The sequence below is a fragment of the Asterias amurensis genome, chromosome 6 (assembly GCF_032118995.1).
Source record: "Asterias amurensis chromosome 6, ASM3211899v1".
Classification (NCBI taxonomy): Eukaryota; Metazoa; Echinodermata; class Asteroidea; order Forcipulatida; family Asteriidae; genus Asterias; species Asterias amurensis.
This window is the reverse complement of record NC_092653.1, coordinates 8,782,455-8,891,040: the sequence shown is the minus strand read 5'-3', so window position 1 is coordinate 8,891,040 and position 108,586 is coordinate 8,782,455. Positions and strand designations below refer to the sequence as shown.

Here is a 108,586-nt window from a genome sequence, read left to right as displayed (position 1 = left end):
TTATTGAATAATATTAGCATTTAGCACTGGTTGCTATGGTTAATGGATGTAATAGTACACCTACTGCATGCAGATTTAGTATAGTCAAGATAACAATAAGTTTTGAATTCTTCATGCATTATGCAACTTACGAATAACACACTAAGCAAAAAGTTTGTTTCATTGGCTGTTTATTATCATTAAATTATCTTTCATAATTAACATACAACGATGTAAATAGAGGAGGCAATAGGTGGCGCCGTATGGGCATAAACTTATACAAAGCTGCAAATGTTTTTTTTTTTTCAATAATTGCGCTCCAAATGGTTTGAACTTGGCATTCATCCTTCTCCCACTCTAAACCTCATTCTCCCCTCCGAAATAATGTTCTGTCGTATTCACCCCCCCCCCAACCCCAACCCTTGGGGCCTGGACAAGCGCATCGATTGCCATTTTAAAATGTAATCTACCGCTTTGTATAATACAACAAGAAGTCTGGCGCGAGTGTAAAAACAATTGGTTGGTGTAAAACAAAAATGGAACAAGTTTAAATAAAAGCAAAACTATAGTTAAATGTAATATTTAGGCTATCTTACTGACAGTTTCCAATCCACAATGTCCATTACATTTGAGTTGAGGAAGGGGAGGTATGGGGGGGGGGGGGCGCTGTCATCGGGGAGAGGGCACTGTTCCCCAGTCCCACTTACTTACGCCCCCTTGGAAATAACTGTTTGTAAAAAAAAAAAAAAAAAAGTTCGCCCTCGGGGCAGCGGCAAGATAAGGTCCTTCGGAACAAAAGAGGATAGAAGCTAAAGTCTAATCATTCAAGCAAAAGTTGACCATATCACGCGATGTTAGAAACACAACCACATGAAAGTCGTGTTAGTCTGTTTTCTTCTTCTCCGAGCATGCACTGTAAAGTTACCATTATAATTCTATAAATATAAATACAATACCCAAATCTTTATTCCATAATTAAATACAAATTGAGGATATTTTGTACACATCTCAACTAAATCATAATTGTTTGAGTGTTTTCCACAGAAGTTAAGAGACGAACCAAACTAAAACAACAGCAGTTAGCAATGAAGTGACAGAAATGTATTAAACAAGTCATTGTTTCACCGATCAGTTTTGTTCTCAAAAAAATAAAAAACAAAAGGCAAGGAACAATGTAAGTGACAGATATTTATTAAACAAATAATTGTTTCACTGATCAGTTTTGTTCTCAAACAATATGAAAGAAAAGGCAAACTTCAAAAATATTATACAATATTATTTTTCTTATAACTTAATAAGAACAACTCCCGTAATTTCAAGGGAGATTAAGAGCACACTGTATCATAAACAAAGTTGTTTGTTTTTGTTTTTTGCCAAATTCGCGATCAGGGGCACGTTTTGGCGGTCGCAACACAAATGACTGTTTCTGTCATTGTCCAAAACGGCGCCTTTGGAAACATCGCGCCCGTCTGTGACAGACGCACTGATCGAGCCGTAGCTGATAGCCAAAAGCACCGTTTCGGACACGGCCTAACAACCGAAACCCATAAGTATTGGTTACGACCGCCAAAACGCACAAGACTGACACGTCTATCATTCTCGGTGTTCTGTGTTCGGACGGCCAAATTTAGTACAACACATTTTTTAAAACACTTTTCGTACTAAATGAACTACTTCCTAATGAATGATGAGTAGCCCTAACTTTAACACAAACTGAATAAACTGCACCTTCCCAGTGCGTGTTTGTCAACCTCTTTAGTTTTTGTTCTATACGTAAGCATGGTGACGTCATCATTACGGGTGACGTCATCATTACGGGTGACGTCATTATAATAATAATAATTATTATTACGCCAGAGTGATGATGGCAACGATGACGATGACGAGGATCACCCCACACAAGATGCTGATCGCAACTTGCTTCTACATAGAGGAAAGATATCGAAATTTGAAGATATAGAAGGGATGCGGTTGCAGGATGGAGGGGGGGGGGATATAGGGGAAGATGGCAAAAAGAAGTGACGAAAATTCGACAAAGAATGTGAAAACGAGAGATGAAAAAGAGAAAAATAATACAAGAAGTTAAAAGAATGGTTAGTTTATTACACGGAATGGATGCAGACATTTGAATGTTATAATTATTCTGTTTTCAAACAATTACCAATGATTAGAATTTTGAATTTTTTCTTTAGGCTAGAAAAAAATATCTTCCTTACCAGAAACCTGTTTGTTTGCCATTTTTTAGTAATACTCTCTTATGCTTAAATTCTTATCCCTTTCAACAACATTTTAAACAGTTCTTTCCTTTAAAGTGAAGAAGGTAATGGGGGTTCAAAACTGAATGTTTTACCAAACCCTTTAAAGCACAGCCGTAGCCAATAGCCATCTTAAAAACACACTGCAATGCATCTTGGGAAACCAAGTACATTTCAAAAGTAACTCTAGCAGCCAATGGATGCAATAATGTCAAAATATATAACTTTGCCAGGTTTTTTAGTTTTGTATTGCATTGCTCTAAAATCAGCGCACCTAGTTTGATGGTTAGTGGTGATTTTTTTGGACTTGGGTTTGGATTTCACCCAGAATCCATGTGGGCTATCACCCAGTGTGTTCTTTGTGCTACTTTGCAGACAATTAAAAATTTTTGTTGCGACAGAACTTTTATCTTTCAAGAATTCCCACAGAAACTCTTTAAACAATATTTCAGCCATAACAGAAAATACACAGAATGGGAATAAAATGTGGTCGAAGGGGACAAAATAAGACCATAAAATAAAAAGTAAGAACAAAAAGAAGACTGAACCAAATCCATTAACAAGCAATATATTATCTGCAGACAATGATGATGATGTTTCTTTTAAATAGTTTGTTCATTTATTGTATTCTACAGATTTTATAAACAATATCAATGACACATCAGAATCATCTTTTAATAAGCATCTTAGTTAAAAACCACACATTATTCAGTGGCTCTGTTATAGTACCATCATTTCACAATAAAGTATCAAAATAATTTGCTAAAAGTTGAGGAATAGAACAATGATAGTTAAATAGGCCTGTAAGAAAGAAAACAAATCAAATTGCATATAAAAGACAAAGGAAATGTACATAATTGGTTTACACATTATTTGTCACAATTTTATTTTTTGCCCGCTCTCTTTGTATTTTTTTTCAATAACCAGAAAAGTACAGTGTAATTTATAATGAGTTAATATTGAACTAGAGTAGATATATAGAGCATACACTATTTGCATACATTTTTTTTCCAATAAATAAGTAGAATTGTCTTTGTCTAAAACAATATCTGGTGCCTAATTGCTGATTGAAGTCAGAATACCTATTTTCGTTTCCTGCAAGGGGAACACTGGCGGCCACAAAACCTACACCAATCAAACTTTTCACCAATAAAGGCAATGTCAAAACTATTGGACCACAGGATAAAAATTATAGCAATGTGTGACTTTCGGGACGCTAGTTGGCGGCAGATTTACCAGCTGTGGGTTTCACAAAGAGTTGAGACTAGTCTTATCTCGAGTTAGGACAAGTTACTCGTTCTAACTCAGGACTAGCCTCAAGTTTTAAATAACTCCTAAAGGGTCCTAGGACTAGTCCTAAGTTAGGACTATCGTTGTGAATTCAACCCCAGGTAAAAGTATTGTTTTGGTAATGTACAAACAATAGACCTTTACGCAAATACTCAGCGCCCGCGTAAAGCTAGAAATTAGGTGCATTGTGGTCTAGCTGGTGATCAAACTTGATCCGTAGCTATCCCACAAGGCACCTCATTCAACAGTTTGCATTTGCGCAATGGTATTTGCGAAAGGGTCTATGGACATGGTAAGTCTGCTGCCACCTAGCGTTCAAAATATCTCCATACTATGAGCAACAGCCACAGCCATGATCCATAGCCATGAGCCATAGCTGCAAGCCAGAGCCACAAGCCATAGCCACAGTAATCGATTTTGCACACTACCTAATTATCACTGCAGTCATCACATTATGATAAACCATCACACATTACATGTACCCGACTATTTTCAGTCAAGCCTCGCTATGAGCTAAATAAGATTCAATACAATTTAAAATAGATAACTTCCGATAGATTGTCATCCCTCAACTTGGAAAGCGATTCATCTCCATCTATTTTCAGTTTCAGTTAAAAAAAAATTCAATAATATTTCTGACTAAATGTTGTCATCTCCTACAAATACAGTCACAGACTTTATTAAAATGGAATATAATTGTAAACATGCCATCAAATCCCTACAACTGTCTTGTCATGATTGCATTATTTCGGCATTTTTATTGACAAGGAAAACATTAAAATTTGATCTGAGAACAACATTAGCAAAGGGTGTAAAAAAGAAACACTCAAATCACTTGCTCTATGCTCACGGTAAGTTTTAGAGAATTGCCAGACATTACCTTCAGTTTTGTGATGTACTAATTTCCAAAAGATAGAGTCATCATGTGATAGGAGAAATAAATATAAAACCGCAACCTTACCCCATGTTAAAATAGTGCAGATTGCCATTTTATTTGATACCCTTTAAGTGAAAAATTGGTCAACAACCAAATCATCTAATGGCATCATTCTGAGACAAATTTGTCTCTGCATAGCCTTTTAAAGACTTGACGAGCTATTGACTCACAACTTTTCTGACTTTTCAAAGGGGCAAGAACAAACCCTGGAAATCAGACTTTAGTAGGAAGAATATCATGCCTGCAGTAAATGATGAAAGGTTATTGCAATGCAACATTCAAGCGTGTATGGGTTAAGTACCTGAAATACGAACAGACGCAAAATCCCTGCAGTCTTACTTAGTGGGGAACTTTAAGGCCCTAGAGGGCAGCAAAAGGGGATTAGGCCGTGTTTCCGAAACGGAGACTTTGGCTTATGCTACGGCTAAATTAGAGTGTTTGCCAGTGATGAAGAATAGGCAGACGTGCCCGATCTAGCCGTAGCTGTAGCCTAGCCGTAGCTGTAGCCGAAGCCACCCTTTCCAACATGGCCTAAGCAAGTGAAAGTACCAAATGTCTGATACCCAATGTCTGTGTTTCCAGTCCAAAGTATCCAAATTGCACGTAGAAATTACGATAAGCGTGTAAATACTTCCACTCCTAAAGTAAGCATTACACTTTATAACACACGGGGACAATAATTCCCAAAATGGCGCAACCAAGATTATTGTGCTATTGACCTCAGGTGAATCGGGGTCAATAATGGAAACAGTAATTGCACTGAAAAAAAACTTGACTGATACGATACAGACCTGACCCGATGAAGGTACAAAATGAAATCCTAAAACATTACTTATCATTTTCCCTCAATCTTCTAGGGAATATTCTGTCACTATTGCTCTACATGAAGCGGTCACTACCGAACAAGTCCCACACTGTACTGCTGAGTGCTTAAACAGCCAATTAAGGATGATCTCAAATATATAGATATTACCGTTTTCTAACAGCTGCAGTCCATCCAGGAAACATAAAAAATAGAACGAGTCTCTTACCTCACGTTAAAACATGGTAAAAATGGGTTTTCTCCAGAACGCTCCAAGCCAAATTTCTGAAAAACGTGGGGTCAAACAAACCCGCGCAACAAAGGAATCGTGACGTCAGTGGCGGCTATTTGGTGTGGAAATGCCAAAGCTGGAGAACTGTGTTCCAAACCAATAGGGGAAATCCATCACTGGCGTCCATGGTCATTATAGATAATAGATAAGCCGTTTTTGACTCTCGGCTGAAAAAGCCACGCGGCCGGGTGCATTTTTGACTCGATAAATTTATTACTAAATGCAAATTTTGAGAGTAAAATAGTTATTAACCGGTATCTATTTGGCCATAAAAAGGTAATAGCTAACATATTGAGATCATCATTTATTGGCTCTTTAACACTTCAAAGTCTTTCACATTTAACCACAAATACATATCTTCAATTAAGCATCTCAAGCTGACTGATTAAGTATGAGGTTTGTCAATAGACCTTTCAAATGAAATGACAGAATCAGGAGAAAATTTAATTAAAATCGTCAATCTTTGATAACCCATTTTTCTCTAATTTAAAAAGAATTTAAATTATTCTCACTATAATTAGCATTCAGAGCCAAATTTCATGACAGTTCTGCTCGGCACCGAGTTTGGCCCAAAGAATCACACACAGGACACCTAGCAAATAATTATACGCTGAGCAGTGCCATGAAACTGGGCCCTGGTTTACTGTCTAGACTAGGTACACAATTTACAAGCATTTCAATTTACAGAGAAATTAACTTTTATACAAATGTGGCTGAATCAAAACAAATGTTCATTGAAACAGCTACAGGTGGCGGAATGTAAAACGCTTAGTAGTTCTTAAGCTTTTAAACTTGTAAGTAGGTATCCAGAGGTACTGCCCATCTAGTTACATATTATTCAGAAATTTACTAAGCACAGATCTATCTTGCTAAGTTGAAAGAGTTACCTGCCAAAATGCCATGTTATGCTGCTGCAACTGTTTACTTGTTTTTACCTTGAACACAAATTATTTTGTTTATCAAAATAAATACTCAGTGAAACTTATGGTGTTTTTTTTTTTTAGTGTTGTGCATTTGCAGTTCTAAAAACTGTCAGTTGCTTTTGAAACTGATTGAGAGGGTGCCAGATTTATACATTGGACAGAGATCCCAACAAAGAACTCTTCAATAATACCCATTATTACTAGGCGGATAAATTGAAAGTTTGCACAAAGCTTAGTATCTCTCAAATAGCACCTTGATACTCCAAGGCATCTCAACCATAGAGGGCGCCAGAGTACCAAGGAGAGGATCCAGTTTCAGTTGATTTCCATTTCTTTCAAAACACTGAGAGACTTTAGAAAACTAGGCGCAGCAGACTTACCTGACAAATTTGTATAAATTTTATTGTTTACGTATTTATGAGCATTCCATAGAACTAGAGGGGGCACTGGCCTATAGACGCCGCCCGGCATGCTCGCAAAAAAAAAGGTGACAAAAACAGCATTGAACAGCGTGTGTTTGTGCAGCCATTTTGTAAGTTGACAAAACTGCACCGCGTAGCATTCAATAAACACAAAATTCAACGTGTACTTCATATACAACGCGCATACAGATGCGGCGTGCGTTTGTGTCTCCATGCGGTCCCGTCAGGTTTGTGCAGCAGCATCACCAGTGCGCCCTCTAGTTCTTATACATAACTCTATGGAGCATTCGCACATTACCGGGAACAATGGATTCACTTGGTAAGCCACCTTGTGTCCCAAAAGTTCCCATTGCATATGTTTCTAAGTTGCTCATGTACACAAGAAGGTTATGACATTATAGTATTGTCTCCATTAAAGTTATTCTTGTGAAGCACAAAATGCTACTATTGTTGGTCTTTGTCACTTGATGGTATCCTGATAGAGGATTAACCGATATCCTAAGAGAGCTCCAATCGGAGTAGAAGTATACCACAAAATAATAGGATAGTTTGATCGACAACAACCAGTGCTTGATTTCACAAAACTCTAAGATTTAGTTTAAGATGAGTTGTCAGTATCACCATAGTGATTTGTATTGTGACATCACACATTGCTAAGAGTTATTACCAGTGTTACACAGTTTAGACCAATCTTAGCTCTTTGTGAAAGTATTCTCATCGCAACTTCCATGACCAATTGAGTGTTCACAGGTTTGTGAGAAACGGCACCCTCTGAAGTAATGAAGTTTTCGAGAAAGAAGTAATTTTCCACAAATTTAATTTCGAGACCTCAGATTTAGAATTTGAGGTCTCGAAATCAAGGATCTGAAAGCAAACAACTTTGTGTGACAAGGGTGTTTTTTCTTCCATTATTATCTCGCAACTTCGACGACCGATTGAGTTCAAATTTTCACAGGTTTGTTATTTAATGCATATGTTGAGATACACCGAGTGAGAATACTGGTCTTTGACATTTACCAAAGTGTCCAGTGCCTTTAAGCATCTCTATGAAATTGTGCCCCGTTATGAAGTGCAACCGACATGCAACCCGTGGTAAGTGCACACCGTAGCCCCCTCCTAGATCCTTTGGAGGTAGATTCCTAGTAGAGAAGTGATGTGATGGTTTACCCCAAAGTAGGAACTATAGATGCTACCAAAATGACTATCACCAAAATGAGAACTCCACAGCATATCAAGATGCATATCTTTTTCTGTGGAGGACAAAAAGTTAGAGTGAAACGTTAAGAAGTGTAAATGGTGTTTGAAGCTTTGCATGTTGTGAAGAATAAGAATAACTCTAAATACAAATATAAATTGTAGGCTTGTGTGAAATCTCTTTTGAGGGAGTGTTGGCCCTGCAAGTCTACTATTTATATTTATATTTATATTTATAGTTGTTCTTTTAAAGAAGTGTGTGCAACTTGTGGGTTTTAAGACGTGGTTAAGTTGATGGGAAAAGGAGTTTCAAGGTAGGTTTGATGATGAAAAATTTCAATATAAAACCTGGAAGAATTACATACGTGAAATGTGACTTTGAATAAAGAAATTCATATTTTTGACTTCAAATTGCAATTTAATTTAAAAAAATATCATCTCAAAAATCATCTGCTATAGGCTGGAAGAAACAACATAATCAATGATCCCAGATTCTTCTGAATCTAATGTGTTTGTTTACATCAAAGATATTTTAGAAAACAGTTACAGAGTGTATGGGAATAGTCTGGGTGACAACAAACACACACAAAAAGAGAAATACAGAACATAAGAAAAATACAAACACAAAAACAACACTTTCGTATCAGAAATTTAAAAAAGAATTTTTTTTGTTTTTTAAAACTCCAGTTTGTTATGTTGAGCAAGTTCGGGTGGCGTCTAGACCGACTAGACTATAACCAGAAACCATAGAGCCCAGGGAGATTGACTATTTTGAACCATGCATTGGAACATGGTCAAGATGGTTAATTCGAGAGCTACACGTCGCAGCTCTGGTCAAGTATTCGCTCACTGCTCTTGCTTATTTCTGCAGTACTAGCAGCGCCAGAACCGTAATATTTTGGGTCTGAACAAATTTATACAAGCATGTAGAAAATGAGATTAACTCTAATAATAATAATAATAATAATAATAATAATAATAAGACTTGTAATGCGCACATATCCACCCTGCTGGGTGTTCAAGGCGCAGTAAACCAAAACAAAACAAAACAAAAACACAACACAAAAGAAAAACAGACACAACAAAATTAGTCATTGAAAACCTGTGACATAAGATAAGTTTTGAGAAGAGACTTGAATTTTGCGGTACAAAGACAAGATCGAAGATTAAGTGGTAGAGAGTTCCAGATGCGTGGCACGGCTACAGAAAAAGACCTGTCACCCCATGAGTGTCGAGACTTGGGTTCAATGAGGAGAACAAAATTTCTTTCTTTATGAAGACTATACATACAAACAATTACACATTAATTTAGAATTAAACAAATTCAAGAGAATTACACAACAAACAAATGTGAACAATACAATATAAGTTGTACATACCCTCTGTAAGGTCTGCTTATCTTTTCAAATCAAGAATTCAAATTTCAATTGATAACTTTCTTTGGCAAAAACAATTAAGTGCAATTGAACCTCAGTAGACTATTATAATGGTGCTACAATCTTTAAGCCCCCTTCCATTCAAAGTTAAGAAGCGGACCACTTTGAACGACGTAACTAGGCATTTTACGCTAATACACAGCTAGCGCAGAAATTCCGCGCTTGCACTTGCGCAAGTGAAGAACGATGATCGCAAGCACAGAATTCGGCAGTAAGCAGAGCAATGGAATTGGGCCCTGGTCTTTGGGTATACATGTACTAAAGTGCCATCATGACTTATTTGATGAGAACCATTAAAAAAAAAATTATGGGATATTTCATTGGAATACACTGGCAATTAACAATTTTGAAAATGATTACTTGATGCTCATTTAACGAAGAATAAAAAGAGTGTATGAAACCAATGTTCCAGAATGTTTCACCTCTGGTAATCACTGACTGATACACGAATCCCAGAAAAGGAACTTTCTCTAACCTTGGCTTGGATTGACTCCGGCTTCAGTATACATTTGATGCTGAGCAAGCCAGTAAAACACAGACTGCTCCAAAATGGATAATACGGATGGAACCAAAGCCTAATGAAAAATGCTATACAGGACTAAGGCCAGGCACTTACTTCCTATCCTAGCCCAAGACGTCACTGGTCAATAGTGGATAGTGTAATGTGGTTGTACACTGTCCACTATTGATCACTGACATCTTGGGGCCAAGACTAAGCACTTCCATGCATGATGTTACAACATTGCATATTGTAGTTAAAGTTTTGATCATGCTTGTAGTACCTGGTCTAAAGCCTCAGTCCTCAATGTAGATCACTATCATGATGCAATCATTCCAATCAATATACCCAAATCGAGGCTGGGGGTCAAAAAATAGTCTGGCACCTTTTTGAGTATCACAAAGCTCAGGCCGGATCCGAATTGGCGACTACGGCCACGGCTACGGCCGGATCGCCGCGTCATCATGCATTGAAGTATAGGACGCCCTTAGCAACACTCCTGGCACTGGTCGTAGCCGCAGCCCTAGCCACCAATTCGGACACGGCCTCAGTAAACTTCTCTGCACCTAACCTTTGCGCCATTTTGGGAGTCAAAATGTACACAAAGGAATTGGCTCCCAAAAAGGTGAAAATAATAATGGACGCGCATTGTGTGGAGAAGTTTTTCGCGCTGTGCAAGTGGTCAATAATTGCATCATCATAAAGGTCTACTAAATGGTCACCAAATACCCGACAGATATCACTTCTAACCCAGACAAAATAATGACACCAACACATAATGACAAGATATGTGTGTATACAAGATATGTTTAAAACATAAGACGCCAAAGTAAGACACTACTGTACAAAATTAAAAACATAATTTTCTTATTTACAGCCATGGGCACAATTTCATAGAGCTGCTTAAGAACAAGAGGTAGCTAAGCACAACAAAAATAAGTTTACCAGGTGAAACACCATGCCATATATGCATTAAATCTATGACTGGTTTCTTGGTTTGTTTATTTGCTGTTGTTCTTTCGGAGGGAGGGGGTGGTTGCTTTGCTTAGCAGGAAACTGATAAGCAACATTTTTGCTTAAAGGGAAGGTACACGTTTGGTAATTACTCAAAACAAATATAAACTTAAAAACTGACTTGGTATCAAGCATTGGAGAGCTGTTGATAGTATAAAACATTGTGGGAAATGACTCCCTCTGAAGTAACGTAGTTTTTTTTTGAGAGAGGTAATTTCTCACTAAAATATTAAAAGACTTCTAGCTAGAAGTCTTTTATTCCTATCTGAAAGCACACAAATTTGTCCAACAAGGGTGTTTTTTCTTTCATCATTTTCTCGCAACTTTGATGACCAATTGAGCCAAAACTTTCACAGGCTGGTTATTTTATGCTTATGATGGGATACACCAAGTGTGAACACTGGTCTTTGACAATTACCAAACGTGTACGTGCCTTTAAGCAGCTTCATAAAATTGGTCCTTGGTTCTTTACATGCAAAAGGTGCAATTGCACAAACAGTTCAATACCCGAACAAAATGACTTTACAAAAAATGAAGACAACCAAAAAATGAAGACAACCAAAAATACTAGCAATAACGACTTCCTCCTCCAAATAAAATTGAAGTACTGACATCAATTAAAAGAATGCCATATATTTTTTTCCAGGAAATGCAAATTTTTAGATGAATATTATGTAAAAACATGATCATAAACCCCAACAAATTTTATCCAACTTTGAAAAAGACACAAAGAGGACTGAAGAGTGCAATAGATGTTGACAACATAATCAAGAATCCAATGAAGGTCATTTGTAAGATTTGACAGTTTCGGTCCAGAAGATAATAAATTTATGGGATAAAAACACACGGTAGAAAAAGTGGACGAGTATTGTTATTTTAAAGCTAGTTTGTCAAAAATAAAAATTAAATGATATAGCACTCTTGTTAGAATGTTTACACTTGAGTAGCTATTTAAGTATTGATATTGTAATTATTTGGTTAGATACTTAACATTTGTGCACAGTGCAGGAGGAAAAAATTACTGTTGTTTAATCCATGTCACCAATAAACAAATGAATGAATGAATATGAAAATATGAATGAAATATTATTGATATCAATATATGTCTAGCTTGAGGCCTGATTGGATGAGATAAGTGCAAAATTAGTGCCAATGACTTTTGAAAACATTACTGATGGTGCATTTGGAAAAAGAAACAATGGCGGTGCTTTAAAAAAAATAGGTGATGACACAAGTAGACAGATAAAAGTATTACCATTCTTAATACAGACATACAGACGCATCAAATATTGTTCTAGTGGAGAACCAAATAGCGGTCTACGCTAGAGTGTTTTATTTTATTTTACATGTACTTGTGAACTCTGAGCAGAGTTTTTGTTGACTGAATTATAAACAATCAATTCTAAAGAACAAGCAAAAGCTCTAAAATTCACATTACTCTTATCTACAAAATTAGAAACTTACATCTTCTATCCCCCAGATGCAGATTAATAGTTCATGACCTTTTGACCCTTTGTAGCAGAATATATCTCTCAGATATCTGTGAAATCTTATCTCAGATATCTGTGAAATCTTAAATTTCCAAAAAAACATTTAATGACTTACTCATAATAGCTCATGGAGAACTTTAAAATATGAGCAGAGACATATATTTTGTACTTAATTGTAATCCACAGTTAGTTCTATTTTTATGCCTTGCCTTATAAAAAATATATAGTGGTTGGGCAGGTTTAAAATTAGTTGATTAGAAGAAATAAAACTAAAGTGTTCCTCTTTTTTTTATCAGTCCTGGAATTTCACGGAGGCTACAGCGACCATGGCCTCTTTTGCCCTGGGCCCAACTTCATAGAGCTGCTAAGCACAAAAATAAAAAAATTACTAAGCAAGAACTTTTTTCATGGATTAAAACTGGATTACCAACCAAATTACCATTTGTTGCTCATTGCTTGTTACTGGTATTTAGCTGTTGTTTGCTTATCCTGAAAATCATGCGGAAATTTTGGTTGTAATCATGTTTTTACCCAGAAAGAAATTTCATGCTAAGCAAATTTGTGTGCTTAGCAGCTCTATGAAATTGGGCCCTGGTCTTGGCTTTGGTGCCCCTTTTGGAAGTTTTCCCATAGACTTTAAGATTTTCCTATGAAAGTGCCCCTCTCAAATTGAAATTCCAGGCCTGCAGTACTTAAATTTACTTGAGTTTCTTGTTTCCCATAACTTGACAACCAAAAAATAGTAGGTAAATTTTATTTTCTCTGAAAGATATTACTGAAGGTATATAATTAAAATGTTTAATAATTACATCAGGTATGAAACAAATGTCACTTTAAATATTACCTCATTATCCAATAAACATCGCCTCTAATTACATTACCATAGTATGAACATTTATTTTTCTATTCTGCACAGTAAGGTAGAATGGAAATATCAATACAAAATAATTAGTCTACAAACTGTCATCAACTCACATGAATGATGCTTCCCGACTGGGACTAGACAAAAATCTTTCAGTAATATTTTGCTGGCATACAATTGGGTTACGCATGATGGAATAGATGTTTAAAAAAAGATGTAACAAATTACAAGTCACGTTAAAATCGGGAAAATTGCTACTGTATTCAGTAACCTTCCATGGGGAAAATTTGTCAACATCCAAAACATCATATGACCAATTCTAAGAAAAATGGGTCTGTACATTTTTTGTACGGGGTTGTTTTGGTTCAGTGGTGACTTTTGATGATATTCTATCAAAACAGCCTTGAAGTTGACATTTAGACAGAGGAAAAATTCCTCCTTGAAAATATTTAGACCCATTAGTCGTTGACATCCAATGACGTCATGTTTCAAATGTCACACTAAAAAAGTAAGGAAAGAACAAAAACATCACCGTGCAAAATTGTAAAGACCCGCTTTTCTCAGAATGTAGTCGGATATTTTTAATGTTGACAAAATTTGCACCGGAAGGGTATTGAATTTTGCACCATTTTAAAGTGAGGTTAGCGGCTTTTCAATTTTCCCCACTCATCCAAGGACTCTATCTACTAGAAAATGAGTACACCATCAAATTGAAGTAGACATTTTCCCTTCCTCTTTAACTCTTTCATTGCCAAGGTCGTACATGTACGGATCAATTTTATGTATTCCCAAAGTGCCATACATGGATAATCTTTCTTATGTACTCAAGAAGAGTCATAAATCATACATGTACGACCCATAATATTCATGTTATCATGAGAGGGCATTAAAGGAACACTTGCCTTTGATCGGACGAGTTGGTCTATATAAAGCGTTTGTAACAAAAAAAATTATAGATGCATATGGTTGGAAAGATGTTTTAAAAGTAAAATACAATGATCCACACAAGTTTTCCTCGAAATTGCGTGGTTTTCCTTTTACTGTACAAACTAACACGGTCGGCCATTTACGGGAGTCAAAAATTTGACTCCCATAAATGGCCGACCGTGTTAGTCGACGAGGTGAAAGGAAAACCGTGCGATTTCGAGGCATGTTTGTGTGGATCATTGTATTCTACTTTTACAACATCTTTCTACTCATATGCATTTTATAACAAACGGTTACAAACGCTTTTCAAAGACCAACTCGACCGATCAAAGGCAACGTGCTCCTTTAAGACTCAAGACATACTATTGGCTTTGGGATGTAATGTACCAAGGCAACAGAAACCTGCAAGATACTTTTTGTTTGGTGAAAAAAAGACTTTTTCTAATATTGAATTTTGAAAAAAAGTTAAACAAGCTGCCGTCGATTTCACAAAACTCTTCCTAACTTAGGACTAATCTCAGGACTTAACACGAGTCCCAACCCTGCACTGTAGCATGCAGACCTTAAGATTAATCCTAAGTCTCGTCCTAACTCGAGATAAGACGAGTCCTAACTCTTTGTGAAATCGACCCCTGGGCCTTTTAGGTTCAAAACGCAAAGCAACAGTGGTTGTAAAAGAGTTTCACAAGGAAGAAATGTTGATTAAATATATCACTCAAGAGGAAATCATTAGGAAATACCACTGGCTACTACTGGAATTCAGGTGATTTGAAAAAATAATTGAAAAATACATTACATAATAAATAGTAAATAGGTATTTTATATAGCATCCTGACAGTGACAGGTAGTTTATATCAGGCGATAAAAAATATATATACAAGAAAACACTGTTGGGTAGAGTATGTTTGTTTTTTTTCTGCCGGTAATAACAGGCCACTTTCCAACATTTGTTCTCCTTCTGATTTAAGGGTGAAATATTTGTTTTCTTTTGGATTAGATTAGTTTGACAAACCTGAGCCCTTACAACTACTTTACACAGAAATGTTATTAAAGAAAAAACCTAATAGCAAACTGCTTCATTGTCACGAGTTTTTAGGAATATCTGTGTGAATCATTATATTTTACTTTTAAAACATCTTTCCCACCATTTCCATTTCTGACTTTTTTTTTGTTTGCCCAAAGCACCCAATCTAATGTTTTGTGTAAGCAGAAATATTGTTTTTAGTTTGGGTTTGAAGAAAGAACAATTGACTGACTGAAGTCGGGACTTTAATAAATGGCCTTCGGATTAACATACCGGCGGCTCTACCAACTCAGCTATCCATCCCTAATATTAGCGGTCTCCCTGTTAGTCAATATCTTTGTTCGGGGGCAGTGGCAATCAGCTGAAGCCATGTAACCTTTAGCTGTCGTGTGACCAGGGACACCCCCAGGTTTACGATACAACCTAATATCCATATTAAAAACAATATGGGTGCGGAAATGCAACCAGAATTTTCTTTCCCAATGAAATGGCTTTCAAGATGTGCAAAGTGGCAGAAAGTGCAAAATGCCATGAAACTGTTTTGCAGAAATAGTTGCTTAAGGATGATAGAAAAATACGCCAGAAACAGATTATCAGCTGAACAAATTATGTGTACTATTTGTTATTAATTTCTGCTTGACATCAGCAAAATTAATTTCTTACTAATATTCTGCTTGTTAGCAAAATTAGCTGAGCACGGTTTTCAGCTTACTAGCTAGATGAAAATTTGCCAATGTGTGTGTAAACTACATTTCTGTGATAAGCAAATTTGTTGCGCTTACCAAAGTTTTGGCACATGTTTCTACTAAGGAAGATATCTCTAAGAGCAAATTTTGACGCCAGGGCTAAAATATGGAATTGCGCCCTGGAACACTTCTACACTTGACAACCTGACAAGAGTTAACAACCATAGGCGTAATGCCCTAAGCTATGAAATACTCTTACACCTTTTTGCTTACTGTTAAGCAGCTCTATGAAATTGGGCCCTGGTACATGTAATTGCACTGCGTGTTATACAATGGGTCAATAGGCCATTTTTTCGAAAACTACAGCTTCAGCTTCGGCTCTGACTCTGATGGTCTGTCAGTTATTTCTGCGATGCTGCAAACAGGCAGAAGAAGCCTAAGCCGTAGGACAAGCTTAAGCCATAGGGGAAGCCTAAGCCATAGGCAAAGCCTCAGTCATTGGAGAAGCCTAAAGCCTGGTGCATACTTCCTTGCAAATGCGCATGCGAATCGAATTCTGAAGTCACAGCTCCATTTTTGCAGCGAATGTTTCGCAGGAGTTGAGCACAAGTCAACTGATGATGCGAATTATGCATTGTGAATTTGTGATGTCAAAATTTGCTTCGGATTTGCATTCACAGGAAGTATGAACCGGGTTTAAAAGTCCAAGGCGAAGCTGAAGCCATAGTTTTGAAAAGGGCTGTAGTAACATGAAAGGAGATTTATGGAAAGCGCCCTCTTAAGTTAGCGTTGATAATAGAACAATGACGAGAATGATTACTAAGACTGCTACACAAATGCCGATGCAAATCATTTTCTGCAGGAACAAAGAGAAATGGAGACAAGCAAAGCAAACAATTACAAACAAAAAAACCGGGAAAACAATGTGTTTTTTTTTATTTTTAGTAAGAATATGTTGGTGAACAATTCTACAGTATGTGGAAATAGCATAGCAGTGTTAGTGTAGCAATATGATTTATCAGTTCAAATGATGAATTAATTAAAATAAAAAATAAGATAAAAAACTGGTTGTGCTGATTCTGTTTAACTTCTCAACAAAACAGATCAAAAGAAATCAACAGAGATAAAATAACTCAACAAGATTGAAAATTAGGTACAAAGCAGCTCTGAAGAGAAGTGTATAGCGCCCTCTTATGTTTCACAAAGAGAATGGAGAGTTCACACTCACAAAGCTAACCGTACAAAAGGCTGTCAAAAGTTGTAAACATTTTCATGGTCATACAAAGGGTAAGATTGGGGTGTGGGGGGGGGGGGGGGCAGCAGGGATATATAACAAAGTGTTTCTTAAAGTTTCTACACTAGAATAAAAGCTGGAAAAACACAGTTAAAACAAATACATAATAGTAAATGAACATTATTACATTCATGCACACAGAAGAACATCATTGATAAAAACATAAAAAACTTTTGTGCGAAGGGAATCTTTCAGTGTTCTCTGTGTGAATGACCTCAACCACCTTGAAAAACTCTGACAAAACCAAACTAACCCAGTGTCACATTCAGAGCGTAACATCAACATGCAGTGTCAATCATGCAACCCCCGTCCTTAAAGACAGTGGACACTATTGGTAATTACTCAATATAATTAGTAGCCTTGGTAACGATTAATGGGGAGAGGTTGATAGTAGAAAACATTGTGAGAAACGGCTCCACCTGAAAAGACGTAGTTTTCGAGAGAGAGAGAGAGAGAAGTAGTTTTCCACAAATTTGATTTCGAGATCTCAGAATTAGATTTTGAGGTCTCGAAATCAAGCATCTGTAAGCACACAACTTCGTGTGACAATTTTGTATAAAAAGCAAATTATGCTTTTTGAATACCTTTTTGAATAAAAGCAAAAAAAAAAATCAATAAGGCATTAAACATGACGATATTAATTGAAATACATTTGAATGATATAGTAACACAACAACTGAAATGGATTTAAGTACAGTACTTTTATTTTTTATTTCAGAGAAATTGTTCCACAAATACAGCTACATACTCTGGGAACTGACTGCGCAAATCTGTCAATAATGGGGTTTTTTTTTCAATCTAGTTTCTACTTTACAAGAAGATTTTTTTTTAAATTAGATTATTTAATGAGTTTGTTTCTCACTAAACTATGGTAAAGTTTTGCGCCAATATACAAATACTATACAGTAATATTGACTAAGTTATTCATAAATATTAATAACCCAGAGAAAGAGAAACAAACACGAGGGAAAAAATCTGTCAAAAGAATCAAACAGTCTTAAAAAAAAAAAAACGGGCTGCAAAGTAAGACGACAATAAGGATAGTAAAACTCAATGTAAGATACTGATTAACAAGTAAGAAAACTTCTAAAAGAAAATAAATGTCTTCAATACGGGACAATAAACTCAAAATAACAAGAGAAGAATATAAAAGAGTTCAATGATAATACTTTCTCGTTAACAACTGGAAGCAGACCTGGTACACAGTGGCAATGGAGGCGGTTGCCTCCATGCCCCCTGGCCATTGCCTTGGTGCCCCTTGAAATGTTCTAGTACATCTTACCTCACAGAGGTACCCTTTACTGAGAAAAAAAAACCACCACGCCCCAACCTCGTCCCAAGGGTGTGTCGAGCGCAGTGTTGGTCAAGCGGTTACAAGGTTGACCGCTCTCTCACCCTGGTATTGGATCATTTGCATATCCAAAATTTTTGGATACGCATGCAAACTAAAATAGTCTGGCTACTTTTTGAAATTCACATCTTTGTCATAATCTCGTAGTACGGTACCAGATTTAATAGCTTGTTTGTACATTGTTGGTTTGCCGGCGGCTGGCTGTACTTCGAGTATGGAACATATTCTTATATTATAAAGTCGATGTCCAATCAGGGTCCAAGTAAGGAGTTTCCATCCCAGGGTTTACTATTGTAAACATGGTTGAAAATAAAGTAAACCATGGGGACGAGGTTGACCACGCCCTTGCAAAAATGTAGAATCAAGATTGGCATTGCTTTAGTTTAGTTTGTATAAGATTTAGTTTGTTTCTTTTGTTTGTGTCTTTTGTATCTCCTTCTTCAATGGTTGATCACCAGTTAGCTTAGATCTTTTACATGAAGGGTTAGAAGCGACGGTCACACAGCCGATGTGGCCGCCCGCATGAATTCACTCAACGTATACGCAGTGTTCAATTTATAGGCATGATTGCAAACAGCACCCTCAGTTGGTTCTTCAGTTACCTAAGTAATTTTTTTATTTCAAAACCCCAAACAATGTTTTTTAAATAATAAAATGCTCAATCTTGTTTAATTTCCTCTTTAAGGAGTGTTAGCAAATGTACGCTTTGTAGCTCAAACTGAATGTCATACATGCATATCTTGATTTTTTTCTCTTGACAAAATCTTTAAAAACAATCTTAAATTCTAATTTTTAAGTTTAAACCCAAGTACCATCCATCATCTTCATTTCTCTCCAAATAAGTACTAAACAAAAATTTAAATAATTGCATAATAAAAAATAAAAAAAGGAAAAAAAGACGAACAAAAAAAGAAACAGATGAAAAAAAAGATAATCACACAACCTTGTAAAAACATACAAGGAGAGAGTCAGAAAACTGCGTATGATAAAAAAGACTATTTTAAAACAAAAACCAAAATCTACAAATCTAATTTTTCTTCATCAACAGATTAATATGACAGTTTCATGGCAACAAAATTAACAGTAGAGGAAAATTTGTTCTTAAATTATTACAAGATATACAATGTACCAGTATTTTGTACTATATTTAAAAATGAGCCTAAGTTAAACTTCAGATCTCTCTCTAAATTGACTAGAAATTCAAAACGTAACTGCGGTAACATCTAGTATGTAAAAAGGTTGAATATATATAAATATCAATGATTACTGTATATTAACATTTATCTGTTTATCGAATAATATATACATGTACATGTGTTTAACTCATCATGCAACCATGCTAGGATAAAAAACATTCTCCGCTCTTAAACACTGAATAAACCTCCATTTGTTACAATTTATTCTATGATGATAAAGCACACCCTCGGGCCAAACTTGATGGGGCCGCTTAGCAGAGAATATTGCTTAAGAGATTCACTAAGCAGGGAACCAACCGCAGACAACTTGCCTTACATAGCATTTTGGTTACCCTGTGCTTCATAGATTTGCGCGCTAAACACTCTTTGAAATTCAGGTCAGAAACTTATCCCTGATAGTGTGCTTATCGCGGAATTCTGCGCTTACCGCTCATAGCATTCAATGCTTCCAGGTAGCCTCTGACAGAAGTGAGTGCATTTTCATGTATTTGACTAAACAATCTCACTAAACAGAAACAGATTACCAGCCAAATGTTAATGTTCTATGTATATCACTTGCAACTGGTTCACTGATTCTGTTCAAAGCAATGATCTCTGCTTAACGGCTCTTTCAAATACTGCCCTGATTCGATAGGGTAGGGGTGTCGTAAAGCACTAAATGCCAAGTAAAGCTGTGTCCATCAAGTAACATTGCAACTACAAGAATTTAAGGGTCGACATTTACCCCTTAAAAGGTTTAAAAATACAAATCTGATTCTTACTGATGCCGCATCAGAATTGGCGGCTACAGCTACGGCTACGACTGTTGCCAAGTGTGTTGTCCCATACTTTAACGCATGACGACGCAGAAATCTAGCTGTAGCCGTAGCTGCCATCTTGGGCACAGCCTTAATCTTACAGGATTGTCTCCAAGCTCTAGGGATAAAGCCTACTCGGAAAGTGAACAGTGGATTTACAATATCAAGTTTTCTTTTTCCACTATTAAGAAATGTTTCTGGTTCGCATTGTTTCAACTCACCACGCACACAAAAACTTGTTAAAAAAGCCTAAAGGATGCACCATGGATACAGCCAAATGCCAATTGCTAAAGTTTAAACGATGAAGGTTCTAAAAACTTTCTTTTGTTTTATTCCCGCAACAACGTTGCATCGTGCCTTAAAATTCAACCACACCAAGCAAACCTTTTTCTCTCTATACTAAACAAGTCTTTCTCAATACGTTGATGAAACAAAAATCTATCCTTTTATTAGAAATAACAGTCAGTTTATATTATCTTTATTCAATTACTTGGCATTGGATAGCGTATTAGTTGCCTCTATTCCAAGTAAAAGGTATACGACTGCACAAGAACGTTTTCACCAAAGTCTTAAAGGAAGAATCCGCCACCACCCTTTTTTGGCAGCTGAGGTTTACTCAAATCCATAAGTTTAATACATCATAAAACAAACCTGTGATGTTACATCACAACTAGCCGCACAAAAAAGGGTTTTGATGTCGAAACCGCAACAACTTTATGGAGGATCTTGAAAGAACTGTAAATGTAATCATTCGTCCATATGATTGGAACTTTCCCCCAACTTTTTAGCTGGTGACTCTTAAGCAAAAAACAACTATTTATATTAATTGGAAACCAGATGTTATCGATTCCCAATCATTTAACGTTTGTACCAGTACTTCATAAGTTATGGCAGCTTTAAAAAAAGATGTAAGTAAGACTTCTCCAGAAGCATACCCAAGCCTACATCTGTATGGACTGTAAAAGCCCTAGGAGTAGGTGGCAACAGCCTCTGGAAAAAAATAATTGTAGCCCACACCTTGAAGTGGCCTTCAGGCCTTGTGTGTCTGGCGATTCGCATAAAAAAAAAAAAAAATTTGTACCGTTGATTACTTCATAGAGCATGCAAATATTTGAGTACTAAAAGATTTGGAATGCAACATGGCAGTGTACAAACCGGGTAACCATTGTTCACTTTATTCTGAGCGTGTGTGTGCGTCAACCTTGTTCAGAAGGGTGATCAATCTCGCAAATTTTTCCCCCAGCATACCGTGACAGCTCATAAACCCCAGAATTGGTTAATTTTAATGTGCAAATAAACGGCACAATTTAATATGACCTGTGGTAGATCCACTTTATGGGCACCCTAAAATATGGTAGCCCGCAAATCAGAGATTAAGTCATAGAGTAATTGATCTCTTCTCATTCTTCTTTGATTTGTGACATGTCAATCTGTAAAAAGTTATCGTGACCGTGTAATAATATACAAATATTGACTGCTTTGAGTGCTATGGTTAAAACTATGACTCCCGATGTGATCCCCGGAGCGTTCTATTTTCCCGAGGAGCAGCCGAGGGAAAATGGAACGGTCTGAGGATCACCGAGGGAGTCGGAGCTTAACCATAGCACGAGTTAAAGCAGTCAACATTTGTTTTATAACACCCAAACATACTATTTATCATCCTCATACATGTAACGCTCGTACACGCATTTCAGATACACAAATGTACAACTGATTGGGTTTGAGGTGGGTAAAAAGATGTCTGGGTACTGCTCGCCTTGTGATAGTCGTCGGACTATCACACTGCAAACAATGCACTATCACACGGCCGCCGTTTCTAGTAAAACTAATACATATCATGTGACGCGCCCTAAACCAATGAAAAGGCAGAATATTTGTAAGGGGTGTTATAACATGATTTATATGAAGTGAAACCCCGTCATCAGAATACTTGCATTTTGACACATGCGTACTTGGGTCCTGCACGTGCGTACAAAGTCCCCTGCAACATAACCATTAAACACTTCAAATAATTTTCATTAAAACAACTGCGACAAAATATAAAAGAAGCCCATTTTGATTGCACACATATGAAGCGAAGAAAAAGTGCCATTCTTGATTTAAAATAAACCCTTTACATCTTACTGACATTTCACCGACAAAAAAATAATTGTCCCGAAAAATTGCATAAAGAGGACAACGAATATAATAGTTTTTATCGCGCTCTAAATATCAGCTATATAGATAGATTTACAGTGGTTATCTCATGACTACAAATATTTTGAGTATATAGGTTGCACTAACATAATGTTAGTTTTGTTTTTTTTTAAGTTACTTAGAATGTAGTAAATAGTACAACTATATTTACTAATTACAGTCGTCATAATTCAGTAAACCGACACTTACTTTTGATATCATACAAATCCGAAGCCGAAATACACAAAAAAACAGAAAGGATACCTTTCTAAAATATGTTTTACAATTCCAACATTAAAATTATGCCAATATAAAAAAATAACAATAATTCTAAGAATTCACTCGTAGAAAGAAGAAGAGAAAAAAGAAGACACTTTAGAGTTGACTATCCTGTTAAAAGGTAAGCGCTACAGCCATACCTGCACTCCTTACCCCATAGAGGTTGGCGTAGAATGGTTAGATTTTAAGAAAACTGGGTGGCAGCAGGTTTACCGGGTAAATCTATGGTGCTGTTCAGATCTACGTCAGTAACCCAAACTTGCCCAGTATGTCTGCTGCCACCTAGTGTCGCAGAGTCTGCGATTGGAACCTACCATAAACTGGACTAAACCAATCATGCTTAATAGCTCAACTGCTCAAAGGAAGTCCAAAAACCAAACACTGACACGGGAAAGAATTTGAGACATAGACGTACTACTCTCTGTTGCACCTGGGCTTGGCCTTCCTCTCCTATCAAAAGTGTTCCATAGACTTTAAGATTTTCCGATGGAAGTGCCCTTTGCAAATCGAAAATGGCCTTGCCCTCTCAAAGATGAAATTCCAGGCCTGATTGTTTTTGCTATAATTAGGGGCTAGTATGCAAGACTCGTTGTTGAAACTTAGAACAGTTGGCCATTTACAGGAGCTATACAGGCAATTGCACAGCATCACTCTTTTCCAGCATAAACTAAAAACGCACTTGTTCATGCTCACTTCCCCAACAATTCAAGAGTACTTGAACTCATAGAGTTATATATAAGAACTAGAAGGCGCACTGGTAATGCTTCTTGCACAAACGCGACAGGACTGCAAGGAGACAAGCGTGCCCCATTCTGTACGCGCGTTGTATATAACTTGTGTTTGTTGAACGCTACACGGTGCAGTTTTGTCAACTTACAAAATGGGCGCACAAACACACGCTATTATTATTTTTATCAATAAAAAATGTCACAAACCTCAACAACAGGATAGTCAACTTAGAGTATACTTAACAACATAGACTGCTACTATTAAAAACTGATATAGTTCCTCCCGAAATCGGGAGTTATTTCTCACCAAAACAAAAAACTCCTACAAGTTGAAGCTTCACACACCAATGGAATGATACTCGAATTGATAGTAGTTTTGTTTTAAATATTATACAGTTATACTTTGATGCTCCTCACTATATCTTTTGTACTATTATTAATGGTATAATATATTTTATTTCTGTTTTTATAAATAGCTATTTTGCTGCTATTGTGCAGTGTTGGCGGGGTCTATTGAACAGTGCGTTGATGGATTCTGGGAAGGGGGATCAAAGCGGAAAAAACCTCCTGGTTTGAGAAAAATGTATGGGGCTGCAGCATCCTACAAACTCATCATGAAAACTGACTGTCACGGGTCCTTAAATGCACTGAACACATAGGGTAAATACACCATAGAAAAAGAGTCTCTAGCAACAAGAAGACACCACCAAGGTATTTGGTATTCATCTTATGAACTCTGCTGTTCTGATTCGGAGAAATGGTAAATAAAACCGCTATTTGAGAGTGTCACGGGCCAAAAACTCATTGCCGTCCTGCAAAGCAGTGTTGTCTTCTGATACAATCTAGTAGTGTTCAAATTTGTCGTTCAGTTTGTTCAAACTTAACTGACAACAAATTTACAGGAACGCAACCAATAAATCTGTTACACGAGTTTTCCTTTTTGAGGGTAAAGCTGTCTCTACAAACGCCAACCTAAAAAAACCCATTGAAAAACCCTTCATCTGCTAAACGATACAAGCGTCTCGATGAAATGTTTGTATTCGTGTGTTATGCCTTCATGCCACTCCCCACACTTACTAGCGTGAATATATATACTCTTCTGCTAGCTTTCAAAAGACAGCGTGCGTTCAGCACGTGGCAGCTTTAGTTTTAGGTTTTACATGGATGCAGCAACATTGAACGAGGGAGGTCTTACTCTGTTAGAGATTCTAGTCCTATGGTACAAACCAACACCGCACAAAAAATGCACAATTCAGATCCTCATACTTCATCCTCGAGATCCATTATTTTTGTTTTTCCATTCCTCAAACCTGCAATCTAATAAAGTTCCTCTGTCTATACTTGAAACTTTCGAGAGAGAGAAAAAAACACCCCGAATCCACATTATATTCACAATCTGTACTATTCTATATAAACTGATTAACCCAACTAAAAACGAAAAACAGAAACAAAATTCTTATATCGATTTATCTTACACAACTTTCATCCTTTAGTGAATGACATTTTCTTTTCCCAAGTCTACAATCCCACACTTCAACAACAACCCTTAATACATTCCAGGGTTCTTTGTTTCCCCCTTCAAAATAATGGAATAATCGCCTCTCTTGGAGCACACTGTGGTAAGCCACGTACAAGCCAGCCGACCGTTCCAGTATGAGACGATTTTAGTGTTTTTTTTTCGAGCGGTGTAGATGTTTTGGTCCGGACAAGATGGAATTATAAGAGAAGTGGTAAGATGGAAAGCGCCCACGTGTGGTAGGAAGTGGTATCACGACGGGACCACTGTCGTGATTATGACTATGACCAACACCGTCAACAGGACCCCACAGCACACCATGATACATATCTTTTTCTGTAGCGATGAATGCAAGAGGGGTGAGTGAGTGCAGGAGGAGTGCAGGAGGAGGAGTGCAGGAGGAGGAATGCAGGAGGTGCAATGTCAGGGGGTGGTGCACAGCAAGTGGGAGGAGCATGTGTGGGAGAGGTGGGTTATAAAGGGTATAAACGAACATAGGAGTGGGAAGTAACAGAAAGGTTGACAATAAGGAAGAGCATACAACAAATAGGAGGAGCATAAACACAGAGGGAGGAACATACACACAAAGAGGAGCATAAATATAAAGGGGAGGAGCATAAAACAAATGGGAGGAGCATAAACAAAGAGGGATGAACATACACACACAGAGGAGGAGCATAAACACAGAGGGAGGAACATACACACAAAGAGGAGGAGCATAAACACAGAGGGAGGAACATACACACAAAGCGGAGGAGCATAAATATAAAGGGGAGGAGCACAAAACAAATAGGAGGAGCATAAACAAAAACAGGAGGGAAAAAAAAGGAGTATGAACACAATAGGAGGATGTGAGAGGCCGTGAAATGGAAGGAAAAGATGATCACAGTAAAAGGGGTAGAAGGTGAAGGTAAATTTGTAAGGAGATAACACACATGGGGGGAAATAAAGGAGAAACGGAAGTGCATTTAGAAGGGGAGGGGCGAGATGGAGAGGGTATTCAGAACAGATGATTGGCAGCAAGGGGTGGGGGCAGCAGATGGGTTGATTAATAACACAACAACACAGCATCAAATGTGTCACGATGGATAAGTGAACAGGTAAACAATCAAAGTGTATTGAGAGAGATCACAAAGTTAATCAAACGTGGGGGAACAAGTGTAGCGTAAAACAAAAATTAATCAAATAAAATTTAGCAAAAGGGTCGGGGAAGCAAGGGTACATAAAGAGAGAGAGAGAGAGATGAAAAGAGAAAAATAACCATGTTAATAAGCATATTATGATTCAACCATGTTTACCATATCAATGATTTCAAGCAATTATTGTCTAATGGGTTATTCCGTGAAAATACATTGTAGCTCTGCGAAATTGGCACTTTGTTTTGTTAATGTAGTCGAGAGATGATTATCAGGTCTAATGTTATGGTCAGACAGTAGGAGGGTCGACTGTGTACTGAGTGGATACATTCACCTGCCAAACCATATCGTATTGCAGGCTGACATAGTTCATCATTCAAAACAACAGAGAGTCATATATAATGGCAAGACAGTAGGATGGTTGACTGTGCACTGTGTAATGCATTCACAACACCATATCATTGCAAGCTGACATAATTTATCATTCAAAACCACAGTGAAATATATTGAATGGTCAGACAGTAGGAGGGTTGACTGTGTACTGTGTCGATGCATTCACCACACCATATCATTACAAGCTGACATAGTTTATCCTTCAAAAACCACATATTGAATAGTCAGACAGTAGGAGGGTTGACTGTGTGCTGTGGTGTAGATGCATTATTCACCCCCACCATATCATTACAAGCTGACTTAGTCTATCATTCAAAACCACAGTGAATCACATTGAATGGTCAGACAGTAGGAGGGTTGACTGTGTGCTGTGGTGTAGATGCATTATTCACCCCCACCATATCATTGCAAGCTGACTTAGTCTATCATTCAAAACCACAGTGAATCACATTGAATGGTCAGACAGTAAGAGGGTTGACTGTGTGCTGTGGTGTAGATGCATTATTCACCCCCACCATATCATTGCAAGCTGACTTAGTCTATCATTCAAAACCACAGTGAATCACATTGAATGGTCAGACAGTAAGAGGGTTGACTGTGTGCTGTGGTGTAGATGCATTATTCACCCCACCATATCATTGCAAGCTGACTTAGTCTATCATTCAAAACCACAATGAATCACATTGAAAAGTCAGACATTAGGAGGACAAATGTGAAAATGAATGCATAAAAACATACACTTGTCTCTTGTTTATGGCAGAGAGAAGATAGCATTGATGACTAGATACATGTAACCAGATGTTACAATCATCGCTATGATCTGAAAAGGTATTATGTAGACAGATTAAATGAAATTTTGATTGATGAGAGTCTGAAGGATGACAATGCCATTGGCTCCAAACGTAATCAGAAATTGTATTTAATGTATAACTGTATCCAGATATTTTTTTGATCGTATTAAAAGAGAGATGCGGGGAAAATTTAAATTTACAAATTCCAAAAGGTAAAACATTTCTTCTCGTTGCTTTGAATTGATGATACCCAAGCCTACTTCCGTATGGACTGTAAAAGGGGTAACCCTGTTTCAGCCCTATAGGAGTAGATGACAACGGCTCTGGAAAAAAATTGTTGTAGCCCACACCTTGAAGTGGCATTCAGGCCTTGTGTGTCTGGCGACCTGCGTAAAAAAAACCACTCCTAACCAATCAGGATCATCCCCTGCAATTTTTGATTGACAGATAAACTACACTATGATATCAGGTCAACTCTCCAATGCCTGACCATTCAATTTAATTACTATGGTTTTGAATAAATGTGCTAGCCTGCAATATGATATCACGTGGTGAATGCAGACACAGTACACAGTCAACCCTCTCACTATCTGACCATTTATTATCTTCTACACTGGTTTTGAATGATACACTATGACAGTCTACAATATGACATCGTGTAGTGAATACATCTCCTCAGTACACAGTCAACCCTCTTACTGTCCGACCATTCAATACCATCCACTGTGGTTTTGAAGGATGGATAAACTATGCCAGCCTGCAGCATGATCTCACAATGTGGTGAATGCATCTACCCAGTACACAGTCAACCCTCTTACTGTCTCACCATTCATATCATTCACTGGTGGTTTAGAATGACAGATAAAGTATGCCAGCATGCAATATGACATTACATGGACGATGCACCCACCAAGTGTGCATAGATAGTTCTGTGCACAGCTGCACAAGCACACACCACCCATGCAGTTTAACGATTTCAAATGGTCGGTCCACTCAATGGAAAATGGTACCAACAGTATGACGGTTAATATTCCATGGAAGATAATATCAAACTGGAACAAGTCAAGCACAGGATCTTGTTTTTTTAAATAAAAAAATAAAACCAATCTTTACAACACTACACGAAAATCACAACAAAAATCAACAAACAGAAATTTGTATCTATTTATACCAGATTTACTAACTAGCCACATACTCCACAAAATAGAAATAAACCACAGCATTTCACTTGAATACTTGAAAGAACTTATACCACAGTCCTCAATTCGTGTCTCTGTGTTACTATCTTATTTTTCAAAGAACACCCTAAATAATGACAGATGATAAAATATTATTTTGGGAAATTTTTGAAAAATAGGTCCAAGTTTTAGTGTTCATCAAAATGTTTCACAAGCTGGTTTTCACTATCCTCAAACCCTCTGAACCTTTCAAAATCCAACTGCCGGTTTTATTTGATTCTGTTAGACTGGGGACTGATCACGGAACCGACATGCTTTGTGTGGGATCAGGCATACCACCATAATCAACCGTTTGGGTGTTGAGTTAATGAGTGGTGTTGGACTTTAGGACTGCACTAGTAAACTAATCATGCTTTACATGGGATCAGCCACACTGCCATGATAAATGGTTAATGCGGGTTAGCCTGACATGGTAAGTACATTAAACAGCAATCACATGCAAACAGTCAACGTGCAAAATAATTGAGCCAAGATGTCAAAAATCTTGCTGCGTGTCACTGGCGTCGAGGTCTCACTGAGTCCGCAGATATCTCTGAATCGAGAAGGGAACTTTAACCGACGAGGATGGAGCTGTTCAAGAAGCTTGCCTCTGCTGAAACTTGATCCTCTTGCAAGAAGAGTTGGAACATAAATGTGGAACTAAACATTTCTTTCATTATCAACTTTCTTAACTGAAGCTGGAAGGATGTCCCCTGCATGTATGTTTTCTGCATTGCAGTAGCATCGAAGTCACATGGAACTCTACAACCATCTTGACAATTACATTCAGTACGGATCACACAAAATAAAACAAATACAAACACCAACAAAATAATGGATAGACCCTCTTGAAAATACATCATGCGACTACCCAGTCCGGTTTTGTTCCGGTAATTAAGTTTGTTTTAGCCTTGTGTTTTAGCCTTCGAGAAAGACTCTGCAAGGGTCCATTTCGTCAGGCCATTAACTATTTCTTTGCATTTAAAGGTCCTTTTGGTTGGTAAGTTGTTTGCAAAAGCTAATACAGTGTACTATTTTCTAAGTTTGTTTTAATCAGTGTTGTTTGTCTGGTTTTTTTTTTTTATGGAGATGGAATCAAGTTACTAGGATGGTTTCCTTTGGAGGGAGCCTTTTCCAAACATTGGCTTCGACTCCGGAGCCCAAGCCGAGGTTTGAATAAATGTCTACTTGGCTCACAAGTGAAAAAATCTAGTTTTGTTTTTTACAACTATAGCTATTATGTCAACATGTGAAAATTGGAAAAATTTCAATTCAGGTCATGACCTTTACTTTGACCTTTTGGGATGAGTGGAAATAGATGATGGTATCTTGCGCCCATTTGTGGCCGCTGTGGGTGCCATTTGTGGCTGCAATTTTCTCTGAAAGAATACACACGGATGATGTACACCATGGCTTCTTGACGCCCCCTCCCCTAAAACAACAACAAACAACAACAACAAACCCAATACTGAAGTAAAGCATGATGTCATTTTCAAAAGTGTTGGTCCGGCAAATAACCAGTGGTTATGCAAGTACATATTCACAACCATTGGTTCCCGTTAGGTCCACCATACTTTGCAATCAGTAAAGATCTCAACAACTTGTCGTGTATGGCAAATATCTCAACAACTTGCTGTGTATGGCGTCCATTTATACTACATTACTACACTTACAAAAATATTAACAACTGATCAAATAAAAAAATACAAGCACGCGCTATAACCACAATTACAATTTCCATCATAAATCACAGTACAGATAAAATAAAACACATCAAAAATAAAAATGGTACCAAATTAACAAATACATACACAAAAGTTCAAAGGTCAACCTGCAAAAAAAATCAAACATTCCACAATAGCAACAGAACAAGTCTGGTACCCATAGCCAATATCCATACAGTAACATTGACTGACAAATGCAGCATAATTGGGGACAGTCTTCACCTGGTACCTGTTAGTCACATGGCTATTGGTAATGAAGGAACAAAGAGATAAATAGCTTACCCGTCTAGCTTTACTCTGGTACTTGACAGCTTTTTTAGTGTCCATTTTGGCTGTTTCTACGTAGTCCACTGACTGTTCTACGTTGTACTCAATCCTGTCAATCATTTCTCCCTATAGGAAATCAAAAATATTTAAAAACTAAAACCGTTAAAACACTCTGATCAAAGGTGTTGCAGTAACTTTCTTTCCACTCAACTGAAAATATAGTTGTTGCACAAAGGGGTTGGATGCAGTCAGGGGGGTGTTTTTGCGGCTGTACTCAATAAATGTTTCGGTCACATTGGCCAGTGATGAACCACTGGCTAATTCACCCCAGGCCTTCAGCTTTTCATAACTACCGGGCTAGTAGACTGTGCGTTTTACTCCTCCCCCCCCCCCCCCAGTAAATTTCAGTAGCCTAGATTTTAAACTTGTATTGTCACAACAGAACTTGTCTTGATATTTATTCTATTGCCGTGGAGTATATTTCTGACAATATTTGTCTTTATTAAGAAACTAGTTTGTGCTAGTTTAAAATTGGGCCTTCTATAAAAAAAAATTACAAATAATTCAATTCAGTGACACTCATAGCACTCGTACATTATTACCCATGGTCACTGGGCCATTTATTTCATTCCTTAAACCATCTCACAGCTCCCTGGGGAGTATACAGTCTGTGATGTCAAGTATGTAGAGAACTAAGCTAAATCAATCACAAGAACCATATCTGCCCTCACAGGTACCCATTTTACCCCCTGGGTGAAGAGAAAGAAGCCTTTAGAGTTCAGTGTCCTGCTCAAAGACACAAGTGTCATGACCGGGACTTAGCCAATAGAACTTAAATTTGATGCTCTTAACTTCTTGGCCATGACACTCTGCATTCAGGCCAAAAAAAAAAAAAAAATGAGAAAAAAAATCCCAAGTACTTCCTTGCTATATCTGTCATACCTGACTTTCAACCAGCATGGCCATGTCCATAAACATATCGTGTAGTTCTCGAATGCTGTTCTCCAATTTGATAATATCGTTGTGTCTTGCTTCTATATCACGCAACGTCTGCTTGGCCTGTTGCGTATCCATTATTATCTGAGAAAAGAAAGTTCATTTCAAAAATGAGAGCTCAAGGTTTAAGAAAATCTAATAGACTGTGCACGTCTCAGCATATTCAAACATTTTGGGGAGCACAATGGTCCCATTCGCATTGCTGTAATGCAAAAGGAAACTTTGACGGGTCCCAAAAGTTGAATGTGCGCGAAATTTCTATAGTCTATTAACTTTCTGATGTTTGTGTAAGCAAAACTTCTAATTAAAATTTTATATTGAAGGAGTACTAACTAGTTCAGCATGCACCACATTCCACGCCTAACAACGATAAAGTCTATGCCGCTTAGGATGACCTATACTTCAACACTTAATGCAGCTATCCAGACATAGCCACAAATTTTGATAAAGCCTTAGTTCTCAAAATGAAATCTTTAATAGCCACTAAACTACCAAACCAAAGGACAAAATGGAGTCTCCGAGCTCACAACTACACTAGGAGATGAATTGATATTAACCTCCACCAGAGACGCATTCTGCTGTTGTTCCATCACTCAATTATTTTGCACTGGATGGCGGGATTGGTGTATGTATTTAACAATATTGCGCCATTCGTTCAAAATAATGGAGCGCTGGAACAATAGCGATACATGATCAAGCCGCATGATGCCCTCTTAGTACGCGTCATTCATCGGGCACAAATCGCCCTCCAGATTTCTACCCACGAATGACTTGCACCTTGGGCATTATCCTACACATCAATACTAATTAAAAGCCAGAAAAAGCTGTTGTGTTATGACAGATTTATTTATGTTTTTCCTTTTTTTGCTTACACCGGATGTGAATATCGCTGGGTTTCCGCTTTCCAACATGTCTTCTAACTCCTCATCAGTGGTTGATTTTCCAGCTGTTGATGGAAACAAAATCTTAACATTAAAATTTAAAAGATATTTTATATTATTTGAACAAACGGATTCAAATAAACAATGGGCAAATAGTTTGGATTTCAAAGACCTATGTTGGTAAACTTGTGTGAAACATTGAAAACTAACAAAAATGGAAGGAGACTACCAACATTAGGGGTAGATCAGCCTCGCTACCATGGGCAGCGCGCCGTATCGATACCTCTCGTCACTAACCCCTGGAAGGCATGTACTGGAAACAACGCTGATTGGCTCAGGAAATTGGTTATACATTAGATGTCAAGTGCGTGCGCCTGTAATTTTAAGGTTTTTTTTATGTTGATCACGCCCGCGTTTTATGACACGAACACGTTTTTTAAAAACAAAAACATTCTTTAAGACGAAAGACATGCGTGCGCACGTAGAAATGATTGAATAATGAATATGTACGCTCATTTATGGCTCATTTAAATGTGCTAGCATATAGCACATTTAAATTTGCCAATTCCAGGGGTTATGATCGAGCAAGGCATGCTGGGAAAAAATGGCGCGGTGAGATCGATCACCCCTGGGAACGCGGTTGGGGGTAGATAACTCAGTTGGTAGAATGCTGGCAACATTAATCTAGTCAAATTTCTTTTTGTTCAACCCAAAACTCTTTAAAATAAAATATGTCATATATCACCTCTTAATAAAATTGCATGTTTTACTTGTGTGCCATCCCCAGCCCCCCCCCCTCCCCAGGGGTGTGATTTAATAAAAGTAAATAAATCCTGAAGCAGGTGTTGGTCTCCTCCTTGGCCTGAAACTTCAAGATGTAGCCCCCTCCCCCCAAACCTTATGGGGGTTACAATGGGTGCCGTTAGATTAGCTTCCCTGGGTCGACCCCGCGGTGCTCACTTGGGTGAACCCCTGCCACGAGCTAATCGAACGATCACTCAACCTCTTGTGGTGCTGTCATACACCCACCTGGGGCCAGCCCAAAGTGACCCACTCCACAAGCAGGGCACTTTGGGCTGACCCCGTCGAGCCCCTGGAATGACGTCTAAAGCTATTTGAACATACCGGGGGTAGACCGGGATCGACCCAGGGGAGCTTATCGAGCAAACCCTTTGAAAGATCTATAATGGGGTTGTGGTTGTATGGAACTGAAAAACACTGAAAGTACTTTGTATTGTCCTCTTGGTCCTAAGTACCCAGCCCCCTGAACTTCTGAGGTGTTCACATACTGGGTGCTTCCCTGGGTCTACCCCGGTACGTTCGAATGGCTTTTACGTCATTGCAGGGCCTCACCTCCAGTCAGCCCCCAGTGCCCTGCTTGTCGAGTGGGTCACTTGGGGGTGACCAAGGTGCATGACGTCACCACGAGGGGCGAGTGTGATCGTTCGATTAGCTCTTGTCAGGGGCTCACCCGAGTGAGCACTGCGGGGTCAACCCGGGGAAGCTAATCCAACGCACCCATAGATAGAAAGGATTTACACCAGGTCTAGAGTTTCATCCATGAGAGGGCAATGCCATTTTAATTTTGCAAAGGGCACTTCCATTTGAAAACTTATTTTTGGCACCAAGGCCAAGATCAGGGCAACAGAGACACGTTTGTTGACCTGGTAAAGAACGGCTTCCTTTTGTTGGTCTCCCATTGTTTGTGCCCTCCTGTCTTTCAAAACACCAAATGTTTGAAGCAATATAATACAGAACTACAAAAACTAGCATTGTTACATGTAAACTATAGCATTGTATAGCATGGCCTCAATCTTGGCATTTCATTTTTAACTGTGCTCGGCTTCCCAAGATGCATTGCGGTATATTTGTACCCCCGTTTAAGTCACCGTAGATTAGCCTGAACATCTGACGTCACACTTCCAGGCTCGTGAATTACGCCAGAAACCTGCCTCCAGACCGGCGTATATTTTCACCTTTGACCAACATTCATTTCACATAGAGATTTGCAGTAAAATTCTATTGCGGACGTGACAGCAGTGTACTGTTTGGGCATCTATGGAAAGCTCATGTCACTGCACGTTTATCCAATGATATCATTGTATCCAATGAAATCACTGGATCTTTGTAGCAGGTACCTGTCTTTATCCGCACGGATAAAGACAGGGGCCCAGTCTAAACGTAGATGTACTTCAGTATAGTATTATGTTGTAGACATTACGTATTGAATAATAAAGTCACCCAAGCGTGTCAGTGGCTGGACTGTGCGAGCGGGCCAGCCACGAGGCAGTCTTGAGTCAGCTGCTACCCTTGTAAGACGTTCGTCCTCTACACCTTTATTCAGCCGAGACTCAGGACCCAACCCATAGCCAAGAGCTATACTACAGTACCGTCTTGAGGGTACCATACTCACTGATTTCTAGCTGTCTCTGGATACGACCTTTACATCTCTCCCTGTAATCCGTTTGTGTGTTGTTATAATCTGTCATTACTTCAACAAACTTCCTGGAAAGCGTTGAATGCTGGGGGGAAAAAAAATATCAAGCATAAGAATAAGATATGGAAAGGTTTGCGTGTAACACCATGTAACGACTTTCTCTAGGAGTTGAGGTGGTTCTGAAAAGAACCGTTGGTTTCAACTCGACGTTTCGATCAGTATACTCTGATCTTCTTCTGCATAAGATACCGAGCAGCAATTTTTATTTTTATTTCAGTAATTGCATCACAATGCTAAACAAGAAATTAAACAACTACATTATCCCCTACCAAAAAAGAAAAATATAAAAAATAATATATATTTTTATTGACTCAAGACCCGATTCAAAATTTAAAATTTCATATTTTCAAAATAGAACTTATGTAGAGAGTGTCTGTTAGTAAATTAGCAGGGTAATTAATAACAACATTAAAAGTTTTAGTTGACTAATTCACAAAGTTTTCTGTAAGGTCCCCCCCCCCCTTTCAAAGGCAGTGGACACTATTGGTAATTACTCAAAATCATTATTAGCATAAAACCTTACTTGGTAACGAGTAATGGGGAGAGGTTGATGGTATAAAACATTTTCTACGAATTTGATTTTGAGACCTCAGACTTAGATTTTCAGGTCTCGAAGACAAGCATCTGAAAGCATACAACTTCGTGTGACAAGGGTGTTTTTTCTTTCATTATTATCTCGCTCCTTCGACAACCAATTGAGCTCAAATTTTCACAGGTTTGTTATTTTATGCATATGTTGAGATAAGTGCAGAAGACTGGTCTTTGACAATTACCGATAGTGTCCAGGTCTTTAAAACTGTTTTGCAATTATTTTCAGGTTGAACAAAGAATTTTTTTTATATATATTTTTTTTTTTTTGGGGGGGGGGGTTCGGATTACTTACAAAATGGAAGGAATTTAAGTTATACTGAGTCACTTTGAGTGGAACTATGATGCACACGGTGGCAGCAGACAAATCCATAGTTTATGTAGTTCAGAGCATATGCACATACCTGAGAACAATGCATTTATATGGTAAATCTGCTGCCACCTAGAGTCCCCGAAAATCTCTCACACTTATTTTTCATATCGTTTATTATAATATCTAAAAAAATATTAGGGTTCACCCCAGGATTTATCGCTGAAATGAAAGGTCTTCAGGAATGTTTTCCTTGGTTTTAAAAGTACTACTGTGCAGTCTGGATCATTAAATATGGCTTTCTCTTTATTATTATTGTGAAAAATTTGTTTTAATATTGGGGTATCCGCCAAATTGTGCGCGTATCGGCATGCAATTTGCGTGTATCAGCCTGATATGCTATATACGCATGAAGAGAATCCTGATTATTGTTCCTTGACAAACTGCATCACAAAAAGTGAATTTTTTTCCCCTCATTTTGTCAGTCGTTTAATTTGTGTCAGCTCAATTCTCTCCCCATGTAATTGTTTGTCCTATGGCATGGTTGGAAGCGAATGATAACAAAGACATTCTGGCACACAAAACCTTCCAAACTGTTTGAGTTTCTGAAAGCTTTAAATTCAATTAAGCAAATTGCGAACGGATTTCTACGCTCACTTGTCAGTGTCCTTCCCTTTAATATTATAACACAGCCTTTAGAGGTAATCTCCCAACGCGGACCTACAAAAATCCCTTCAAAGAAGGCAGCAATTTGGACTCTTAAGCTTAAGTCTGTGACACACATCTGTATTGTCAGTTTGCAAAGGGTACGTTGGACGAGCGATTGTTTGCGCTGTTGGCCTCTGACGATGAGCGCCGGCACGAAAGTACGGGTAATTGTATTACGGACCGAGTCTTTAAAGGTCATGAGTATACCCTCTCTCCCTGTCGACCTTTTTTCTATCTTCCTGCCTTAGTTTTTCCTTCTTATTGAATAAGTCTCAAGGAAGGTGCAAGTCTGTGGAATTCATCTGTTTTTGCGTAAATGGTGTCGAACATTGATTGTTATAATCACAATGCAGCCAAGTAGTCCAATCACTCCATTGATAAACCAGGTGCTTGGGTTTATATTTATCATTTTAAAGGGATGGCAACAATTTGTTCTTCAAGACAATAGATCTCTTTCATTCAATACTTGCGTTTTGTCACAATTACCCATGAAAATATGATTTGATAATACAGTTGATGAAAAGCACATGTTAGTATATATAGTACGCCTCATAATAAATTATTGTGTTAAATTGTCCGACAAGGTAATTTGAGCACGGGCATTTTTCATACAGAAGATCAATGAAGACAGGTATGACTATAGCAAGAAATCTTCAAAATTAAAAGTAAACTGCTAAACAAAAATCCTCCCCCAAAAAGGCTCCACATTTTCATGAATTTCTCGTCAAAATGTAATAAGATTAAAAGGATTGTATTTTGATAGGAGAAATTATTCGCTGAGTATCAACTGCTCACTTAAATAAAGACAAAAATGCAAAAACAAAAAAGATCCTGCATATAATTATTTCCAGATTCTTTTGTTGACTATTTCCTAGCCATCTCCTGTCAGCTGGCTCTCATTTTAATTGCCTCGATAGGTGAAAATTCTCCTCAATTACTCTTTCTTTCTCGTTCTTTCTTTCTCTCACATTGGAGAGACAAAAACAACGAGAGAGTTGGCGAAAAAGAAAAATCTTCTCTCTTTCTCGTTCTTTCTTTCTCTCACATCTGAGAGACAAAAGAAAGAACAAGAGAGTTGGCGAGAGACATCGGGAACTCACTTGGGTCTTTCTTATTCTGACATCCGCTGCATTCATTTTCGAACTCTCTTCTTGCTCAATACTTTGCTCCATAACTGTGGAGGGAAACAAAAGATGATTTAAAGTGTTTTTCCTCGCCGACAACGACGGTATGGCAGAGCTCCCTTGGGCAAGTCAAAGATTCATATCTATAAATTCAACTCAGGCCTTGAACCGGGGGGGGGGGGGGGGGGGGGGATTGTCCATCGTTAAGGGCAACTCTATGACAGAGCAAGAAACACAACCCTCTATTTCTATATGGTAAGATTGTATGTGGTATTGTCATGTATGTACATATTTCTGTTTGAGTTACGGGTGGTTTTGATTCATTTCAAATCCTACTTTCTTTTCTTCCTAGTATAATTTGTTGATTTGTAAAAATGTCCAATGATTTTACTCCCAACAGGCAAAATTTCAAATCCTACTTATTACTGAGCCTAACCTGAGGTTTTAAAAATGAAAAAAAAAAAAAAAAAAAAAAAAAAAAAATGGATGGTCGTCTGACCGTACCTAGGTTTTCCTAAAAGGCCTGGAATTTCATCTTTGAGAGGGCAATGCTATTTTCATTTTGCACAGGGCACTTCCATTGGAAGATCCTTAAGTCTATAGGTAACTTTTGAAAGGGGCACCAAGGCCAAGACCAGGGGCAAAAGAGACCATGGCCACCATTGTCTCCGTCATATTCCAGGCCTGATGAGAGGCTCAAAACACTCACCCTTTAATTTCCCTCGGACTCTATTTGCCGTCTTCTTGATGTCGGCCATTAGTTGTTCCAAATCCTCCTTAACCTCTGCAAACAAAACAAAAACCAGACATTCGTAAAAAAATAAATTAAAAATAAATAAATAAGAACTAAGAGGCATTCCAGTTAAATTTTTCCCCTAGAGAAGATCAAATTCTGCTTTAAAGAAGGCAGAATGGACGTTTGTTCCTTTATTATTATTAGTTTGACAGCATGCAGATTTTTACAAAGATGCTTTGTGACATCAGATACACCCAAACTTCCAAACTTGTAACCAAGGCCACAGTGTCCTGGCTGGAATGTAAGCGCAGAGTTAAAATGTGGTAAGCAGCGCAATCCATAATGTCTCAATTTGAACGCTGAGTTTGTACAAATCACAATCTAATACATGTTTGTGTCCAAGCTCTAGGACCCATTTTCATAGAGCTGCTTTAAGTGCCAAAAAAAAACCGACCTACAATGGACTGTACATGTATATAAAAAAAAAAAATACAAAAAAAAAACAGAATGAGGTTACCAGCCAAAAATGCATAAGCTGAAAGGAACACGTTGCCTTGGAGTGGGCGAGTTGGTCTATAATGCGTTTGTTATAAAATGTATATGATTGGAAAGATGTTTTAAGAGCAGAATATAACGGTCCACACAAATATGCCTCAAAATTGCATGGTTTTCCTTAAACGCTGTGAACAAACAATGCACGCCATTTTGTGGAGTCAAGTTTTTTACTCCCTAAAATGGCCGACTGCATTAGTTCGCTGTTAAGTAAAAGGAAAACCACGCAATTTCGAGGCATATTTGTGTGGATCATTATATTCTACTTTTAAAATACATGTACCTTTCTAACCATATCGATTTCATATCGAACAGTTTCAAACACTTTTCATGGACCAACTCGAACGATCCAAGGCAACATGTTCCTTTAAGCAGCTACATATATGAATTTTGGCCCTAGTTAATTCACTCAACATGTAGTACAATAATGTCTGATAGATGCCCTAAAGTGAAGTCAGACACTATAATTTATCAACTATTAATGTGGTAATTAGTAAATTTGGAAAATTATTTTTAATGCATGATTTGGACACAATATTTTTTAAACCTTAGGGTCGAAAACAGGTCTATTGTAAAATCTAGATTAAAAATGATTACACCTGTCTAAAATAGCATCACAATTCATTTTTAAATATTCAGTTTTATAACAATGATTTTCCAAACTGATGACCATTGTAGATTATCTTCAAATAGTCACAACCGAATAACCTAGACATGGAAACCATGTATGTATTTAGGGAATCATTTCTTCAAGTCCTTTTGCATTGCAAAATATTTTGACAGAGCACAGACTTTTTGTACACAGAATGCTAATATCGAGTAAGCTAAATGATGATTTCTGAGTAGCCACTGAAACATTTCGTGTAGCATTTTGCTCTACAATGCAAAGGGAAAACATTCACTCTATGCTATTGTCACTTTGCCACCACTGTCCTTTGGGGCAAACAGTTCTTATCCCGCACATGCGGGGCCCCCATTTGTCCCGCAAGTGCGTGCCCCTGACAGGGTTCCTCCCTGTGTCCCGCTCACCATGCGCCGTCCACTAAGTGGACGCCTGATAGCATTCCTGTGGAACATAATTTACCAGATTATGAGTGCGTTTCCTCTGCGGATGCACGGCAAATAAACCGATTAAAATCAATGCTCTTTTGGAGAGCGCCAGACAGATAAAGGTTAACGGTGCGTGAAGGATGGGGAGAAATATATGTATCTTAAATATCAGTCTGATCGTCAGCTTGGCAGGAGATGGGACATACTTCTCCAATGCCCCCCCCCCCTGTCAAATATCAGTTCGAATTGTTACACCATTTGTCCAGGTTATGCAATGTTCTGTCTTCAGTATTGTTGTGAACAGCAAGACTTGAAATAAGAGAAAAACCACCAGACAACAGGGCTTGAAACCGCAAAATTAAATATTTATAGGGTAAGACTTCTTTTTTTCCCAAAACCAGATTCAAATAACAAGACAAAACTTACTGACACAGTTTAACATACATTTAACTTCAAGCACTTATGCATGTGTAAGAGAAAATTTGGATCTCATTTATCTTTATGGTATAAAATATTCCTGATTACTCAAAGAATTAAAAGGTTATTTTATAAGAACCAAAGTCAACATTGGAACATAATTTATTTTTCCTAAGATATTACAAATGATTTGGGGTTGAACAAAGAAAAAATTCTAAGAGCCAGTTTTGAACCAACAATAAATAAACATGTTACACCCAACACACATTTTCCAGTAAATCATGTAAACATTTTTTTTTACCTTTTCACATTTGAATTGTTAATCTTTGCAAAAAGCTCAATGTAATAATGTGCTCAGCTGTTTCCTATCCTGGCAGCACGGTTCCCATTCACACAATTTAAAAGAACCTATTCGAAAAAGGAGGGCAGAGGTGAACATGTAATACAATTGCATAATGATACACTAGTATTACATGTACCATACTAAGTAACACAAGCACAGCTACTGAACATATTACTAGCTTGTTTTAGAAAGTTATACATTGTAGCAATAATGTTATACAATGTAGCAATAGTGTAATACAATGAATGTGTTACTTTATGTAATACACAATTTCCTCTTTGAGCAAGCAGGGCTACTCTCTATCACAGCTGACTTTACCAAATAAACCCAGTCTACATTATTTTGTTTTACAGGCATGATAGTTGGCTCTTGGAAAAAAAGAAGAAGATTTTTTTAACCCAGCACAAAGACTGACCTACTGAATGTACATCTGGTGTCTATTTTGCAAGCTGTTTAAATAACAATTTTGCTAATTTTGCTGAAGGCATAACATTCGAAATCAGCCTGGTTTTAATGGTGATTGGAAAAATATAACAAATTAAATATTGCCAAAATACTACATCAATTTAACAGTCAGTCATCGCTAAGAATAGGGGTTTGCCATGGTTATTCTGGCAGCGGCTGCTGAATACACCGCAGCACCTTCAAATCATAAGAAGGTGCTATATAAATTTGTCTCATAATTTCAAAAGACTTTAACAACATCTTTAAAATGTTTCTGTGTATTTAAAGGCACTGGACACTATTAGTAATTACTCAAAATAATTGTCAGCATAAGAAATTACTTGGTAACAAGCAATGAAGAGCTGTTGATAGTATAAAACTTTGTAAGAATTGGCTCTCTCTGAAGTAAAACAGTTTTCGAGAAAGAAGTAATTTTCAACTAAAATATTTGAATTTGATTTCGAGACCTCATCAGAATTAGAATATGAGGTCTCGAAACTCAAAATCAAGCATCTGAAAGCACACAACTTCGTGTGACAAGGGTGTTTTTTCTTCCATTATTATCTCGCAACTTCGACGACCAATTGAGTTCAAATTTTCACCGGTTTGTTGTTTTGTGCATATGTTGAGATACACCAAGCGAGAAGACTGATCTTTGACAATTACCAATTAGTTAGTGTCAAGTGTCTTTAACTGCCTTTAGTAGACTTTACATTATTCAAAGATACATGAGCTCCCTAAGACTATTTTATTATTAATAATATTATTTTTAATCCAACCATTCTCTTATTATTTTGAGATTACTTTGGACCAGGATTTGACTAAATTAAATTTCATTTCCTTTCAGAAACATTCAATGAATAATTTTTGTTATTGCCTGAGATTGTGAAATAAAAATTTCCTCAAAGCAGAATTCTTTATTTAAAAATTTACCAAGTCAGTTTCCATTGTGGTTTTATTACTTGATGTAAAATAAATTCTCTAAAAAAACACACAACATTTTGCGATAATAAAACAAAGCGCTACTCACTGTTTATTTTTGCAACGGAAATTTCTTTATAAAACTACCTTCTTTAACCATCCACAGGACAGTCAAACAAATCAACGTAATTTCAAGTCCCGTTAAAAGGTGATTCAAAGTGACAGATAGAGCCCCTCAAATGCATTTCTGAGAAAAATCTTGAGTTTGACAACCTTTTCAAATAAAGGTCAAACAGGAAGAGTTTTTTTTTATGTTAGATTTATAATAAAAAAATATATATACTTTTTTTTTGGGGGGGGGGAGCTCCCCAAACCTTGAAGAAATCAGTTGTTTGGCTGAATCCAACTGCTAAATAATGTGAGAATTTAAATTTTATTTTTTTATGTGAGATTTAAATTTTATTTTTAATTTTTGTTTTTGTTTTGGGGAGGGGGGGGGGGGGGCATCTCCCCCAAGCTTGAAGAACATCAGCTGCCCTACTGATTTGAACCGCATCTCCAAAAATAAAAAAAAATATAAAAAAAAACCCAATCAAATGTAATATATAATTAAGTGGAATCTTCAAGAGGTGTGTGTAATATTGTGGACTTGAAACGATGCAAGCGGGTCCCCATATATATATACTATCTGACGCATTCAAGATCATGAAAAATTGACACGGGGGTTTTGTTCTGTTGACTGCACAGCGTTGGGTCAATGAAACGCAACCTTGCATGCATAATGTGTAAATGCGTGTGTGTTTAATTCGGAGCACCAGGGGTATTCTATTATGCATATTCGTATGGTGTGACTCCGAGTGTAGACTGTGTGTGACTATATGCAGCTTAGTTGCCAGTGTACAATGTACTACTACTACTAGAGAGAGAGAGGCAAGAAAATTAAAGGGCGAATACCTTTGTGGCATCACCAGTAATTATAAACTGAAAATTACGGTCAGTGGCTCATCAAATTGGATTTGGGTTGGGCTTGGCTTTTTCCTACCAGTAGACTTTTATCTTTAGTGTAGCCATCTTGCAAACCAAAATGAGGCTGAAGGGGAAAATAGAATGGTCCATTTAAATTTTATCAAAATTAGAATCCATTTCTGATATAACTTCCAATAACTTCTGTATCATAATAACTAATGTGTGGGAAACGGCAAGGACAGAGGTATAACTTCAGTCGTGGTGGGAGGTTGGGGAGAGCGCTATTCAACGTATCAAACCATTCTTTTTTCTTATTTTCAGTGTCTGTGGCATGAAACATGTGTCTTGAGTCTTCCAACAGCTAAAATGTTGGACTTTGATATGCAAACTATTATTTGGGCTTTGCGCACCATAACCTACAAAGTAAGGCTACTTTTAGGAATAGGATTTAGGACTTTTAAGGCCCTGGGGTGGATTTCACAAAGAAATAAAACTAGTCTTATCTATATAGGATTTGAGGCATTGCATGGTGGGGTATCAATATATATTTGGTTTGCGGTAACACCATGTGTGTATCTACTTGCCAGGTAGAGTTGTTCTTGGGGAACTGTCTTGCTTTATTCTACTGCCGCGGAGTAGATAATCGGAGGTTCGGGAGACTTCTCAGTTCTGAAAAGAACTGTCCTGGTAATAGTTATAAAAGCAGGACAGTTCTTTTCAGAACTGAGAAGTCTCCCGAACCTCCGATTATCTACTCCGCGGCAGTAGAATAAAGCAAGACAGTTCCCTAAGAACAACTCTACCTGGCAAGTAGATACACACATGGTGTTACTGCAAACCAAATATATATAGTCTTATCTAGAGTTATGAAAAGTTACTCGTCCTAACTTGGGACTAGCCTTACGTTTTTAATATCTCCTAGGACTAGTCCTAAGTTAGTCATATATTTTAGTGAGATTTTATCTCTTTTTTTTCAAAAATAATATTTTACATTTTGTACTTCAGAGGGAGTTGTTTCTCACAATGTTTTATACTATCAACAGCTCTCCTAAGTTAGGACTAGTCCTAACTCTTTGTGAAATCGACCCCTGGACTTGTTTGGTAATTGTCAAAGACCACTGTTCCCCATTGGTGTATCCCAACGTAAAGTATGCATTCAATAATCTGTGAACATTTTGGCTGAATTGGTCATAAAAAAGTTGCAAGAAAATAATGAAAGAAAAAAAACCTTGTGTACAAATTTTTGTGCTTTCAGATGCCTGAGAAAGGCTGCCCTGAATTTTTTTCTCAGATATTTTAGTGAGATATTATCTCTTTTTTTTTCTAAAATAATATTTTACATTTTGTACTTCAGAGGGAGTTGTTTCTCACAATGTTTTATACTATCAACAGCTCTCCATTGCTCATTAACTAAGGGAATCAATGAGTGGTGAAGAGGTTTTCAACTAGTGGTTTAAATCCAACGAGGCCTGGTTCTTGATAATTTTACCGAGACGAAGTTGCTCTCGACCAATAGGAATGAAGAAACTGTCTTATTATCACAGGTGCAAGCTCGCGTGTCACGCTAATTTTTTAAACACTTTTTACTGGTCATAAACAAAGGTTTATACACACCCAAGAGACGCGCTCTCCGCCAATAGTAATAGCGAAACTGTCTGAGGTATTTATGAATGTGTCTTTGAGTAATTACCAAACGTGTTCATCGCTTTCAGATTGTTGCAGTATGAGCAATATTGCAATAGTATTAGTCATCAATGTATCAAAGGGTACATGTATGTAATACAATTGCAATTGACAGAGACAGTATACAAAAAAAACAGCAATGGTGTTTACACATGTATGCTAATTAAGTCTAGCTTTAGTTTAATTACAATGTACTACACATGTACCAGACATTGTTTTTTTAAAACTTATTAATTTAAATTTAGAGCAATTATGAAGATAGAACAAGGGGAACCTCAATCCACAAACTTCAAATCACTTAGACAGTTTATCCTGAAACATGAGCAATTAATCTCATAATAAAGGTCGAATCGCAGACCTACCAAGTCTCACGCATTAGGCAAGAGACTCAGCATTTGGGGTCTGTCTCACGCTCTCAAGCGCCGCAACCATTTTCTCACGCAATGGGGCCAGACCGGGGAAAAAAATAAAATTAAAAAAATAACCACAAATTTTACTGTAGACGAAATGCCAGACTTTTACCTACTTAAGTTTTAAAACAAAATTTAAATAAAAACCACAACACTATGCATCTCTGGAATTGTCTGTTCGGTTTTGAGCAACATTATGTTGATTTATGTATCACAATATCAAGACAAATAATAAAAGTCATTACAAAAGTTTCAGCTGAATTCAGTGTCTGCTCGGTGAGATAACAGGGGGGAAATGGTCACTGTACTTTCATCAAGAAAATCAAAATGGTCACTGTATTTTCATCAAGAACATCAAATCCATCCTCCTTTCAAAGGATTTGGGTACTTTTTGTAACACAAAACACAATGTCGCAATGTCTACAGATTTACATTAAACTTACATCATTTGAAGATAATGAAAGTAAAAAGCGTTCCTTAAAATATTAGTTGCTAAGGTGCTGTAGATTTTGAGAAATGAGTAAAACAAGGTCATGAAAATACGTCTTTACATGCTAAAATAATTTCCGTCTCACGAGCAATCACTGAGACGAAAACTATCTTCATGACATTGTTTTACTCATTTCTCAAAAACTACAGCACCTCAGCAAGTAATATTTTCAGGGAAGCTTTCTACCATCATTATCTTCAAACTGTGTAAGTTTAATGTAAATCTGTAGACATTGTGTTTTTTGTCCTACAAAAAAGTACCCAGACCCTTTAATAGTGAGGTGAAAGTGGGTACCAGGGGTCGAAATTAAGTGTATTTCCATGGTAGTCAGCAGGGCTAGTGACCAATAATTTTTAGTAGCCCTGATTAGATTTTGGTAGCCCGAAAGACACATTATGTCTCGCGTCACGGCTCAAACTTTACAATACACCAATAACATAGTTCTTTATTGTTTGTGATGATGATTTTTGCATTATTTTTCCACTAGCCCGTCGGGCTATCAAACTGGAAAAATGAGTAGCCCGGCTGTAAATCTGGTAGTCCGGGGCTAGCGGGCTAGTGGCAATTTCGACCCCTGGGGTACCAACTGCAACATCCAAAAAAACTGACACCATGGACATTTGAATCTCCAGTGATTGCCTTTTTCGACACACTTTTATTGAAATGTAATTTTAAAACAGGGGCACATCTGGCCAAAAGAGTTTCACATGATGCTTACTATTATAACCATCTTTATAACAAGTAGTGATTTGAAAAAAAATACACCATGTTTTAGGGGAAATTACTAAAGTAAACCCTACAATGTAGCTTTTAATTTCCACTGGAACACTTCAAGGGCACAAAGGCAATAAGACCTTCACCAAGGTCCAGTCTTCTTGATTTGCTCGCAATTAAACAAATTTAAAAAAAAAAAACAAGGCCAGAAGGAAAAATAGTCTGGTTCCTTTTTCAATTAATGCTGTTGTATACAAGAAACATGACCAAAATGGTGGCAGAATGCTAAAGGTCCACTACCAGGGGCAATGGAGGTTATTGCCTCTGCTGCCTCTGTTAAGTGCCAGGCGTGCACTTATACATTTTTCAAACGACAACTTTCACTTTAACTCGCTCGTTCAGTGTGCGTGTTTATGAATGATTGGGTCACACTGGAATAAGATGCACTTTACTCAAGCCATGCATATCCTGAAAGAGACAGAATTATCATTTTCAAGAGTTCATGCCGTGAATGGTAATAACGAGAAATGGGTCAAGAATCCACATCGCTTTAAAGGGACATTAACCCCCCCCCCCCATCACCTAAACAATCATTTAAAGGTATTTGAGGAATTAGTAGAGCTGACAAAACTTTTTTTTATCCTGAACAATTCTGTTTTTGTAACTTTTTTAAAAGGTTGTGCATTACATTGGTAAGATTAAAAATAAATGGTAGAAAGATCAATAGTAATTTTGGGAAACTCCCTTAAAATATTTTTGCTTGAAATGCAAGTCCAAAACTCAAATGTTTGAAACAGTGTAAACATTCAAGTTGACTCCCATGACTGATTGAGTCTAAACTTTCACATTGTTGTTATTTCATGTGAAATATTAATTTGGTCTCATCAAGTGTGGATACTGGTCTTTTACAATTACAAATGTTACACATGTGCTTTAAAACATGGACAAATTGACAACTTAAAAGCTTTTAATCATTGTGCGTATTTTATAATAGCGATAATAATAAGACTTGAAATGCGCACATATCCACCCTGCTCGGTGTTCAAAAAAAACTTTTGTCTCCAAAGAACGATACAGAATTGGTCTATTTTCACTATTTTCTCGTAACCAACATCATGGCCGATCGATCTCAAACTTCTACAGATTTGTCAGTTTATGTATATGGGGGATTACATAAAGTACTTACACTACCAGCAACTGTTTGGTTAGCAAAAACCAATTCTGTAATGTTCCTTTAAAAGGTAAAATGGAATGAAGAAATATGGAGATCATTCTTAGGAAACTAGGCCTACATGTACAACGTACGACAGACTGAAAGAAAACAAAAAACAAAAACGATATTTACATGTATGTTCCATATTAGAAATGTCCCCGTTAGCGACTGTCAATTGTGTTTTTCATTAAAGGAACACGATGCTTGGATCGGTCGAGTTGGTCTTTGACAAGCGTTTGTAACCGTCTGTTATAAAATGCATATCGTTGGAAAGATGTTTTAAAAGTAAAATACAATGATGATCCACAAAAAACATGTCTCGAAATTGTGTGGTTTTTCCTTTTACTTTGCGAACTAACACGGTCGGCCATTTATGGGAGTCAAAGATTTGACTCCCATAAATGCCCGACCGTGTTAGTTGACGCGGTAAAAGGAAAACCACGCAATTTCGAGTGACACTTTGCGGATCATTATATTCTACTTTTAAAATATCTTTCTAATAATATGCATTTTATAACAAACGGTTACAAACGCTTTTCAAAGACCAACTCGTCCGATCCAAGGCAACGTGTTCCTTTAACAATCTGTAAATTGATGACTGGACAGTACATACAGTACATACCTACATAATGTACCAGTCTAGATGCATTCGCAAATTGATTTGGGAATTTTGACGAAGGTCTGTTTCTGTTATTACAAAAACCATAAACTCTTGGTCATTCCCAAATTGATCAGCGTTGCAGATTGCCTGCGTTTTTAATTACCCCCGTAAAGGCTGTATACATATTAATATGTATGTTATTATAATTGAAGGCCGGACGGCGAAATAATGATATAGTATGGTATGTGCGTATGTAAATGGATTAAAAATTCATGTTCCTGTAATTGTCACGCGAGTCATGGAGTAATCACTTGGCGCTGGATTGCCATAAAAAATAACAAACACAACTATCAATCATGTTACTAAAGCTGGTTCCTGCATTCATGTACACATTCCTATATTCTAATGTATTTTCTGCTTTACATGTACATGTACTTACATGTCGTAGTCCTTTTCAATGGGGATTTGTATTTCTTCGAAATTGATTAAAAAAGGAAACCCAGATATATAAAAATCAGGAATATTTTTGAAGATGGCAGTTTTGATGTACAGAAAAGAAACTAAGGAGGGGGGGGATTTTTTACAACCGATATATATTTTTCTTGACTCTCGTTTCTATGGATCACCCCTGCTCTTGGTTACCAGCCAAAATTACATTAAGCTTACATTGTTGAGACGGGTGGCTGGTGCCAACTCAATTTTTGCTCAGCAAAGAAATTTGTCAAGCAGTATTTTCTGCTTAAAAACAGCTTTATGAAATTGGGCCCTGGCTGAGTAGCTTCTATTTTAGAACAGCTTAAAAAAAAACGTCCATGTTAAAAAGTCCGCCATCAGACCATCTGGGATGTTCTACGCACCTCTCCACTGATGGGATTTAGTCTTAAGTGGCTCAGAGTTGAGCCAATTGTTTTCAGTTTTAACTAAAGACACAGGAGTCACTTGCTTTTAAGAGCTGTCAGTCAGGTCTGTCCCACCGAAAATAAAATAAAGAGGGAGCAGGCTTGTATGCTTCCATTTTCAAAGGGCAAGGGCACCAACACCAAAAAAATTTCTCCTCGGAGAGCACCCTATTTTGAGGACATTTTAATGTTCTACTGTAGCATTTCAAGGGCACCAAGGCTTGGGGGACAGGGAAGAACAAAAAGAAGGGACCCTTATTAATTTCCGAGTGACAAATAAAACGACAACACAATCGAGAATGCCTCAATTAGCCGTTGATGTTTGTGGAATCATTAGATAAAAATGCAGTCATTCTCTGTTAATAACTGGTAACGGCTTTTTGAGTCCCGACTCCGGAGTAGTAGCCTTGATTAATTATTCTAATTAAGTAAAGATAGTGGATGGATGGATGGATGGAAGGGGGGGGACACATTGAATTACACTTGGCCATATGCCAGGTAATAAGCAATGACAGTGATGATTATAAATCTGTTGCTATTTTCATTTTTCATTCAGTGTAGTGGATGACCTTGTGCAGATTTTCATCACATCTTCCTTGCTTTTGTAAATTTTTGTGGAAAAGTATTTTACAGAGGCGATTGCCCCGATGCCCCCTGGTCATTGCTTGGTGCCCTTGAAATGCTCTGACAGTAGAAATTTACAATTTCTTCAAAGGGTGCCCTTTACCAAGGAGAAAATGCCTTGGTGCCCTTGCCCTTTGTTCAAAAATTAAGCATACAGACCTTACATACCCTCAGAAATAATTCACAATTACTGCAAATACTATAAAAACATGTAAAATTTATGTTAATTATCAAGGAAAAATGAGTAAATAGAAAAATTTTGATTATTTTACGTCATACAACATGTACATGAAGTAAGTCATTACAATGAAAAACCAGGGCGGGTCAGTCATGAAAGCGGATAGAAAAGATTTGAGTTACATGTACATGTGATATCACTTACCATAGAGATCAACTGGAAGGAAATTAATATTTTTGTTTGTTTGTAATAGAAAGGTAAACCAGTGTGTCATAAAGGCCTGATACTTCACGGAGGCAACGAAGGCGATTGCCTGAAAGCCCACAGGTCATTGCCTTGCTGCCTTTGAAATACTACAGTAGCAATTTAAAATGTCCTAATACAGTACATGATGGGTGCCCTTTACCAAGGAAAAATGCATTGGTGCCCTTGCCCTTTCAAAAACAATGGTCACATTTAATCGTGTAAAACTATTTAAAATAAAAAGTTTCCAGTATGAAGAAAAAAAATCTCACTTTTTGATCAGTGCCCTGCAGGGCAAAAAGGCAGAGTTTCACGAGGGCTTTTGAGAGGAAGTTATGTTCACATTTTCAGTATGAATAAAATGTATGTTTAAGTAATTTAAGTTGCAGGAAGGAAACTTTGTCAGTGACACCATGAACAGAAGAAAGAACAAAATCATAACTCAAATAAGGAACAGTGGTAAAGACGGTACAACATCAATCACGAGGATGTTATTGTTGTACATGTACATTAACACCATTTTGCAAATTTTGATGTACAACGAGCTAACAGTTAAAAATTATATCATACAAATATTGGATGCATGTGAGTGCACTGTCACATACTTCACAAAGTGAAATATGCGACTATTTCGTTACACAAGACTCAGCAGATTGAAATGAACAAGCCAGATTTCACCAATACAAGTGGTGATATTATGGGCCAATGCATGAAATTTTGTTCAAAATAAATACAAAATATACAGGGAAACCTGTCCATCCCACACTCTCGAAAATTGTTTTGACAACATTCTAAACAGCATCGATGATTTCATGTGGATTGTGGACAAAACCTCCCCCCGCCCTAATACAACATTGCTTCATTTGGACAAATGTGCAAGGAACGATTCAAGTCTGAAAACAACACTACTAAGCATCCAATAATTATCCATATTGGGCTCCAATATTGAATTTGAGAGCATTGATGCAACACTGCTGTAAACACAACACAAAATAATGGATGACACGTGATGCATGTTCCACCAATCAAATGACAAGGAGTTGTGTGCATGGTATATTAATAATAAAATATAACTCGGGTCAAATGAATATCGAGTTATAAACCACAGTGCCAAAATGAAATGAAGAAATAGGGAGCTCATGGTAATGTATACATATTTTCCAGTTGACAGAAAATCAATTCTGAAACATTAGCACACTGTAATGCACAGTTGCAGAGATATCAATGTGTACACACACACACACACGCACGCAGAGAGAGAGCAGTGCATAATGTTGCATACTATATCCCTATACGCTCCCTGCTTTGTCAAGGGGGCATTTGAACAGAGTCCCGCCGATAACAATCGATATTATTAATCAGCCCATGACTTCACTCAGCGCTGGTGGCAACATCAATAGATTTCTAGTCTTCCCTACCTCCCCTCGTGACAAAGTTATTAGATCAGTAAAAGGCAAGGGGGTGGGTTTGCTCTGTATCCAGCGATGAGGGATAGTGGGTAACCAAAAGGAATTTGTATATTTTGTCTTGACGTTCCAGTTTCCTGCTGATAGTGGATGTGGAGTCATAGTTAAAATTGCCCACAGTTACAATCATGCAATAAACCATGGCTGTTGAAATGTACACGATGGGAGACTTTTGGAAAGTCCTTTTGCACAGTTCTCGCCAGTTAGTGCGCGTGCTAAGACCTGCGGGCGCAATACTGAGCCGCAACAAAAGGACCGTTATGTCTGCTGCCGCCAGCGTCTCAAAAGTCTCCCATTGAAATATGAATTGTGGCCCTCAATGTGTGGCCTGCAATGTGTACCCTGTACGAAACACTGAATACACATTGGAGGAAAATGCACCCAGCTAAATGATTTAGAATTACCTGCTGCCACCACTTTGGTCATGTTCCCTGTATCCAATTAACAATAATGAATGTTAGTATTCATTGCATTGAGAAAGGAACCAGACTGGGTTTTTTTCCTTTCTTGCAGCCACTTTACAAGTTGCCCTGTGTGCCACTATAAACTGTGCAACCTACATAATAATTTACTTTTTTAAATACTCATATTAAATTCCTTTAATTTTGTGTCAATTTATTTTTGACTGTGTGAATGTCTGTCTTTTTAAAGCCTGGCTACTAAAATTTCCCTGGGCAAGTAAAACCAAATATTTACTACATGTAGCTTAGGGGAAAAGCCTGTATGATTCAGATTATCTGAGTGTTTTTTTTTCTTCCCGCATTTTACCTCTGTGGATCCCAGGGCCCCGCACCCCAGCCTTGCATGTGGATTGTCTTTTCAGTCCCTCCCTGACTGCGTTGGTTTTCCCCCCAGTTGGGGTTTTCTGCCCACATCTAAAACTCAAACTCTTTCATCATTTTCTCTACTGTATCTTCAGGCCAGCATGGCCAAATTTCATAAAGCATGCAAGTAAGTAAGCACAAAAACTAGCTAAGCACAGAAAAATCTTGCTTGGCAAGAAATTGGTTACCAGCCAAAATACATACATTTATCATTACTGTGACTGACTGTTACCCCACTCATTTCTTGCTTAGCTCGAAAATTACACTGGATCGCAGGCCCCAATCTGATAAAAAAAAAAAAAAACCCATAAAACAAATCTTCTTTTAGTGCTTTTTTCAAATTGATCATTTCAAATGTTAAACTGCGTGGGTATTTTATTTTCCCTTTGCCAATTCTGGTAATTGTAAAGAGAATTCTGGTCCATAAAAAAGAAGAAGCTATAACGAGCCTGTGGTCTTGTGGATTCCCTCCCCCCCCCCCCCCCACCCAACAAACAAAAACAAAGTCAATACGTTCCTAGCCCTAAAAATTGTGTTCAGCGCGTGTATGTAACATGCAGTGCTTCTTCATGTAAATGCATGGGGCAAAGTTTACATTAAGCACAGTGTACACTATGTAATGTACACAAAGGTACTTGAATCAAATGAACACGCACATGTAGGCCTACATGGTATCTTTATATTCACACACATACATGTGAGCAAAGCAACACACAGCAACAGAGAAGCAAAAAAAAACCTGCATTATGCAAATGCGGCGGGGCCTTTAAAAATGTCCATACATTAAAGTGATTCAGCAATGATTTCATAATTAGTCATCATGGATGGCACACAGTGTAATATAACTCAATGACACACGGCTCAGTTTTTATGTATACTATACGGCTCCAGTGCACATGTACCCTTATACAGCCTGTTCGCGCAAATTTATGCTGCAGAGTTTGTAGTGTCAGTGTGTGTACACTATATGCATGGACATGTAGAGATGCACAACACAAGTCCAGTTTGTATAAATTACATTAGTCACAGGCGTTTGTATCGTCCAAATTTCAGGTTCTCAATATACAATTTTAGAGCAATTTACGTGAAGAAAAAAGATTATTATTTGTGATTGCTTGAGTAGAAATCATATCATTGTTCTGTAGTAAAGAGGGTATCCAGAGCCTATTTGCAATAAACACAAAGGACAAGAACTACCTGTAAAATTGTTATCATATTTGGTGGCCATGTTTTAGCTGATAAAACAGGGGGGGGGGTTGTTATGGGGGGGGGGGAACTACTGATGTCCTGATGTCAAGAATTCTCTGTGTGTTCATAATAGGCTTATTTTGATTGGGGCGTTATCAAAACAAGCCATAATGGTGTGTGGTGTCTTCAAAGGCTATTTCCTGGACTTTACGAGATTTACAATGTTTATTGAACTTTATAATCAAGTACTAAATCGCAAGGGAAACCATGGGAGTAGAGTGTGCTATTCCATGGGGTTGTTCCCATTACCAAGGCCTTGAACTTCCCTCTTAAAGGGGCACAGAAATTTCCCTCTGGTAAGGGGTACTTCTATGAGGAAAATGTAAATTTGTATTGGAACTTTACAAAGGGCACCACAGCAACAGCACAGGGCACCCTGGCAATTGCTGTGGGTGTCGTGGGCTACTTCAAGGCTTGCTGTACCCCTAAACCTAAGCAGGAGCGACTCTTTCCCTGTGAAAATTATCTAAAGCCCAGGAGTTTGACAGGGTCAGAAACAAGTGTGTAAAGGGTCAACAAGTCCAAATCACTTGCGGATTTCCAAGTTTGGTTTGAAGGGGTTTTTAAAAAGTGATGCGGTGACATTGTCCAACTGCATGACGGTCTCGAGACCTGGTCTAGGTCTCGAGACTGTCTCAAGACCTTTTTTGGTGTCTCGGTCTCTGACTGCAAAATGTCTCGGTCTCGGAGGGCTGGTCTCAGTCACGGAAGTACTGGTCTTGGCAACCTCGTTCCCAGGGGTGATTGATCTCGCCACGCCATTTTTTCCCAGCATGCCCTGCTCGATCATAACCCCTGAAAGTGTGACTTCAAAATATCCAAATATATGGGATAATACAATTAGTCCTGTGGTTGATCTGTTCTGTGTTGGGCGTTAGTCACACACGGGCTGGATGCGCTGTGTGTAATAAAAGTCATAAACTTGCCTTGGCGTTCAGTGTTGCATGATGAATACATATGCACGCGTTTCGGCGTATAGAGCTTTTTGAAGACGCATAGCGTTTCATATTTTGCGCGTATATTATAGCCAATCAAAGACACGGATCGGAGTTTCCCTCCCAGGGGTAAGAGACGTACGAGGAGCTAGCGTGATACGGCGCGCTGCCCATGGTAGCGAGGTTGTGGTCTCAATCTTGGTCTTGGATGGGGAAGTCTTGGTCTTGATCTTGGTCTCGGACTTAGAGGTCTCGACTACAACACTGAGATACTGAAAGTACTGAAAGGGTGGGACCAATTCCATACCATTGGTGTAAAGTTTACATGAGTTCCTTGCAAGAACTTTGCAAAAGTTAAAACACTCATTTCACTCAATTCATTGTATGATGGCGTATAACTGTTCACGTTAACAAATTTTAAACACTTTGCTTAAACTGTTCAGTGCTTTACCCCTAATTTCTCAAGAAATATGCTAAATCAACCAGGCTTGTGTACAGACACTACACTAGGCAATTGGCTGGCAAACACCATTTTTCTTTATTTTGGCGTTTGTGAGCACGCGTGATGTGCAATTTGCATTATCCCATAGGAAAGGTCAGGTATTCCAAAGCATACATACCTACATACGTTAACATGTCATTATGTACAGTCACTTTGTTCGATTTTTATCATCTTTTAATTCGGTTAATACCATTGTAATTCAGCTGTTTGCTGCAATTTTGATGTTAAATAATAATAATTGTGTACATCCAATTGGGGTCCAAACAGCCAAGTGTCAAATTACTGCCACAAGGAAGTGAACCATTTGCAAGGAGTCTTTGAAATGTAATGTTTGTCAATTTGAGATGAACAAACAAACCCCACCCGCCACCAAAATACAACAACAACAACAACAACTTCACAAAACGCTAAGAAGTAATTGAATAAAAATCCTATCCAACATAAGGCATTTAAAATACAGGCCGCGCTGACAGGGGCCCATATTTATGGTGCTTAACATCCTACTAAGGGCGTTGTACATAGTCGTAAATATGAAAATTGATAATCTTGTTAAGGAATCCCATTGAATCAATGTGGAACGGAGACTACACAGTCAAGCTGTCACCTCTTCTGGTTGAGCCACTTAAAGCTCACAGGATGAATAAATTATGACAATAGACTTATTTATCACACCACGGTTGTTTTTGTTGGGGTCCCTATATCCAAAGAGACAATGATAGTTCTAGTTTGGAGTGTCTTTGAAAGGGGGCCAGACTACTTTCTTATTTTGTTCTGATCCAGCCTTACATTGTAGGCCTTTTCCAAACCACGACTTAGGCTCCAGCTCCAGGGCCCAATTTCATAGAGCTGCATAAAGCAAAACAATTTGCTTAAGCAGAAACATCCTTGCTTTAGTAAAATAAGAGTACCGGCCAAGACTAAGCTCAGGTGTTATGCTAAGTAAACAACAGCTAAATACCAGTCACAAGCATGTAATGACATTTGGACAGTAACATGTGTAAAATAAGCACGCTATTTTTCGTGCTTATTGCTTAAGCAGCTCAATGAAATGGGCCCTAGTTCTAATCTCTCTAGCTCCATGATGAAGAACCATGCACAATGCATACATGTACTGCTCAAAACTTGATGAAAGTGCTACAGCCAGAGCCAGAGTCAGAGCCCATGATTGGATCTGAAAAAGGCCCTCAGTTAGGTCAACCTACAGGCCTGGAATTTCACAGAGCCACGGAGGCCATGGTCTCCGTTGCCCCTGGTCTTGGCCTTGGTGCCCCTTCAAAAGTTTCCCATAGACTATAAGATTTTTTCAATGGAAGTGTTATTTTCAAAATGAAAATGGCCTTGCCATTTCAAAGATAAAATTCCAGGCCTGTACTCCATTTTCAAATTTTAAGGCAAATTTTTGCTACAGATTGGGCCATTGGCTTTGGCTATGTTGAAGCGTAGACCTTTAAGTGATCTGGGTGGATTTCACAAAGGTAGTCCTAACTTAGGACTAGTCCTAGGCAATGCTAAGAGATAGGACCAGTCCTAAGTTAGAATGAGTTACTGGTCCTAACTTAGGACTGGTCCTATCTCTTAGCATTGCCTAGGACTAGTCCTAAGTTAGGACTACCTTTGTGAAATCCACCCCTGTCCATATAGTTCATCAACTTGAACACTGCTAGCGTACATTGAGTTTGCTGTGTGAAAAAGAACTTGTAAGGTTAATAGTTTAATTCCCTCTTTTTGATTATGAAAGAATTTGTTTTGCAGCTAACAGACATAGGAGTAACCTATACATTGTACATGCAGGCTTGAGCATGTTTTTGTGTGTTTGAAAAAAAATTCCCGGCCCTCAAAATTTAACAACAAAACAAAGTGTTGTTCTGACTTCTTCTAAAATTCAATACCGATCTTTTCCCCCAAAGCACTGGGCAACACATCAGTCAATCAATTAGCATGAGTGGATGTGGCTCATTATGCCCACAAAGAATCAATTGAAGAAATCAATTATGATTTCTTTTTTTAATTAGCGGCAAGTGGGAAGCTGACATGTAGTATGAGAGAAAAAAACACCCCAAATGAAGTGTAAACATGAAATCAAATTGGAGCATATCAGTGGCAAAATCACTGTAATAATCGTTGATAGTACACTTTAGTACAAAGGCCTGATACCTCAATACAATGCCTTGGTGCCCCTTGAAATGGTCAAGGTTTGATACTTTACAGTAGGCAATAAAGGCAATGCCCCCATGCCCCCGGTCATTGCCATTGTGTCCTTTAAAATGTTACAGGCCCAAAGCCCGGTTAATACTTCCGGTTAATACTTCCGGTAAACGCAAATGTGTTATAAGTTTTGGCTTCACAAATTTGCAACAAATATTTTGCAACAGTTAACCAGTGTTCAACTCCTGCAGCGAAAATAGAGTTGTGATGTCAATATTTGCTTCGCACTCGCAGGGAGTATGAACCGGGCTTTATACTTCAGAGGCAACACAGGCAATGCCTCCATGGCCACGACCATTGCCTTGGTGCCCCTTGAAATGGTCCAGACTTGATACTTTACAGAAGAATTAAAGGCAATGCCTCCATGCCCCAGTCTTTGCCTTTATGCCATTAAAAATGTTCCTGGGGTGGATTTCACAAAGAGTAAGGTCTAGTCTTATCTCGAGTTAGGACCAGTTACTCGTCCTAACTTAGGACTATCCATGCAATTTGTATATCTCCTAGGACTAGTCCTAAGTTAGGACTAGTCCTAACTCTTTGTGAAATTGACCCCAGGCCTAATATTTCTGAAACAACACAGGCAATAATTCCATGGCCCGGCCCTTGCCTTGTTGCACCTTGAAATGTTCCCAGAAATTGTCCTCATAGAAAAGGCCCTTTACGAAGGGAAAAACGGCTTGCCTTTACAAGAGCACAGTATCAGGGCTGCTTCATGTATACCCCCAAGCATGGAGGTAGACTACCTCCATGCCCCAAGATACCATCTTTGCCAACAGCTGTGATTGTTTAGATTTTTTTTTAAACAATACGGGGTGAAAAACCAACAGAAGCCTTGGCTTTATTAAGGGTGTCCATCATAAATGATGTGGGGGGGGGGGGTGTAAGAGGTAAGGACAAGGAAAGTGTTTACATCAAACATGGCAAGTCTTAAGCCGCGTTCGCATTGAACTTTTGGGTCTGGTAACTTACTGGGTAAATTAACAGCTGTTCGCATTTGGATTCATTTGTGTCCGGTAACTTAACAGGGGTCTTTCTCAAACCTCGGCGTGGGCTCCGGCTCAGGCTTGGGCTCCCCGCGCTGCGTACGCAGTGGAAATGCAACTTTGCTTTTAACCTTAAATTTTCGAAGCAGCGTGTATTGCACGCGATGGTGTGAACATCATCAGACCTTTTCAAAATAAGTCACGTGACAGTATTGTTAAGTTACCAGAGTGGCGCGTTCGCATTGGACTTCTTGTCCCTGTTAAGTTAACATTGTTAAGTTAACAGCGCCGTTGTGGTAACTTACCAGCCCAGTAAGTTACCGACTGTTCGCACTTGGACTTAATATCGGTAGGTTAGCAATTTGTGGCAGTAAGTTAACCATTTTAAGTCCAATGCGAACACAGCTTTAGCATACGTTTGATTGACCACTGAAAAGTCTGATGAATGGTCAATATTAAAACAATCAAAAGTGGTTGAACAAAATTATGCAAATGTCACTGGCTAATAAACTGGCATGAAATATATTTTTTGTTTTAATTATTTGCATCATCCAAGGAAGTTGTCCACCTTACAGTTCAAAATGAACAAGCATAAAACAAATCTCTGACACTGTTTTTCCACGCTTTCTACAATATGTGTAAGCACCTATAGCTGAAATGTTCACAGGCCGGAATCCTTGCCAGGCTTAAACTTCATCTTTAGAGGGGGGCAAGGCCATTTTCATTTTGCAAGAGGGCAATTCCACTGGAAAATCTTAAGTTCTATGGGAAACTTCTTAATGGGCACCAAGGCCAAGACAACAGAGTCTCTGTGGCCTTGTTGTAATAAAATGTAATGCCAGGATCATTATTACATGTACTTCAAATATAGTATTTTAAAGTGTACAATATTTACTGTAATCTAGTTGCATTAGGACATTCAGTATCATGACCATCAGTAATGCAACCTGCCTCTGATGTTATCTTATTCTCTAAACACACACACACCCTTAAACCACTCGATGGCTACATACAACCACGGCGATAATCTTTAAGGCGAATCAATAAAACATGATAATTTTAGGGTGCATTAATGGCATGTAAATGTAAATATTTATTAGACGTGTACACATGTACCCACGTAAAAGCTCCACCCAACAGGATTTGCTGACATACGGGCGGGCACCGTGTAAACATGAACTGTAGTGCACGCATAATGTCCAAAAAGGCTTTGAATTGTATACAAATGGTACATTACAAAATGTGCACAATGGTCCATACACTACGCATAATGAACTTGTTGAACTGCACAGTGTGTGGATCTTGCAACATTGCCACTAACTAAATGAAACAAATCTGCCTGGAATACTATAACTTTGTACAATGTTTTTCAAGGAATTAAAGGGAAAAGAGAGTGAAAGAGAAAGACAAAATAAAATAATAATAGTGGCCTCTTATAAGAGCGTTCAGGTCCATCAAGCATGACGCTCAAAAAAACGCCTTGCCAAGTATTTGGCATGGCAGATTTTCTGACTGGGTTATTTAAGTTCTTATTCAAAGTGATAGACCATTCATTCAATATCATCCACTGTGGTTTTGAATGAGAGATGAACTAAGTCAGTTTGAAAAATGTATCATATCAATATCATGTGTTACATAAGTGCATCTATTAAGTACACAGTCAACCCTCCTACTTTCTGATCATTCAATCATCCACTGTGGTAAGTGTATCCACACAGTTCACAGTTAACCCTCCTACTCTCTGATCATTCAATGTCTAATACTGTGGTGAATGCATCACAGTACACGGTCAACCCTTTTACTCTAATATCATTCAATCATCCACTGTGGTAAGTGTATCCACACAGTTCACAGTTAACCCTCCTACTATCTGATCATTCAATGTCAAATACTGTGGTAAATGCATCACAGTACACGGTCAACCCTCTTACTCTAAGATCATTCAATCATCCACTGTGGTAAGTGTATCCACACAGTTCACAGTTAACCCTCCTACTCTCTGATCATTCAATGTCTAATACTGTGGTGAATGCATCACAGTACACGGTCAACCCTCTTACTCTAAGATCATTCAATCATCCACTGTGGTAAGTGTATCCACACAGTTCACAGTTAACCCTCCTACTCTCGGATCATTCAATGTCTAATACTGTGACTGCATCTACATGGTTGAATGGTTTTGAACAGTTCGGTATCCAGCTGGAAAATGATACTAATGTACAACAATGTACATGAAAGAAAGCTAAGTTTTGGAGGAAACCGTAAATAAAGGACATGTTGGAGGTTGGTTTGTACACAAGTCACAAAAGCTTTCTGGAGTTGTAGGCCTACTGAAGTCGGATATTTTTTCCTAAACTTTTGAATACAAAATGTTTTAAAGGATATAAAATTATTTTATATTTATACTATATGCAGAACTTATCTTTCAGATCAAATAACACAACTCGACCTTTTGTGCATTGTATTGATTTGCTTTCTACTATAAGGCTTCTCTCCATGGAATAACAATCACTTAAAAACAAATTCTGCCATCTGTTTGTACAAAATATGTAAATAATTACACTATTATTAAGTGACTTCAATTGGATTTAATTTTTTTTTTAAAGGGAACACCCAACAATAGCACTGAAAATTAGTATACAGTATGCTCCACATAACAAGCAGATGAAATTAAAAACAAATTCCAATGCGGCAACTCTAATTTCGGTACCGACGTTTGAAAATCACACCATATTCATTCCCTATCACGGAGCGCTAATGTCTGACAGCGTGCTCCAGTGCACCGCAGCAACGGCCAAATAGACGACACTGCGGTAGTACGCTGCTCCGACAACATACAATACCGCAGAGTGTTATGGGCATCTCTCAAGTTCATATTTCCAAGAGGAGCATATTACATTTCCTAATGTGTGAATTTAAGTGGCATGGCTGCGGGGTGTTTCTTGTGTATGGGCCGTTACAGGGTGGTGCCACTACACAATACGAACAGTATACACCAAAATGTGTACACATGACAAGAACTGCGGATTAGACTGTCTATAGTCTGCTGTGGACATGTTGAGGAATAGACTTGCTCAGTTGTGTCTTAGTCCACTCAGAGTTTGTGCTTATAATTGTGGAAAAGGGCCAGAATTAGATTGATTGAAATAGACAAGAACTGTGGATTAGACTGGCTATAGTCTGCTGTGCACAAAGAAGGAAGTTGAGAAATAGACTTGCTCTGTTGAGTCTTAGTCCACTCAGAGTTTGTGCATATTGTGGAAAAGGGTCGGAATTACAGTAGATTGCAACATGATTGAAACAGACAAGAACTGTTGATTAGTCTGCTATGGACATGTTACAGAAGTTGAGGAAAAGACTTGCTCTGTTGAGATATAGTCCACTCAGAGTTTGTGTATATTATGGAAAGGGTCAGAATTAGATTTAAACATAGACTGGCCAAGAACTACATGTGGACTGACTCTATGACATTTACATGTGATTGTGTACAACATGCAAGTACATTGTACATGTTTGCATGTGATGTCGTTAATGTGCATATAAAATGTAATCAAGCCAACCTCAATTTGAACCTAAAGTTGACACAGCTGACAGTTACAGTAAAATTGGCCTTGTTGTGACCCTGTGTATGATGTTAAAATGCATGCACAAAAAAATGACCTCACTGTGACCAAAGTAAAAGCCTCATCATTGGCTGAGATTCATGCATCTGCGCGTACAACTCGAGAAGAATTAGAGGGTGCACTGGTTTTGCTGCGTGCACAAACGCGACGGGACCGCAAGGAGACACGCGCGCCATTTTGTAAGATGAACATTGTACGCGCATTGAAAGTGAAATACACGTCATTGGTGTTGATATAATACAGACTATGTGATGCTGTTTTTTAACTTACAAAATGGCCACACGCGCGCATACCGGGCCGCGTAATAGGCCAGTGCGCCCTCTAGTTCTCATATATATCCCCAATGGCGTACACGCAGGCACTTTTTCATTGATTGACCTTAAAAATGGATGACGGCCAAAACAATAGTAGCTTGGTTCCATCTAGCAAGTATAATTTTTATTTATTTTGATTTATTTATATGAGAAAAAAGAATTAGCTGCTGCAAACAACTTACCAACATAATGGACGGATGGTATAAATGCGAAAAATAGCTTTTTAGCCTTCGAGAAAGACACTGCTAGGGTCGAAACGCCAGGCCATCAACTATTTTTAATTAATTAGCAATATTATGGGGTTGTTTATTTTGTTTTAAAATATTATTACGATTTCTGGGTTTTGGTTTTTTTTTCGTATTTAATTTGATTATTATTGATAATAATATTAATTTGTTAATGTTTTTTAAACTATTATCACTACTATTATTATTACTTATGTATTTATTTATTTATTCATTTATTTTATTATTATTATTTTTTTTTGGGGGGGGGGGATGGAATATCTCATCCTGATACCCTCATGCCATCCTGTACAAAATGTTTCCTAATAACGATTGAAAACAAGAGTCCAGCAGGCACTTGTTCGGCACTTGGGAGTAGACTTGCTCCAGTCACACCGTCTCGCATCCGACTCAAACTGCTAATCCTCCCAAACCATATACCACGGCATATATTTGTAGAAGCGGTAACAATTTGTCCAGACAGCTATTGGGTCAATATTTGTAATGCCAGCTGAAGAGCGTAAATGTCACGGGGGTTGACAGAGTGGGGACCAGTGCCTCCATGTGTACATGGAAAATGAAGAACCCGTTTATGTGCACCAGTTACAGAGATACATAGATGATACCATTGCACAAAATATTGGGTTTTGTTTTAAAATGGCACATGTAGGCTACATTTATATTTAGCAGATGAATTTGATTCATACAGTCACAGTATGATTGGTTATTGTGCATAAAAATATTAAATTTATGAAATTTGGCCCAGAATGATAACAAGCACTGTATGAACAAATGTGCACATCTTGCATTTCTAAATGCTTTTTTCGTTTTACAGTATACATAAAGCCTTGGGTGATATTCACATGACAGAAATTTAACTCCAGGGTCCCTTGTTTAAATTTAGCATAGTTGTAAAATGGAACGAATTTTGCAAGAGAACTTGGACGGTAGAAACAATATTTTTCCTTTCATAGCACAAGGTACATTTTGTAAAATTGTACACCTATGCTACAATTTAGCAGGGGACCCTTGCTAAATTGCTCTAGTGTGAAGGGGCTTTGGATAACAATTACTTTCTGCTTCAAAGCTTTTTCACACTAGAGGCCTTTACATCATACAGGTATGCTGGTACTTGTTAGAGTTTATACTCAACTACTCTACGCAGAAAATTATACTTGTACATGTACCTGGTTTCTGGTAAGACCAGTAAATGTATGTAGATGTCTTACTGAATAATCACCATAGGTTTTTAGTCTTTTATGTGCTACAATCATATTTTATTTAACAAAAAACACTTTTTTTTTTTCTTTTTTTTTCTTTTTTTTTTTTTTTTTTTTGGGGGGGTCCATTTCACGAAAACTAACTGATACATGTAGTAATACATTCAACTAACAATTGATGTGTCAATGATGAATATTAAAGAGCTTAAGTTCGTTGAACACAATCCATTAATAAGGGAATCAATGTGTGGTGAAGAGGTTTCCTTAATCCCAACGAGGCCTGGTTCTTGCAAGCTCGCGTGTCACGCCCATGTTTCAACACTTTTTACTGGTCATAAACAAAGGTTTATACACACCCCTGTGACGCGCTCTCCACCAATAGGAATAGCGAAACTGTCTGAGGTATTTATGAATTTGAATTTAAGGGTGCCCTATCCTACAGCCGAGAAAAGCTGCCAACATTTGCATCTTGTGGGACATCAGAGTAAATCAAATCCAGCCCAAGATAATAAATGTTCGCTCTCTTCCCCGAATAATATTTTTTACAAAATTTGGTCAGACCTCCATTCATTTCATCTGCATCTTATCTGATCCTTGAAGTAATCAGCAATGAGATATATTCCAATTGTAAGTTGACCAACAAAGTACCCTACATTCAAACCACAATACCTTGTTAACAAACATTTCACCGTGGTTACTTTTTCCCCTTCTTGAGCCCAAATCGACAAATACTGGCGACATAAAAAAAACACCCAGATATGAACAAGAAAACTGGCCGAGAGATCCATGTTTTAATAATAATAAATAATAAGAACTTGTAATGCGCAGTAAGCTACGTAATTAATTCACCACGTCGCGACGTTCCCAGAAAAAAATACAGAATGTCTACGCGGGACCTTCCCATCAAGGCAGCTTTCCCCGATGACAAAACAAGACACATAATATTAAATTTTATTGATTGGCAACAACACAGTGGAACCCTGGTTGTACATTGTGTGTCATGTTTTATGTAGACTATGACATGCGGATAAGGGTGCCCTTCTGTTCTGTCACATGATATGTGGTACTTAACATAGAGACATGTTGATTCACAAATAATAGGCCCCTATTGTTTATTTTGTGAATGGAATTCAGAAAGAAAGCAAAAACATCTGGAGTTAAAATATACAAACCCAAACCTCCTTGCCACATCCCTTTCCTGTGCAGTATCATAAGTTACTTCAAATAAAATCATTTTGGTTTTCTCTTTTAAATACACCGATGTGTGTTAACACTGTATAATCGGTACTTTCACGAGTTCTGTGGAAAAACCACAGACCCAGGAGGCCTATATTACTGGGGTGGAATTCGAACCCATGTCAACCTGTGCAATTCTAGAGCAGTGTCATACCAACTAGACTAGACTAGAATTATTTCAAATTAGGACATATCCGGAGGTGAAATATATTTAAAAAAAAACAACCTCCTTGCCACATCTCTTTCCTTTGCAGTTTCATTATTAGTAATTTCAAACTAGGCCGCATCTGAATCGAGCGACTTTGGCTACGGCTATGCCCACTGGCTGCTATAACAACATTAAAAGAATAGCATTTACAACAATTCAACTGTAGCCACTGTTGATGTTATCATTTTGAACAGTTACAGAACTTTAAAATTTTGGTTTTTACCCATACACCGCTGTGAAAAAAGGTTACAGAACTGTCATCTTTGGAGAAGAGGTTGGAACTGAAGCAGATATGCTGTTTGCTGGAATGCCCTGTACTATCTTAATCTAAATTATCCTACAGCGCAAGTTTAGTTAACACGCTTGGGTCATTGGCTTGCGAGAGTTCAGTTCAGCCGCAGTGACGTACATGTAGCTGTAGCTGTTCCGACCTGTTCCGCTATCGGCCTCAGTTAAGCTCGATATTAGAATGCAAGATTTTACAAAGTGACGCCTCGTTGCATTTTCCCATTCATTCTATGGTCTGAATGTACAGTAGCCTCTTTCTAGACTAAGAGTTGCTTGAATTCCTGTCTTCAGCTTTCACATAAGCAGAGCTCAAATTCTACACTGGACTGCGGTGATTTTAGCATCGGGCAGGTAAAAAAGTCTGGCCGTTTTGTGTTTTTCAACTGAATAGAAACATGTACCTTTCTAAACAAAAATAATGTTTTTTAGTCTAAATCCAGAGAAACAAATGAGACAAAACGTCTCTCATGCTTGTTCAGTTTTTAGATCTTTTCATTTGATGTTTGGTTTTCTTTTTTTTTGGGGGGGGGGGTTAAAAATAAATCCTGTTCCAGAAACACTTTTTAGCTACGAGCCCATGCTGCCTTTAGGCTTTCCCCCTTAATTTAGAGCCCCTACAAGTCTTCCATTTTGCGCCACTTATTGCTACAGTCCTACACCAAGATTGGCTCCGCACCTTGTCTCGGGCAAAATTCCACATTCATTGTAAATTCAGAGACCCCTATCATTCAGACCAGGCTCAGACATTCATGTTTTTGTTTCCTTCCTCCGACACCTTCCCGCATCCCAGTTTAAAGGAAATTGATAAAGAACTGTATGAGTGAATGACCAATCTTTATCTAATTGGGCCCACTCCCATCCATGTCAATCGTGAATAAAGGGGCGGTTGCAGCAGACGTATTTACATGGCAGGCCTGTATGCTTCATTTTTGAAAGGACAAGGACACCAAGGCATTTTCTCCTTGTATTGGTAAAGGGCTCCCTATTTGGAAATTGGAAATTTCTACTGAAGCATTTTAAGGGCACCAAGGCAATGACAAGGGGGCATGGAGGCAACCGCGTCCGTTGCCTCTGTGAAGTATCAGACCTGTACAAAATACACTTGTGGTTGGCCCGGTTATATTCTGAATACATGGCTGTCCGCTTCTAGACAGCCTCTCCGATGAATTGATAACGAATTCATGTATGTGTGATCACCAATTCCGATCAACGTGGGAACTCTTAGCAGATGTTGGAGGTGACAAAGCATGTTCCACTGTATGGAGGGAAAATGGGGGAATGTCTTGCGCCGTCGAGCGTGGGATTACGCTGGGTGAATCAATACCTCAGCTTTTTCTTCCTTGTTCCAACCCTCGCTCCGGATAAAGAAAATGTATGGTTTGGGACATTTTGTTTTGTTTTGTTTTTTTGCAGGAGGGATGAAATAGAATGGAGAGGGGACGCTGGGACGGGAAATTAATTCATCTGTGTTGATGTGTACAGATGTTATGAGTGTGATATGTCACATGAAATGAATCAGTGGGTATAAAACATGTATGTACATAAATTTGTATTTAATCCAATGTATTTACGATTGTAGGTTTAACAGTATTTGCTTCAATAGGTCACAAGTCACAGTGAATGAGAATGGCGCAAGTGAACCCTTGTATTATGAAACCGTCTTGTTACTTCAAAGATAATTTTCAAGTTAAAGTCTGTTTAATGTGTAAATTACAGGTTCTCATATAAAAAAAGCATGTGCAATGTTTTTGCTTTTTCCTGTTCGTAATTATGAACAGTTCAAATGTGAAATTGTGGTTTTTCCCATGTGGAATCAATTTTTCTGGTCAAAGTACTATTACTACCCTTGTTCATTGAGCCTTTTAAAAGCATTCCTGAAACATCCTCAACTCATTTGGCACAAAGGGCAAGGGAAGTGGTTTAGGGAAACCCAAAACCACTTTTCAATTCTTCAATTCTGTTCGCTATTTGCAACATACAAGTAACAGTTTCCTAGATGGGAATGATGAACATAAACCCTATTACCATAGCAACAAGTTTTTAAAGCTTGCTGATTTTCCAACTTTTGGTTTCATTTTTTTTTTTACAGCTCATACACTTGTATGTAAGCATTCATTGTAGTTTACATCCTTTTTTTAATAAACATGTACAACGTAGTATAAGATAAAGCTCCTACACCAAATTCGTTGGGCCCAATTTTTGGGCTCTACTTACCGTGGAATTCTGTGCTTACATGCCATGTTTCTGTGCTAGCGGCAAAGAACTCTGAGCAAAGTTCCTTGGTAGCCTGTAAAATGGGCTATAAATGTTAAGAGCAGATTTCTCTGGTTTTTTTTAACTTATGGTAATCAGAGCTGTGACTTAGGCCCTGGACTTCTACTTTGTACGTTATGCTAATAACATACATTTGGGCTGGCATAACTGATGGGTTTTAGCTTTCATAGTGAAGGGGTTCCTATAGTTCCCTGATTAAAGGCAGTGGACACTATTGGTAATTACTCAAAAGAATTATTAGCATAAAACCTTACTTAGTGACGAGTAATGAGGAGATGTTGATGGTATAAAACATTGTGAAAACGGCTCCATCTGAAGTGCCATAGTTTTCGAGAAAGAAGTAATTTTCCACGAATTTGATTTCGAGACCTCAGATTTAAAACTTGAGGTCTCAAAATCAACCATCTAAACGCACACAACTTCGTGTGACAAGGGTGTTGTTTTCTTTCATTATTATCTCGCAACTTCGATGACCGATTGAGCTCAAATTTTCACAGGTTTGTTATTTTATGCACATGTTGAGATACACCAACTGTGAAGGCTAGTCTTTGACAATTACCAATAGTGTCCACTGCCTTTAACGTACATGTATGATTGAAAATGATTACGATGATGATGAGCAATAAACTTGATAAAGGAGTTAGTGACACTTCAAATTTTGATCAATGACTTTAAATGACTTTTCTGGAAGTCAATCAAGTTCATCCATGGACATTTGGCACTTTGAAGAAATGACCTACATGTACAGTAGACAAGTGAGAATACGCTTGCGAACATGTGGCTGGTAAGCTCTAACCCGCGACACGGTGTCGCTTTAACCCGCGACACGGTGTTGCTTTACAAATAAGTTTTATCATTGATATTAGTAAGAGATGACAGTGATGGTTATGCCTTTTAAAAAAAGATTAACCAGACCCATATTTGCGTCCCAGAAGTGGTGGTACACGATATCTGCAATGAATTGGTTTACAGTCGCTGCATTATAAATGCTGCAGCAGGGGACCAGTGACATACAGTATGTTGAATCCTGCAATGAACTACATGTTTGTTAAACAGTATGTTTTTAATGAAGAACCTAAAAAAAAGGGTAAACTTTTATGCATAAATCTCTTTTGTGGGAGTGTTGGCTCTGAAAAGAGCCGAGCCAGTGTGGTCTCAACATATCAAACAATACATACTAGAGCTGCTCTTCTTCAGGTCTCAACGTTTTTCAAACAGTATACTCTGCTCGTCTTCAGCAGAAGACCACACCCGCTCTTTTCAGAGCCAACACTCCCACAAAAGAGATTTGTACATGGATGTACCCGCAAGTTTACTAATTTGTAGTTACTTCTTATTTTTCACACCATTAAAAGCTTCAAACACCACTTAGGCCAGGTAAAAAAAAAAATACCAGTTGATCGTCCAGGTTTTTTCAAAGAGAGGAGGATGAGGGCCTTTTTATTTGAATTTCTTTCAAAGATGGCTGCCAAGCATTTTAAATTCAAACTGGCCACCAATTCTTCAGTTTAAAGTTACCACTTACTTTATGTAGAGATACAAGTTCTTAAAAAGATTAGTAAGTTTCATGAGAAATACACAGAAAATTGGTCTTTTTGAAGACAAAAAAGTAATTTTAAAAAAGGTATAAAAAAGTGGGTGCTGCCTAAAAAAGAAATTAGGGAGGTTTTTTTTTTATTTGGCCATAAGGCCGAGTCACACTGCAGCGATAACGAAAACAATAACAATAACGATGCAAAGGGACCGCATTCTATTGGTTGAATTGCTCCATGCAGAATACGCCCAGGCTTATTCAACCAATCAAGGGCATTTTTAACGTTATCGTTTTCATTCTCGGTATCGAGGCCTGTGTGACCGGGCCTTTAGTATGTAATAGTAACATGACTTACTCTCATCCGGCTGGGGGGCTGACAGAATGTCAGAGTGTTTCATCTTCACCTCTTCCACATTATTAGCTATCTTGTCTATGTTATTGCGAATTTCCTCCACCTGTAGAATAAGGACAAATTCATGAATTCCAAGAAAATTCATAGAAATCTCTAATGAAGCTCTAAGGGACCATCCAAAGTTTTTTCAGATCTCAAAGGCGAGTACAGGTCTGGAATTAAATAGGTAACGCCATGGTGTGGCCTCCAGAGCCCTAAGTTTTAGTGCTCCTTCAAAAGTTTTCCTTAGACTTTAAAGGCACTGGACACTATTGGTAATCACTGTTAGCATAAAAACTTACTTGTTAACGATCACAGGAGAGCTGTTCATAGTATAAAACACTGTGAGAAATGGCTCCTTCCTCTGAAGTAACGTAGTTTTTCGAGAAAGAAGTAATTTTCCACTAAAATATTTGAATTTGATTCCGAGACCTCAGAATTTAATTTTGAGGTCTTGACATTTTTTTAGTATCAAGCATCTGAAAGCACACAACTTTGAGTGAAAAGGTTTTTTTATTCCATTATTATCTTGCAATCTGACGACCAATTGAGTTCAAATTTTCACAGGTTTGTATCTATTTTGTGCAGATGTTGAGATACACCCAGTGAGAAGACTGGTCTTTGACAATTACCAAAGGTGTCCAGTGTCTTTAAGATATTTCCAAAACGAAAATTACCTTGCCTGTTCTAGGCCTGTGAGTACTTCTTTTTGAAGACCCTTCCCCCAAAGAAAAGTAGTATATCAACAGTTTTTCCCCAATTTTTTTTAAAGATTCTTTTTGAAGATATTTGGATGCTGGTTTCTTTTAAAGCTTTGTGTTAAAGTTGAATACATAAAAAGGATTTAAAATGTACTATAACTTCACCACATGGGTGGGCTTGACTTTTTGTTTTCACTACATAATATTTGTAAAATGCCATGGATTTTTTTCTGTGATGTCAAAAATGAACACACCCTCAAAAATATAGAATAATCATCGAAATTTGTGCTTCTGTATGAAGTAAATGTACTCTATAATAGAAAGCACTCAGTACCACCATCAATTGCAAACATACATGTACAGTAGTTTCTTTATAAACAAAAAATAGATAAATGATCAAATGATACTAGAGTAGAGTTGTCTTACCTGATCAAAAAACTCATCCATGTACTTTTCACCCTCCACATTAACGGACACATCGTCTGGTCCCACATCTTCATCATCCCCCTAGAAACACAGAAATGAGAGAAAATGAGACAGAGAGATGCTTAAGTATTTTTCCACTTTTTGATGAATGTTCACTTCATTTATTTAACCTACGTTTTAGGCCTAATGCACATAGGTATATTTTACAGCCGAAAAATCAGACCTAGCATCTTTAGGTGATGTTCGTTACTTCAATAATGTCTGATTTTTTGACAACTTCACCCCAAAAGTTTAGATTTGAATATTAAAAAGCTATTTTTTAAAGATTTGAGAGAAGTGTGATGCTTTCATTTTCAAGGTATTGGCCAATGATTAAGTGGTAAATTAATTTTTGTTGGGGTCGCAACATTATCTCACGCGTCCATGTACATGTATAAACAATTTTGCAATACAGCTATTCTGTGCACTAATCATATAGAATATAATGCACAGGTTTTCTACTACTCATGTTTTTCATTTTAAAACAGCATTATCTATCACAATTTGTTCAGAGAAAATTATTACTTTGTTCAAACCACAAACAAATTAAGTCAGTATGCAACTTGAAAGGGAAAGTACATAATTGTTTTGTTTTTTTATCAGTGTATATTGGGTAAAAAAAATGAATATATCCCGATGCAAATTTAACATCTATTAAAAATTGTATTATAACTAACTTACACAAATTAAATTAACTTGGACAAATTCAATTTGTTTCTATGTGTACTGCAAGTTTCACAAATATGGCCAACACCATCAGAATCAAAAACTTCACTTGAATATTTTACCAACTTATTGGTGACAATTCATTTCATGGAACACATTGCCTACTAATTGGGCACTTTAAGTGTTAAAAGTAAAAATGTTTTTCATGAAATGAATACGGTTGGAGAGATGTTTTGAAACTTAAATATGATTCACACAACTATTCCTCGCAATTATGGGGTTTGTAATGGGGTCTGTCATCCATTTTGTAGAAAATAACTGTTCACTCCACACAAAGTTCATAAAGTACATGTAAAAGGGAAAACCACACAATTGCGAGGGACATTTGTGTGAATCATTATATTTGAACATCTTTGCAACCACTCCTTTTATAACAACTGCTTTTTATAGCCGAAAGCGCTCAATCCGAAGGTAACAAGTCTCTTTCATATCCAATTCTTGGAATAAAGAGTTTGTGCTTTCCTTTTTAAATAGCAACCTGTTACAAATCAGTTGCAGGTAGTTAAATTTTTCCTTGCTACTGAACCCCATTTCTCGATGTGTACCTAAAATAATATTTTTCTAATATTGGCACAAACCCTCTTTTTTCCTGTAAATATTTCAATTTTTTTAAAGACTAGTTTAGAAATGTACCATACAATCAAACTTTGAAACATTTTTCATAAAAGCAACATAAAGCGGTTAATTCCAATATTGAGGATTTTGTACACATTTTAAAATACAAATCTCATAAATTTTGGTGGTGGCAATTACAACCAACCGTGGCAATTATTTTATTAATTAGTTTCTTTTTTTTAGGGGGGGGGGGGAACTTAGATTTCTTGAGACTTCCTCAACTTCTGACTATATTTATGACTACCACATATCTTTGGAGTACTGGTACTGGTAAGAGCTTTTATAATCATTAACCTTTCTGATTAAAATAAAATCAATTTTTGATTAATACAAATCCAATAGGTTGTCTTTAATCCCTGCAATAAAACATACACATCATACATAGTACAGGGATATCAATCACTAGGCTCCCTGTTTGGCCAACCTTTGGACTTCCATGAAATGTTGACACCCAGCTATGTTCACCATTTTGTGCGGGGGGGGGGGGGGGGGGGGTGGCACAGTTTCTATAACATAACGCACCGAGTCCAATATCAAACTAACTAATGTATGGTTGAAATTAAGTGTAATACACTGTAATGTACATTGTAGACTGCATCTTTATGTTTTGACTGAATGGTTGTAAAAGTAAACAGGCCCAATAGGCCTACTTCACAGAGATTGCCTCGATGCCCCCTTGTCATTGCCTTGGTGCCCTTAAATACTCCAGTAGAAATTTAAAATTTCCTCTTAGGGTGCCCTTTACTAAGGAGAAAATGCCTTGGTGCTCTTATCCTTTCAAAAATGAAGCATACAGGTCTGGAACATAATGCACTGAGTGCATCAAATTCAAGCAGTATCAAACTCTTAGGATTGGTTTTGAGTGTAGGGTTATTTTATAGACCGAATCTTTTTATGTTAACCTTGGATGAATGGTTGCAAAAGTAAAGAACTTTATTTATGGGGGATAACCAAAGAATGGGCCTGGTAATACTCAACAGAGGCTACAAAGAGTTTGCCTGGTGATAACCAACAGAAGCCAAGTTAACACTGGACTGTAGGACCATGGCCAATAATGTAATTTTAGCACTTGACAGGCCAGTAAACTCACAGGCCCAGGTCAGGACCAAATTTCATGGCTCTGCTTTATTTTACCACAGAATTCTATGCTTACAGAGCCCTGTAAATTGTATGATTCTATGGACCGTAAGGCGTAAGCACAGATTTCCCCAGTAAGCAGGTAGCCAAGAAATTGGGCCAGATAAGCAGGTTGGATGTATACACATCACATCATACTAGTTGGTAGCCATATCATTCACTTGATGCAGGAGTGCAACAATTAAAGAAGGCATTGACTGGCGATCGATCCCATAATAATAATAGGTCATTAATGTTTAAATTATATCACAACATGTTATTTCAAGTGTGACATTTGTGACATAGGTCAAAGGTCTGGCTCGGACACACAAATGTTGGTCATTTCTAACAGAACAAGGTACCAGTATTATATTAATATGCCTCATCATTATTCATCATCAAATGACACAACTCCAACTGGTCCACTCACTGTTCTGTACCAGAAGCTATTTTTACGCATGCGCCAATATTCACACAGTATCCAAATTTGCTGGTAGTAACTAAAAAATAAAAGCCACTGTGCTGAAATGACCAATTTGAGAAAGAGTATGTGATACAGAAAACAAACGGGTCCCAATTATACCTGGGCTCTGTTTCACAAAAGAGTTAAGTTTGATCTTAACTGTGAATCAATCTTAACTGCTAAGCAAAGTGTGATGTCACAACACGTATCACTGAGTGTGAGTGTGGTAATCCTGACAAAAAGATTAATCTTAGCGCTTTGTGAAATTTAGCCCAGGAACACTGTTTCGATTCTTTCGATTCCACTTGACCTTGACCTTATACATGTTGAGCAATGTATGATTTCACAAGTGTTCACTGTACTTTCTTTTTGTCACCGTTTGACTCACATTGCCCTACTTGGTAAAAAGGTTGCACAAGACACTTTGCCTTGTAGAACAGTACACGGTTTTCCCCTAACTTTTTTTATTAAACTGGCCAGGAGGACCAGTTCGCTTCAGGTCATTTAACTACTAAATAAAGGAAATTGGGATGTCGTTCAACAGTAGCCAGGCCAGCAAGACCAATTGGAGTAAATATTTAGTTGACTGGTGCAGTGGTCCTCAGGCGTTTTAACTGGCATTTGGCCAGAGGACCATTGTTAAAGGGGACAACGCTGACAGTACATTGTTTTGTTTGTAAAGGTATCAATGATCCTTGGTAGTCAAAATTCTGACTCAAGTTGAGACTTAATGAGGAACTAATCAATTTAGACAGTATGCTTGTTTACTTTTAATGGGGCACCATGGTCATGACCAGGGGCAACACAGGCAGCCTCTGTGTAAGCCAAGGCCTGGGGCACCATGGTCATGACCAGGGGCAACACAGGCAGCCTCTGTGTAAGCCAAGGCCTGTAGTTGTACAGTGTTACTGTACCACAGTTGCACATATTGCACTATTATGTTATGATGGTGTGTATTGGAAGTTTCGACCAGCCCAGCTAGATTGTACTTGTTCTCAGGGATAGACCTTAAAGCCATTATACACTTTCTGTAAACAGTATTGTCCAAGTCCCACACTTCGTGTATCACAACTTATATATAAAATAACAATCCTGTGGAAATTTAGGCTCAATCGGACATCGGAGTCGGGAGAAAATAACGGGAAAACCCACTCCTGTTTTTGCGCGTTTCGCCGTGTCATGACATTTGTTTATAACAAATCCGTAGTTCACGCTAACGAGAATTTATATTGTTTTACCGTTTTCTCAAAAAGTAAAGCATTTAATGGACTAATATTACAAGAGAAGTCTTTCACCATCACCTTCTGTAAACCCTGTAAATTATTTGTAAATCTGTGAACTTTTTTTTTTTTTCCTGTACCGAAAGGGTCCAATGGCTTTAACCTTTTCAGTGACAAACCAGGGGGACCCAACGTCTTTTTTACTAGTCGACTCGCTTTGTCTTTGGTCCATATTTTATGAACCCTTTCAACTACATGTATGTGTGGGACTTGTAATTTGAAGCAATGAACAACTTGTGAAACTAATTGCCATACTATACATGTAGCAGTTGGGGGATCAAAAAACAAGCCAGTCAGACCATGGAGGTAGAAATGTAGTAGGACAGAACCTTGACTGGTCCTCGAATGTTTCAACTGGCGGGAGAACGCTGTACCATGGATGCAAGTTGTAATGTACAGTAACAGGCCTTCAACTTCGCTATTGAAAGGGCATAGCAATTTTCCTCTGGTACTAAAAAGGGCTAGGGGCACTTCCATGGGTTCAGAAGGGCACTTCAAAAAAGCATGGGGTACCATGGCAATTACTGTTAGTAGGGTATAGGTGCCGTGGGTTATTTCGAAGCCTGCAATAATGTAATCACTAGTGTACAGTCAAAATTGAGGAAGTCGTGGCACCCACGATTATTGTCTATCAAAATTTTGATGGGAAATCACACCGGCAGTATGAGTAAGATGTATCATGGATAACTTATACAACTGGCAGTATGTTTTGTCTGCATTCAACTACATTATGAGTGTGTTGATTGGTGAGTTGAAAAGGAGGTCACTCAGGCCTGGAACTAACTACAGGGAGTGCATTTTGGCAACCCGACCAGAATCATGTTCGAGCTTTGATCAGTGGTTTATAAAAAGCGTGTTCACCTGTTCGCAGCAAATGTGACAATGAGTTCTTGGATTGGTTATGCTTGGTTTTTAAAATGGCAGACTCTAAAAAAAGTTTATCGAATTCTTTTGAAAAATAATATACCGTGAAGCATTAAATAATGTTGATAAAAGTTCTAACATGAATTTTATGAGCACGAATTTCAAGAGATGACACACTCACATCATGACAAGACTGTTTTCGGTTATTGACCATTTCCACTAATAGCTCTCGTACAATTTTTGGGTCAGTGATGAGTATTTTCGATGCTCTTTAACGCCAAACGAGAAGAGAGAAGACAATGAAGACATTTCAATTGTAGATGTGGTAGGAAAACCCCAGATCATAATTCAAGGGAAAACCCAAGAAGTTTCAAGTATTGTAAACCTAATCCACAGAGTGCCCCCCCGTGGGATTGGAACTGTAGGGTCCCAGAGGTGGAAGATCAGGCACCAACCATTTGATAACAACTTGGGCAGTGTGACTACTGGCTCATGATCAGCAAGCTTGTTCTCCTGGTAGAGTGTTGACTTGATTGATCTTGCGCTCAGACCATAGAGTTATATTAAGAACTAGAGGGCGCACGAGTGATGCTTCGTGCACAAACGCCACGGGACCGCAAGATGACAAGCGCGTCATTCTGCACGCGCGTTGAATATGAAATACACATTTGAGGGTTTTTTTGTTGAACACTCACGCGATGCCGTTTGTTCAACTTACAAAATGGCCGTACAAACACACGCTGTGAGATGCCAGTTTTGTCAACTTAGAAAATGGCCGCCTGCGCGCATGCCGGAGGGCGTATATAGGCCAGTGCGCCCTCTTGTTCTTATATATAACTCTATGACTCAGACGTATCACTAATCCAATATGATGGATCACAGGCCTGATACTTTGAGACAAAACTCTAGAGGCATTTGCCTTGGGGTCAGGGGCTCGATTTCACAAAGCACCGCATTTCATCTTAAAATCACCATATTGATTTGTATAAACTATAAGATCAATCTTAACATTAACTCTTGCTGAAATCTGCCCAAGGTGTCAACGTCCTTACTGTTGTACGTAGGGCAAGGCAGGTATAATAATAACATTGATGGCCATTTATTGCGCAATATCGTGTCCATCCCTCCCCCTGATTTTTATGGCAATTAATAAATGGTTTATGATATGATTGATGCTAGTGATGCCAGTTTAAAATGGCAGATCCTTTTTTGTTGGGGGGGGGGGGCATGACATTATTTTTTATGACTTAGACTTTGAATTATTGAGTCCCATGCCAACAGTTTGTTAAATATGACAGTACAGTGACCTTTCTCAATAAGGTACCATGGTCAATGATGGCGACAGTGACAGAATACCAGCATAACCCATGAACCTGAGTGAGTCTCTGTCTGATTTGGATGAGAGAATAAATAAATTAAAATAAGGTTTTGAAATTGTGATATCATCATGTGATAAACGTATACAAATAAGCAAATTGGTTCTATTTAATTCACCATAACTGTACACATGAGCTGATATTCATTGTCTTAAAGCATACACAAAATAGCAGCGAAAAACAGTATTTTACAATACACAACACTCGTCGTGCAGTAACTGAATGGGGAGTAATCACAAACCACACACCGCACAGTAAATCCACTCTTCTGAAAATAAAAAACAGAAATCATGCAACAGTAAATATTTTACCCTTTTAAACGATCCCAACCGATCCCTCATCTTGAAGAATCTACGTATATATTCCTATGGAGAACAACAGGCGTATATTTTCCGAGAGAAATCCAGTAAATTCTGGGAGACGATTTGTCCCCGCCCGAAAGCCCACACCTTCCTATATTAACCAACACAGATGAGAGCTACGGCAGCCATTCATCTCTTCGAATGGGTGAAAATTTTAGATGTAGGCGGACCTTTTTACTATTCACCGTGTAGTTGGTGCTAATTTTTTAAGGGGCGATCGATTGACAAATCTGCAATACAAACAGATTGCAAATTTCTTATTTTTTTTATGCAGGCAATTAAATAGGCCCTAAGCGTGCGAAGTGCAAGAGAGTTGGGCTATTGGAACAAAATAATATACTTAAAATACAATGATTTTGTATGACAAAATTAATACACATGACACACTTTTCTTAAGGATGCAGTTTTTTGTTCTCCACACAGGTTTTCTTTACAGGCACTGTTGAGGCATGGTGTAGAGGCACTGGGCTGGGGAACAAGGCACTTTGGCAACACAAGATACATTATTCTTGCTGTAAATCACTTTCCAAAAAAAATTATGAGAAAAATTTGTAATGTGGATTGTGGAATGAGGGTTACTCATTGAAGATTGCGTGGTGTTGGTTGCCTTAAATCGCCTCATGTGACCGCATGGCCAAAGTTTGTTTGACCTGAGGGCGGCTACAAAAAGTGCTTCAGAAATATTGAGTGTTTACATTTTTCCCCATCGATCTAGTCATCAGGAAATAGATAAAAGCACTTCGTATGTATATTCAATTCAAAATAAGCACTTTGCATAGAACTACAGAACACTGTTGGAATTTGGCTATAATTTGACCATTTCGCATTTTTTTCTAAAATAAAATGCCATTTTTATTTGTACAAAATTCTAGTCATCCCCTGTGAATATTTTCTTTTTTCTTTTGCGCAACTTTTTTTGTTAAGCAGTCAGCAACTCCTAATGTGCTCTTCTATTAAAAAAGCAAATATTATTTTAATTGGGCTTAAAATGGGGCATTAATATGTGACTCATAGTACAGTATTAGGGAAAACCCTTGCACAGCCAAAATGGGTAAGCCGCCTTGAAACATTACAACGTGTAGTTCGTGATAATCGGCCCAGTTCTCTCGTTCTCCGTCATGCAGCCGTCAAATCTCGGTTGAACGCAACCGTTACAACCAGGATTTGGCTCGGTTGAGCTCGAGGTTGTTTGGTTCCAAACTTAGTGGTTTAATATTCTGACTATGGCCTGACCATTGGTGGGTGGAGGATGGTCTGCTCATGAGAAATAACAAAACCAACCTTCTAGGAAACTGTTGATTGATGACCTTCAATCGAATAACAGCCAACCGTTTAAAGATGCTATGTCAGATTTTTTGCCGATTTGACCCAAATTGATGGGGGTCGAGAAAGTTACAAGCTTTCATTTGAGCCATTGCTCGAAAAAGTCCGCCAATTATTAGTAGCAGTGAAATAAAGTGCTCAAAATCAGTTTTTGTCGGGATCCCGACAATACATCACGTGACCAATTCTTATGTGTTTCATAAGAAACGTTTTCAATTTTTGTCATGGTTCCTGACCATTAAAAGTAAAAGTTTAACTTGTTTTCGTAAAAGCGGGTGGTACTCTTTGAAATACCATTCACTCAAAACAATCTATTTTTTACCAAAAATCTGACATAGCATCTTTAAGAAAATTTGTTACCTAAAACTTGACGAAATAATGCTCCAAGAATGTTGTGGATGAGGAGAAATGTATGATCACTTCTGGCTGCGGCGTTCCAAGTTGTGCAGGTCAATAATTGCTCATGGTGTCTGATAGAACCGTAGCATGGGATTGAAATCAAAGCAGACCTGGGCCCAATTTCATAGTGTAAGTAACAACTTTCTGCTAAGCAAAAAAATAGCAGGATACCAGTCACAAATTGTACATTTGGCTTGACAGTTTAGCTGGTATAACCCTAATTCTGGTAAGCATAATTTTGTTGTGCTTAGCTTCTTTTTGTGAAATTGGCCCCAGATTCTATTCTAAACAATAATTATATTGGGTGTGTGGGGGAGGAGGGAAGTTTAACCGCCCAAAAAACCCCTTATTTATTTAGAACGCCGCAGAGCCGCGTCCGTGACTTGGCTTCTCAGTGGTCACAGGGCCCCGAGTCGGCAGATAAGCAACGGACATTTGGACCATCATGATGTAAAAAACTGCCTTCACTTCATGTTTTGACAATAAAGCCCCTTTTTTGAACCACCAAATACGGCTCCGACTTTTCGCGCACCGGGCATTTGAACCAATAGAGCAGGACATAGCCTACCATACAACGCGGCGCTCTACGATCTTTGGTCGTCCGAAGTTTCCAAAAGTTCAAGTAAGGGCGAAAATAATACACTTTTTCAATGAAGGGCGCCCTCAAACGCTCACGTACGTGAGCTTGTGGAATAAGTGGAATAAAGTGTAAAAATAGTGAGTGCTCATACTTGCTCTATGATCCAACCATTATGTTCAGCTCTTCCCCTTAAATTCTAAATTATGTTGTTGGCGTTTTGTTGAACAATATTTTGGACCAGGCCGTTAGTCAATTCACTGCAAATAAAAAAACTACAGGTTTGGTGCACTACTAAGAACATTGAGATATGCAGCCTTGAAATAGACAGTAAAAATGAATGAACTACATTATAGTCTTAAATTTGAAATTATTTTTTAGTTTTCAATGGCAAAAAAAGAGAAAATCAGGTAATCAACTGTTTATTTAATTTTACTATCCTTGAATAGATCTTTGCAAATATTTAAAGTTTTACTACAGAGGGTGAACATGGACAAAACTTCAGCTTTTAAAGTAGGATTTGAAACTACCCTTGGAAAGGTCCGATTTATGTAACAAGATTTAAAAACCAAATCGCGTTTGAGCTCTGGGTCGAGTGTTGTCAACTGAAGTTGTTATATAATCTAATGGTATAGAAAGCATTAAAGGAAACGTTGCCTTGGATCGGTCGAGTTGGTCTATAAAAAGCGAAATTGCTTGGTTTTCCTTTTGCTTTGGGAACTAACACGGTCGGCCATTTATGGGAAATTTGACTCCCATAAATGGCCGACCGTGTTAGTCGTGTTGGTTTTAAAAAGGAAAACCATGCAATTTCGAGGCATATTTGTGTGAATCATTGTATTCTACTTTTAAACCATCTTTCCAACCATAATAGCATTTTATAACAAATGGTTACAAACACTTTTCAAAGACCAACCCGACCAATCCAAGGCAACGTGTTCCTTTAAGCAATAACCTTTTCTTACAGATGTATTTGTTAATGAAACCAGTGGCTCATTCACAACACATGATAATGCAGCAATCCAGCAGTAACCATTGCCACGAACTTGGACAGGGCCTTAGAAAGGTTTTCGGTACTTTTTGTAACACATAACACACAACGTCCACAGATTTACCCTAAACTTACACCGTTTGAAGATAATGATAGTAGAAAGCTTACCTTAAAGTTTTACTTACTGAGGTGCTGAGGTTTTTGAGAAATGAGTAAAGCAATGTTACACAAATACATATTACGTTAAAATAATTTCCATCTCCTGTTTTACTAATTTCTCTAAAACTACAGCACCTCAGCAAGTAATATTTTAAGAGAAGCTTTCTACCATCATCATCTTCAAACTGTGCGAGTTTGATGTATCTGTGGACATTGTGTTTTGTGTCCTCCAAAAAGTACCCAGGGGTTGATTTCACAAAGAGTTAGGACTAGTCCTAACTTAGGACTAGTCCTAGGAGATATACAAATTGCATGGATAGTCCTATGTTAGGACGAGTAACTGGTCCCAACTCGAGATAAGACTAGTCCTAACTCTTTGTGAAATCCACCCCCTGATCCTAGAAAACAAAACTCAGACACAATTGCTCTTTGTCTGTTGCTAATTGTGAATACGTCCATAACTTCACAACGCAATCAAGCAATAGCCATTGCCTCGACTTCAAGAAAACAAAACTCGGACACATTTATTCTTGGTTTACACAACAGCACCTCACATTGTTTGTTTTGTTTTTACTACAGGACTATATACACACCGGGATGACTACTCCGCTTGAAATGATTCCATATAAATTGTTTATCCCAAGGCAAATATCAAAATAGTAAAAATTAACATAATTTGAACCTATCAAAGGCATTTATCCTGTACTTTTTTGTAAATGTCAGTTCAACCCTTTGTTTTGTAAACAAAATTTTTAAAACTTATATTTGAAATGAAACAATTCTACGTGAAACTGTATAAAAAGAAAGGAAAAAAGTTCATATCTCACAATTTGCATTAACAATCCAGTTCCCCTCTAAACTTTAAAGTAAGATGTATATTAACAAGGAACTTTCACTTTGTTACCATTGCAAATTAGAAACATAAAAATGACTCTAAATGACCCAGCCATTCTGTAAAAATGAGTATTTGGATCAATATCAGAAAATTTTAATGTAACAATCACAGAAGGGTTAGTGCATTTGGATGAAGTAGCTTTTTATTAAATCAAAATGCAGTTTTTGGGGGTGTTCTCCCCCCCCCCCCACATTTGTTCTGAGGTAATCTGTACGACTTCTGAATCAGGGTCCAATTTCATGGCTCTGCTTACCGAAAGCAAAGAATCTGCGCTTTAATCACAAGAATTTTTCTTTAAAATACAAATTTTTTTTGTGCATATTTCCAGGATTAGCAGGACAATTTAGGAGGGATTATATCACAGATTAAATCAGGGTTCAAACGTGAGACTTTTGTGTGGTTTAAATGATTTTTGCATTTGTAGAAAAATGTTGACAACAAGGATTAAAATCTTTAAACAGATTTCTAGATTTCACCATCAAAAGAATCCAAGGTAAGAAATATTACACAACTTAGTACCATACGCAATGTTCTTAACTGGTTTATGTAAGTAAATATGCAGTAAATAGCGTAATTACGGTGCTTTAAAATCAAATTTGACGAATTTTATGTTGTAGCCAATGAACACCATGCCTTAAATAATTGTTGATAATTTTCTTCAAAAACGCTGAAATGTATTTGGCGCAATTTTTGTTGAGGTGCAAAACTTTGCCATGGCCTGAAAATAACATTTTAACTGTAGTCTAATTCAAAGTTAGTGTAGCATTTCTAAGCAACTTCAGTGACCCTTTATCCTATTTGGTTATTTACAAGGTACCGTTCAGAGTCTTCCAGAAACTTAGTCTTAGATGTTAAAGGCTCATTATCTCGACAATACCCAAATCTGCAGACCCTGATCAAAACATTGAAAGCCTGGGCTCAATTTCACAAATACACCAAGATGCATACTAAAGACGAGTTGTCAACGAGTTGTCTGGATTGCCCTTCGTGAAATCAAAATGGCCTTGCCCTCTTCTTAAAAGATGAAATTCCAGGCCTGGTGCATGTGGCCGTTCACTCCTTTTGATGGCTACAGAACTGAAACATTCCACTCAAGATGGACACATTTTTCGCTCATTTTGGGAAATAGATTATGGGTGCGTTCGATTACCTTCCCCGGGTCGACCCCGGTGTGTTGCGTTTTCTTTTTCCAGGACGAACGTGTGCAGATAGTTACCCACATTCGTCCTGGAAAGAAAAAAACCGGCACTCACCGAACGCACTCTATGTCAGGTAGATCAAGGCTTTGAGGTAAAATCCATTTTCAACTCATTCATCAACATCGCAGATTATCCTTTTTGGGAACAATAAGTACATGTGGGTATTTTTTTGTCACACTACGGAAAATACAATATTTAGTTTCTTTAAGTGAAATCCAAATAATATTATAAAGCTGTTTTAAACAGATTGGGAGGGCTACTTAGTTTACAAATCTTCATCATCATCTGGCAGAGCTGTGCTTTGTGCTTCCTGTGGAAGTGAAGAAAATAGAAGAGAGAGAATTGAAAGTGTGATTAGAAGGAAAGTTGTCCAATCTTGCTTAGCAAATCATTCTGCTTAGTAGTGATGGGTGAGGAACCAGTCACAAAAATTTCCCATTGCAAAGAATTTGGCTGGTAACCCGTTTCTGCTCTGCAAGATTTTTCAGTGCTAAGCAAGTTCATCAACTGAAAATCTCGAAATCCGGTAAACTTCTAGGAAATCACAGGCCTGAGCACTATTAAATCCAACCTTTAGTTTTACTCAAACTTGAGATTAAGTAAATATCAGATCAAAGGGGGACAAAAACTCAAACAACTGAAGGAAAGTCATAAAAAAAATTAATAATTCCTAATAAGTTAGGAATGTACAACTCTCCCGTCCAATGCCAAGTTGCACTTTATATACAACAGGCTCATCAGGGAAAGTTGAATCACTTTAGCAAACTGGTTCCACTATGGTGCTGATGGATTAACAAAACCAGAGCGGTTAGAATTTGCAGCATTCAAACAAAACAAAACAAAACATAACAAATTTTGCACAAAGGAAACCTAATCTACTATGTCTTTATCAGTGAGTAATCCATTTCAACATTATCATGTTTTCTCTTGAACAACGCCTATTTATGAAGAATTAAAGTGTTGTGGCCGAACAGATCAGGGCATGGGTGTGGGTTTGAGTCCCGGTTGTGACACTTGTGTTCATGAGCAAGACACTAAACTATAATTGCTTCAAATGGGCACCTGTGAAGGCAGCGATGGTTCTTGTAATTGATTAAGCTTAGTGCGCTACATATTTGGCAGCACAGGCTGTATACTCCCAGTGAGCTGAGATTTTTGTTTACGCAATTCGCCAGACGCACCTGGCCTGAAGGCCACTTCAAGGTGTCAGCTACAATTTTGTTTTTTCCAGGGGCCGTTGCCACCTACTCCAAGGGCTGAAACAGGGTTACCCCCTTTACAGTCCATACGGATGTAAGCCTGGCTGGTAGAAAGCACTACCTCCCCAACTTTACGTAGCAAGTGTCATGACCGGGATTTGAACCTACACTCTGCTGATCGAACACCAGAGCGTGAATCCGGTGCTCTTAACCGACGCCCTTTGGGTGCAATAAATCGCTATATAAAAATCAATTATTAGTATTTATGAAGCAGTGTGTCGACTTACCTGAAGATCTTTGTCGTATTGCTGCATGGTACTTTGGTCTATATGGACCTCTGGAGGCTGGAGAGCAGGCATCTCTGTGAAGCAGAGGTTGGGATCTCCGAGCAGCTTCCTGGCCAGCCAAAGGAACGGCTTCTCAAAGTTGTAGTTACTCTTGGCGCTGATGTCGTAATACTGCGGGCAAAATGTTCCATCATTAACCAACTTTAGAATACACTGCTCTATGATTGCCTGTCAAAGGACTAGATCCTCTTGTGTATCCTGTTCATTTGACCCACTCACCCGGGGCCTTCCTCAAACCTTGGCGCTTGGGCTCAGTGCACTGTGTTCGCAGCTCCGCCTCTAACCTGCATTTTGGAGCAGTGCATATTGCATGAACATCAGCACACGAAGCCAGAGCCCAAGCCAAGGTTTGAGAAAGGCCCCTGGAACATTCCAGAATTGTATTAATTAAACTAGTGCGCTTTGGTAATAAAAATTCTCTCCCGTTTCCTATGCCAGATTATTTTCAGTTGAAAAACAAACAAATTTTTTTGTCATTCATCTGCAAGTTCACCAAGGGCGAAAAAGAACATTCCTGTGGGCACGAGCCCACTACCCATAGGACCACCATTGGAGTCCCCGCTTAACTGTATCTTTGTGCCGAAGTACAGGAGGCAATTCTAACAGAGTGAATATGCGCAACAGTATTTTGAATGTTTCATTGCAACATTACGACAGTCTTATAGATTGGTCGATGTGCACGCCTTGAAATACTCATCTGTTTCAGTTAAAACGTTCTTACTAGTTTGACTTTTGAGGCATTCATTAAAACAACTACCATGTTTCCTAAAAGAGGGAACGATTGAACTTCAAACCTAGGGTTAACCAATATTAAGAATGTACAACACTCCCGTCCAATGCCGAGTCGCACTATATATACAACAGGCTCATCAGGGAAAGTTGAATCACTTTAGCAAACTGGTTCCACTATGGTGCTGATGGATTAACAAAACCAGAGCGGTTAGAATTTGCAAAATTCAAACAAAGCAAAACAAATTTCTTAAAAAAGGAGACCTAACCTACTCTGTCTTTATCTGTGTGTAACCCATTTCCACATCTCTAGTTTTCTCTCGAACAACCTACAGACCTCATCTTGCATACAGAGAGGTAATACAATGATGAAACAATTGAAACAAAAATACATGCTCAGCACAGGAGTGGCCAATGAGCAGGTTTGATTTTACTCTCAGCCGAGCGAGGGCACCTTACTCAAATATCATCAGGTAGTTCCCAGTCATGTTCAAGCAAAGCCTTTACACCCAGCTTGTTTCCAGGGCCCAATTTCACAGAGCTGCATAAGCAGGAAAAAAACAGCTAAGCACAACAAAATTTTTGCTTACTAGAGAATAATTTTATCAGCAAAACAACCACGTCACCTGTACAATTTTGGACTGGTATCCTGCTATTTCTGCTAAGCAGAAATTGTTAAGCAATATTTTCTGCTTCAAGGCAGCTCTATGGAATTGGACCCAGTTCTGCCAGGGGTCTAGAAATCTCACCTGGAGGTTCTTTTTCCGGTGGAAGGTGATGGTCTTGGCTTTCACCTTTCTGTCCTTGATGTCCACCTTGTTCCCGCACAAGACGATGGGGACGTTCTCGCATACCCTTGTGAGATCCCGATACCAGTTGGGCACATTCTTGTATGTGACTCTGGACGTGACGTCGAACATGATGATTGCGCATTGACCTGAAAAAAATCAGGCAAAGATGTAGTTTATTTTTTCACAGAATCACCAAAGCCTGTTACCCAAGTAAATCTAATGATCTAACAACGGTTAAACTTTCAGGGATATTAAAGTACAACTGCCAAATTATTGAACCAGTAAACACATGACAAAACTTAAATTCAGATGTGTAATATCTTAACAAAAACAAATTAGCCTTTGAGAAGCCACTAAATATGTTTGACTTTGAGTGTAATACATTACCTTTCAATTCTTTGAGTAATCAGGTACACTTAATGGCAGTGGACACTATTGGTAATTACTCAAAATAATTATTAGCATAAAACCGTACTTGGTTACAAGCAATGGAAGCAATCGAAAGCTGTTGATAGTATAAAACATTGTGAGAAACGGCTCCCTCTGAAGTAATGTAGTTTTCGAGAAAGAAGTAATTTTTCACGAATTTGATTTTGAGACCTCAGAATGAGATTTTGAGGTCTCGAAATCAAGCATCTGAAAGCACACAGCTTCATGTGACAAGGGTGTTTTTTCTTTCATTATTATCTCGCAACTTTGACGACCAATTGAGCTCAAGTTTTCACAGGTTTGTTATTTTATGCATATGTTGAGATACACCAAGTGAGAAGACTGGTCATTGACAATTACCAATAGTGTCCAGGGTCTTTAATAACATAAAGACAAATGAGATAAATCTTCTCTTTGCATGTTTTAGTGCTTGTTCATATAAAAGCAGTTAAATGCAAGATTAACTGTGTCAGCAAGTTTCTCTCCTGGTCATGTGAAACAATGAGCTTTCAAGCCTTACGGTCTTGTGGATTTTCCAAAACCACATTCGAGCCCTTTGGTATGGTTACCAAACCAAACTAGTTGTGACATAGACAATATTTCTTTCTCTTAAGAGATGCTGGTGGCAGCAGACATAACGGTTCATTATTGCGCACATAGGTCTGAGCATGCGCACTACTGCCGAGACCTGTTAAACCTGTTGGACCATCCAAAAAATCTCCCATTGTGGACTTACCTTGGATGTAGTAACCATCACGTAGCCCGCCAAACTTCTCCTGCCCAGCTGTGTCCCAGACATTGAATTGGATAACCCCACGATTTGTGTTGAACTTAATGGGATGAACTTCTACTCCGAGGGTAGCTGTAATAGACAAATATAATAATAGGTGAACAGTTTATGACCAATAAAAAATAAAAATAAAATAATAAAAAGTAAACCCCCTTTTTTGTGAGACATCACCTATGACCTCACTTCAAGTTGAGGGCTACACTCAACTCAACTGATTTGGGCTGTGGACAAACACCAACCACCAAACACATTTCCTGTTGCATCTTGTCATTACTTGGTTAAGTCATAGTTTAAACCATCAAAACTATTCAGTCATACAACTCATTAGTACACCTAAATTTAGCTACCACTGTTTTGATTTCCCTAATAAAAGGAGATTTGATTAAACTACAACCCTAGGATTAACCGATATTAAGAATGTACAACTCTCCCGTCCAATGCCAAGTTGCACTTTATATACAACAGGCTCATCAGGGAAAGTTGAATCACTTTAGCAAACTGGTTCCACTATGGTGCTGATGGATTAACAAAACCAGAGCGGTTAGAATTTGCAAAATTCAAACGAAACAAAACAAAACATTGACACAACAACTAAGAGACGATATTTAATTTGTGCGTTTCTTTTAAATATTTTTTTACACTTAATCTTTCTTGTACTTTCAATGGCCCATCTTCAAAGTCATGCCCTATACTTCATGGGGGTAATAGAGGAAATTGCCTCCATGCGCCAAACATTAATGAAGTTGACTCACCAATATATTTCTTCTCAAACTCTCCCGATAAATGACGCTTTACAAATGTTGTTTTCCCCGTACCTCCATCTCCGACCAAGACAAGCTGTGGAATGCATCAAAGGAAGAATATGTTACATTATCTTATCTGCCTATACTGTGCAGAATCCTCCTCTGGAGTATACTCGCACAGTGGTTGACGTGCAAACTAGCAGGTGCAGACAAAAACTCAAGGCATAAAAAGATAAGCATACTGTGTAAGTAAAAGCATTTAAGCATTTTGTGCGGGGGGGGGTTGGTAATTAGCTGAAGGTGAAATCGTTCAGTCTGGTCTTGAAGACATCCAGAGTTGGTGACTCAATAACTTGCTTGGGCAGTGAATTCCACAGGCGGATGGTGTCTGGGAAGAAGGAGCCTTTCAGTAAGTTTGTGCGGGTGGATGGAACAAGGAGTTTCATGTTATTTCCTCTGGTGGGATGACTTGGCTGTAGTGCTGGGCGAATAGTGAAATTTTGTTATTCGGATACCGCTGGCCAACTATCAGAAATTAACCGGATATTTGAATAGTTTTTTCACCGCTAGAGGGCGCTATTTAAAAAAAAAATTTTTTTTTTTTTTTTTTTTTTTGCCGCTAGAGGGCGCTGTTCGTTTGTGAATGAGATCTTATGGGCGGATTGATATTAGTTTTAGACAGTGTCACTCGGTTCATTCATAAAAATGACCGGATCTAATTTAAAGATGGCGATTTGCTTTTTCTTGTGATCGTGATTGACTCTACGTGAAGGAAAACTTTTGTAATCTTTGAACAAATTACGTCAGAAATGTCAGTTTTAACTCTTCACGGAGGTGAGCATAGTTAAATACTTAATATATATGCTGTTTTATGCTGTCTTAATAGAAGTTTCATAAGGATTCAGACAAAACATTCATATCAGTTGTCGCCTGACGTCCGCGGATATTCGGATATTATAAGTTATCACACAAGCGCGAGTGGAATACGGAAAAATATAGCGCTTCTGCGTCCCATATCCAACGAGGCCGAAGGCCGAGTTGGATATGGGACGCAGACGCGCTATATTTTCCGTATTTCCACGAGCGCGCGTGTGATAACGTATTTATCTTCAAGCAAACTTGGCACGTGACATAGAACACACAATACGCATGGTAGTGATATTAGCCGTGCAATATAGGTTTTTATCACCACTCCATTCTGCCAATCTGATTGGTGGATTAGCGCGTACTTGAAGATAATAAAGAATATCCGGTTACTCGGTTGTAATTACAGAATTATCCGGTTTGTAAATAGGTATTCACGCCCTATGCGGATATCCGGTTAAGAAAAAAAAGGCATTCGCGGTTACAGATAGGAAAACCTATTCGCCATTAACCGGATATTCGAATAATTCGCCCAGGCCTACTTGGCTGGGATTAGCTGGTTGTCGGGGATGTCAATGAGGCACGTTATCATATAATTATTAATCTTGGGTGACCCATATACATTGACTCTGTACTTTTCCGAGCTCTTGTAAACAAAACAAAAAGAGAAACCCAATCCACAAAATGCTCCCTTGTGATTCAAACCGGGTGCTAGAGATGATAGGCAAGTAAAGATACCTCACACCAACCTGATCACCACGATGTTAATCTAGGTACTTTCTCATAACTTTAACTGCATCATGTGTCCTCATCCTTCCTTCTCCATAGCCTAACAAATAGGAGAGTGGTGCGCACATGAACGCATAAATATGTTGTACATGCTAAACTATTGTCCGACAATCATTTTTTTCGTTACATTTTTTTAAACAAATTTTTGTAAAAACTACAGCACCTAAGCAAGTAATACTTGAAGGGAATCTTTCTCCCATCATTATCTTCCAACTGAGTAAGTTTAATGTAAATCTGTGGAAAATGTGCTTTGTGTCGTACAAAAAGTACCTGACCCTTTAAGGTCAAGGGCAAGGGAACAAATACAAAGATATACTCCACCTTGAACTTTGCTGTTGGTTTGGATGGATCGGGCATTTCTTGACCTCCCATACCTAATGACGCCATGGTTGCAGAAGTGTCTACAGGGAAAAAATACAACAAACAATGTTCACGCTGGACTGAATTTTAAAGAGATAAATGAAGTCTTTGTGACAACCCGATTTCCAGAAAATCGCGGTCTAAAGTTTTGCTAACTGCTGGCAACGGTTGGCTATCAGGGCCCAATCCCAGGACTGGTGCTTGGTTTTTAGAGGGCAGGGAATCCAAGGTTGTTTTTCCTTGATAAAGGGCACATCTTTAAGGAAATTGGGGCAACGGAGGCAATTGCCTCAATTACTGAACTGACCAAACATTTGAAACCATTCAACTGCTTGGGTTGTGTGCACAGAATTAACTGCGTACAGATTATGCATGTATGTATCGTGTACACATATTTCAACAGATGATTTTAAAAATGTTCAATTTTATTGTCTTGATTCCATGTATTGGTCAATTGAAGAATTTTGTTGGTTCTTTTAATTTGCTTTGTTAGACCCCCTGCCATTCCTATCCAGTCGTCTTTAGTCCTGCTGAGCCCGAATTCGCTGCTTACCCGTGAAATACGCTTGCCGTAAGCACAGAATTCCCTGCTTCCGTAAGCGCCGATTATGTGCTTACGGTAAGCAGAGCCATGAAATTGGGCCCTGATGTGAAGTGTTTTCAAGTTCATTGAATGAAGTGGAGGTTTGGTTTTGATCAACTCGAGACGAGCTCTCTTTTTTGAGATACTAAAGTTACATTTTTTTCTTCATCGAAATAGAAAAATATACTATATTTTCGATTTAGTACTGTTAAAAAATTGTGCTGTCAAACAAACATTTGTTCCCGACGATCAACAATAAACACAGTAGCAACAGTTACTTTTATGAACAATACGAAACAACTATCTCATCTGTCATGGCAGTAAATGCATGGATGGACTGTATTTCGAATGATCAGAATCCACGACCGCTCAAACACGTCCATCCAGTCATGACAAAACACAAAGAAAAAACAACCTATCGGTATAATACAAGCCAAAACTAATCATAACCATGTATAGTGTATAAATATTTGTGACAAAAATGAATATTTCCTAGCCTTACAGTTGACGGATGTCTGAGGATTTTGCAGATAATAAAGACTTGATGATCTTTCTTCAGCGCATGATCCGTACGAACTCACGTTTAACTCAATGTGACATGGCGCAATGAATCATTGAAAATGTGCCGAACCAGTTCAAACCGGTAAGCCATGACCCTGACAATAAACAAATGACAGAAGGAATACCGAAACAAACAACTTGTTACACTATATAAAAAAGAACGAAAAATGTTATACATTAACAGCAAATGGGTTAACAAACCTTCCGAATGTGATAATCCTGTAAAAAATTCAAGCAGTGAGGTGGTGCCTTTCCCGCGGTTCGTGGATTGCCAAGAAAGAAATCAACTGGTAGTCTGGTAACCATTTCCAGCGGTGTGAGTTATGCGTAGAGTTTCCCCCATATGCGTCTGGGTCATGTCACACGACGGCGATTCTCTGGATTCAAGAGAGGGCGCACTTCTTTCAAATTTCCATAAAATTATTTCAGCGGCTCATGCCATGTACAACTATGTGCAATGCTTGGTTTTTTTTTTTTTTAAATAGAACCTTTTGACTCAATAAAAATTAATTATAGGCTCACGTTTAATTTTCCAAACCTTAATATAATTTTCCAAATAAGATTGCAATAAAGGACAAACATTCACTGTCAAATAAAGAACAGATTCACATAAACGAGAGAATAACTTTGTCCACTGTTTTCAAAGATATTGTATTTTGGACTACCAGAAATCAAACCTAAAAGTTTTCTTGCAGGATGTGCCCACAGGAAGGTTACATCACATTTATGTGTAAATCTGTGTGAAAATTCGTTTGAAAAATCTTAACAATGTGGTGCACACCCTTTCGGTTGTAGTCAAGGACTGATAGCCCTTGGCCCAGGCTAAGCTATAAGGGTGAAACATTTAATGCTTGAGGGATGTAACAGCCAGTATCTATTATTAATACAAACTTTCATTTTGCTCAGAGACACCACTCAAGTGTATCGTCTTCATTTACTTTTAATCCCAGCAAGGAAAACTTGTTCATCTCATTAGGACGAAGGTTCAGGGACAGTGAACAAATTTATAATCAACACAATGTCTCTTTACAAAACATTGCATCCAATTAATGCCACAGATGAAAATGAAACGACCAAAACAACAACAAAACCAAACAAACAAAGATAATTGAATTTGTCCATTTAATACTAGACAATGGTCTTTAATAACTGATCTTAGAAATTAATCACAATTCTTGATTGTAAATAGAATTACCTGTTACAAATTGCTTTCCAACCGAAATGACCTATGGTATAAATACATGTTTTTATTAATTAATGGCCTCACTTTCTCTGCTAGGGTTGAAACTCTAAAGCTGTACACATTTTTGGATGTGCAATTCTTGAAGGGAAAATAAAGGATAGCTAATGTCACCGACGTTGTGTAACTGAAGACCTGCAACCAACATCGTCAATGGGAGACTTGAGATGCTGGCAGCAGACATAATGGTCCCTTTTTGAGGCTCTAAGCGTGCACCCACATGCTCAGTCCTGCGCACATAGGTCTGACAAGCGCACTACTGGCGAGAACTGTTAAAAAAGACCGCTCAAAAGTCTCTCATTTTTCTCTAACCTTGCAAAAGTTTACAATGTACCTAGATTTCCGCATGATTTAAAACAGTTGCTCAAAAGAAATCTCTTTCAAAACATACCTTCCCCATACCCCCAAACCCCTTTTTGTTTCCCTCCTCTTTGTTAACCCCCTGCTTTCTCTGTATGCTTTCATATCTATCATCACCTCTTGACAGTTGTTACACACGTATAACAGTTTATGTTTGTTGTGTTGTCATTCAGCCTTTGAGAAATACTCTGCTAGGGTTGAAACATCCGGCCACAAACTATTTTTTTTGCAAAATAAAACAAATCCATACATTCCATACCAGGCCTGCAGGCGATTTCACAAAACACTATGATTAATCCTATCTCGAGTTAGGACGAGTAATAAACCCGTCCTAACTTAGGATGGGTTCAATGCGTCCTACGTCTTTGAATACGGAATTTAACTCGTCCTAAGTCCTAAGATTAATCTCAAGTTATGAAGAGTTTGGTGAAATCGACGGCTGGAGTTTCATCTTTAAGAGGACAAGGCCATTTTCATAAAAAGTCCTTAAAAGTCTATGGGGAAACTTTTGAAGGGGGCACCAAGGCCAAGACCAGGGCAATAGAGGCTGTGGTCTCTGTGTTATTCCAGGCCTGATTGATGTGAGATTCTATCAGAAAATGTCAACCCAGGCTCTTCTAAGAACCAACACTTCATGGAAGATAGATTTGAATCCCATTCACATGGTTGATACCTATCATCATATTCCGCTCTTGTTTTGTACAGATGCAAAGCTTCAAATGTACTTCAAAGTTCATGTTGGGATTTAGTGCCCAATTTCATGGCTATGCTTGTTGTGGAATTCTGCGCTGACAAGCCCATAAATGCACATGCTGTATACGATGTGACCTGTGACATCACATGTTTACAAAAGAGCCACAGAGCCTGGACTTCCTGCAGGCACGATTTGTACACAGCTCATTGGAAGAAAATATAAAATGTTATATTTTATGGAGATTGCATTGTCCAATTCTTATCAACTTTTGATTTGATGAAAGGGGGCACATCTCAAAATTTGTCCAGCTTTTACTTTCATAACTCTTGCATTTATTAGAAATTATGGCACAAAATGTCAACTTTCCCATATGACGAATGATTTTCTCTTATAAATAAAAATCCTTGTATTGTAGGAAGAGCTGCTCAGAATTTGTGTTGTCTTTTTCTACCCGTATATTTGGAGTCTGGTCTCACTTCCCTGAAAAGAAATGAAAAAAAAATAATACAAAAATTAGATGTTTTGCAGCCAATATAGTTCAGGCTGGTACTAATGCAATGTCTTACACTTTATATGTTGTTCTTTCTATGCCGGGCCCAATTTCATAGAATGTTTAAAGACACTGGACACTATTGGTAATTGTTAAAGACCAGTCTTCATCTCAACATGTGCATAAAATAACAAACCTGTGAAAATTTGAGATCAATTGGTCGTTGAAGTTGCGAGAGAATAATGGAAGAAAAAAACGCCATTGTTGCACAAGTTGTGTGCTTTCAGATGCTTGATTTCTCTATGAATTTTGGCCTTTATGAATGAGGGAACAAGAGGAGTACGGAAGAGGAAGGGCAGTAAAAGTTGACGGAAAATAAAACCTGGAGATGCTCCTCACCCTTTTCCTTGTCGTCTCCGCCTCTCTTTCTTTTCTTTTATCCATTCCCTGCTCTTCTTGAGTGGTTTTCCTTTCAGTTGTCTGAATCTTTGTCTGCTGTCGGTGTAGCTCACTTCAGTGGGGACCCGGCTATTGGCTCCTTCTGTACCAAGACCCTGTGAGAAACAAATGGATGCCAACGTTAATCCCTGATCATCAATGGGTCTTTGTGGTGACACCCTCACTGGCACGCAATGGGACATCACTTGCTTCAGGTTTATGAACCACATGCTATTCAATTAGTGTAAACAGTGAGTCAAATACACAAAAGGTACCGAGACCCTTGTAGGAAACAAATGAATGCCAATGTTAATCCCTCAGTTTTGTTGATCACCAGTGGTTCTAACTATTGCTGAGCGCTCTTCGTTGGCATGCAATTGGATATCACTTGCTGGAGGCTTATTAAACTTCACTGGTGATTCACCAAGTGTAATTGACGATTCAAACATGCAAATGATATGCCATTGTTATAGCTCAAATGAGTCACCTAACTTCAAACTTGCAAAAAAATCTGAGGCTACGCTTAAAGGGAACACAAACATTTAGTTTCTGGAACCCTTCAATTGTTTTAACCCATAATAAATGTAAACATATACAATAAAACTAACCTGTGAAAATTTCATTACAAAAGGTGGTAATGCTTTTGAGATATAGCCGAACATTCAGAGCGATTTAGTCCAATGTAAACAAATAGAATAAAACTAACCTGTGAAAATTTCATTACAAAAGGTGAGGTAATGCTTTTGAGATATAGCCAAATATTCAGAGCGATTTAGTCCAAGCAGGAATAATAATTTGTAATTGGAATACACAATATGAGGAACGTTCCTGATAGTTACGTTTCTCAAATTAAAATTTTGGGTGATAAAAAACGGATAAAATCGTTTTTCCATAACCACATTACTTCTATGTAAATTGATACTCAAAATGATTATCGAAAGCTGAGCACTGTATTTCTAACAAAGCAAGTTTGTATTGCCATCAATTTTAGGAGTGGTTGCCAAACTTATACCGTTTCTTTAAACATGTTTAACAGAAGAGTAACATCCCTTTCGTCTAATGTTAACAACATGCCTTGCCTTGTATGCACTACAACTTTTTCCCAATGAACTACATCAACTTTAACAAATCTGCTTGAACCGATGGACATGGATGGACTTTGATAGAAAGACCAATCCAGCAAAAGAAATGAGAGTTAAACAGCATCTTCGATATAATCTTACCTTGGGAATCTGTGGATTGGACATCCCGGCAAAAAGGCAGAGGAACATCCTGACAAATATGAAAATATAATTAATTGAAACAAACATTCTCACAGGTTAAGGGTCTTAAAGGCAGTGGACACTATTGGTCATTACTCAAAGTATTTATTGGCATAAAACCTTTCTTGGTGACAAGTAATGGGGAGAGGTTGATGGTATAAAACATTGTGAGAAACGGCTCCCTCTGAAGTGCCATAGTTTTCGAGAAAGAAGAAATTTTCCACGAATTTGATTTCGAGACCTCAGGTTTAGAACTTGAGGTCTCGAAATCAACCATCTAAACGCACACAACTTCGTGTGACAAGGGTGTTTTTTTCTTTCATTATTATCTCGCAAGTTCGATGACCGATTGAGCTCAAATTTTCACAGGTTTGTTATTTTATGCATATGTTGAGATACACCAACTGTGAAGGCTAGTCTTTGACAATTACAAATAGTGTCCACTGCCTTTAAGCAATTTTGAGTTGAACACATAAATTTGTCTGTATACAACCAAACCAAACCAAACCAAATGGTGCATTCCTATGGTGTCCACCATACCTCGCAAAGGCTAATAGGCAGGAAGTCCTAACATAAAGCCCCAACATTGCTAAATGTATAACAGCGCGAAGTAGAAATATATTCACCCAAGCCTTAAAACTGGACACCTTATTGTATTTTATTGAAGACACGTTTATTGAAGTAAATCCCAGAAGCTCAGTGTTGACGTAAAATTCCCATTTATGTGTTTTTTAACAAGAATGTTCTGTTCAAATTTGTCATAAATATGTGTTATTTACTGGCGTGTCATGGCCCAGCAGCTAAGAGCACCAAACTCAAGCTCTGGTGTTTCTGATCAGCAGAGTGTGGGTTCGAGTCCCGGGTGCGGCACTTGTGTCCTTGAGCAAGATGATTTACCTTATTTGCAGTGTCCTTCAGATGGGACATTAATAAATACCTTGGACGGTTTCAAGGGTCTGATTGGTCAAAACCCGGTCACGTGTGAGAGTGTTAACGGTGGTATAAAGACCGGCTTTGGAAAATAGCGAATAAGTGGCCACTAAATCAGCATACATTGTGTAAACCTTGCGCGTTGCACTGTATCGCACGCTTATTTATATCCCTGTTAGTTTCATTGCAACTTCGCGCACTTACGCGTACGCGCGCTGAAAATGTATCAATTTTGAGTGCGCGCGTGTAACATGTGCGCGCGTATAAACTGACGCCGAGCTCATGCGCGCGATTTAATGCACAAGGAACAGCTATCGTCCAATCATTTGCCTCCTTTGACTCCAACGAAGGTGCTGAACAGATCATTAATTAAAAGAGTCACTGGTCTCAAAGATCAGTAATGTGATTAACGCACGAAAGAGATGGGAACCATCAAAAGCTCAAATATGGCCCCTGAACATGTCTGGAAGTACCGCCGAGAGAAAAGTCACAAAATTTGGACAATTTTAGCCGTTTAATTCGCTGAAAAAGGTATTTATTAATGGCGCTGTTAACAGACCTCGCCTCCGGCTCGGTCCGTTAACAGCGCCAGCCACCAACCCGGTCATTACCACGCAGTGAAGACCGGGTACTCGCACTGTTATTCCCTAATTAAGTCGCAGGTCCCGTGCAAGGTTTAGCAGTGCACATAAAAAACCCGGAACACTCATCATGGAAGAGTAGAGGTTAACCCTGGGGTAGATTTCACAAAGAGTTGGGACTAGTCTTATCTCGATACTCGTCCTAATAGGACCTTAAGATTTTAATATCTTCTCGGACTAGTCCGAAGTTAGGACTAGTCCCAACTCTTTATGAAATCGAACCCTGGTGTTTCTGGTTCATTGCAAGCACCCCTTGTTCACAGATGTCCTCAGGCTTGTAAGCTACAGTGATTAAGTTCACTTATGAGGTATCCTTTGTTTCTCCACGATTAATATATAATATTTTCTTACTTCTTGGCTCTTGTGCTGTTAGGGTAGTCAACCACCACTCCCCCTGTGAATCCAGCCTTCATGGCCTGTGACGTAATCAGTTCCAACTGCTGGGAGTTCTCCGGGTAGAATTGAAACACTGCTCGACTGCCTCGCCTCTGAAAACAAAACACAATATTTATTGAGTAATTATTTAGTATAGCAGAAATGAAACGTGAAAGTGCCTTTTCAGATTGTGCCTCATGAGTTTGCTTGACTAAGTGTGAACATTTTTTCTGATCAATGTCTTCTAACAACTTACAATAATAATAAAACAGGCCTGGAATTACACGGCGGCCACGACGGCCATGGCCGTCGATGCCCTTCCAACTGGCCGTGATGCCCTTCAAAAATTTCTGCTTTTCACGGCCATATAATTGCCGTGCCCCTTTTTCCTTTTGGCCGTCGTGCCCTTTTTTTCTTCTTCAAAAAAAGGGCCGTAGTGCCTTCATTTTCATGAAAACCCCCCAAATATTTACATTTTTAGTCTTCGTCCAACGAAACTTCGCTTGTGAAGTGTAATCAAATATAATCCAACGCAATCAGGTCAAGAGTCATCATCTTACAAACAACGAGTCGCGCAACTTGTTATTCCCATCGTGACATTCGTTGCAAACACGTACACATGTACATGCGATTGGCCCGAACATCTGACGTCCCATTTTCACAGGGGACCCGTCTATTTCATGAATCATTGAACGACAGCGGGCGCTGTTGTTTTTCGACCGCCCTCTGCTGGTGGCATTGTTACACCGCCGCGTGATCTGAAAAAACCTTTTTAGTTACTATCACTTGCAAAAACTTTTCAGGTCAACGATATAACTTCATAATAGAATAATGCCGCGAAGAGCGTTTGAAGCGTTCTGAAAGGGATGAGTACGAAAGCTCTGCTGCAAAATGCAAGAAACTTGACTTCTTTTTGGGGACAAGTAAGAATTTTTTTGTTTTTGTTTTTGGGGGGGGGGGTTAGTATTTTTATATTTTTAAATAATACAAATATTGTTTTAAAATTAAAATGGTAGTTTGCTCATGAATAAGATATGATTTATCAATATCCTTATTGAGATTTGATTATCAATATCCTTATTCATGTGAACTGTTTAATTGGGTTTACCACCCGTAGGGGTCCCCCTGGTCAATTTTTTTTTGGTCTTGATGCCTTTTTACTTTCACTGTTTTGGCCTTGATGCCCTTTCTACTGGCCTTGGTGCCCTTCAAAATTTGGCCTGCTCCAAGGCCAAAGTGGCCTTGCCCTAAAAAAGTTGTAATTCCAGGCCTGATAAAAGTAATAATAATATACAAATATTGGATGCATTTGAGTTCAATGTTGCAGAATTTATTCACAAGGTGAAATCTGGACTATTCCATGTTACAAGACGAAGTGAAGTACGAAAGACAGACTTCCCCCGAATGATTAAATTCTGAGACAATGCACAAACAAAAAGCTTGTGTATATGACAAACACATAGATCCTTGTCATTTGATTTTGTTGAACACAATAAACAACAAAAAGACATGGAAACCTGTCCACCCACACTCTGAAAATTCTTTTTAAAAATCTTCTACACAACATGGATGACTTCATGAGACTAACTACCAACTCTGGTAAAGAGGCATTGATACAAGACAAACTCGTCTTCTATTGAAAGTCAAATACCAACTATCTTACCAACGCACTGTACAGCGTACAGAAGAACTTGTATAACCTCTTGGGTGGGTGATGTGATTTCTTGTCTGCGTTACACAACCACTGCAAGGCTGAAATGCTGAAAGGAATAATGACAAGTCTACCAATTAGAAGTCCATTCTTTACAAAGGTGAATTTCAAGAGCTGTTTTAAAGGATAGGTGCACAACATTCGAAAGATCTTAATTTTGCATAAAAGGATAAGGAACATTATTTGTTTTTTTGCCCTCACACCTGTATGAATTAACTGTACACTCGGCACTCCCCCCAATGCAAAACTAACATCTATTAAATTGTTGCAATTCGGGTCTTCTGCTTAAATATAGAATTTAATCTACCTTTAGTTACCAGGCTAGCTTGATGTTTAGTGGTGAGAAATCTGCTATAGCCTTGCAAAGGTCAAGGGCTCAAATCCCCCCTAGCTCGATGGATATATGCCTGTGAAATGTTCACAGAACCCAGGAAAGTGCTTATGCTCGTCAGTTCTTAAAGGCAGGGTATTCAACCCAAATGACTACAAAGCAAAGCCTTAGATAGAAAGTGTTTGATTTTTCCGGTGGGAGGAAAACCGGAGGTCTAAAGAAAAACTCTTGTGGCATAGGAGAAAACCGGCGCACAACTCTTCTCACATATGGCCTTGGCTGGGAATCGAACCAGGGCCACAGTGGTGAGAGGAAAATGCATTTCGCACTAGCCAACCATGCTACCCAAAATATGCAAGATGCTGATACATTCAAAACAGGATAAGTACAAGGGCTGACTTATGGTATAGGCTTTTATAGACCTTTCCAGCCTATTAAATAACAATCTTACTTATTTTCTGAGGACAAAATCATGTTAAAATGATGCCTGGCTTCAGTTTTAAACTGTCCCCTTTCTTGATTCTAGACACTCTTTATACTTAAAATTTTCAACAAACTTTCAAAATTTTCTTGGAAAAAATATGGGTGTACATTACAAACATATTTGTTTTGGATTTATTTTTGAATCAAGTCTCGTACCTGATGACTCCATCGAATGTCCCTGGTCTGAAGAACATTCCTTCTCCCATGTCACTCACGAACACATCGCCTTCAACCTCCCTCTCGCTTGCTATATCTGGAAAAAATTAACAACAAAGGCAGAAAAGTATTTTGATTGGTGCCCTTGAAATGCTCCGGTAAAAATTTACGATTTTCTCATAGGGTAGCCACTAATGAGAAAATGCCTTGGTGCCCTTTCCCTTTCAAAAATGAAGCATTAAGGCCTGTACGTACATCTTCATTCACAGTGATTAGGGATTTATTTCATGCCCCCAAAAATTGGTCTACAAAAGTTACCAAAACCCTTTAAGCACGTTACCTAACATGTGGCTACTGATGTCAAGTTATCAAACCCTTTAAGCACGTTACCTAACATGTGGCTACTGATGTCAAGTTACCAAAAACCCTTTAAGCACGTTACCTAACATGTGGCTACTGATGTCAAGTCCAACCCAATAGTGGCCTTGCTCTGTCAGAGTTTCTCCGCTCAGACCCGATCCACATCTGTAAACAAAACGTTTTGTTTAAATCAATCTGACATAATCAACGCTCACTAATCCTGCACAAAATCTACTGATCACTACATTGCAAACCAGGGCCCAATTTCATAAAGCCTGTATGCACAAAAATTTGCTTAGCATGAAATTTCTTACTTTATGAAAACAAGATTACCAACCAAATTTAATTTGTTGCATATTGCTTGTTTCTGGCATTCAGCTGTTGTTTGCTTATCCTGAAATTCACATGAAAATCTGGTTGGTAATCCTGTTTTTATTAAGGAAAAAATTTCATGCTAAGCAAATTTTTGTGCTTACAGGCTTTATGAAATTGGGCCCTGTCAGTATGAGTATATTATAATCTAACTGGATTTTGAGACTTCAGGCCTTGTCCCTCTTGACTGGCAACTACAACATTGTTGGTTTGGGTATCAGGCCTGCCTGAAAGGGCAAGGCAGTTCTCCTTGGCAAAGGGAACTACAACGAGAACAAATACAAGACAATGACCATTGGCTTTGTTGCTTCTGGGAAGATTCAGGCTTGAGGTTGTATTTCAAGGGATGGTTCAAAATTGGTTAAACTTGTTCACTGATGATGAAACTGTGTTGGGTATATTGTTTATACTTTCAACTGAAAATATGTTATGACAAAATTCAGACCTGGTGCTTCATTCTGAAGGGGCAAGGGCACCAAGGCATTTTTTCCTTTGAAAAGGGCACCTCTATTAGAAAACTTCTTTAGGATCATTTCAAGGGGCACAAAGGCAATGACCAGAACTCACCCTACATCCAGTATATAGGATGGCGCATCTTCAGGAAGACTCAAGAGTTCAACTGCTCTCTCAGACATCGTCATCTGAATCTCAATCATTCTGGAGCTGTAAATATCAAACCAAAATTAGTTCCAGGACTCAATTTTAAAAAGCCTGTGAACACAAAAAGGAGTGCTTTACAAAAACAAGTTACCAGGCAAAATTACCTTAAGTTTGCATTGTTGTGACTGGGGCCCTATTAAATGTTTGATTAGCAAAAAAAATTGTCAAGCAGTATATTTCCGCTTTTAAACTTTACGAAATCTCAGTGGTTTGTTGTGGTGTGTTTTCTAACTAGTAGAGTGTGAGTTTGAGTACGGGTCTTGACACTTTTAAGTAAGACACTTTATCATTACTGCTTCGATCTTTGGACGAGACCATTTGCAGAAAAAATAATGAGTGTTTTGAGCGTCTCCAGAGCACTATGAATACTAATGGAGACTGACGTCCTACCATCTTCACAATAAAACCTTGCTGCAAATTATAATTCACCAACCTCTAGTATTACTGATAGAATTTCATTAAATTGAACCTTTTTTCAATTATGAAAGATGACAAAAATGATTGAGTATTGTTTTCAAAGTGACCATTCCCAAAACAACAAAAACACAAGGTTCTTACTTTGATGTGTATTTTCTTGCCTCTTCTTCATTGTAGAACTGTAAAATAATTATAATTAAGAAACATCAGTGATGAATGGTCAATGGGAATGCTGGTCATCCTGCTCCTGGCCCAATAAGCTCATCCCATAAATGAGCTTACCTTTTGATTGTAACACCTTTGCTTGTATATACACTCTCGCCACCCTAGCAAGCTTGCCCCAAAAGTAAGACATTTAAAAAACTCAATAGCCTGAAATTACTCCGGGCGAGCTTATTTGGGGGGGGGGGTGAGACTGTTGGGAAGACTTTGTTAGGGGTGACCTTGATAGTGAGCGAGATAACCGGCTTGTGTCCATGGTGGTAATAAAAGGTAACTTGTGTGAGATTAGGGTGGTGTTGATGTAGTAAACACCGATAAACAATACTAGGGGTTTGCTATTATTTATCCTTCGGAAAAGACTCTGCTACAGGGTCAAAAAATGGGGCTAATAAATATTTTTTGCAAATAATTTTACACAATGAGAAATTATTCATAAAGAGCAAAGTACTTACAATAAAAAAAGAAAAAAAAAAAAGATAACATTAATCAAGTTTATGAACATCATTATTTACAGCAATACAAGGAAGAAAAAATCAGGAAGATGATGATCAGAACAAATGGAAGAAGAAATACTAGAATCCTTGATCGTCCTGATAGTGTGTAGATGGAGGATAATGATGAATACGAAGAACCATAGGTTGGAAATTTTACATTTTTTTTGGGACCTCTTTGAAGAGCCCAATTAACAATTTGATTAATAATGTGTAGGAAACACGAAAGACTAGAATTAGATTTAGAACCTCAAAGTAAAGAGGGCAACAAATTGTTCAGATTTTAATTGTTCAAATGTTTAAATTTAAACATTTGTCTACGATTTCACAATTTCACTTATTTCATTTAATAAACAAAATGCCGATTACAACAATATTTAATAGTTTATTAAAAATTACTCCTAGAACTATTTCGCCTTCGTCCGGCTAACGGGAGACGATAGCCGGACGAAACTGAAATGGTTCTAGGAGTAATTTAAAATCATTAAATTTTATTTTAAAAATTAATATATAATTATGTCATTATCAATTTCAAATGGGATTTTATACAACTTGTTATTTTGTACAACACATTTCACATGTTTACCATTTCAGGCGGGGCCTTGTGTTCAGGCCTTCTACCTGACGCCATTGTTGTGTGAAGAAAATATCTCCCAGTTCCTGAAAATAGTCTGCTAAAAACGCCGGTTTTGGTCAAATTCGTCAACTTCCACTCTGGCAACAACAGCAGACCCAAGGCAGGTTTACGCAGTGAGGGCGGTTCACGTCTCAAAGTTCCAACTTCAAGTGTCTTTTCAGCTTGGAATCTTACACTTTCTCCACGAGTTTTGCAAATAAATGATCTGTAAGATCTTATGAACCAAAGTGCCATAAACGAGTTATGTAACTTAGTTTTAATTTCTCCCTAAAAACAAATTAAAAGTTCCACAAAGTCAACAGAGAATGAAACACATGCTTGCAGGAGGCATATAACCAACACGACGTATGAAGCTAAACCACGGATGGTTGTGATTAAAATACGCATGCGCAAGTTGTGATTAGTCTCTTGCAGTCGTAATGTTGTGTTTATTTTTGAGCTAATACTATTTTCTGTATTAAACCATCTAAAGCACGACCCCGTCATATTTTGTAACGTAACTGCTTTGGGTAAACTGTCCACTGACACCTTTTAATGGTTGGATCATGAATGGAGGTTTTCTTACCCTGTGTTCGCACTATTTCCCAAATAAACAGTGTGATTTGCATACTCATGAATATGCATTTAGGCAGAAGTTCAACCTAGTGTTTTGCATCTCAGTTTGTTAACACGAGAGGGCGCCAAAAAGCTCTAAAAGGTGCTCATAGATTCATAGCCGCAACCAATGCTTGTGCTAATTAATATTCAAAAGTTATTTTAAAAACTATTTTAAGTATCTGAACCTCTTGAAAACCAATCAAATATATTTTCGTACAACTAATAAAACATCTGATTTCTTTCCAATTTTTGGCAGGTCAGCTTTTCGGAATTTTTGCTAATTAGGCCATACCCCGGAAAAAAAACACAGACAAATAATGTGTTTTTTCCTAAACCGCTGCAAGTATGATCACTTTTTCACTTCCCAAGCCAAATAGGACCAACCTCAAAGCCTAAATTTATCACATCTCCTCAAAAGCTGAAACACATAGCACCCAGGTTGTGATAAATTGTTATAGGCCCCTAGCGACACAATTAATTGCATGACCCCAAAACAATATTATTAAACAGAATTTGAGGGCATGGAATGATAACCCTGTTTTGCGCATGACTTTTGGCCTATAGTGGCACCCTGACAACTAATGGGGCTTATTCGTCTCTCGTCACCTCTTGGCTATTGTAAAAATATATTCCATCAAAGATAATTGAGCTAAAACAGAACACGAACAAGCACAAACAATAATATAAATTCCCCCTTTTTAAAAACCTTTTTTTCTTTCACAAGAAAGCAACAATAATGAGCCCAAATACTGTGAACAGAAACCGAGACACAAAGTCATTTATCAATATTTGGTCCGTTCTGGCCACGCCCTTCTAATTGTGTTCTTTTTAGATCTAAATAATTTGTTTTAGTCTTCGGGCGCGAGCAATTTCAAAATATACTTTTTAGCACTGACAATTAATTACGTAGGGGCTTTGGAAAGACAGGAGAATACGGGAACACAAAGTTATAATAATTACCAGGAATATCACTACCGAGTAAGCATTAATCGTAATAATTATTACGAACCGGTATATCTCATTTACGAAAAACTGCTATGATAGATAACAAGTTATGATAGTTGTATTAGGGGGCTATAGTTCAAATGAAATGTAAGTCATTATTGTGACTTTTACTTGAATATTTATAAGATACAGGCTTTGGTAGTAATTATTGTTACGTTGAATTACAGTTTCTTTCTTTCCTGATAATTAAAAACCGTTTGTACAGTGTTTAACCTCTAGCAAAGTGTTGTCATGTCAAGCAATAACTCAATTGCGACTTTAAGCAGGGCTTCGGTGTAATAGATGAAAGGAAATAGATAGGGCTTACCTGTTTTTAATAATATAAATCAACTCAACTTTTAAATCACCACACTGGATAATGTTTTAAAAGCATTTTCAACTCGATGCGCTTTTCAGTTAGAAGAGTCGTCTTAGGTAAATGTATACAAATTAAAAATGACACGGCATGAATTAAACTTTACTTTACTGGCTAACTTAAATCCATAAATCAATTGAGTTTATATCAATATTGGTTTGAAAGTTTGTGACTAGTGGAAACTTTTGAAAAGTTGTCAGTGAAGCAATTTCATTGAAACCACGCAACTATTTACCGTGACATTGACATTCTTACCGATCCATAATAATCTCGACAGTAAGGAATGTATCGTGTATGTTGAATATCTTCAATCTATCTTAAGTTTCTGTTGTATTTGTTGGTATAATTCACTCTCCCAGGCAAATTGTAAGAAACTCCAGCGCATCCCCAAAAAGGCCAGCAGGATTATTAGAGCAGACACTATAAGAGCATGCAAGAAATCATGGAAGATTACATTATGACTCAGTTTAATAAGTTTTAACCATCAATTTTTTTCAGAACCACTCAGGCAGGGTCCGCCAACTATGTCTCAAGACCAACAGTTTTAAGAACTCGTTTTCTACCTAGCGCAATATTAACCTTTGTAACAATAGTTGGTCGAGATAACGTGGTGCATTTTTAAAATTTGTTGATTATTGTGTATTTTATGATCTGTATTATCCCCCTTTCTATTACTTTAATTTTATAAATATATTCTTGTTGTCTATTGTTTTTATGCCTCTACTTGTATTAGATTCTCCTTATAGGCCCAACACAGGGAAAACAAATTTCATGTTGTTACCATGACAATAAATATTTTGAATCTTTGAATATCAAGTTGTCTTCAAATGCAGAAAAGCGTTAAAGTTACAGGCCTTTTACGGTTCGAATGGTTTTAGGCTTTCCTCTCTTGTTTGTCATAACAGACGTTGCATTTTCCAATGAAAAAGGAACCAAAATCTAATAATAAACACAAACATATACATGCGCATAAACGCAGCAACATGTTCTTTAATAATTTTGATCAAGATTTTTATCACAACCATGGATGAAGGAAAACACAATATTTCCTGCCTCCATGTTACATTTATGCGGAGTTCCTTTGCCCTTCCAAATATCAGTCAACCTAAGTGAGTGCTGTATAAAACAAACAAAAGTACACTGAACATGGAGATCCATTGGTTGACAATTTGCATCGAAAAATTTCATTAAAAACTTTGATGTAACAAACTGTCTCCCTTCCTCCACCGTTGACAATAACTTTTGCCTAAAAAACTTAACTCTAGAATGTGAATGAAATGAAGATTCACACACAAAGTTGAAAATAAATCAGAGGAAGCTATTATTGCATTTGGTGCGTCTATTCGCACAATCTTCATTTCTTTAATGATAGGCAAATACCGTATTATTCCATTGTTGTTTATAAAAAACATTGTTAATTTGCAGTTGGAAATACGTTGTACAAAAGGTTAAAATGATGCAAAGAAACAATCCCTCTTCAAAGTTGTGGTTGCAGCCATTTTAACTATTATTTCTGTAATGTTGAAATTTGATTATAACGAGGATTATAAAACCATACTATATTGCTGACATATCTTTGATGACGAGTTGTTTTATTTGTTAAAAGAAGTTTAAAAAAAGTGAAAGTGGTACCAATCTCCCTAGACGCATTTTTTCCACCAAAGGTTATTTCAACAATTCAAAGTACATACATACATCATAAAAGTATGGAACTTTAATCTAAACATGAGAAGAAAATGTATGCATTTGTACAATTCGTTTTTACAACAATACATAGCAGTACAACATTGTCCATGTTCAACTTGTATAATCTAGAAGAAATTGCACATTATTTTAATATATAAAGGTTCATGTAAATGATACTACAGAAACTGCTTTAAAAACAACCAAGCTTCTTTAACTGTTCCCTTTTTGCCACAAATAGAAACGATAATACAACACAAAATTGTCTTGAGCCATTAATGAAAGCTGAACTTTGATGCGTTGGAAGGATGAAACCATCTGCTCTGCAACTTGGCCTTCTATCTTGAACACCCATCTGTTTGTATCCAATGGAACAGGCTAATGAAAGAATACAAAAAGGAAATACATACTTGAAATTAATAAAATCATGTAGAAATTATGAGATGAGTGGCTGTGGCAAATATTTGTTTTGTTTCAAGGCAGGGTAACACACAAGTACATGTCAGAAGACTACACATTCATTTCTCATGTGTTTATTTTGAATAAAGACAAAAACAACTGTTAGAAAATTATTGTTGGTATGCCAAAGCTTTCCTTCGGCTTACATTGTCTGTAAACTTGCCTTAAAGTTTAGAGTTGTAATTCTCTTTTTAAGCTATTTTATGATACAAACCTACTTTTTTATGAATGTATGTATTCAGGTTTTTAATTGAATTGTGTAGTTCCCATTACATTGTGTATGGTTGTGTAGTTTCCCATTGACTTGTGTATGGTTGTGTAGTTTCCCATTGACTTGTGTATGGTTGTGTAGTTTCCCGTTGACTTGTGGATGGTTGTGTAGTTTCCAATTGACTTGTGTATGGTTGTATAGTTTCCCATTGACTTGTGTATGGTTGTGTGAGTTCCCATTGACTTGTGTATGGTTGTGTAGTTTCCCATTGACTTGTGTATGGTTGTGTAGTTTCCCATTGACTTGTGTATGGTTGTGTAGTTTCCCATTGCATTGTGTATGGTTGTGTAG

At 37.9% G+C, this 108,586-nt stretch overlaps 3 protein-coding genes across 9 annotated transcripts; all 3 read right to left on the bottom strand.

The window, feature by feature from the left end:
• Positions 1-229: 229 nt before the first annotated feature.
• LOC139939194 (syntaxin-like) lies at positions 230-78,053 on the bottom strand. 4 transcript variants are annotated; one of them, XM_071934978.1, is made up of 10 exons: positions 77,877-78,053; positions 71,087-71,167; positions 69,924-70,023; positions 38,710-38,784; positions 37,977-38,050; positions 35,187-35,295; positions 32,765-32,838; positions 31,839-31,976; positions 30,912-31,022; positions 230-1,902 (listed from the first exon to the last, which is right to left on the bottom strand). In XM_071934978.1, the coding sequence occupies exons 1-10, from the start codon at positions 77,904-77,906 to the stop codon at positions 1,828-1,830; spliced, it is 867 nt and encodes a 288-aa protein (XP_071791079.1). In that variant the 5' UTR covers positions 77,907-78,053; the 3' UTR covers positions 230-1,827. The 4 variants fall into 4 exon arrangements, with proteins under 4 accessions (XP_071791079.1, XP_071791076.1, XP_071791078.1 ...); XM_071934975.1 differs by lacking the exon at positions 230-1,902 and adding an exon at positions 2,837-8,150; XM_071934977.1 differs by lacking the exon at positions 230-1,902 and adding an exon at positions 14,583-16,888.
• Positions 78,054-81,874: 3,821 nt separating this feature from the next.
• On the bottom strand, positions 81,875-91,993 carry LOC139938642 (GTP-binding nuclear protein Ran-like). Of its 3 annotated transcripts, none has more exons than XM_071934243.1 (7): positions 91,857-91,993; positions 90,473-90,552; positions 88,508-88,592; positions 87,702-87,827; positions 86,495-86,682; positions 84,957-85,127; positions 81,875-83,780 (listed from the first exon to the last, which is right to left on the bottom strand). In XM_071934243.1, exons 2-7 carry the CDS (start codon positions 90,536-90,538, stop codon positions 83,736-83,738), a joined length of 681 nt encoding a protein of 226 aa, XP_071790344.1. In that variant the 5' UTR covers positions 90,539-90,552; positions 91,857-91,993; the 3' UTR covers positions 81,875-83,735. The 3 variants fall into 3 exon arrangements, with proteins under 3 accessions (XP_071790344.1, XP_071790346.1, XP_071790345.1); XM_071934245.1 differs by having other exon boundaries at positions 90,473-90,556; positions 91,858-91,979; XM_071934244.1 differs by lacking the exon at positions 91,857-91,993 and adding an exon at positions 91,597-91,738.
• Positions 91,994-92,779: 786 nt separating this feature from the next.
• On the bottom strand, positions 92,780-107,927 carry LOC139938998 (18S rRNA (guanine-N(7))-methyltransferase-like). 2 transcript variants are annotated; one of them, XM_071934702.1, is made up of 11 exons: positions 107,819-107,927; positions 103,875-104,139; positions 102,717-102,754; positions 102,066-102,161; positions 101,209-101,291; positions 100,767-100,863; positions 99,749-99,845; positions 98,062-98,198; positions 96,101-96,149; positions 94,839-94,993; positions 92,780-94,429 (listed from the first exon to the last, which is right to left on the bottom strand). In XM_071934702.1, exons 1-11 carry the CDS (start codon positions 107,881-107,883, stop codon positions 94,375-94,377), a joined length of 1,137 nt encoding a protein of 378 aa, XP_071790803.1. In that variant the 5' UTR covers positions 107,884-107,927; the 3' UTR covers positions 92,780-94,374. The 2 variants fall into 2 exon arrangements, with proteins under 2 accessions (XP_071790803.1, XP_071790804.1); XM_071934703.1 differs by having other exon boundaries at positions 107,822-107,925.
• Positions 107,928-108,586: the final 659 nt, after the last annotated feature.

Excerpts from the sequence above, each read along its gene's own strand:
- LOC139939194 (XM_071934975.1), bottom strand. The coding sequence starts at position 77,906 with ATGAGGGATCGGTTGGGATCGTTTAAAAGG. Across the intron at positions 70,024-71,086 it reads TGGATGAGTTTTTTGATCAG|GTGGAGGAAATTCGCAATAA; the intron begins GTAAGACAACTC and ends CTTATTCTACAG. Across the intron at positions 35,296-37,976 it reads TCAGAATAAGAAAGACCCAA|CATTCAACGCTTTCCAGGAA; the intron begins GTGAGTTCCCGA and ends TTTTCCCCCCAG.
- LOC139938642 (XM_071934243.1), bottom strand. The coding sequence starts at position 90,538 with ATGGCGTCATTAGGTATGGGAGGTCAAGAAATGCCCGATCCATCCAAA. Across the intron at positions 86,683-87,701 it reads TGATGGTTACTACATCCAAG|GTCAATGCGCAATCATCATG; the intron begins GTAAGTCCACAA and ends GATTTTTTTCAG. Across the intron at positions 83,781-84,956 it reads AATACGACAAAGATCTTCAG|GAAGCACAAAGCACAGCTCT; the intron begins GTAAGTCGACAC and ends TCACTTCCACAG.
- LOC139938998 (XM_071934702.1), bottom strand. The coding sequence starts at position 107,883 with ATGGTTTCATCCTTCCAACGCATCAAAGTTCAGCTTTCATTAATGGCT. Across the intron at positions 104,140-107,818 it reads GCTCAAGACAATTTTGTGTT|ATCTTACAGATCATTTATTT; the intron begins GTATTATCGTTT and ends TTGGTTCATAAG. Across the intron at positions 98,199-99,748 it reads GTACGCTGTACAGTGCGTTG|AGGCGAGGCAGTCGAGCAGT; the intron begins GTAAGATAGTTG and ends TTTTGTTTTCAG.